Source organism: Bombus pyrosoma, linkage group LG14, assembly GCF_014825855.1.
Source record: "Bombus pyrosoma isolate SC7728 linkage group LG14, ASM1482585v1, whole genome shotgun sequence".
NCBI classification, from domain to species: domain Eukaryota; kingdom Metazoa; phylum Arthropoda; class Insecta; order Hymenoptera; family Apidae; genus Bombus; species Bombus pyrosoma.
The window spans coordinates 10,865,049-10,966,613 of NC_057783.1; the positions used below are offsets into that span (position 1 = coordinate 10,865,049).

The following is a 101,565-nucleotide window of genomic DNA, read 5'->3' on the forward strand; positions in this document are numbered from 1 at the left end:
AGCATCTTCGTGCTCCGTTAGTCGCTTGGATTTCGTGCATAGAATTAAGCAGATGTCGCTAAGATTTTTTTCGGTCGTGGAACACCTTGATGTATCACTCATTACAAATTAATGAAATACTGCAACTTGTATTTAGGTTGTGTTAGCGTACGCGTATTTTCAAAAATTCTTTCTGCTTAATTTAATATGTACGGTCTTTAATTATAATAATTACGTTAAGTTTTATTGGATTTTAACAATTCACGGTATAAATTCCATTGTACAAATACCAAATATTAACTCTATGAATTTTAATGAACTTATAAACAGACGGAGGTATGGAAGCAAAACCTCTTAATTATTTCAAGCAATGTAACGACTTGAAATTTATATGAAATTCAGACATATTCGCAAAGAACAAAAATTCTATCACAAATGGTAAACGAACTTTCGGAAAATAAACGGAGTCATCGTACAAATTTCATTTCAATTTCGATAGTTCGAGATTTTGTTAACGATATTACATCTTCGCAGTAGATTAAACATCTGTAAAATTATCACTTGTTAGAACCGTTGCTTATAGAAGCTGTGTGTATCGAGTTGGGAGGAAAAGCGAGCAGAATGCTTTCTCGTAGATCGAGATTGAAAAGAGCTCACAGGATGGAACAATACGTAGAGGGAATATATCGGTGTCGGTGGGTAGCTAGAGGATTTTCGTGTGTCCCGGAAGCTCGTGTACAGATTCCAACAGAGTTAGAGGGTGAGAAGCGCAGCGAACTGGGGAAGGGACAGAAAGGGAAGGAGGGGAAAACAGAAAGCCCACGGGGGCCGAATTTGCATCCAGCGAAGCAACCTCGGACTACTTTATTTGATTGGCTGCCCGCAGGGTTGCCTTCCACTCCTACAAGTCCACACGAAAGTACATTCTCCTATTTCCTTTCGCTCTTTTATTCAACTCTTCTTCACCTCATCGTCATCTTTCGCTATGTTTCTCTCCTTTTTTTCATATCTTGTCTCTCTCTCTTTCGAGATTTTTCCTTCGATCTCTTCCTTCCTTTCTCGACCTTAAGCCTTTCAGTTTCTTTCGAAATAGTCTCAATAATAAACGATCCGTGATTTACAGATCATAAACGAGTGGTTAAGATTTCTTAGGATATATTCTTCTGCATCTCGAATCGGATTTACGCCGTAAAAGAGTAGGAATTTCTACGATATTTCTCTTACCGAACTCTCACATCGACTGTCTGCGCAAGCACTGACCAACATTTCCTTTTCTTTTTTTTTTTTTAAAGAAATTAACAGATTATTTCTTTTATACGAACATTTACCGTATCTTTATTTTCGCTATGCGAATCTTGATTATGTTTATATATCTTAAAGAATAGTAGATAGCCGTCCTTTTATTTTTATTATTCTTTTATGTCAAGTTAAACGTAGTAATGTAATTAGAGTCACATTGGTTATTTAATCAATTATTTTGTAATGCTTGCGTCAAGCATGAGGTTTTGTTTAAATTAATGCGATTATATTTTGCAGTGGATGTGTGAATAAACAAATAATTAATAAGGGTAAATGATATTTTTCATTCAAGCGACGGGAATGAGCTTTGTTTAAGAGGATTCAGTTTGTTTATCAAATAATATAGTTTATCGAAGCATTTATGAAAAGGATTTCTACAATTCACTTAAGGCTATGCGAAGCGTGTACTATAGAAACGGTACTATGTAATTATTATATTTGAAAAATTCTTCGTCAACTCCAAAAGGCGCGTTGTTATCAATGAAAGCATTCTATTCGAGGCTATTACGGGCGCGTCACATTTAGGACGCTTTTTCTACGTGAGTCGTTCGTATCGCTCCAACATTTATTTACTTTCTCACTCGCTCGGTTCGTTTCGATTATATGAATTGGCAGCCGACAAAATATAACAACGAAATCTGACCGCGAGTAATTTTCCAGACGGAGGAGCCCTTTCAGTTGCCCGCTAACGGTTGTGAAGAAGCATCGTGTCACGATCTCCTGCTACGAACCAAGATATTCCAGTATTATCTATAACGTAAGCTCGTCGTGTTTAATAAACGTCGAAAGCCATTGGTAACTGGACAACCGAATAGAGGCGAAGACATGCGGTAAGGTAAGCTTTTGCTCGTTTTTAATGACTTTCTCTGTAACAACCGTCGATTTTTTCTGATCGTCTATCGGCGATGCTTGACGTCGGAATAATCATCCGGTTTAATAAAAACGGCTTACCCGCGAAACAATGGACTGTTGCTTGCAGAACAAGTCATAACTAGTATTATAAAGACCGCTGCTAAAGTTCTTGCATCCTATCTACACTTTGTTCTACTCGATATTAAGCGATTTTCACATTGTAAGCATACGTGACTGATCCTCGGCTTCGCTGTCTTTTAGACAACTTTCTTAGAAAGATATACATGTATACTTTGTCAGGGATGTCGTGGTTTCCGAGTTAGTTACGACGATGTTATTTCTTTGATTATGTGTCAGCATATTTTGTATTTCTTTTTGATCGATCGAGAAATTCGAATGGTGTTATTACTATCCGCATTATTAGCATATCGTACATTCCTGCAATACGATATTTATCCTGTCTATATAGATAGAGATTAGAGAGTATAGAATCTCTGTCTTTGTTATTGTGCTATATCGCTATTATATAAAGATATATTATATCTTTATTATCCGTTCGAAGTTCTTGCTATGTTTTTCTGTAGAATGGAAATATTTTTTTTTTATTATTAATTTACGATCAATTCTCGCATTGAGAATTTTCAGTAATTTCCTCTGGCGTGACGCAGTGACATGGTTAATTATTTATAATAAGTTAATACTTATTATAGATAAGTATAATTATAGATAAGTATTACAAATAAGTAATTATTATTTAATATAAATATCTAATTAAATTTTATGCTTAGGTCTAACGGGTAGTATTTTTTTAGTCTGCGGATCTGGTCCGACGTGTTAAGTAATTTAGTTATTATGGGGTTCCGATGTTTGTTGACTCTTTTGCTATATCTGTTGCTATATTTAGTTATTTCTTCTTTGACTGTGGATATATTGAGGTCGCGATGTATTATTTCGTTGGTGACATACCAGGGTGCATTTATTAGGGATCTTAGCGTTTTCGATTGGACGAATGGAAATGTAAATCGAAGAAACGCAGACATCTCCGTTTCCTTTTGTCAAGCAATAGGTTTCATCTCGTGATGTGTAAATGTTTCCTTGTACGTATTTCCTGCCGCGTTCCATAAACGCTAGACACAACGCAACTTCGTATGATACAAGTTTTTACCATTTATTACGTTATGGCCATTGTAATAATGAACTAATGTGTAACTTTAAATTCTAGTTGTACGACTTTTACGCATGGAAAGTTGGTTGTTTCGTTTCGAAGCGAATTAAACGATTTGCTTTTATTCTTTAGTCTATACGAATGTTATTGTCGGATATGCCGTTAATTAGCTAATGACTAACATGGGTTTCTTACATTTTGATGCATATTATAAAGCAATAAAGTAAAAGTCAGAAGCAAGTTTAAACTCGTGCAAATTACTGTCGGTATTAGAATTTGCAGAATTTATTTTATTAATTCGCAGTCAGTTTTCTTCGATATGATAATAAGCTGTCATACAAATATCGTGACTTCACTCTCTATTTTATGTTTCGAGGATATTAATATCGCGGTGCAAGATTCCAGACGATTTCGAACGATGAAGTGTGGTAAAGTACATTTTGCGTATTTGCCCTCGAAAGACGTACTTATGCGTGTTCATCGCGAATACGGGGTTAACCACAGTACTTAATGGTTTCTCGATAATAATAGTTCTCATGTCACTGTAGCTTTAGTATCTTGGACTTTGGTCCCTTCTGGAAAGCGACGGAACTACCCGCATTTTGAGCTACAAGTTCCGACTATCTGTCGCGGGAGGTGAACTTACAATTAGCTAGAAATGTGTAGCTTTTGTAAATTCACCGTTCGTCAGATATCTTGGTATTTTTAATCCATTTATCTCAGCTATTATTTTCCTTAGAGACGAATTTATTGAGACTAATAAATTGCTTTAAAAAAGCATTTCTCATTTTTAATATCGTAGTTATTAAATTGTACGATAGATGAAAATATCTTTTCAAGTCGAGAAAATAACACGTCGCCAGAAGATTAATTTTAACCGCCTAAATCGACAACAAAGTCCCTAGTCCGCTTCGATAGTTGATAATTATGAACGGCAGAGTCACCAAGGCTGTTGAATCGAGACGATACTGTTTTCCACGATCCATCTTTATTCGAGACTAAGTAGAAATACGACCTAGCTTAAACCCTACATGATGAAGGGTGAATTGAGACTTCATAGGCGTAACCAAGTTTCTCTGATACATCCTTTTAACAAATTCAAATTCGAACAAACAACCTGAACCAACGATGAAAGTTGACACGCTCTTTGTTTAACAAAATACGTGTTGATCGTTAATCCCATCTGCGAAAAATTGCCATTCGAGAACTCGGTCGACAATTCACTTTACCGTGTAATTTGTATCGTTTAACCAATACAGACACCGTTATAAATATCAACTACAAAATGACGCTACTACTAACGTTATCGATCGATTGTCCCAATAACGAATATACGCTTTAAAAAGATCGTTCTTCGATGCAACATAAAATTCCATCCAGTTCAGTGATAGAATAAATAAAATCTTTTACCGTAGATGGTAGGTGAATTAGCGAGAACGCGTTTACATACATCCGAATAAACACGACAGCGTTTTAAAGCACGATCGTGGAAATTTCCACGCTCGTGTCGCTGTTCATTCGTTACGCCTATGGTAAGGGTTTTCCCCTTGATTTCCACTCGAGGTTGCCAACTTCGTACCCTCCTATCCTAGGTTCCACTTGATCGAATTAATCCATTCCCAATCTAATCAAATCGCGTGAATGTCTAATTTCACACACGATCCGTTTTCGTCGCTTCGTACGTTCTACCGATATTTCCGTATCGAACGGTTGATTCACATATTCGCGCTAATAGTGCCCAATTACTTGGAACGTTCGAACGCAGACCGACTTTCCTCCTAAGAATGAGTAAATACACTCGCCAGGATTTCGTATCAACGTGTCGGCGCGATTTTATGCACGTCGTGTCGTTGCTCGTCTCCAGACTCCATTCGGTATATTATTCTCGATAATTGCATGTTCGTGCAGATGTGTCAAATATTTTATTGTTATTGTTGTTATTTTATTCTTATTAAACTACGTTCTACTATAATTGGCATCGGAGCGTAAAATTTGTCTGCAAAAGTAATAGAACATTTTACAGCAAAAAATGGTCTCGCTGCCCTTTTAAAACGATTGTTCGTATATGTGGGTCGATTTCCTTTTTCCGAAGAAAATATACGAGACCTCTCCTGGTCGATCGGTTGCTTCTATATGACACTCTACAACAACACAGTATTCTATTTCAAGTATACTTGAACTTTGTTTATAACAAGAGTTATTAGACTGAAAAATTCTCTCGTACTCGCCGCTTTTTAAACGACTTTGAAACGCATTTCACTTCCCATTCAGTATTTCAAAATTCATATTGTTGTCCATACTTTAATTATCAGATGATACGAAATTTTACAGGAAAATTTACAGAAACGTTAACACATTCCACGTTCTGATCAGTTTATATTTGCAGTCGAGTTTTACATTCCGGTGTATTTTTTGGTCTGTTGGATGCGTAAATTTCACGAGTTTCCATAGATTCGGCAACAATTTCTCGACGATACCCGTGAAATGCATTGACGGAAATCAACGGAAAGGGGTAAAGTAGGTGTTCGATATTCTCAAAGTTTGAAACTCCTCTGATGGTCTGGCTACGTTCCTACGCGGGTACATAGGAAAGGCTTCAACAATATTGTAATTACAACATCAAATGGTCGATTAACACGAATTTAACGGACGCGATTTGCGACTCCTCGTTCGTAATTAACTTCGCGGGGACATCAAACCGATTAGCACGCTCCTTTGAGTCGAATTTTCCTCTATAAAGGCGTGAATTGCCAGAAGATTTCGTCTTTCGTGCTCGTAATCCAGCCTTTTCGAATTTACGTCACGTCTCTCTTACCTTTCGCAGCATCGAGTTCTTTCAAGCGCTTTTTCTTTCCTTTTTTCCAAATCCTTAAAAATTTTTAGTTTTTAACCTTCCACACTCATATTTATGGTAAATGCGCTTAATTTCATAGAATATAGGCATTTATTTAATGGATCTTAGATAAGTAAGAACCTTAGTATTTAGAAAAAGTCAAGGAAACAGGCCTGCTATATATCGATAATTCTAATGAATCGCGAGGCATCGGAGTTTCTAGAAACAATTTCACAAGGGCAACGTTCCTTTCCAGTGCGAGGTATATCAAAGTTTCACAAGTGATAAAGGCAAGAGCCAATGTTGACTTACCTCTTAAAAAGCGATATTGTCGTACAATTTTACCGTGTATCCACTTGAACATTTTGTTAGATACATCAATCATTAAAGGAACGCTATCTGTTTCTTTTTCTCGTTCGTTTTTTCATTTTTCGTCAATTCAATGTCAATTCAAAAGTCGAATTTAAAGCTTTCTTAATGAGAGAAAAATGTCGTCGTCTTTTCTTCTCTAGTCGTACCTCGACGACGATCCTTGCGAGTTTATATCCTTTTGGCGAGTACGCAAAGGTGCGAATATAATAGCTCGATCTCGAAAGGAAACGGCGGAATAATAGTGAAGTGTGTACCTGTAAAAAGCCTGGAGAGATTGGCAGAGAACGAGATGAGGAGGGTAGAGGATGTAGGACGAACGTAAATGTGAACGTAAATGTGAACGTAAACGTGAACGTGAACGTGAACGTGAATGTGAAAGGGAGGCGTTTGATGTTTGAGTAGATTGTTAGAGAAGTGTCTACCTGTTCGGAGTAACGCTGGAAAAGTACTGTAAAGACGAAGCACTCGGGTTTCTATTTAAATCGATTTGCCTCTCTGCGCCTAGATGCTCTATGAGCGGTTCCTATCGATCGTGGTAATTACTTATGTAAGCCTGGAAACTCGTTGTTCCCGTAAGTCTTCCCACGGTACTAACTTAACATCACACGATCATTAACTCGAACATTCGCGGTACAATCGTTGATTTTAATTATTTCAGGTAACTAAGGTTCCGAGATACAACGATGAACAAAATTATTGGCGCAGACTACATTTTCCTTGAATATTATTAATGTGTTAAGATCGATTGTTTTCTCCATTGATTGAAAAATAAAGTATCGCGATTGATGATGAATGATATCGCGGCATCTTATGGTATTACGGATGTCAATCCCTCTTTTGTTCGCTAACCCTCATTTGTTCTTGTAGAATTATTCGCTTATTGGTCCATTGTGAATTCCTCCTGTCCTTTATGAACGACGTTTACTTCTTTTGCATGCTAAACGTTCGTCTTCCTTGCGTCGGTTCTTTGGTTCCTTCGTCCTTTTTATCTTCGCGTACGCTTTGACATTTGCGTACGATAGTGGGGCTCCGAGGAAAGATGGTGGCGGGACTGACGAAATGTTTCATTTGAAAAACTTCTGGATACAGTCACAACTTTATTGGGAAAATCTGCGTCTTTTCAAATACCTATTCAGAATAAAAAAAAATTCTTTCCTATTTTTTTTGCGCTTACATTGTTTGTCGCTTCAACTCCTGTATTAATAAAAAAATATGTAAAATATTCCTATGGAATTGTCGCGTCACGATCAATGAATAAACTATTATAATTTCGAGGAAATAGTGCTGCCTTTTAAATATATTTTTCGGTTGGTAAAGTAATTTCAGGCTCGGAGTAGGTGCAATGAAATTATGAATTCGTATCGTCGATGTCAAATTATTAAATCCGACGAGGTGTTCGTCAAGGAACAGATAATGCAATTTTTATACGCTTCGCTTGTACCGTTCCATTATCGATTCGCGTCGCTTCTATTCATGCTCGTTCCTCGTTCAGCTGTTGCTTCGATCGTGTTAAAAATTATGCGACAAATTTTTGTATTTTTCGAGGCTGGAGCCCTGAATGAGAATGGATGGAGCCCTCCTATAAGGGTGATTCATTTTCCATATTTATGATCTGGTTAATAATCATCCCTTGTCTTCGCTATTTCCTGTGATTTTGTATTTAATGGAACACCGATTTCTATTCATGCTGTGCAATGTTATTTTCATAATCTATTATGCTTTTCGATGCTTTTTAAACCAATTATTCCTATTTTTTTTACTATTTCCATTGGTCGAAAGTTTTCGTGTGACTGTGTTATCACGCAAAAGACACTTGGATAAGGATCGATAGTGATTTTATTCTTTATTGTTATTAGAGCTATGGGTGTCCTAGATTTTTTCTGCTCAGCTATGTCACAGTAGTTAATTAGTATTAAAACGTCGAAACGCCAAAGAGTAAGGTTATTTCACGATAAACTGCCATATGAAAGTCGTATGAGATAAATGGCGCTGTTTAATGGAAAAATGTCTCGTTTTTTTCACGCGTGTTAATTTTCATATTTCGACTTGTTTCCATGGTCACTGTAAAAGCCAACATGAATAATAACTCGTCGAATAATTTTACGCACTGTCGATCACATGAATTTGCTTTTCACTTCGGCAAGTCCGCACTTCTTTGTATCTCCATTATTTTTATGGTCACCTCTTTCCTTACTTTGATTGCTATGGAAGCGGTTACGTTTACTTGCAAATTTATCGCTACCGGTACAGTTAATTTACAGCTATGGAGTCGGATTTAAAAATACTGCTCTTTGTATTAAAAGCGTTGGAAACGATTGCGAATAAATAAACAGTTCGTAACAGGTTGCTCTTTCGTGAGTAGACCCTTAAAATTTTTAATCTTTCCTTTTTGTAACATTCTTTGTAGAGAATGCAAAGCGTATATCTAAAAATTTTCTACGTTATTAATTAAAATGATAAGGAAAAGTTACGTAGAACATTGCACATCTTGTTTTAATGTCCATTACATTAATGATATATCTACTTTGTTATCCATAAGCATTTCATTTCTCTATATTCAATACAATATAGGTGCCGAATATGATAAATACCGTAACATCTGTCCTTGAAATACCAAAGATACCGACGTCACAATTATGTAATATTCAATTTTCACAATTTTTTCTGCTTTCTGATATTATAATAATTTCTGTATAAAATCCAACGGTACTATTCTCGCTGTCAAGTTACGATGTATTATAAAATCAATTTTGTGGTTTTCATATCGTTCAAATAATCGTTCAGAATCAGTGTTGGTGAAATTCCCACGTATACGGCGTTAATTTTGATCATTTTTTCGTGGCTACGAGACCAGAAAAGACAAGTCGTAGAGAGTGGAAATTGATTTCATTGACGGATAAAAATGACCTCTTAAAAGAGTGCTAGCCCGCATTCTCGATCTAAACTTTCTTGAACTATCGTATCACATATATATTATCGTATTATAACTTCGTCATATTGTCCGATTATAATAATTTATAAATTTTGCACGCGATATGACGCTGACCTTAAATCGATCAGTGTTAATTACTTTTTCGTGGATTTCGAATTAACCTCAGATGTTGGTAAACGATTTTTGACGAATTCATTTCGCGAAAATTAAAGGTACATACATATATATGTGTATATTAACGTTTGAGAGCGGCTGATTTCAGAGGCGCGGTAGTTTCCCTTACGCTTGATCGTTTTCACATGTGTTAACAGGGGAGTGAGATGAATATTGACGGATTTGCAAAACGCCAGTTGCCTTGGCCGCGCGCACGCTTTCTCCATTTTCGAATCAGACAGAGGCGAGCACGATACTTTTGATCTCTTGCGTGTTTGCAGAAATTCCAGCGTTCTCTCGCTGATTTTCGTGTGTGGTTTGTTAAATGCTTTCCATTGGCTTTCCCTTTTCCCCATTGCTCTGCGTTATACCGATGATATATCAATTATTGGATATTTACGTAAGCCGGAAGATGATCTAGATTCTTAAAGCGTTTACGTTGAAACATTGCTTTGATTAATTCTTGTAATTAAAAGTAACTTTAAAATATAGAAGGTTTTTAATCTTCGCAAGACTGTAGTACGGCCTTTTCGTTTGATCGTACTTCGTAATTGTAAGTTAGAAAATTTCTGATTGTCAATGATATTCGTTAAAATTTGAGGGAAAACTGAGGATTATTCACCTTCGAAATTTGTTAGTAGCTGATCGTGAGACAGTACGAAGTTGAAAAGAGCAACCAGAGAGCCGCGGGTCTTTATTTCGTTGGATGAGCAAGATATTATAATCACGTTGTACTATCGATTGACGTGTGCATGGAGGGTTGCACAGCGGTCTGGTATACGGGAGCCTGAAAAGGGGGTCGTGGAGAGAGTGTTAGGCGGAAGGGAGAAAGCCGAAGCTGCCAGGGAGAAGACGCTGCCTAATAGAATGCCAATATGATTATGCGTGCCATGCTGCATCCAAACCACGATCCATGCAGCACCTACTCTGGTGCTCTTGAATACTCGGTGCCAATGTAATCGACTAGCACGAAACGACGCTACGGATGAAACTGAATTTGTTTCACGACGCCGACGAGAGACGTTCATGCGTCTCTTTTCGTGTTTCCCCGTTTTCGGATCCTCTCGAGCATCGTGTCGTGGTCTTCGTGTACGAGACGTACATGAATATATCGATCTTTTCTTTAATTTTTTTCCTTCGAGTTTCTCTTCGTTATCGAATCTCGCTTACACTTTTCTCTTGATTAAAACATCCTTAATGCTATAACGATGCATTAAATAAACAGTACGAATACTCTTCTGTTTTACAGCTCACGGCAACTTGTTCATTTCTTTTGCTTTAAACGACGAATTAGAATATGGAAATTTTTTAATTTTGTTACGAGTTTGCAAAACATCCCGATATTTATGATAATCTCCCGATATTTTTCAAGCAGAATTTGCCGCAAGTGTAAAACACTGGAACTTCGATTTACGTTTTCCCAGTCAGACATATTCTCGTTACAGAATCTTTTTATTTTCGATCCTTCATCGATGAAATTTTGCTTCGTTTCGGATCCTCGGTTAATTGAGTTCCGAACGAAAGAGAGATCTGTACCAGCTCCACAAGTAATTATCGGATTGTGGAAATTTTTGCAGCAAATAAAACGGAGGCGAGGATTTTTGCGAGGAAATTCGAACGGGTGTGAAACGTTAAACTTTCGATTTATAACGTTTTCCAGCCAGACGCGCTAAATCCATCAAGTGCGCGTTTATCGGAAAATCAAGCAGTCATGTGCATTGGATGCATTGTCAGTGCATTAACTCGTACATTCGAGTGGAAAATGGCATTACTTAGCCGCATTACCGCTGTATCATATACCTCGACACCATTTCTCTTTGATCATCGCGGTCAGGTCGTACTTAGATAGGTACTTGGGAGTACGACGATTTTGAAAATTGGTCGAACAGGTTCGTTTCTCCTTCGCTAGGTGTTCGTCATAGTTACTAGAACTTTCCAGCTTTATGAAATTTTGCGTGCATTTATAGACGATAGGAGAAACTAAATTCCAACTGCGAAGAATTTAAGTTCTAGAAATAAAGTTCCACACCTGACTGTGCTACAGAACTACATGCGACATAGTAAACTTTCACAATCTTTTAAGCTTCTTGCCCGCTCATTAGCGGATAAGAATCAGAATCAGCATCGATATTGGTTAAAAGATAGAATCGTTGTGAATGAGAAATTCTCTTGTTACTACGTCGATGTTTCAACAAAAATTGGAAATGGAATTATATTTACAAATGACGAGCATCATATTTCGCTCAGTTCCTCTTCGTCACCGGATATTTTCTCTCTCGTTACGAATGGCAAACTATATCCAGTTCTGGCTCGTATTTCTTTCTTTTTCCGTCTTTCGTTACTAGCAAACAACGCAATTTCTTGGTTCGTTTCACGCTCAGGGCAGAGCAAGGTATCGTTTAATAAAACAGTTGGGACTTTTTTTTATGTTTTCTGGTACAGGAATTGCGAACATCTTTTAACTTAGTATTAAGAACTCGGTAATCCTACGAGTTTTGTGATGTGTATGGTTAAATTGCGGGATGTAATATTACGTTAGGCGCTATTAATATATTAACAATGAAATCTAACAGGAAATACGGATGCACTTGATGTAATTACGCGCGATTACAAATTTTTAGCAGGCAGAGTGTACGAACGTTCACTGGAAGCGAACGATTTTACAGTGGATTGAACACGCTCGAAAATAGAAGACGCGGAAGTGGATCGACCATCGTCGAACGGAAGCATGTCTATAATACGTATCGAAAGATACTTACATCCGGTATCATAGGGTTCTGTTTCCCGCGGCTGCTTCATCACGCTTGCTGCTTGAACCTATACGCTTGTATAGGGTTAGCGGCCGTCAAAGTTAACCTTTGTTTCGCGCATGGCTAGTCTTTCGGGTTTATCAGTATGTAGCAGCTGGTGCCGCTTTATTTATAACGCGAGTTCCCTTCCTTTCCTTTCTTGTCGTGAAACTAGCGTGGTAGATCGCGTTAAGCCGCAACAGTACTTCGTATATCACACGTTATGTCGATGTGAACATGTCAGCCGGCATTTGTCGCAGAATATTAGGTTGTTGCGTAATAATCGAGTCTAAACTAATGATTTCTTGTTCCGTACGTTTGCTAATTCCGATCACTAAGAAAGTAAAGTTTATGTACATATGCCGGTACGGTTAACCGTTTCTACGAAAAAGGTGAAGGACGGATCGAATTGCCGTCTTTGAATATATAGCCAAAACAGTATGTGGACATATGTAGGTAAATATCTGTTCTTGAAGTTATGGTAGCTGTTCATTTCCGTGGATATACGTGCGCAATTAGAGACATTGTCTCCAAGGATTCAGTTGATTTCACGCAAGCAATCAGAACAGATGATACAAATTCTAATCAGTACCAATCCTTTTTTTGTGAATGATTAATGCGGACTTTAATGCAGCAATGTCATTGTTACACCATTGACGTCACAATACAGTTTAAATTAATAAAGTTTTGATAAATAAAAGTAAAAGAGAAACACGTGCGAATCGGGTTGAAAGAAAGTTGGTTCGTCTTGAATTCGGCATAACTGTTGGCGGATTCTTAATAAATCATACAATGGAAATATCTGCCTAATCTTAATATCCGCTGCCGACCCGTTTTTCACGATTGATCGCGTCTGAATATGCAAACAGAAATTGAAGCGATCATTCACGTCGAAGGAAATGCATCCTTCGAATCGTTCAGTACTTATATTAAAAATCTCCTCGTATTCAGGGTTGTTCATCAGGAATTCGACCAAACGAAAAAAAGAGAAAGATGGAAAAGGAAAGGAACGGGAAGGAGAAAAAGAAAAGACAAAGGCGAAAGAGGAAAGTAAAAGGAAAAAAGAAGCGAGGAAAAGTAAATTTGCAGTTATTAGCTAATAAATATAGGAAGTTGTACAAGGATCCGTCTTTTCAAGGACGTTGTCTAGGGGGATGTATCATTGAAACGGGGACGTATCGAAAAGGGCACAAAGATGAAATTCTTAGCGAACCAGATAAGAATAGAAGAGCGACGCCCGTCGAGAATGGCGGAATTAAATTTATTCAGGCAGTGCCAATAAGTCGGAAAAGTCATGTCCTAAAAGCCGGAATCCGCTCGAGTGCGACTCATCCCAATTCTGTTTCCTCTTAGCTCTTCTTCTCCACGCTTTGCTTCTGTTTTGTTGTAAATCGAACTTTTCGTTTTCCCTACGTATGTAACTATTTCCAGCATAAAACGACGAATATGAGAAGCCAACCGGTTTGAAAGGGTTAGAATTAAAATTTTACTCGGAAAAAGAATTTCGTCGATATAAAATTTGTTTTGTATTGATGTGTGATATTTACTGGTAGCGACATGGTTCCGTTCGAACAAATATTTTTATTTAATTTAATTTATTTATTTGGAAGTTGGAGTTTAAACTAAATTTCACATCAAATATCATCTGTCGTTGTTGAATTGGAATCAAGATATTATAAAGGACGTAAAACGACAACTGATAATATAATTTCGTTATCCCACGAACAACGAAAGCCGATGAATGTTTAAATAATTTAATTGGTTATATCAAGATATGAAACAAATTATCTCCAACGCGAAAGAGGCGAAAATGTGAGCATTAATTTCTTGAATGGTCTTTCAATTGCAAGCTTACGTTGGCAATCCACTGCACAAACTCTAATCCGATTTGGAATTTACACGAAGTAATTGGTCCGTTAAAGGCAACAATTCGTTGCAAGTTTGCTGCTATTATAACAATCTGTGCTTGAAGCTAAGTTAATAGCACACTGTGGACGATAGAGAAATCTAACCTGTATATGAACAAGCTTAATAACCAGCTTTGCTACTGTATTCCATTTAAATACAAGGTACTCTTCATAGAAACTCAAAGGAATTAGACGGCGCATCTTAGTCCACAGTTTGCAGCTGCAGTTACTGTTGTGTATTAATTATTATTATCATAATGGCTAAGCGAGGACTCGATGGTTAAATCCGACATCACATTTCGGATTGCTGAAACTGTCTAGATTGTATGTCGTTGAGGAGGACTTTACACATGTAACAAGGCTCTCGGGCGTCAACCAATACCACGATATTCAAGATTCTATCTTGACTTTAGTTAAGTCCGGTTGTCTCGTTTCGTTACGACTTTGTGTTATTCTCGATTCAAGCGTGTCTTTTTATCGTTAACAAACGATCAAAGTCGGAGAAAATGATTAGATCTCCGCTCGATGCCTTTTTCTTAGAATTTCAATTCCAACACAACTAGTCATCGATACAAAAAAATACGGTCGGAACAAGTAACATCAAAATTAGATTTCTAGTTGTCACGAGTTCTCAAAGGAAAGAGTTCTCGGCGTTGATAAACTATCAGGTGTGGAATAATTTGTTAGTTGTAGTCTGATGCACTATTCGACTTTTATTAATCAAGTAGTATTTCGCTGGTTTATGGTCTGCATCTCTTTTACCCGTGTTTGTTTCGTCTTGGATGGATAATTGATTGTCAGAAGGTTCTTTATCAGTGAGAAAGGAAGAAAAGTGTAGAGAGAGGGTGAGAGTGAGGCCGGCTGGCTGCCTCGAAGTAAATTGCGAAGGGGTGATTCTGTCCATTGCAATTCGCCTCCAATATATTATCTTATCCTCAGGTTTCATCCCGTTGGGCCATCTACTTTCTTAAAATTACTTTTATCAATACTTTGTTTCGCCAATTACCGGAGTTTTCATCTTTCTTGTATCACATTCGTAACGCGTAACGTTGCAAGAATCACTTTGTGAATTATTAGTGCATTACGGTCTGACTCGAGCTACTTGGAAGTCTATTAGTGAATTCTCACGCGGTGAAGCGTTAATGCTGGTGGTTTTTTTATTTTTTACTTTTTTTTGTGAGATATGTTTGCTGAACGAAAGATATTCAAAAATTTGAGTGAATACTGGAAATTAGGGGAGAACACCGTATCCGTTTCTTTTTATTCCAAAAGAAAATTTAATTTACAATTTTTCAAATGATCATTCGACGAGGTCCTATCGTACCCATATTCTCGACTTAACCTCTTAGGTACAACGTGCCACTATAGTGGCTCACTCTACTGATTTATTCGCCCCGTTTGAACTAAATGATCTTTTTCATTTGTCTTGCTTCACACTTTTTTGCCTTCACAACGTTTTATAACACTGTTAACAATATACAGACAGAATATATAGTTTTTGTTTTTGATACACCAGTGTCAGGCATCAATTATTGCTTTTCGTTAAAATAAATATACCATTATTAGATGCTCCTTTTAACACGTCGATCCGTATCCTTATAATTTTTTAGAATTTTCAATCTCGAAATGTTGCTTCAAAATAGAAAACGAAGAGCAATTTGAAAAACACTATCGCGCTATGAGTGTGAAAATTGTGACGTGGGTCTATGTGCAGTACCATACTTTAAAATATATCACACTGAATTGTAATATTAATTATTAAAGTCAATTATTAAAGTTAAAGTATATGCATCATATCTTTAAGAAAAATTATAATTTAATTATCAAAAACTTCATTCCAATATGCTTGTGTAGAGAATATCATTATCCGTCATACATTGCAGTGTACTCTGCCCTACAGAGAAACAGCCCCGCACAAAATTCAACCGTACCTAAGAGGTTAAAACCTGTGAATCTCCCTCTCTCTCTCTCTCCCCCTCTATCTCTATCTCTATCTCTATCTCTAAAATAATTGCCATATTACTCATCGCGTATAACGATCGGAAACTTTTTTGTTCGCCGACGTTTTTGACGGTGGCAATATATTAAGCTCGTGCAATGCTTGACCTCGAATCATTATGGATTATCTGTCGTCATTTGCCAAATACTTGGGCGGGCTGTGTCAAACTCGTGTCCAGTCGGATGGCGTATACGCCGCGGCAGAACTTCCATCAGACGGCAAACGTATCGATCATGTGCTGTGTCAATGATCGATCGCGCGAAGACGCCAAGTATCCACGCCGTGATGCATTTTGTCGCCCGTACACCAATATCTTGCCACTCGATCTAGCACGAACTTGGTGATCGATCGGCAACAATCAATTTGGCAACCGTAGATTCCAATCTGTTACCAGGGTGAGAATTGGAGGAAGTGAGCGCGAACGAGAAACAACTAGTTTCGTTTAATCGTTCGGGAAGACGTATCGGTTAGCGTTAAAGAGTTGACCAGAGAGTAAGGCGAGCAAGAAAATTCTTCTCGACCAATTCTCCGTAATATGTATGTTTTCCGTGATAATTTTCACGTTTTATTGGGTATTATCGTCGAAATTCTTATTATTGTATCTCTGGAAGGTTGGCAAGGTGAAAGGTATTGAGCAGTCTCGATACCAAAATAACATTACACAGTGATACTTGTTAGGGTAACCACGTCGTTACTTGTTGGCTAACGCATACATATACCTACTTACGCATAGCTAACACTTTGGTCGTCACTTAACGCGGAGAACGTGGCCATGTTACGGGTAACGTCGTTATTCCCGCTGTCGTTATACGTTGCACCGGTTTAAGGAAATTTTTGCCTGCAAGGTAGAAGTCGAAGAAAGTAAAACGTAGAACCAGAAAATGGGAAGGTAATAACACTCCAGCGCCATGTAAATATAGAGTTACATACATCTTTGAAGATTTAACGACATAATATTACGATACGACATTGATCAGAGGCAGGAGGATTTCTTGTCTCTTATGGAGAATTACTAGTCTGGAAACAAATTCGGAATATTAAGAATAATGGACAAACCTACAGGCGAATATAGATGAAAGGATCCAATTCTTGACGAAATTTTCAACCAAAATATTATTAAAGTATAATTGGCCGGGTCGGATATGTCTTGTCCATCGTAAAGCAATCGTTATCGATACCTTGTAATCATTTATTTTTATTATTGAATTATTTAACCTGACGTAGAACAGGCCGACCTTGTAACGAATTTCTATTGAAAATTTCTCTTTGTACGTTAACTTTCGGTTTTTATCGAAGTGGAAGCCAAACACACGAAGCTACCTTTCCCTTCCGCGTTAATATTTTACAATGTCCAATGTATATATTCGTAGATGAAACGTTATACGGTTTTATTCTATCGCAATAGAATTCTGGTTGGATAAACCGATCTCATTCGAATCACACGGTCTCCTTATTACCGTAGTCGTGTTGATAATTAATTAATCAATTATCGTAAAATTACGTGCTTCCATATTCATTAACTAATTATGAAAAAATTGTGTGTTTTCATTGGAAAAATAAAACGTAATAATAAGAGAAGAAAATTTTTCAGCAAAAAATCATCGTAACGTATATTTTCATATATTCGATATTATAAAAATTTCGTGAATATCTTTTTCTTCTGTATGATTATTATTTTAATATATTACGATAGATATTTTAACACTTATGGAAAGGGATGCACAGGCGGGTATTGACCAATTTTAGATTGTAAATTATAATGACATTTATGCACCTCGAAGAATAATACGTTACAGTCTATAAACGTTCATTATTTCAAGCTGAAGCATCAGTTATACACGGCTATAAAGTTGCTACACTTGCAACGTTGCTGCTTCGCTGATTTTATAATGTTCTTCAGAACGATGATAGTATCTGCTGTCGCAGTCTGAAAAATATCCAACTCGTGTATCAAGATATTCATAACCTTCGACAATGTGTAAATGTTGAAACTCACGATTTTTATGCAGTACGGCTTATAACGTAGATGTTTCCAGTTGGAGACTAATCTTCGTAGATCATACCGTGTTTTGCAAAGTGATTTCGTTACAAAATTTTTCAATTTTAATTTGATATCGTTATATGTTATTACGATATCGACTTTTTGAAATTATCGAAAAATACAGTACGTCATATATTAATTAGTAAGTAGGATTCGAGTAGAACGAGAGAATACGTAGGTTTTCTTGAATCGCAAATGCGAGTAAGAAAAGAGAAACGTTTAAACAAGTATTATCGTTGTTTTACTCTCTTCATCAACCAATAACTGGTTCGCGATGTACAGTAAATGGATAGCCTACTTACTCCTGAGTTTTCTTGTTATATTAAAGTTTGAAACGAATCTAATTATACAACGAGACTTGCTATCAAGATTTCTGCTTATTAGTGTTTCGTTACTCTCGATAAACAACCAACATCGCATACTATTGTCTTCAAGCGCGTAGGCTGTAGGAAATTTTGACTTCGCTAGAAACATTTTCCACTGAAAGATCAGTTTCGAACTAACGAGGAGTGAATATTACTTTATTGTTCGTTTTATTAACAAATATCCAAAGAATTATTTAACAAACGTTAAAAAGAAGAAAAAGGTCGTGAACCGATTAAATCTGTTCACCTATAAGTAAAATTCAAAACTTCTTTAAATTAGAACGCGATAATATTTTGAAACTCGATATTCGTTCGATCTCGTAATAGCAAAACTGCAGCTGTAATTGAAAATAAACAATAATGTTCATACGCGAAGAAGTAAACAGATATCTCGTTACACGAATTTCATAAATAATATTCGGAGAACAAATTTCGAAATTAAAGTAAATCATTGAAAAGCATAATACGGAACAGTGAGTTATTTTTAGTTTGAATCGACCAACAGGCGAAATATCACCAACGATATAATTGATTTAATTAGTCATAATTAACGTTCAATTTTGCTTTATCGGAATTATTACAACTATCTCAAATCAATTATCGTAGGTGATTTTCGATCACGTTCAGAGAAAGTCGTCGTAGGTGGGTAAGTTAAGGGCGGATTTTTATTAATTACTTTATTGTTCCCGTATCGATCAATTGTAGGATGCAGGTATACAACCGATTGTTTTGCGGGTGATTGGTTGTTATGTGCGGTAGCGCGAAACCCAATAGTCGTTGTTTTTGGTGTCTCGAGGCTGATGGATGGCGGATATCGACTGCATCGCTGCAGGGGGACTGGGGCGGCTTTCTCATTTCACAAGCCGAGAGAAGGACTTCCGCCGGAACCCAACTCCCAACGGAGACACCGAGAATTCGCTTTAGCCACGGCGCAGCGCGGCGTCGAATGTCGCCGAATTTTCTCTCGTAGAATTGTAGCCAATTCTATTCGTGTTTTTCCCTATTTCTACGAGTACCTCACCCTTTCCGGGAGTTGTTCTCCTATGTAACGCGGATCAACTGTTTCAAAATGAAAATGTATGATAATTTGCGTATTCGTTACTTTCATCGCTAATTTGGCTGGTTCGCAGGAGCGACCTTTATCGATTTTGTCGTGCGTCCTAAACGTACCTCCGTTCGATATCCATCGACGACGCTCACATTCAATTCGAGATAATCTTCTGCAATTGCCAAATAATCAGTGTTAATGCTTTCGGTTCACTTGAAACACGCGCGGCAGTTTTTGGATTTATAATGGAATGGAAACGAGCGGCATTTTCATGCATAAAGGGAGGCTGAACGGGGTCGAGCAGATTTTCGAAGTTCAGACCTGTTCCACCTGTATCTCGATCGGATGTCACGATAATCCTCTTGGTACTTTAAACTTTCGTTTGGTGGACGCGCATTTCGGAATTTCCAGTAAAGCAGGGAAAAATAGAGGGTGGTGAGGAGCATTGTCTCGTATTATTTATTTAGAAAAATCGCAAAAAAAAGAAAACAAAATCCGGTGTATTTTCTATTTTTCTGTCGTGATTCATCTGGGTTTTTAATACGTTTGCGCATTGAATCGACGGTCTATCGGGGGAGGTTCTTTCCGTTGAAACGATCATAGAGGACGCGCTGACGCGTTGAATCGACAGCTTATATCGATTTTAACACGCGAATAACGGACTGCGTTCGAAATTCAATACATCCTGAGCCAGAATCAGTCGGATCGCAAAATTTTGGAATGCCCGTTTTGTTTTGAAGGGATAATAAAAAGGCATAGAACACTACTAATACTATTTTTGTGCAATTAACAGAGTAACGCATGAAAAGGTAATTTTATTCGAGTTATTATTTAATAGGATTCCCTCCTGGCCATCTCTCTCTCTCCCTCCCTCTCTTTCTCTCTCTCTCTCTCTCTCTCTCTCTCTCTCTCTCTCTCTCTCTCTCCTTTATCGACAGCTTTTACTCTCCATAACTAGTAATTTTTATGAATCCCTACGCAATCTGTAACCTTTTGTTACTTCGTCATCGACCATCGTCCTTTTCATCGTAATGAAAAGCAGCACATTCGTTACGCTTGCCATCAGTATCTACTCCATGTAATTACACGCGTCCATGTATCGGAAAGGACAAAGTCCTTTATACTCCCCGATAATTCCAGTTCTAATTACTCTTAGTCGATATTCAAAACAAAAAGAATCTTCAAAAAAAAAATTTTTTTCGAACATCGAGAAAAACTTTATTGAAGAAGCACCAAAAAAGGAAGAAGGAAAATGTCGCGTGCGCATATGTTTGACGTAATTCCGCTACGCCCTTTGAACAATTTCCGATTCATTTTTCTTGTTCCTTTATCGTTAAGAAATTTCTTAATGTGTGTTTCGACGTATCTGTATCGTAATTTATCGTGCGTTTAACGATGCGCTGTGCGCATTGCGTTCTACCGTGCAGCATACAGACATACAGCAAACTAATAAAATTATAATTATTTGTTATATGCGATAAAAATCGATCCTTGGAATAGCTACGGTTGGAATGGCAATTACGCTTTGATGAAGTGAGAATTTAAGAAAAGAAGGAAGGAAAGAAGGAAAAAAAGACACGAAGAAAATGCAGGATGGAAGAAGTAGGACATGAAAAGGAAAACGTTACCACCTCCACACTGGCGGGAACAGATTTTCCTATGGGGAAACGATCCGTCGTCGTCCAATTTGCCGTACGAAGCCAATAGCCGTCGTCGTATACGACGCACCGAAAAAAGGGACGACCCGTACGACAGAATCGTGCCGTTATCCGATATTTGTGACCGAAAATGGAGGCAGGTATCGTATAAAATGACAATAAGGGCGTGCCATCCTGTACTATCGTGCTGGACATCAATAACATTCGTTACCCGCGTTACACCCTGTATATACAGGCATATATATACACGGATTATTCTTTCCTTCTCTCTCCTCTGCGCTATTTTCCGGCTCGGCTTGTCCCCTGTAGAGAGGCAACATCCATGCTATGTCTGTATATCGTTGATCGTGTGCTCCGCTGCGCTGGTATTTCACCTGTACGCCTGTTCAAAGAGTGAAGCGATGCCTCCACATCGACGTCGCCGTCGCCGTCGTCGTCATCGTTGTCGTCGTCGTCGTCGTCGTCGTTGCGCCGTCGTCGTCGTGTGCGTCTTTTGCCGCACGACTACGTGGCCGTGTTTCTCCCATATATGGTAGTCAGTAAGGAATAGCCAGTCAGCTGGGAGCGTATAGGACCACTTTATGTAACTTATGTCGCCTTTGTTAGAGAATATCTCGTCCCAGTTGTGCTGCTTCGTTCGTCCATTTCGTTGTTCCACGCCAGCAGACATCGGCCTTGTTGTTCATGCCTTTGCCATTGACGTGATTCGCCATCAAGCTGTCATCGTCATTGTTCCCTATACCTCTGATCCGATCAATATCTCCTACGCGACCTCTTGATTTACCAAATATCCATAATTCTTTTATGGAATATTACGCTAATTTTTTCATCCTTAAGAAAGAATGACAGCAGAATCCTTATGAACATATTGTTACGTAATGGTTGACTCGAGAAAGTTTTACAAAATTTGTCGTCTCTGGCGGATTAATATGCTGCTGTACAATGAACGACTCGTTAGAAAGAACATATGTGCTTCTGATACTGGTATATCTCGTTTCTATTTTTCCAACGGTCGTCGTGTAGAAATCCCTGCGCGATAAGGTAAATATTTGGTCTTTTCTCGTCCACTAACGATCTCGTTACGGCGTTGTGATACCGAAGCGTGCGAAGAAAAACGCATTTCGCGGAATGAAAATCGACGAAATCGAATATACAATATATTTTGGAAAAGTGGATGCTATTTTTGGAACATTGATCGATTTTTCATCGGATTTGGAAATTAACTCGGCCGAAGAGGCTTGACAAACCTCTTAAAGTGACACTTTACGTGGACATAAAAGAAAAGATCAAAGTGGTTGACTTCGAATACCTCAGTATTCTTCGACGTTAAAACGTTATGAATCCTTCTCTTTAAGCGCGTTATCGCGATGCCCCTTTGGTTCTAATTTCCATGTCCTAACATTGTTTTGGAAGAAGAAGCTGGTCACGACTGGTGTCCGCAATGTCGTTAGAAGATGTCTTCGGGGTCTACCTCGGCTTTCTCAGCAGGCAGCTTAAAAGGCGGGTAAATAATCCATTTTCGCAGTCTAACGCATTTACTCGATCCGTGGTTACGTTCACTCTCGTATACAGCTATCCTTTCAAGATTACTCGTGATAAGGAGGCGATGCGAAATAAGAGACTCTTAGATACAATTATCGACTGTCCTGCTGTCAACCTTTTGGTCAAACTTTTAACGGTAGAATCTCGGTAGAATATTAGAATATTGAGAAAATTGTTAGAAAGGGTTTTCGATTTACAACTCGAAAAATGTTGTTTCATCCCGTTTGTAATCGTTCTCCCAAATAAATTTACGAAGATTGCTCTCTTTACGAAGAAAAAGATTTTCTAAAACTCTATTTTTCCTTCGATAGAACGACACGTTTCTTCTCCATTCAGGGTTCGTCGCTTTGAACGCAAACACATTCGACGACCATTTAAGTATCTTCCATCGTTTTGCCTTTCCTTTGAGCGTCCCTTTAACGCGCATTGCTTTTGCTCTGTATACTTAGGCCTTTCCGCGTACCATAGCGAACATAGTATCATGCCAAACGTGAAACGTACAACGAGGTCTGCTTCTCCTACGCCGTTGATCCCACAGAGCAAAGCGTTCGCGCGGAGACATAAAAAAGCGAATCAGTGAAAATAGCGTGGCTCAAAAGAGCGCATCCCTCGCCGAGAGTAACACTTATACCAATTATCATCAGGCATACACCAAACGCCGTAAAAGGCAATGGCTTCTCTCGCTGGTTTCCCACATTTCCCATAGAAGCTCGTGGACTTCCTTTGTTCCTTTTATTTTTTTCGTCACACTCGGTCACCCTTACTCTCGGTTTAAGAATTAAATTAGCCAGTACGAAAGACGGCTTTCGCCGGAGAACCGACCAACAGAAAGAAGTGATCCCCCGATGTCTACTGGAGTCACGAACGAAGAAGAACCTCTCGAGAGTGTCACGAGGGCGACGATTCCCCCCTCCCTTCCTTCGTCCTTCGTTCCGTCATCTCTGCTTCTTTTGTCTTACTCACTCTTGTCCTCCCTCGTGGATCGTAGAAGGCAAGTAGGCAGGCAAAGCACAAACCAGGATATTGAAATTTCCCATGGAAGAAGTATTTTTTTTTGTTCACGTTCTTTGGTTGCTGAAGACCATCTACCTTTTCTGCCCTATTTTAAACTACTACTCTCCAATTTCTCGGAGCCGAGTCTCGACCAAGGATCCATGGCCGGCCCTGTGTTCACCCCTTTGGTTAAAAGTCGTTAGGAAATTGTAGCTTTAACTGAAGAGAGGGGAAGGCTAGCCTGATAATAATACCGGGGATGGTTTCGTTTTGCAGAGATTTCAGCCGCGATTCTGCTCTCTTTTAGTTTCCGAACTGTTCCACTGGTTATTTGGTGTCACGTTACCCAGCGTTGCATAATTATGCCCCTTTTCGGAATCGAGACGTGCTTTTATAATGATCATAATGTTTCGAATGGCATGGATAACCCATGGGTGCTACTTTTTGCTTCTTTTCATTTTGTATTTTTTGTGGCAAGCTTTTTTAATTTTGTAACGGATGAATTCTTAGGATAATTTCGGTGATGCATACATAGTAATAATAAAGATGAGAGATATCGTTCAGAAGTTAAAAACTGTTCTTACATTATCCCAATAATGTATTTTATTGTAACTCCTTTGGAATTATTTAAAAAAATGAATTATACTTGATCGTAACGAAGGGGTTAGGATGTCGTGTCTTAAATTTTCCTCTTTACACGAGGGTGAAAGTTGCATAACAAAGTGTTTGAAGCGCGTGACAGTTCAACGTTGTTAATCTATAATAGTATTACGCGGAAGAGTAAGTAGCTGGTTATTAGGTGAACCCTCGCTGCGGGGAAACTGTAGGGTATAATATGGAGCAAATCGGTTCTTATTACGGGGAATATGGAGAACAGTAGAAACGATACACACATTTATTTTTTAACGCCCTATCTCGCGTACAATGCAAGATCAAATCGCGGTTTATCCATAGGGGGAAATTCAAACTAAAATAAACTTGAAGCTGTACGCGGTTGATTAAATCTTATCAATTAATTCTGTAAAGTAATTTGACAATTATTAAGAAACAATCTAGTAGAGAGGGGGGGGGATTTATCTAACAAACAATTTGTCCAATGATCGACGAGACTTTGTATTCCATCGAAAAGAGGCATCTCGCGAAGACGATTACTTAAAGAAAGTGAATGCTTTTATTGGCTCGTTCCTTGAGCATTTCCATCGTCTTCGTCACAAATGGTTTCGACTAAAGTACGATTAAGCGAGAGTTTCGTTGCACTCTATACCGGGATACGATCTTGAAAATACAAGGAGCGAACGGGAAACGGGGAATGAACACGTACGAAGAGTCGGACACAGCGAAACAGCGTGAAAATTCGTAGTCCAGGAGAACAAATACAAGGAGAAATAGAACGAAACGTAAGCGAACTATGCGGATCGAACGCCGCCGATGAGCCGGTCTGTTGTTTCTGGTCCAGTAATAAGAGAAGTCCCCCATGCCCGTAAATAGACTAGAAAACTCTAATGAAGACGTGCCAGGAGTTTATCTTCGGAGGCTGGTATAGCGACGATTGGTCGATCCCTCAGGGACGATGATTTCACGTGGTTCGGTTGTCCCCCCTCTCTCGACCCACCCACCCGTCAGCGAACCCCTCTTCTCTATCAGCTTCGTCTATTCGTTCTGGATTTCTTCGGTAACCTCTAACCGAGGATTTCTCTTAAATTGATTTGCTCCGGTTTCGCGTGGATGTAATTTGAAGAACTGACTGCGTTTAGCAGCATGTATCTTTTTCTCCTTCGGAACGTTAAGCTTCCGTCTTTTTTCTACTGTCGTGATATCTGTAATATTTGTAAACGTTTATTTCGTCAGATATCGTGGGTGTTGCATAAATTTAGAATTACGGTCTATAATCGAGAATAATTTTCCTTTGATGAGTTTTGAAGTGGCTTCAAATCATATGACATTAATGAAAAGCACAAAAAGCCCGGAACGTTTTTGTCGGAATTCCGTCTCCTGTTTCCCGATCCGTTGCAAATCGAATACAGAATTAGTGTCCACAATTACTGTTCGAAATGTCGTGCAATTTATGGCAGGCATGAATCGAGTCGGTCGCATTTGTAACACATGGAAATCAGCGAGCTTTTAAGCCGGCATTGCTACTGGAAAATACAATTGTATATCAGTGTACATTTACCATGAAAACAGTAGGTTAAACGCAGCTTGGGGCCGCGATACTTATATTCCATGACAAATTATTTCCTGATTTTGACGACAGGAATAATCACAAAAATTTCTTCCGTTTCCATTCATGGAATAAGCAGCTGTACTAAATAGCCGATCGTTAAGGTGATTGAAACGCGTTTCCTTTGAATGGATCTAAGGGAAATCGTATGTGTCGTTCGCACGGCAAATTAAATTACATTTTGAGGATGGAACGATTTAAAAGAACGTCATTCCGTTAAGAATCGGATATTTCTAATTCGTCTCGAATCCATCGTTGTGTTCTGTTTTTCTAACGCGATTGTTAGTCGGAATTATTTTCAAAATTAGAAGTTATTTTCGAATAATTTTTTCGAAATTATCGTGATACTTGCGATATTTAGATTTCTTTCCGGACAATGTGTGCCAGATATATTTTTCAAAATACGACTTCTTACGCTGCTATACGGTGTAAAGTCGCTCGCACCGTGAATTCGAGTTGGCTGTTAATCGAATTCTCGATAATTCCAATTTCGTTCAATTTCAATTACGCCGAGTTCTGCTTAATTCGAGGCCTCGTTCTCATTAGAGTTTTGTTAGCGCTTACATCGAGCAGCAGACGGTTGCGTTGGCAAACTTGTTAAATTCGACATGTTTGAATCCACTTATGCGAGTAGCCAGGTTCATTCGTGCCGAGCGAAAATGGAGAAGGGAAACGAAAATGATTTTTCGTGGATCGAGTTACCGTAGTTTCGGTACTGAAATCGCGAGAGAGGAGCAGTTGTACGTGAAAATAAATACGATAACGATTCACAATTTCAAACGAGACGAAAATTTCATTTTTACCATCGAAATATTCGTTCGATTCCATTTTCTTTATAAGGTTGTTCGTTTAATCGTCGAACGCGTGTGATTTTTTCCACGATAAATACGATACAATGTTTTTTGATAGCGTCTTTATTTCGTACACAATTTTTTCTTAGGTAATAATTTTAGCTAATACTTTCTTAACATTCATTTATTATCAGTTAGTAGCAATTGTATTTGGTAACGTATACAACGTTCGTGTAATGTTCTCGCTTTTACTAATTTCTTTAGAAATTTAGGTATCTAAGTAATATTGAATTTTATAAAATAAATACAATAAATGTATATGAAATACGCAATATACTTTGGCCATACGTCCTTAAACCAAATATGAAAATATGAAATATACAAAATGTACAAAACACATACTAAATATATATATAGTGAAAACTTAACAAGGAGACAAATTTCCATCCACCTTCCACTTTATTTTTAGTCGGTGCAACATTTTCTGAAAAATAGCACAATAATCAAACGATACATTTGCGAAATTTACGAAATTTAAACCAAATTTAGGAAATTTAAAAGAAATGAGAATAAAACATCGTTTACTATCGTTAGAATCGTCCTCGCCTGACTACGTATATGTTGGTCGTACTTCGAGGAACTGGATATTGGGAAAAGATCTTTAGGAAAATTCTCGATCGATAGATTGGGAATGATTTTCTGGTAGAACATAGGCCGCACGTAACGTTTCATCTGGCTGGGTGGCTCGAAAATTGTAGCCATCATTATCTATTCAGGCGCATCAGCTCGCCGTGAGATATTGAACTGCACTATCCTATTTAAATATTCATGAACGTCTTTGTAATCGATGTAATACGGGTCTAGCGTAATCTCACGTGTCAGAAAGTAAATAGGCTTGCATTTTCAACCGGTGATTCGAGAGTACGGTAAAATGTCCACATATTAATTCCGTTAATGCGCTGAAAGCTCTGAGCATCGAGCAAATACATAAGGAGACAATCTCGTTTAGTCCAGTATTTTTGAGATGAAATGTTACTTTTGCTCATACATATGTGTTCGGAAGCTTTGTATAATAATAATTATATCGGCTGTCGATTATTCGATCAACCTTGTCACATCATTCATACATTGAGAATAACACAAAAGATGCAAAAGTTTTCGAGATACGCGAACACCAACGCAACGTCTCATCGAACAGCTAGTAGTTAATTAACTACATTAATGAAAATTTTCGGGAGCAAAGAAGCTAAAGTCAGAATTTCTGACAGATTCGGGTTGAGTCGGCCCACGGTCGGTTGCTCTTTATTTTCTTTTTCGACCAACCGGAATTAAATTCGGCAGCTTTCCATGCTTATATACGCGCGGGTTCGTCGCAGCGGTACATGTTCCGCCGCAGGCTGTTTAACAACTCGCACTGAAATAATTCTCGGAGAAATTTGATTTGCTAATTTGACATTGGTTTTCACCGGTGGCCTCTATCATCGTCGTCATCGTCATTCCTTTTCCTTGTCGTTCTTGTCGTCTACTCGTTCTTGGTTGCCCAGCCTTCTCGAACGGCGTGTTTCGCGAGCGAGCCATCGTCGTTTCCTTGTGCACGTCGCGCCGATTGCAAGAACAATGGCATTATTATTATAATTGCAGCACACCGGTTCGGTAAACAGTTTTCTGGCTTTGTAGCGACGCGCACGGACTTCTTGCTCTTATTAAATAAGGTGCTACTGCTTGCAGCTACCTAGTCAACGTTATTATGAGACGCAATAATGACCGAAGTGGAGCAAAGGTTTACGGAAGTCGAGTCAGGACAAATTGTATAAGAATACCGTTTATTCGATCGATTTGTCTGGCATTTTTTAGCCGGTGTGTAGAATTGTCGAATCATTGAAGTTAGGAACGTTTGTATAGTAAAATAAGCAAATAAGAAAGGCTATCGCTTCGTTATAATATATTTTTCTAACAGGTTTCCAAGGTGGGTGAAGAACTCGTACGCTTCGTCAAATAAATTACATCATGAATATCAGCCAGTAGTAATATTCTCTAGCGGAGTTTCGCAAAAGTTGCCAGCTATTTATACCCGCAGTCCTTTGCACGTTCCCTGGAACGTATCGCTCGCTGAAAAGATTACATAAGGCGCGAACGACGAAACGACAAAGTTCCGCGAAGAAAGCTGACGTCGGAGGATAACAAAGCAAACGCTAGAAAGGAAACTACTTGTTATCGCTTTTCTTGCGCTTTTTCCACCGTGGCTGTCCTCTTCCTTCGGCCACCATCGCGATAATTGTCGACCTCGCACGCATTACGTATTTCTCGTCAATCGATCGTCTCGCTATCTCGCAGATATAATATAAGCCGCATGAAGGAGCGGGTGTTTAAAGCCGAATGTCTCCCGCGGGACGTGTGCTAACCGTTCCTTGTAATAAATATGCAAAGTACGGTTTTTTACGTAGAACACACGTAGAAACATAGGAAGCTGGTCCGTATCCCGTAATCGATTTGTACTCTGTCGCCCTGAAAATCACATGCAAACGACTGTGCTATCTAAATAGGTTGGCAATGGCTAAATATGATTGATAATCGAAAATGTGAGAAAACCAAATCTTAGGAATGCTTTAATCTTTTCGTAGAACCAGACTAGAATCGACTAAATTTTCCATACGAACGAAAAAATCTGCAAACATTAAAGCTTAATTCTACGATTTCGAAAAGATTATTTCGTGGAAGAGATTGGAAATTGCAAGGAAAGGTATAAGGAAATGGTCAAAATCGCCTAGGACATTCGCAAATATTTAGAGCTCAAGAAGATTGATAGGAATTACGTGGATATCTCGAATGCATTAGTAAACAGCTACGAAGGATCTTAAGTATGTACATCTTCAATTAGAGTACGTTACATAAGCATAGTACAGGATCTATGATTAGAGCTACTTAGGTTTAATTAGTCTCTAATTCGGTACTGCATACAATATTATCCATTGTCAGCTTGCTCTCTCGGCAGCATCTCTCTCAATCCCATCTAGCAGCTGTTGCTACAAGATGCTTAAACTAATCTGGTCTTGCTCCTAAATCCCTTTGATGGTTAGTAATTGAGGATATCTCTCATAAGGACCGTCCCTGGAGTGTATAGCGAATATAGATTCGTCCGCGTCAATGCCTTTCTATACGGACTCGTCATTCCGTTTTCCAACCACGTGGCTGATTCGCATCAGCCGATGCAGCCGTATTCCTAAATGTGCACCATAACCTAATCCATAGAGTATAGACGATGAATCCTTTCTTCCTTTTGGAACTTTAACACTTTCGTGCCTGACGATATCCTACGTAGCATGTTACTAGGGCATCAACTACGGCGCCATTTGTGGCATGGTTGGATCAAAGTAGAGGAATTGTGAGATTCCTTACAGTATCCAGATTTAGGATTAGATTTACTAGTTCTTTGGTTTGCGATTTCTTTGAAAAAGATTTGGACGAACGTGAAGTATTGCTTGTTCGATTCCTAACTGAATTTCGATTTCAAACTGAAATTTAATTTTTGTTACGATTACAATGTTTTTATGTCGAAAGTAACAAGCGAAAAATAAATAGCTTAACGCTATATAATAGCTTAATAACGCTTAACAGACTAATAAAAGCCCATAAGAATAATATAACGAGCGGAACTAAATTAGTAAAGACTACGTAAAACTGGTCATTTAACGAAGAGGAACAGTCTTTTTCTCGTAGAGGAAATATTTAGGTAACTGGAAATATTTCCAGCGATGTAAGGGTGAAAGTAACGCGAGAGATGCGCTCGAAATTCCAGGTGCATTGAACATCTAGCGACTGCACGATGGTAGAACCGCGTCGCTCCGCTTTCCAGGATTCCAGCTGCGCCTCCTTTATTCGGAATTCATCGGATCTCGAATACTTTTCGTCGGGACGCGACGGCAGATCCTTTGGAAATCCTATGTGTGCACGGGTCGCGATTGTACCGAGGCAAGAATGTTTTTCGTTTGATCCGCCAGCCAGTCCTGAAAAATGCTCGATTCCAAAGGAATCGCGACACATGCGAGTTTGAAGATACCTCTATTTTTCTGTAAATTTCCTTGCGTGTCGAGCTCCACGCGTCCTTTACCGGATGTATCCTATTTAAGAATATGATCTTTCTCGGGTGTATGTTTAAAATATCTTCTATATCATATAGATCATGCTAATCCGAGTTTATCTCATTTTTTTTCTTCCTTTTATCTATTCGTCAATTGTGGATAAAAGTTGTAGCGGCTGTAGTATTCATGTTACCAAACCAGTTGTGTGTTTTCTTTTTGCTACATTAACAATGGGCCAGTATCAAATTTCGTCATAACATATATGTATGTGTACTAGTTTCCCTGACATTATATCATTCTATGCCAAAAAGTTTATTCCGTTATAATATATAGTAATATATAATAATTCAGTTTACAGTAAATTATAATATAATAATAAATAAGTAAGTAATATTTTGTATAGTCTCGCGGTTTCGAAGGAGCATCTGATCGTGGAAAGGTTTGATTATAATTATTTGAGAAATGAACCCTCGAATAAAATAGCATACTCTATCGTCATCTATTCTCTCCCATCGCGGTTTGGTTAGAACATGGTCGCCAACGACGACGGGCACCGACGAAGCAAGTTCACCATGGAAAAAAATAAGTAACTCAAGAACAGAATCACCGGTGAGAATTGCTTCGTTTTTGCCGGTGGCATTCATATACAACAAGCTCGTTACTTAACACCTCTGGAGAAGAAACTGGGAGAAAGCATTAAGTAAAAGCAGTACGCGACGATGTTGGGCACAAGAGCAAGGGAACACGGCCCTCTCTCATTCCTCGGCCTGTTAACTTTTCAACGAACCTTGCTGCCAGACTCAAAAGCTCTTGGTAAAGCGTGATTTACACGTCACGGAAACTTACCCCGTATTTTCCCCTACCTTACATCCGGCCTTCCTCTATCCCCAACTCTCTCACCCCGTTTTCTGTGATTCTTTTCTGGAGAAAGACTCTGTTCGCTAACTCTGCCCGTACCTTTCTCCCAGACGCAAAATATTTCGTTCCCATAAGCGTCCTATGGTATTACGTTTCAGACGTTGAACATTTCACACTTTTGGTATTTTACGATTGGTATTTGAAGTTATTTGGATTTAGTAATTTTGTTTAAACCGTTTCCAATTATTTTGAAATAATTATGCGTCAGTTCGATGTTTTGAAATGTTGTGAAATTTCACAAGAAATGGACTCGAAAGTTTGACGACATCCATTACACAGAACGTTATACCTTACCATTACCATAAGAGAACAGAAAAATAGAATCGATATGATCTTTTACAGATATGAATCGAAATTAGAACGAAAATTGAACGAGCCCGCATGATTAAGGACAAGAAAGTTTGTATTAGCCTAACGGCTAATTTGTTTAACAACAATCGCAGAGTACGTATCACGAGCATCGAGCAAGTCGGTTGATCGAGTAAACTTTAAACGAGAATAAGTCGATGAATAAAACGCGTGTCTCATGTGAGTAATACTTGAATGAAAATTAATATACAAGAGGATTTAAAAACTTGCGATGATTATGTACGGTACAGAAGACGTAATTATCTCGAAAATTATTTTGTTATATCGCTAAATATAGGAAATCTGTTGCTCGACTCTCCACTCGAGTATCGTTAAAACACTTATCCTATTTAATTAGCTCTCGCGACGTCAAATATAATTTATAAGCTAAATAATGACTATTGAAATTTTCGCTGCTTTCGAGACGATTAATTCCAAGTAGAACGTCCGTATTTATGAAGATTAATCTTCGTTCAAGAAATCTAGATTCGAAGAAACACGAAAAATATAATCTATTTGATAATTTCAATATATGTAACGCAGAATTGGATTTGTTCGTTCATATCGATACTAAATTAGAGTCAGTGCCAAAATAAGAAATGCATGTACTATGTATTTCACATTTCAATTGGTTCAATCTTTCGCATCGATAGGAAGACGTGAAGACGATAGAAAGAAAATAAAATAATTTGATTCCATCGTTCATGTTTCACACTAGCATCGCAATAATGAAGGGATGTATTACTGGCATAGCTATTATTGCCGTTCATTATTAGTTGCAGTCATTCGAAAGATATATCAGGAGGGGGTTTTAAGGGGACAAAGGGAACGTAAAGGGAGAAATATCAAGAAGGTAACTCGCTCTTTATTTTCTTCCATCCGCTTGCCTTTTATACAACAAAAAAGATTTTTTTACGAAAAAGAAAAACTCTTCTTTCTGTTCGCGACAACAAGATACAATAATGCTGCGCGAGTAGGTTCGATCGATAAGAACTGTCGAGACATGGAACATTGAGATATAAATCGTACGATGTTGTATCTCCGATAAATCTCGATTGTACGCATAATTAAGATGCTTAATCAATTTCCGTTCAGAATTCCACTCAAAGGTCATCGAGTTAAAAAATATCGAGTGTTCGACCACAGTGGTAGGAAATTTAAGGGATGATTCTTGAAGCCAAAATAAGATAAAAATAAAAAATTTTCGACTTTGTTTTTTAGTTATTGATAATTAACAATCGACAAACATATTGCGCCTAGTACGCGAGTAAACCTTCTTACATGAACGAAAGTAGGTCAGCCTAAGTAGTGAAGTGTACAGGGATCCTCAATCGAACGATACATGGGCAGCAGCTTACCTCCAACAAACCATAGAGAAGAAGTTTATGATATTTGAAGACGTAAATCATTTTGCATAACGTTTTGTAAGAAAAATAGAAGATTCAACATTACTGCCTACTAATTAAAATCCATAATAGCATATCGAAAACGGCCTCAATTTTCGAGTAGAGATAATTAATGTTTCCTCTAATCTTTTGCCTTCATAAATAATCAATAAGTAATACTACATATAAACAATATTTATACAGATTTTACACATGTATCGCGAATGTCCAGATCGTTCACAGAAAAGTCGTACCAAAAATAGCAATCGTTTTATATTACAGTAAATGTTCAATATAGCCTCCGTTTTCTTGCAAACAAAGTACACAATAAGCGCGATACGTACAACACGCACTGTACACACTACACACGCTACACACCCAAATCACTTGCGTCGGAATTAAATAAAAATGATTAAAGAGATAATAGAGAATACAAAAATGAAGGAAATGAAAAAGTTCAAGGAACTAAAAATGAAAAAGCCGAAAAACATCTACAGCAAAATAACTTAAACCTATTCTAAATTTACAATTAACTGCAACTCTATGTTTATGCAATTTTCCTATCGTTTCTCTTTTCCTGTCGAAATGAAGCATCATCCAGAAATCCTTCCAGAACTATTTTATCCTCTTACCAAGCTTCTAAAATCGCTAAAACATGTTACGTAAAAATGTAGTAGTGGAGAGTTCATTCAGAAAAAGATTTACGATATTCTTCGCCAACGCTTTCGTTTTCTTTGTATAATGATCTCGAAATTAGTCAGGGACAGTTACGATATCTGAGGTGTTCCTTTTAAAAGCATGATTGGATATGCCTATTGAGAAAACGAATAGGCTGCTCTCCAGATGTGTTTAAAAATGTTAAAACTACTTTGCAAGGATAGCATCATTTTGGCAACGGAAGCGAAAACATTAAAATAGCTATTTAACACGATAAACATAATTTTTCATTTGGCTGTACATTAATTTGTATTATTGCACATTACCTTAATTAATTCTTCGAGTATAAGATTAAACATTTTTTTTCTTTTGATTTCTTCATCTTTTATTTTATGTGTATGTATGTGAATATTGTGAGCTACAATGGTCAGTAATTTATGTGGAAAATGTGTGTGGTTCATGCAAGGTAGCGTTCGACTACATTTAGTAGCACCTCAAGAATATTTAATGCGTATGTGATTTTTCTGCGGTCACCCGCGGATGGGACGATCGCAGTGCGTGCATGAAATCTGTATAAACATCGTTTATGTATAATACAAGTTCGTGATATCGTTGCGACGTTTAGGAGTGAACGACCAGGCAAACTACGTGTATTCTCAAGCAATAACAGCGCAAATGTGTGTTAATTCCCCAAGAATACGCGTCGCCAACCTGGCCTGAAGTAATCCTTGCTAGACGAATTCTTCTTTCTTCTTTTTTTCTTCTTCTCCTTCTACTTCTTCTTATTCTTCTGGATTATGGTAACTTTCCAACGATCCGTAAACGATTTTTATTAATTACATATATGTTATTACGCATTATTTCTTTAATTATAATAATTTTTACATATAATGTAAAAGAAATTACTTATTTTCTATTTTTATTATTCATTGAAAATTCCTAAGAACACGAATTCTCGAATTTAAAGCATTGTTTGATAAAAACAATTAAATTGAAACTCGTAAATTTTTCGTTTCTTTTTTGTATTTTGCTGGGAAAGTATCTACTGTAATCTGTAGATTTTAATCAATAAGATACAGATCGTTTACTCTCTTTCTTACATTGGAAAAGAACTGTGACTTTGAATCGGACTCTTGAAAGCCATAATTGTTCTGTAAGAAAAGATCTTCAGGAAATTAGATCCAATGTTTTACAGTGTTGGTCGTTTGTATCAAGAAATTTACAAAATGCAACGGGATAATTATCAAAAAGTAATTAATTAAAAGCAGACACGGTGAAATTCGATCGAAAGCGCGATAGCCCTCGAGACAGGTTCGTCCTCGATGTTCCTTTTTCACCGAGCGCCTATAAACGCATGCAGACAACGTATAAAACTAATGGAACATTGTTGTACTGGAATAAGGCTTCCGTGAAAGGTTCTGCTCCTGGTGCACGAGTATCTGAATATTTCTGTAGTCGCGTGGACGTGGACACGCGACGAATCGCGTGTTCTCTCCGTTCCGTTAGAGTATCCCCAGCGGCCGAATGGACGCGGCAAAACCGTGAAATATGTGTCGCGGATATTATAGGTACAGAGGTGAATATTTATTGCCGAACGACATTCGCGATATGCCGTTTTTACGAGTTTGAAATCTTTTCGCGCGCGTTCCTTTTTATCGTTTCATCTCGCTGCACGATCGAATCAATATTATTAGTAGAAGTTTGCAATTTGATTTTCTGAGCGATACATTTGGTTTTTAAAGCAACTCAAGGGCGGCGCAACATAACTCGCATCATTTGAGTCGTGCGAAGAAACAATTTAATCGAGTAAAATTTCCACTAAACAGAGTATCGTCGTAAATTTTCGGAATAGAGAGGGCACAGCAGCGCATGTTCAACCCTCGGCAACTCGTTGGTCTCTTTGTCATAAATTCTACGAGCGAAAGTAGCAATCGAGTTTTTCCAACCGATCGGTTTCACCGTCATGATCGTTCTGCGATTACAAAACGCACGGAACGCTTCGTGTTACAGGCGAACGCGCGCGATTACAGGACGTGCTGACGGGGGCGCAATTTCCCGGTGACGCAAACTGATAATAGAACGTCACACAACCTCCATGAATTCCGTGGAAATCTGCGAAGATAATAGGTCATGTGTATATGTGTGTTGAGTGTCGGTTGTTCCTGCGCGCGTTTGAGGACCATGGTATTGGTTTACAGACGATGCGAATAGGCCGCGGTTGTAATGCTGGAAAAATTAATTGAAACGCGCCTTGGTTAGAAATGCAGGCGTGTGTGTCGCGTGTCCGACTGATTTTCCACCGTGAAAACGAGAGCATCGGCGGCAATAACAGAGTGAAGCATTTATTCGATGACCCTCGATACACTCTGGCTCGCTCCAAAACCGTAATGCCATCGGGGAAAAGGATGATTCACTTGGTTCGAACAAATGAGAATAATGAAATGAATTTCCCGGGATGTAGGACAGCTTCATAGCGTTTGGTATAAACGGTTCATTCGTAATAGAAGCAACTGGTGCATTCTTCTGCTCTGGATTGCACGAAAACAATCGTGAAAAGAACGTGTTGTTTTGTTTTAGTTGGCGTGTAATTTTAAAGACTCTGCGAATAAAATAAGCAAATCTGGGAAACAGAGGGAAAATAACATGGAATATATGTACTCTATCAATTTTCTAACATCGGCCATATCCAAGATCAATTTTGCAATCTATTTTCTACGATTAATTGGAAGATAATAAAAACCGAGGAGGTAACTTTTTCGATTTAACATCGTTAAAAATTTTGTCTTTATGACGAAAGTTACCTTCGTCCTTTCCAATCTCAATCGGATATAGGCAATGACGAGAGGGGAAACGATGGCAAGGCGGAGAAATTCAGATTCGAACTTCGTCATGAACCATATTTCCTAGATCGAAGGTCGGAATCTTTCTACCATTCGGTACGATAGTTCGGCTACAAATTTTTCATTTTACGTTGTACACTATTTTGTTAAGTAGCTGAGAATAAAGTAGGCGCGTCGTTATATAGCACTTTACATGACAGACCATCAAAAAGGCATTAGAAAATCTTCGAAACGAATAATCACTCGATGAATAATCGCCACGAAAGCGTTTCTAGGTTGAATTAAAACTTCTGTAGCGCTTCCTTAAAAACTCGTCAAGAAGCAATATACATATTCGATGAGCGACGTAGCAGGAAGTAGGGTTTGGTGCAAGAACGATTTCTCGATGTTTTTTCAGTGCTGTTTTAAAACGGGCAAGATCTATGCATTTAAGAGTCGAGCAGAGTTTCTCGAGTCCCCGAAACCAGAAACATTCGGTTCGAAGAGCACTCTACTGCTGGTTTCCAACGGAGTGATCCTTAAAGGTCCTCGCCCGATTGGATGAAAATAAAAGGTGGACGCAACTGCCAATACACTTAAGTTGGCTCCGCCGCTGTGCTTGCTTCCAGTATCTTTCTAAATAGAGGAGAGAAGGACACAGTATGGTCTTGGGATAGGGATACAATGACAAGGGACAAAGAGAGAGATGGAGAAGTAGGGTAGGCAGGAAGAACAGAGAGGCTAACAGAGAAAGAGGGCTGAAAACAATTCCGTGATAATAAGATAGGAGCCGGTTCGTGCGATGTAAACCAGTAGCTAAAAGACTTGATTCGCGTAGGGTACAAATGTAGAAGGATAAAATGTGTTCTATGGAATGAGCTATGGAGTTCTTTGAGTTGTCTCTCTCTCTCTCTTTTTTTCTCCCCCCCTCTCGTTCCTGTTTAGTAGTGCGCCAATGAAACACAAACATGGTTTGATATATCGCGATTTTTAAAAATTGTATTATCCTACAATTATTTCTTCAGTAAAAAGCTACGTCGCCGGAGGTGATATACGTACGATGCTACGTCTAATCTAATTACATATTACTTTGAATAGCAATTTCGACGCCGTATAGTTACCGCACGTTCAAAAAACAGATATGTACCGGCGCGATCATTAAACGGATTAGATGAGATGTATTAAAATCGTGGAAACTTTAAACTCTTTATATTCCGAGTTGGTACAAAAAATACTTTCTTTTATAAAATCGATATAATAAGAGACCAGTACAAATTCCTCTTTGACGTACTTTTTATTTCATGTCGACAGGACTTTCAGTCGCACCTTCACTCTAAGTGACCTATCCCAAAGTCCACACGTGTACGGTGGGCAATGGCAGATAGTAAGTCATATGTCTTTTTACTAGTTACTATTCCGCGTACGTGTTCCCAGAAAAAGATTTGGGTCACGGTACTTTTCATCTATTCGTACTGTACACGCTCCGCTTTCAAGTCCTCTGTCTCCGAAGCTAATTGAAATATCGACCTGAAACAAAGTGCATTATAAAAGGTACTTTTCTTTCTACTATAATTCGACCGACTACTGGGATGAATTTCTCAATTTTTTAGATGGTTAATAAAAAGAATAGGAAAGATTAGGTTTGCTAATTAATGTGATAATATGATTGAAAACTGAACGTTATTGAACACGTGTGCAGTCTTAAACATATTTTAGAGAATCTGCTTTGCCAGATATTTTTTTCGGAACTAAAAGACAAATAGCTGGGAGGTATCTGATTCTTCAGGAAGTTGAAAGACTGCCTTTTGGATGGGCAGGAAACGGCGCACTTTGGCGTGGAAGTCGAGACGATATATCTTTACGTCCTGCTTGTAGATTTATTGCGTTCGAGGCACTCGAGGAATTAGGCTGACGCGATCCATAGGTCAGCCCACGAATCAGTTTAGTCTCTGTTTAATCTCCTATTCCTATAAATTTTATTTGCTGTATCGTTTCGACTTACAAAGTTCGAAATTTTCAAAATAGATATGTAAAAGGATTTATAACATCTCACGAACACAGCACGAGGCAAGTTCAACTTTCTCAAATGATTTTAAACGTCTCACGAAAACTGTGAAAGTTACGTATATTTTTTTGCGTAAAGTTTAATATTTTACTCGAATATCATTGTAAAATATGTCGTATAATCGAAACGTTTTGTTTCGAAAGAATACTAAACTTTTAACGAAATCTTCCTAGCCAGAATTATCCATCCTAGAATGACATATTTAAAAGAAATCTCGTCTAATGTCAAATGATAATCTAAGGTTCATCGTAAATTGTTTAATATTCTTAAAGTGAAGTAGATATGGGAATAGATGGAAAAGAGAATCTAAAATATCGGAAAAATGTTCAAACTCGTGCGAGTCGATTTCGAGGAAAAGTAATTTCGAGTCCCGAGACTGCGGTTTGATAAAGAAAAACGGAACACGCCCGAGGTCGTTCCAATCTTTACAAAATACCTGCTAAAGACCGATTCGTTCTATATGCTTGAGAAAACAGTGTAATCTTTACCTTTCTCGGAAGGACACGTAGCAAGAGTTGTTCCATCGAGAGCGATGTCCAGCGTACGCCTCAGTGCCGATTCTCATCTTTTACCCTTCCTGCAAACGAAATTTCCGTTTACACGTTGTCGTTGTCTCTCCGCAGCAACTATCGTACACGGCTGGCCTGCAATTTATTAACGGGGCCCTTGTGCACGCCGGAAATTTGCGAGACACCCGGTTTCAAAGTGGCACCCGGCGAATCATGCAAAGCAAAGAGAACGAGACCAGAGTTCTCTACTCTCTAGGTCTAGAACCGAGAAAGGGAAAGCCAGAGAAAGAGAGGGGCAGAGAGGATTAGTATCGACAGGACTAAGGTGAAACGTTGGAAGGGCAAGGAAAGGGTGCATAGTGGTGGTCGTGTTAAGAGGAGGGTTGAAGAGAGAGAGAGAGAGAGAGAGAGAGGGAGAGAGTGACTGAGTGAGTGAGTGAGTGAGTGAGAGAGAGAGAGAGAGAGATGTGAAGCAAACGGACGGTCTGACGGACGCCGGATCCCCGACAAATGGATTAAGCGCAAATTGCTAAACTCTGTTTAATTTGGCCAAATGAATTTTGTTCCTCTAGCCCTTTCTCGTTTTCCTTCTCTCTCCTCTCTCTCTCTCCCCTCCCTCTCATTCACTCACTCACTTACCCACCCACTTTCTTTCTTTCTCTCTATCTCTGTTGGTCTCGTTTTCGCCTTTATCAGAAAGCCTGTGTAAGCCTGTCTCAAACTTTCACTCTGAAAGCTCGTTTCCTTGTGCAAAAGTGGATGCACGTTTCGGTTTTTGGGAAAAAAACGTTTTATATCTCTCTGTTTCTTTTCCTTTTTATCGTTTTAAGAGAGGTTAAAATCGGTGCGCGAAACTGAGAGAGTTGTACGAGGAATTTCCACTTTAATATTTTATTAAGACAGCCTTCGTATCTAGAAACAGTGCGCGCATTTCCTGCAAAAGCACCGGTATTTGCTGAAATTCTACCCGAGACATTAATCTTTTCTTTTATGAGTGGAACATTTCAATTGTCCATGGGACAATGCCCAGGATGCCTGGATGAAGCTTTGGAAAACAAACGATTGCGAAACGAGGGATGCGATTTAGTTTGGTAGTTAGGATCCGGCGAAGCGATTTGAGGAAATGTCGAAACAGATCAAAAGCGTCCGGGTCGGTTATTACCACACGCATATCTCGTCCATATTTTAAGGCAACTTCGTAATCGGACTACACGCAATATTATCCCATATTCAGACGGTTCGTTTGCGCTGTTGGAAATCAGTAGGTGTTCATCTTCGAATACGTGCCAAAATCAAGCCGGTAGAGATTATGCCTCACGTTTAGAATACGCTGCCATGGATTCAAAATGGATGCATACAGTATAGCGCAAAAGTTTTCGACCTGCCAGACGGAAATGTTTTGTTTTCGCAAAACGAAAGCTCCGCGTGCTATTAAATTAATTGTACGTTTGATTAATTAATTCTTTGATCAATATTCTAGCAATTGAAAAGATGTCCGTTTAGTGGTTATTTTATCCCGTAATTTTGTCTCTTTTGGATTTCGACCGATTTCTTGGGAGAATTTTGAAATATCGGTAACCCGAAATAATCATACCTACATCGTGATACCATCTGATGGATAGAAAGAATGTATTTCCGGAACAGTAGTAAGATAGAATTCCCGCGATATTAGAAAACAGGAGAGATTAAGAAATCAAGCTTTAACCACGGGTACAGTTTCCAACTTATTCCGCGTATAATAGAATTTACATTAATTTCCATGGCAAGCTCGCATATAAATTTAGATTTTCACTGGAATTTATTTAAACTGAACGGAACCAGGTTAAATGGAAACATGGCACGCCTAACTGAATTATTTGCATGAGACTGCGACGTGTGGACGATGATGACTGGTATCACCAATGGATGAAAGGAAGTTGGTGTCAGAAATCGCGAGAAATGTCTGTTCGGGAGTCTTTTAAATTTTATCACAGTAAAAGAATAAAAGATTCGTAAGCGAATAACCTTACCAATGCAAATTTCAAATAAATTGTTAAATAAATAAAAAATTATTTCCCAATAAAACTTTTGCTTTAATATTTATAATGCGAGATTAAACGCGTAATACATACCCAGTTGCGTAATATTACAGAAACGGGTCCTTCGAGTTTAACTTTCGAATAAAACGGACCACTAGGAAAATCAAACTTGTACGTGATTATTTAACATGAACATCTTTAGAATTGCAATAAGCGTTACTTTGAGAATCAACTAACAGTGTGTTAATCATCAACGTAGGTAGAGAATAATTACTATATTATTCCTTTCACTTCCTCTGTTCCGTCGCTCTGGATAGTTGTAGAAGTAACTATATACACCACTTATATAAGAAAATCCACAAAGAGTTTCTAATTATATCCCATCGCAAAGTAGCGGTTTAGAAATTATTCATTCTAAAGATCGTGTGATTTTCATCGAGGTCGAATGATAACATGTCCTCGTTTTGGATTTCTACTCGAGTTAAAATAATAAAATATTACGCGCGTGATCGGCGATTCAACAATATCCGATAGAAATATTTTTATTGACAATGCGATGGAACGACAACGTGCCTTTATTTTGATCTTTTTTCGTCCCGATTAAGCGGGTAATTTTACTCTCGAGTAATATTTAATTTTACGTCTCCGCGTTTGTTTCATTTTTTGATATAAAATTAAAAATTAAAATGTGTGCACATGAGATACCATAATAGAGGAGTCAATGAAGCAAAAAGAAGAAAAGAAAGAATTGAAGATATTGAATAATAGTTTCATTTCTTTCTCGTCGATCTTTAACACTTTGACGCATTTCGGCGTAGATCTTACTGCCAACCGCTCTATATGTAATTATGATATGCTTTCTGAGAAACTCGCATTGAACCATCATTATTATTAAGTCTTTATCATATGATATTAATTTATTTTATATTTACTTATTTGCTGACAATCCCATACAGTTACAAAAAATTATCCTTTTCTGACCATTCACTATCACTGGATCATCAGACTCACAGATTGCCGGTCTTTCCAGTGCATTTGTAAATCTTTTCTCTTCAATAGAGCACTGTCAAATACGGAAATCATTTGCCTCATGCGCAAGTAGCGACTTTGAGCAAAAATCTGAAATCACGTAGACGTGACGGCGTCTGACAAATGGCAGAGTGCCATCACGTTTAACTGACAGTGGCCGTCAAAGTGTTAAAAGTAAAAGTGAATGTACATATTTGTTAAAGATATTACCATCTAGTCTAAACAAATTAAAAGACATGCCCGAGAAATTGTTTTCGTCCTAGAAATTTGAACGAATATCATCAGCGCGCTCTAATTTATCAGTATATGTAAACAAAAGTGAACTTTGAGTCGTTATATCAGACGTTATATACGTATGCATGTATGTATGTATGTATGTATGTATGCGCTGTTGCACGCGACAGACGGATGTTCGAAAATGTATCCAACTGGACTAAACTGTGTTTTGTAAGTATTTAAAGCTGTTTAAGCTATTTAACGATTCCAATAATATTTATTTTCACCTTTACCACCAATATTTTAAGAACGATATGATTATCAAATAATAACACGACAATTATATTAAATATTTATTGTAATCGACTGATGATCGAACCGAATCGTTGGATTCGTAATCACCAAATCGATCGTGTGATCGATGAATCATATATCCTCGACCAATTACGTAGCTTAAAAGCACTTTTAAACTTACAGATTTCCATACGTTTGAATGCCGTTGTACTCGAAAAATTGACTCAACGAATTTTTAATGGTAGCCTTTTCAACCTAACCTCAATTCGCACGATCATCATGGATTTCTTCGTAATATTGTCGATTCTTCTCGTGATTCTGGGAATATACTATCTTTTGAGGCCACGGAACCCTTTCGAGGTATATAATCTACCACACAAGAGCTCATTTCCTCTACTAGGTAGCACATGGGAGTCGATATTAACGCGAAAGTCATTCGCAACCGTGGTTCAGGAAATTTATAACTTGATACCAGACGCGAAATACGTGGGACTCTACAACCGAATGACACCGGTCTTGATGATTCGCGATGAAGAGTTGATCAAATCCATTACCATAAAAAATTTTGACTATTTTCGGAACCATCGAAATTTCATCAACGAACAAATAGACAGCTTCTTCAGCAGTAATCTGCTGCTACTCCGTGACGATAGGTGGAGAAACGTCAGGTCGTTATTCACTCCAGCCTTCAGCTCCAGTAAGATGAGATCCATGTTTCAATTGATGTCCGAGACTGCTGTAAACATGGCAAAATATTTGTCAACCCTTCCGGCGAATGAGAACGTGGTAGAGATGAAGGACATCTTCACCAGGTATGCAAACGATGTGTTCGCGACGTGTGCTTTTGGTATCGTGATCGATTCATTGGCCGATCGAAAAAATAAATTTTATACTTTAGGCAGAGAGGCTTTGGATATTCACAGCGTAACGATTCTCAAACTTATCGTGATAAAAATATTCCCAGGATTAGCCAGAAGATTTGGTATAACGTTATTAAGCAGAAAGGTAACGAATTTCTTCAAACAAGTGGTATCTGACAGTATCAAAGTCAGAGAAGAGAAAGGTATAGTCAGACCAGATTTTATTCAGCTGATGATGGAAACCAAAGGTAAATTAGGTTCGGGAAAGGATCTCACCGTTGATGATATCACTGCCCAAGCATTTATCTTCTTTTTCGGAGGTTTCGAGACTACATCCGGACTATTATGCTTTGCTGCTCATGAAGTGGCTGTGAATCCCGAGGTTCAGAAAAGGCTGCATGCCGAAATCGATTGCGTTTTGGCCGATTCCAACAGGGAGCTCACTTTCGAAATATTCAACAGTCGTTTGGAGTATCTCGACGCTGTGATCAACGAGACAGTGAGAATGTATCCAATTATACCTATCACCGATCGAGAATGTTCGAAATCATTCGAACTACCTCCAGTTCTGTCAGGAGCGAAACCATACGTAATGAACGAAGGTTCTCATCTGTGGTTGCCGATTTACGCGATCCAACGTGATCCAAAATATTTTGAGAAACCGAATACCTTCGATCCAGATCGATTTTTGGATAAGAAGAGTAATCTCGTTAACAGCGGAGTGTATTTACCATTTGGCATGGGTCCGAGAAATTGTATCGCCAAAAGGTTCGCGTTAATGGAGGCTAAAGTCGCATTGTTCCATATTTTTGCCCGTTGCCGGCTCGAAGTTTGTTCCGAGACGACGATGCCTATGGAATTGAAGACGAGAGGAGTGTTTCTTACGGCGAAAAATGGATTTTGGTTGCGGATAGTTCCGAGAAACATTTAATTAATCGAAGAAACGTTTAATTAATCCGTCGAATTGAATTTTATTAAAATCTTATAAGGTGGTAAAATTGATAAAATCTGGCAGTATGAACTGGCTGAAGGAAGATTGTGAATGAAGAAGTTGTATGAGATTAGTGAATTATTTTGAATTAAGAAGAATCAGTATGAATCGATCAGTGGAAAGATAAAATGAACAAATATATCGGAGTATAGGTATACAAATAATACGTAATATTTAGATCCCAAGTTAGCAGCACGAATTAATGAAGAGAAATTTGCTAGGAGAAATTTTAAACGAGTTTAATTGCCAGAGAAGAAGGAAAGCTTGTTTGTGAATACTCGAAGAGAAATGGTTGTTCTGAATAAGAAGACTAATCGTATTGTACCTTTAGAATTGATTTGCTTCGCGTATCTTTTTGAGTTCGAATATAGCATCGTGGTCTCTTTGATGTGAATTTGAAGCGTATATTTTATTACGAATTTTTATCAGACAAGCAACAATATTAATAAATATTTATCTGTATACACGAGTGAAATCCATTAGTATACATAAAGTGAATAACGTGCAGGTTTAGACAACCAATAAGATTGACGTAATTTACAAAAGCTTGAATACAGAAATTTTAAAAGTATTTACAGCCCCGGTGAAAAATCTAACAATATATAAAACTTATTAGCAGTGAAAATGGTTAACTGGTTCGATAGCAGTATACTTATATATACCTAATATATGTATATCTATACTTATGTATACTTAAGTGGTAGAAATGTTCGTGTAAGCCTAAACGATCTCAAAGACATGTATATGGTATACAGCTGCAACATATCTGTTATTATCACTGATAAAAGAGTCGACAAATAAACGAGATATAATTAAAAGACCGATAAAGTGAAACAATACAATTTTTGTTGTTGTTGCAAAAAATTTTAACATAATAGATTTTACAATCCATTCTTACGGGTCCATAGAAGAATGTACATACTTTTATGTGTGCATGTAAAACTTGCAGTTAATTGGATAATTAGTTTTCGCGACAACCAATATCATAAATATAGTTTTGGGATATATGCTTCCGAAATTGCACTCACGTGACTTTGTACTCCTTTAACTTCGTTAATATTTCAAATTTCCGTATGAAATTTTCCGCGCATATTCCGAACCGAATATCTCGCTTTTCGAAAATATACAAAAAATTTCAATTTTTCAATAAAATTTAGGAACCTTGTACAAAGAAATACGTGTTTGATTTGGCGATATATTAATTTCGCCAAATATGAAATGATTCGAATTTATATTAGGATATTAAATTAGGCAAAAAAGAAACGACAATTGTGCAGATTTCTTTATACTTTGAAGTTTTACGTTTATCATATTTCGCGGTATATCGAAGAATATCCTTACTTGCTTCCATTTTTGTACAGTATAATACGTACGAAATTTTGGCAAAAAAATATATTAAACATACTTTTGGACATTGTTTCGGTTTCTATATTATAGCGTCAAGTTTCATACATTCGTCGTTTAATTATTCTCACCGAATCTCTGCATTAACCACGTTATTTCGTATTCATAAAATTTATACGATTTTATATTACGTTATATCATAATTCTTTGGGAAAGAAAATCTAGAAAGGTTTCAAATACAGCATAGGAAATTCAAATATTATCCGAGAATAATATCCATTTTTTCTTCGATCATCTTAATTTACATTATTGTCTAATAGCATCGCATAATTGTGATTAAGAAAATTTCTCTAGTCGAGGAATTTTCAAAGGAATAGTGGCATAAAAATAAAGACGATTATGACTCATGTTTATGTAGTCTAATAAGTAAAAAAGCGATGATAACGCGAAACAATGTATAAACATACAAATGCACGAAGGACATCTATATCCGATAAGATATATTTACCTATTAGACAGATAAAAACTAAAATAATAAAGCATAGTTGACGACTAAATCACTAATAATTTCTACAACATCATATCGTTAAACGGTAGATAGAAATAAGAAATATTCAAAGAATACACAGTCGAGAAATACACAGAAATTTGATAAGACTTGTTTTCTCACATACATAATAAATGTACGCTCTAGCATAAATAGCCCGACGGCTACTAACAGCTCCATCAACCCGTCATAGTCAGTCAGTACGCACGCAGCGCTCTAGCGTGAGCATCATTCAATCGCGTCTTCGGCCACTCTCTCACATGAGAGTATCCATATACGTTGACAGCTTCTAAACTTTTTTTTAACATCGAATCGAACATAAACTTTTCTCGTGATTACCGAACGAAAGTCGAATCTCTTTAAAGAAAAGCAATGATCTAGTTTTCTGATAGGTGGTTGTGTGGTGTTATACTAGTGAATACCCAGTAGAAGCGTTGAATAATAACGATGGAAATAAACTGGTGGCCAATAATCGCGGCGGTGGTCGCCGTAATCGCGGTAGCTTATTACAGAGTCACTCGGGCCTACGATTTCTTTGAGAAACGCGGGATTCCTTACTACAGTTACGTCCCGCTACTAGGAAGCATTTGGGAGCCCATACTTCAACGAATCTCGTTCGCCGAGACGGTTGAAAAAATGTACCAGGCGTTTCCCGATTCGAAGTACATCGGTTTTTTCGACTTCTCCTCACCCATAGTTATGATTCGAGATATCGAACTGATCAAGTCGATCACCGTGAAGAACTTCGATCATTTTCCAGATCACAGATCCTTCGATAACGTAGATAGAGATCCCCTGTTTGGTAAGAATTTATTTGCCCTTCGTGGCGAAAGATGGAAGGAAGTACGAAACACGTTGAGTCCAGCCTTCACGTCGAGCAAGATGAAGGCGATGTTCGTACTAATGCGCGAATGCGCTAAGGAATACGGCGATTATTTCGCTTCTTTGCCTGCCGACCAGACTACTTTGGAGTTAAAAGATTCGTTCACCAAATATACCAACGACGTAATCGCCACTTGTGCCTTTGGCATTAACGTGAACTCGATAAAGGACCCGAAGAACAATTTTTACGTGTACGGTAGAGAGGCTACTCATTTTGGAAGATCGCAATCCATCAAGTTTTTCATTGTAAGAAGCTTGCCCTGGGTAGCTCGAGCGTTAAATATTAGGATAATTAAGAAGCAGATCGTGGATTTTTTCCAAGACTTGGTGGCTACTACGATAAAGACCAGAGACGAGAAAGGTATCGTTCGTCCGGATATGCTTCAGCTGATGATGGAAACGAGAGGGAAATTAGGCCCAGGAAAGGAGTTGACCATCGAAGACATGACTGCCCAGGCGTTCGTCTTCTTCTTCGGTGGATTCGAAAGCACCTCTACTCTGATGTGCTTCGCTGCTTACGAGGTTGGAATGAACGAGGAAGTTCAGAGGAGATTGCAAGACGAGATCGATCAGGTTTTGAAGGATTGTAAGGGCGAAGCCACGTACGAGGCTATCAACGGCATGAAGTATCTGGACGCTGTCATTCTCGAGAGTCTTAGGATGTATCCGACCATCGTGGCTGTCGATAGACTTTGCGTAAAACCGTTCGAATTACCGCCACATTTGCCTGGAAAAAACCCCTACATCGTCCAAGAAAATGATACCGTATGGATACCGATTTATGGAATTCAGCGCGATCCACAGAAGTATCCAGAGCCAAACAAATTCAATCCTGATAGATTCAACAACGATGCGAAACAGATGCTCAACTCCAGTTCGCTCTTTACCTTTGGTTTGGGACCTAGAATGTGTATTGGTAATAGATTCGCGATATTGGAGACGAAAGTTTTGTTGTTCTATATTTTTGCAAAGTGTAACCTCATACCGTGCGCCAAGACTTCTATACCGCTGAAATTGAACAAAAAAGGATTTGCTATGACATCAGAGAATGGATTCTGGTTTAACATTCAACCGAGAAACATAAAGAAAGGCGAGGTCGAGAAAATTACGGTTCCAGGAACAACGATGTTTATCGAGAAGATTCCTGATAGACATCCAGACAATTAAGTCATATGCGATGTTTGTGATATCAATCTTCCGAACTTTCGTTTGAAAATATCTACGTATATTTTTTCGATATATTCAATGCGATAAGATCGACGGTAAACCAGAAATCAAAACCGAAGGTTTCGAGTTGAACACATCACTTCAAACGTTTATATTTAGTTATTCGCATTGTCACTTGATTTCGAGGTATTAAGAATCGAGATGCTTGTTTCGCGAAAGAAAGTGAAAAACACATATACTTGGGGTATTCAAAGTGTATAGATAAATAAAAAGCTTTCGTATAATATTTTCATTGTAACGCATAAAATATACGAATTGTACAAAGTTTCGGGTCAACGATTTCTCTTTGGTTCGAACAGAGAAACACTCTTAGATATCTATATTCAAAATCAACAATTTGAAAATGATTCTATTTAACAACGAAGAACGTAGTGACTTTTGCGGAGATGAAATACATCTTATTTTATTTAACTGTGTTAAAACATCGTTAAATTTTCATAACTTTAAGCGATTCTAGTATTTTGTCAAATGATTTTTTTATTGATACGATTTTTATGATTAATATGATTTTTTAGAATTTATAGAAAATAACCATTACTAATATCCTATAAGCGTACTCTTATCCAGTTGGTTTGCCAAATGCTTGACGGATGATGTAGTACATCAGATCTAATGATCTAATAACTCGATCGATGTTTTATAGCTTTTTTTTCCTTTATACGTGTTTACGGGATTTTCTCTGTATACTAACATCTGTATACTTTTTATTATTTAGATAAATGTATCTGTTATAATAAAATATGATTAAACAAAATTAATATTTGGTATAAAAATATTTTGGGTTCAAATAGAGAAACAAACTAAATAAATACAAGTTTGTATTGGGAAATAGAATTTATAATTCTAATCTATAATCGATTCTTGTTATAATAAGATTACATTATTGTTTTTAAGATAATACCATACTGTCTATATCATACTTCTTTGTCCTAGTTTCACAAATTTCAAGTTTCAGGTATCGTAAACTAAATAATTAACGATAGCATCCTCCGTCTGGGGCTCCAAAGTTCTTTCTGATAGAGAAAAGATTCGATATACAATTGCGTTTCCTGAACATTAAACAATGCGAACAAAACAATATCTTTGTTCAAAGATGTTAAAGAAGTTTTCGATCAGCTTTGTGTTTATACCTAAGGTACATTTCAATCCTTTTTGTCGATTTTCTTTATTTATTGTATTATTTTTACGAGTCAATTTCCGTTAAGCACCGATATGTCTCAGTTTTGGAGGTTCTTTACTTCTTTCTCCAACCTTCCCGCGCGATCGTAAATAAGGGGGAAAAAGACAATAGAGATAGAGAAGAATTTTTTGGGTATCCCAGAAAATTCTTCCGCCACCGTTTAACCTGTTCGTATTTTAGCGAAACGAATCGGAGAAGAAATGAAAAGGAGGATCGAATCGTGGCGTGTTCCTGGTCATATAATGGATACGTGTTACGCGTCCATCTCAATTATCCTGGCCGGATGCGTCAGCATCGTCTCTGCATGTCCAGCACGTAACATGGAGTCGAGATACGTATAACAGTCGTATGTGTAATATATTCTACTACGTGATCGCCTAGTGGTAAAGACGCCATACGACCTTGTGAATGTTGCTTTAATGAGCGAGTTCCCGCGTATATACAAGCTGTTACATCACGAGCTGGTTGCTCGTCACAATATTACGCGGATATCGCACCAACCTAATTGTGACCTACTTCTTCATGCTCGTGGTTTAAGAAATTGTGATAATATGCTGCGAACTCTCATGGATTTGATATTCGATTTTCTGGGAATCGCGAACTTTGTCTTTAGACAGGGTTTCGATCGGTAGCTGGGACGATTAAATACGTATGATCATTTCTTTTTATAACTTCTTGAAACACACCAGAGGAAAAGCAATGAATATTCATTAAATTTATTAAATGATTGGGTTATTCTAAACGTTTTGTCCTCCGAAGATAATCTTAGGTCTATTATGTTATAGTTTCTAGATGCGAAAGTTTGTGATTGCTACCCGATTTCCTCTGTCTTATTCCGCTTGTTCAATTTGGAATGTTTACAAGGTTCAAGACTAAACGTTGGGACGATCGTAGACTGTAATTTGTCACAATTTCAAACCGGGGATTTCAATTTTAAACGACCATCGATGTCCATTTGAAGCGATTGTGGATCTTCAATTGAAATTACTTTGAATTTTATTTGGGAACGATCATTCTATTTATAAATATTCAAAAGAGGACTCGTTGTGAATGTACGCAATGGATTAATTGACCTGTCAATAGTAAGTACGCGGTTGTACCCGCATAAAATCGTATCACTATAAAAAAGAAAATAACAAACAACTTATATGTCCTCTTTGACACCATACGAATATTTTTAGAAAACACGCGAGTAGCTTACAAGGAACTTAAATATCGCTAGATTAGATTGCGAAAAGTATTTTGTATGAAACTACGTAATTGTACCTAGTTGTAACTTTTAAACGGATAAAGTTATCAGTGACATTTTTTCTTCGAAGATAATTAACGAAGCAACGACGTGGCAATCTTTAATTGAACTAACTATGACGACTATTGAAAAGATACGAAACGAAACTCAGATATGGAAATCTCTTCGACGAAGAGCACATTGACGAAAGATGAGTATTTTATTAAGAGTTATTTTCTCGCACGGCTAATGTTAATAACGTACGATATCCTTAGATAACGTTATAATAAATCTCTATATTACCTCTAATCATTTTATTATGACCTTCAACGGTATAATACTACAGCAACAACAATGTCGTAATAAAATCTCTGTTCCTTACGAATGTCCACGCGACGAGAACTACGCACATTTACCATGAAGTTCCTTCGGAAATCAATCTAAACCAACACTCGACTAGCAACATTAACAACAGCCAAACGAAGTTAACAATAACAACTAGATACATAGTTGACAATAGCAACGGAGTTGGCCGAGATAGGAAACAACGCAACGAATATTTTCATAAACGATCAACAAGTTATATTCGACGAAGCGGGGAAGCAATTTGGTCCAGTGCAGATTATCGTGCAACTTCTTCGGAAGGTTGGTCGTTGTTAAAGGATCCGTTTCCGATCCAACGACCCTTAGGTGCCTTAGGAAATATCTAGCAGGTTGACTCGATAAAACTACCCTCTCCCCTCTAATGTAATTCACTTTAGCTACGGTGAGTGCGTGGAAGGGATGAAAAGGAAAGCTCCAAGACCGAAGGTTAGCGATCGAACCAACACCATCAAGACCGGCTTTTGGCCAGAATTAATGAACTGAAGATCGTAAGGGTGGATTCAAGCAGTGTATTGTCTTGTCGTGTTAGTGGAAAAAGGCGCGAAACGATGGCTAAAAGGGAAAACGAATCTTAGTTTTCTTGCTCTTCTTCTACCTTTTTTCCCTCTTCATCTTCGCAGTGGTATATATCCTACGATAAAACTATGGCAAATAAGTTACAGTTACAATAAATTGCACCAATTATCGAAACGCGAAATACTGTTGACACTTTTATTAATGTATAACATATACTTTTATAGCTTTGAAGACTATTGTTTATGGTAAAAATTATAACTCATATTTATACATATAATTTACAGATAAACGATATATAATTACGCAGTAAATTTGTGCTTCTGTTAAACTTCACATGCGGAATAAAAATTAACATTACCTTCCAAACTATCCGAAACAATACTTTCTCGATTATAATATTTTCCTTCCACAAGTGTCAAACATTCTATTTATTTGTTTACTCATCATGATTAGTCGCTCTTTTTACTTAGTTCACGATATTTTTCTTTCATTAATTGCAATTAAAGAACTTTTCTCATGTAATAGTTAGTATACATATGTTATATGTATATCCACGCATCCTTGAATTTATTTCATTCTATATTTATGCCAATCAAATTTTCTGAACTTAATGTTTCAATTACGTCATAAACTTGTTAAAAAACAGAATATTTTTTTGTCAAACTCTAACGAAACAATTATGTTCAGCAAATTGTTCATTGCACAATATTAATCTTTCGAAGTACGAGCGAATAATCAATCAGATCACGAATTATATAAGAAACTTTTTATTTTGCTTATATTACATTAAGTAAAATAAATAGCAATCTTTAGTCAGTATTGGGATTAACATTCGAAAGACGGACGCTGCGTCGTTGGATTCGCAGTAAATTTTTTTTACTCCAAAATGTCTTTTCTGCCCTTGTTACCGAAATAGTGGAAGAGTTTTCTTATCGCTAATAGAGAGGAAGGGACGAGGCTCATATTACAAAACATTTTCAGTATGCTCCAAACAAAATTATGCCAACGTATGGATCACGTGGGTTACGACTGATTCGGCGTGACGTCCGCCGACATAGAGTTAACCGAAAAACACTACTCCGTACGCGAAGAAGATTTTAATCGCATTAAAGATCACTCATTCGCAAATTCAATTTCTACAATTTCCATTATTCAGATGCTTTGTCGTTCCATTAGTTTGAGACGTGCAGCAAGAATTTTCTCTGGGCTCAACATTCAGCCAAAATCCATTCTTAGCATAGGCGGTTATCACACCTTCCTCATATTGCAACGGAAGCAACATCTTCGATCCAATCTTGACGTTGCACTTGGCGAGAATGTGGCACAGCAATACCTTTATCTCTGTTAACGCGAACCGATTGCCGATGCAGATTCTGGGACCGAAACCAAACGGCATAAACGCCCCCGAATTTATGATCTTCTTTCCATTCTCGAGGAATCTATCCGGATCGAATTTCTGCGGATTCTTGTAGTGCTTGGGATCGTGGTGAATTGCGTCAACAGGTATCCAGATGTTCATTCCTGCTTTTACGGTGAAAGGTTTTTCACCAGGTAAGGCTGGTGGCAGCTCGAAATCTTTCACGCATAGTCTATCCAAGAATACGGTAATTGGTTGCAATCTCATCGCTTCGTTGATCATGGCATCCAAGTACTTCATCTTCTGTATGGCATCGTAAGTCAATTGTCCGTTATTATTTTCCAACGTTTCGTCGATTTCCTCCTGTAGTCTTTTCAAAATCTCTGGATTTTCGGCTAGAAGGTAGAACAGAAAGCTCGTCTGCGTTGCAACGGAATCAGTTCCACCAAAGAATAAGCTAAAAGCGTGATTAACCATGTTTTCCGTACTCATACCTTTTCCTGGACCATTCTTGTCGTTTACATCTATGAATAGTTGTAGAATATCTGATCGATAAGTGCTATTCTGTTTCCTTTCCTCGATCGTGTTGATCACTTGGTCGGTAAAAAATTTCGCTATATGTTTCTCCAAAAATCTGAGCTGAAAGAGCTTCGCCAGCCAGGGCAGGTTCCTTTGCGCCAACATTGCCATATCTTTTTTGAAACTAGTGAACGTGGTCGATCTGCCATACGTGTAAAATATGTTCTTCGGATCTTTTATGGTGTCGACAGATACACCGTAGACGCAGGTGGCGATTACATCGGTGGTATATTTAGTCAGCAGATCCCTCATCTCCATTTCACGCTCATTCTCCGCTAGGTTCGACAAATAGTTCGCGTATCTGGTAGCACACTCGGACATCAGATTGAACATATCCTTTACCTTATTGGAAGTAAACGCGAGTGACAATATGCTCCTTTGCTCCTTCCATTGCCCGCCTTTCATAGAAAACAGCATTCCGGCAAATATAGGGTCCATGTCCTTGAAGACAAAGTTACGATGGTCGGTAAAGTGATCGAAATTCTTCATGTTGACGGACTTGATCAAGTCGAGATCGCGGAGCACTATGATAGGCGTGAGTGACTCGTATATGCCAACATATTTCGCTTCAGGATGAAGTTCATAAGCTTCCAAAATGGTGTCTTGCAAGGTGGACCGTTTTGCGAAGAAGGATCCCATATTTCCAAACAATGGCATCGGTGGAATGTGCAGGATTCCATGTTTCTTGAATAAATTATGATTCTTTGTGGCACAGTAGTAGATAGCGATCAGTATCGCTATCAAAGACAGACCAAGGGACAGATACTCCATTCGAATATACCACAACCACTATCAGAATTTCACTTCCGACACGATGTTTGCTGTGTCGGCCTTTCCGAATAACTAAAGGTCGATCAATTTATCGCGTAGCTATATACATAAATAAGTAAGAGGACATGTCTATATTCTGATACGCAGGAATGTCTCAAGCGTAATCAACTCCCTAATCTTTAACGTTACGTAAGCAAAAACGAAAAAGATGAAATCTGTATTTCGTAAAAATTGCCATGATTTATTTAGCGAGGGTAGGAAATGCGTAAAGTATCTCCTAAACGTTTGTCTGCTTATTTAAACGTTGATAATTGCACAATGTATTACGGAATATCCTATACCTTGCAGTCGCAAATCTTTTTCGGAGGCTTCTAGCTTATGACGCTACTGGAGAAGGCTTAATTTATGGTTCCCTAGAGTATTTTCGCTTCCTCTTCCTAGAATCCAGGCTGACGAAAACCACGTGACCAAGCGTTTGAAGCTTTACGTTTTCTTACAGCTATCTTAGATTCACACTCATTTTTGTTTTATTGTATCAGCCGGATCGATTCGTCAATCGAATTGGCTAACCTATCTGATTGTCTTTAGATTAATTGTCAAACGACAGTGCATGGCTTATGACAAATAATTACATCATAATGTGTAAAAATAATATTTAATCTAGCTGTAAATTTTCGTACGTATGTCTCGACTAATTTAAAAGTTTCTGAATTAAATGATTTTAAAGTTACGATCGGAATAAAATCATTGTTCACGGTGACATCATCTTGTGGACAATGCGTTGACACAAATTCCTATGTGAATAATTGGAGTACGTTAAGGCATAGTGGAGGTATTGAATCGTGGAATAGAAAAATTCAAATATTTTATAATAGATTTGAGATATTCGATATATTTAGAACACTTAGACACACGTAAACGAATAAGTTATTGAAAAGAAGCGTTTGTCCTATCAACGAGATCGAATAATCTAACCAATAAGATGTTTTGATATGTATGTGTATGTATTGAAATATGTACCGTTATGCCCGAACGATGAGGATCTCTTCGTAAGGAATTGACAATGTTTCCAAAGAAAAGTCGCAGATACGAATATAGTGGTTCAAAGCAGCAGAGATAAAAGTCAAGAATATTTTTTTGGAATTTTAAGCAAGCTTGGACTCGATGATCTATGAACTCGTTCATCTATCTCTTGGTGTTTGATGAACTCCTGCCCGGTGCGGCATCCGCTATGTGATTTTTGCATTGGACTTTGATGCGCGTTTCGACACTATTTTACCAGACGCAACTCTCTGAAACAAGGTCAAGTACGTGCGAACGCTGATATGCTGGTATGGTTTAGATCGCTGGTGTTTCTGTGCCACGCGTAACAGTGTACACGATTACTCGACATTACAAGCCGTACAATATCATAAAACATATTTGTTATGCCATCCTTTATCCGTCGTTAGCTCACAAAATTATTTATAAAATTCCTAAAAAGAATTACAAACAAGAATTCCTTAGGTAAGATTAAATCAATTGTTAATCGTTAATCAAGAGTTTCGATCGAATCGGAAATTTATTATGGAAGTAACTACCGTTGATAAATTATTCCATTGAGCATATTATACATTGCATTGTGATTTGCCGAGAATCTGATTTTCTGTCAGGCAATAAATCAATATACAGGATGATTTATCCAATTCGGTCATCTCAATTTAAAACTACATACGAACGAAATAAATGAGAACGATATTTATGTTACATTATGATGGGACTGTAACAGGAATGTTATTACGATACTAAATTGTGCATACAACAATGTTATACATACGTAACTATATCATTTCGGTTGGGGAAAGAAAGTATTATTGTTATTTGTATCAATGGACCGAACTTGTATTACCATAACGTAGGCTTTAGATGCCACATGCGGAATTTATCGCCGATGAAAAACAGATACGAGAAACAATCGTTTGCTAATTTTTCTAAGTTAAATATATTCCTAATTAGAGTTCAAAGTAGGAATAATTCAGTTTTAGGGATAGGGTTAAATAACACACCGATTCTTTACAAAAATAAAACCGTTTAATAATTTTGGGTAATATCTTAAAGTAATAGAACTGTTTAATAATAATAAACTGAATAATAATAACAGTAAAAAATTTTAGTTAACGGAGAGAAACTTTCTTTATAATAATGTAGCAAAATATTAGAAGCATAACGAGATAAACAATCAAATTCTTATGCATAAGTTTAACAAAATAAGTTTCACAAAATTTTACGCAATACAAGAGTACAACATGACAATCAATATACAATACATAATATCAGTGTCGCACAAAGATAGTAGATATTGCATTATTTCACAAACGCATTCTTCTTACATTTTGATCGGGGGTAAAAGGAAGTCTTGTTGGTCGATGTATTTATTAACAAATGCTGATTCTGTTGATGATATTGTTACCGAATGCCGATTTGCGAATAGGGATATGGAATAATATCGAATGCTGGAGACATAGGAGGGAATATCGAAGTTAATTCGTATTGTTGGATCAGGTCAGTTAATTCTGTTCCAAATATTGCGTAATAATGATAATTCGTTAATAGTCGTACGCTGCTCTACTTACAATATATTCAATTGAGACAATAATCGCTGAATAATCATGATCGTTATACAGGTCGCCCCTCTTATACGCAAGGAACCTGAGAAAATGATGTTGGATATTTTCCGGAAGATAACAGGATTTCTCAGTGCTTGGCGTTCATATTGCCGGTGCGTATTGGAGATGAGATTGCACCAGAGTAACGTACGATACTATAAGTGTAATTACGTGTAACAAGAGTAATTTAATGCGTTCTTGCGTTTCTATATTTCACAAGCTGTACATTACATGATACTAATCGTTTAATGATGCGAACGTATGATAGACGTATCATTTTAAAGGTTTAAACTTTTCTACACAAGGAAATTAAAGGCTATTTTACTTCATATTCCATTCGTACAAATTCAATTGGCATCTCCGTTGATCTGGGCAAAGCGATAAGAACTTTTCCTTGGCTCAATGATCAACCAGAATCCATTTTTCGGACTTGCGTTTATCACACCTTTCTCGAATTCTAACGGAGTTGTCGTTTTCGGTCCGATCTTGACATTGCACTTGGCAAGAAGGTGACATAGCAATACCTTCATCTTTGTGAGTGCAAACCGGTTTCCGATGCACATTCTGGGCCCAAAGCCAAATGGCATATACGTGTCCGAGTTTATAATCTTACCACTTTTAAAAAATCTGTTTGGATCGAATTTCAAGGAATTTTCGTAGTATTGTGGATCGTGATGAATCGCTTTCACAGGAATCCAAACGTTCATTCCTTTCTTGATCGTGAAAGGTTTGTCACCGGGTAACGCAGGTGGCAGTTCGAAATCTTTAGCACATAGCCTGTCAAGGAATATAGCTACCGGATGCAGTCGCAATGATTCATTCATCACGGCATCTAGATACTTCATCTCGGTTAGAATAGCGTAGGTTAATTGCCCGTTGTTGTTTTCCAATGCTTCGTCGATTTCTTGTTGTAATCTTTTTTGAACATTTGGATTCTCGGCCAACAGGTGCGTCGCTAAGCTGATCTGCGTGGAAACGGCCTCAAATCCGCCGAAGAAGAAGCTGAAAGCGTGAGAGGCCATACTTTCCACGCTCATACCTTTTCCTGGTTCCTTCTTCTTGTTAGTCTCTAGCAATAGCTGTATGACGTCCGATCTATAAGCGCCACTCTTTTCTCTAGCTTCAACCGTGTCTGTCACGATATTGGAGAAAAATTTCTCGACGTAGCTTTCCACGTATTTAAATTGCAAGAGTTTCGCCAACCATGGGGCGTTTTTGTGCATCAACATTGTTAGAGATTTTTTGAAAGTTACTAAGGTTGTACCTATTTTACCGTACACGTAAAACACGTTATTCGGTTCCTTTATCGTATCCACGGAGACACCGTACACGCAGGTAGCGATCACGTCGTTTGTATATTTACTTAGAAGGCTCTTCATCTCCATTTCGCGCTCGTTCTCCGGCACTTTCGTTAAATGGTCCACGAACTTGACCGCGCAATCGGACATCAGTTTGTACATACCTTTTATCTTGCTAGAAGTAAACATGGGAGACAACATATTTCTATGCTCCTTCCACTGGTCACCTGTCAGACAAAATAACATTCCCCCTAGCAAAGGGTCCACTTCCTTGTACGCGAACGGTCGATGGTCTGGAAAGTGTTCAATGTTCTTGATGGTGACAGCTTTAATCAGTTCCGGATCGCGGAGCATTAGAACAGGCGTCAGAAATTCGTAAAAGCCAACATATTTCGCTTCAGGATGTAATTGATAAATTTTGAGAATTAAATCGTGCATGGTGCACTGTCGTCTAAGCAAGGGACCCATATTTCCAAACAGTGGCGTCGGTGGAATATGCAGAATTCCATGCTTCTTGAATAAATTATGATTTCTCGTGGTAAAGTAGTAAATAACGACGAGTACTACTGTCACTATGGACAAAGCGATTGGTAGATACTCCATGGTAAAGTAGACGGTATAGGTGCCAGAGTTTAGCGATGACAGGATGTGCGCTGTGTTATCTTACCAAGAAGACTAAGAGTCGGCCTATGAGCACAGTTCTTATATAGGAGAACTCGTTTCTGCATATCAGTATGCAGGAGCGTCTCGATGTTGTGGAACTCCTTGCGTTTGACGTTTCACCGCGTTCCACTCACATTCATGCGCAGATTTATCAGTTGTTGGTAATAAGAAGTTTAACATATTCGACATAGATTGCAATTGGTAATTACATAATTGGAAAAAAGAAGGATCGATGGAATTTAGGCCGTGAGATTTTAATTAAAGATACCTGCAGAATAGCTTTCAAGGAAAAGAAATCGGTTGTTTTATTTGAAATTCTTAATAACCAATCTTCGATATAATATTTGTTAATAAGTACTTACGATCGTCTTCTGTCCGGCTGACAATATATTTATTTCATAGTTGTAGAGATAATTTGTTATTCTTATTAAAATACTTTTCCCACTGAAGTTTTCAAACATTCAAGTATACAAATAAAAATAAAAGTTTGCGGACAGAGGAGCGGTTATATGCGTAAGGAAAAGATTATTATTAATTTTCATTGATTTTGTGACGTGTTACGCAGTACTGTAATGCGCAGAATAAAAATTATCGCGGACAGAAGACGGAAACGCAGAATGATCATTAGTTAATTTTTGTAAATTAAACATATTCTTGATAAAAATTCAAATTATGAATACTTCAATTTTGGCGAAGGAATATTTATGCCTTTACAGAAGATTAAATAAATCATTGATTTTTTGCAAAAATATAAAATAAGTAGCGAAATATTTTTATTTAAAATTAGATTCCGTTTTCCTATTTATTTATCACTATCGATCGTTCATTCTATCCAAATTAGTTGTGAGCATCGGAAACATGGATAAAAGAACCATTTCTTACGTAAAAACAAATTGAAAATGTAGCATTTCTTATTCGAGGCTTAATTTTTGAAAAAACACATTTTGTAGTCTTTAGATCTTCTCGCTCGGGTTAATTCTAAGAATGGATGGAGACAGAGAATTTGCACTTCCAGAGGCACTTCCATATCAATTACTATTTTGATAAATTGTAACGCAAGGAAGAGAAATTTCAACATAATTATAAATGTTAATAACATTGTCTCTGTATTAAAAGTTTCTTCGTACCGATCTGATAGAGGCACCAGGCCCTTATCTGTTCATGTTTTTACAATTGGTTTCTCTTGATATTGTAAATACGATTGTTTGAAATAGTGATTGGATTTACAACTTCGCTATATCATGTCACGTATATGTATACTCGATTATGTGCTCGATTATGTAAGAGGAAAACGTGTCACTGGATCTTTAAACATAAAAATTGTTATTTAAATTATTGATTATGTATAAAAAAAAGACGTCAAACAGTAGTTGACAAACTAGATGTAGACAACTGCGTGTTATTGCACTTCTTTTTCGTGCGACAAATGGTTGACGAGAAAAAATGAAAAACGGGTCTGTAACAATGTTTCTTTACATTTTGAATCATTTTTTATCAACAAAGACTTAAAAAAAAAATGTCTGTTTTTATTTCCCAGCTGAAGCACTTGTTACGATTTGGTCTTGATCTTCGGTATTCGTAACCGTTATATGTTACTCTAGATGTCGAATCTTAGAATTCTCGAATTATATCTAAATCAAAACGGTAGTTGCAGTCACCAGAAGTAGTTATTAACTATTTCGATTAATTCGACTCCCATTCGCTAATTTTGAAACAAGGCAAACGACTGAATGGAATGATTCGAAAAACTTGTCGCAACCTTCTAGAGAGCGATACTATTTTGAATTTCCAAACTATTGTATCCTTGATATTTTAATTCGTTAATATAACCGTATGAGTAGCGTTAGCTAGCGTATCAATATGACTGATAAATAAAATTCCACGTTTCGGCTTATCCGCTATGTGCAGGAGTACTAGCACGGGAAGGATTAAAGTCTTCTTGGAATAAACAAATGTTTTCAATATCTTCTTGACTGATGACAATAATAGTCAATGAATAGTCTTATTGAAATTGTATATGTGGTACAAGTCCGAAATCGAAGAAGAAAATTTTGTAATGTTTAGCTTCTCACCTTGCTTATATGTATAGTCGATCGCACTCCTGGATTATCCTACTGAGTCAATATAGTTATTGGAAGACTGACTGTATGAATGGTTGACGATTAATAAAATGCTCGGTTTTATTTCTTGACGTTACTTAAGGACTGGATTAGGACAATTCTCGGCTTCGCAAAGATTACTGTTTTTCTGAACTTGATATTAATTCTTGATAAATTTTTAACTAATTCTTGACAAAATTTCAACTAATTGGACTGAACTCTATAATTGTACTGAATAACTGAAGTCAATAACTAAACTGAACTGACTGAACCCTTGAAAAATTTTTAACTGAACTGCGCTTTGACAAAATTTCAACTGAACTGCTCTCTATACAAATTTTTACTGAACTACGTTACGGACTTTAACCTGACTGCTTGTTTCTAAGTGGCTACCCTCATTTATACTAAGCCTACCATGGTCAATTTTTACGTGACGGATTATTCTATGATAGCGCGGACTTTTGGTACGTGATTACTTTTGCGGACGCTGCAATCTTCAGTTCTGCTGGTGTTCTTCGAGAAGTGTTAGGGTTTCAGCTTATGTGGGTTTCGTGGAAGTATTATTGAAGTTTTCCCTTTTTTAGAAGTCTTTGCTGTCAGTTTCTGTTGTCAAAAGTATTAGGGTTTCAGTTAATGTGGTTTTTGTGGATGTATTATTGAAGATTTTTTTAGAAGTCCTTACTGCTGCATTCTTCTTGCAGTATCAATTTCTGCTGATGATATGTCGTATTCTGCTAAACACGTGGTTACCTTGCTGATGCCAGTACTTGATCCTTTGGCGCGTCTGTTGTTTGTCACTGTAGCTGCTGTATGAGAAGATCGTAGCATCTTAACTTCCATTATTTGTTTATTGTACTGTGTATTGTATTCAGGAGAGCGCGTGCAAGGCGGTACGTATCAGTGGACGTCTCATTATTCCTTGCTTCTATTTCGATATTGTTTAATTTTAATTTTGTTCAATAATAATGTAAAGTATTTATACGCGTAGTATCTTTTATTTCCTTTAAGTTTTGTGTTTTTAATTCCATTTGCCTCGAGTTGTGGCTCGCGATATTCGCGAGTTATGACGTATCCCTTTCACGTTTCCCTTTGATATAATCAATAACTTGGATGACAACCGAATGAATTCGACTTTATTTGCGTTCAAATAATTGTTTTAATGTTTGAGGGCCCAGAGGCACGTTTTCCTTTTATATAATCGAGTTTAAATTGTGCACAGATTATTTTTTTATTGATTGGAACTATTGTGGATGGTGTTGTAACAGGAATCTTGAAACAAAATTTCATAAAGAATGAAGAAGAGCTAACCTAGATTGTACATATACATATGTACGTACTATTAGAGCAGTAGTCGATCTAATGTTATTGTATTTTATATATTTTTTCCTATCGAGTATTACCTAGTTAAACTCAATTAAAATTAGGCGTAGTTATACGAAATTAACCGGAGTAATGTATTCTACACTGAAATTTACAACAAAAAGATTACGATAAAATATTTTGTTTTCAGCAAAAAAATATTTATCTTTGTACAGAACATTAAATGAACTATAAATTGTTCCTAAAGATATAAAATAAAAAGTCAAGTATTTCTGATCGATTAGATCTATCATACTATTCATTTAGCTATACATCGTGATTAATCATTTCTTTTATTTAATCTTTAGACACCAGAGATGAACCATTTTGACCTGACAATAATAACAAAACAATAACAAAACCGAAAGGTCTAAGCCTCGACGATTAATCCACAATAACTTTATTTCATTAATTGGAATCCAAGAACTTCTCTTATCCAATAATTAAGACACATGCATCCTTGAATTTAGTTTACACTATTTTTATGCTAAACGAATTATCCTAATTTAATATTTAAATTACGTTACAAAATAGTTGATACAAAACAAAATATTTTTTATCAAACTCTGACAAAGCAATTATGTTTAGCAAATTGTACGTTACATGACATTAGTTGTTCGAATCATGAACAAAAACGTATAATCAACCAAGCCACGAATTATGTAGGAAATTTCATACTTAAGTAAAGCAAATATCAATCTTCAATCATTATCGAGACTAATTGAGAAAAACCATACAAAGCAGGATAAAAAGAAGGATTTCAACGTATCGTGTTAAAGATCACTCATTCCTAAATTCAATTCCTATAAATTCCATTGGTCATACACACTTTGTTGTTCCATTAGCTTGAGACGTGCAGTAAGAATGTTCTCTGGCCTCAATATTCAGCCAAAATCCATTCTTAGCGTAGGCGGTTATCACACCTCCTCATATTGCAACGGAAGCAACATTTTCGATCCAATCTTGACGTTACACTTGGCGAGAATGTGGCACAGCAATACCTTTATCTCTGTTAACGCGAACCGATTGCCAATGCAGATTCTGGGACCGAGACCAAACGGCATAAACGCCCCCGAATTTATGATCTTCTTTCCATTCTCGAGGAATCTATCCGGACCGAATTTCTGCGGATTTTCGTAGTGCTTGGGATCGTGGTGAATCGCGTCAACAGGTATCCAGATGTTCATTCCTGCCATTATGGTGAAAGCTTTTTCACCAGGTAAAGCTGGTGGCAGCTCGAAATCTTTCACGCATAATCTATCCAAAAATACGCTAATCAGTTGTAGCCTCGCTTCGTTGACGGTAGCATCCAAGTACTTCATCTTCTGTATGACATCGTAAGTCGTTTGTCCGTTATTATTTTCCAACGTTCCGTCGATTTCCTCCTGTAGTTTTTTCGAAATCTCTGGATTTTCGGCTAGAAGGTAAAACAGAAAGCTCGTCTGCGTTGCGACGGAATCAAATCCATCGAAGAAGAAGGCGAAAGCATGAGTAACCATGTTTTTCATGCTCATACCTTTTCCTGGATCTTTCTTATCGGTCACATCCATAAACAACTGTAAAATGTCTGACCGATAAGTGCCATTGCGTTTCCTCTCCTCGACCGTGTTGATCACTTGCTCGGTGAAAAATTTTGCTATATGCTTCTCCAGAAATCGAAGGTGGAGAAGCTTAGTCAGCCAGGGTAGGTTCCTTTGTGTTAGCATTGTCATAGTTCTCCTCAGTGTTGTGAATTTCGAGACCGATGTACCTTACGTGTAGAACGCGTTCTTCGGCTCCTTTATGGTGTTAACAGATACGCCGTAGACGCAGGTAGTGATTACGTTGTTGGTATATCTAATCAACAGATGCTCCATTACTATTTCATCCTCGTCTTCTGCCAGATTCGACAAGTACATAGTCCGCGTATCTGGTCGCACATCCATATTAGATTAAATATGTTGTTACGTCGCGCGGGACATCTGCACGCCAGCCCTCGCTACCTGGCAGCCAACGGTCAACCTACAGCCATCCCGATTCTCAATAGACCCAATGACCCACCATAAAGACATTAGCCTTTAGCTGCATTGTCTCCACACATATTTGCCAGTCTAATTGCTTGTCTGGAGAATTCTCTAATTCGAGAAGTATTTGCAGTTTATGGCTGGGTCTTGGAAAAGTCCTTGAGTTTGCTAGGCGCTCTTAGGAATCACGGAGAAAGCGGGCAGTCATCAGATGGGAAAAAGCTAACACATGTCCATCATAAAAGGCTGTTTTTCATCAGGAGCAAAGTCCACCGCCGCTCTACGTTGGTGGGAGACTTCTGTATATCCTGTTCATCAGTAAAAGGGCACATCCATACCAAGCTTTCTTCCGAGACACTTTAAGGGCAGTCCAGCACTCTCGAGCGAGTGCTCAAGCAGTCATCAACAGTCCAGTACTCTCGAGAAAGTGCTCAAGCAGTCATCAACAGTTCTACACTTATTCAACACGTTATTACGAGTTTCATACCTTAAATCAGTCATTTATTTCACTTATATATACGCATCAGTGTAACTATTTTTCTATATAAAGTTGTTGGAATAAACATTATTTTATACCTGTTAATTCAGTGTAAATTCAGTTGAACCACCCCTATTGTCGTAACAGAAATCAGGGGATCGATCATTTCGTGGCGTCGATTATTTAATCGTAACGGGAATTTACGACTCCCGTTGACGTGCCTTCTTGCGATCGCGTCTCTCCGCGAATGGTCGACGAAACACATGTTCTTAATCTTATTGGAAGTGAACGTTGGCGACAACATGCTCCTCTGCTCTTTCCATCATTCGCCGTTCATAGAAAATAGCATTTTGGCAAAAATAGGATCCATATCCTTATCGGCGAAGTTACGATGATTGGTAAAGTGATCGAAATTATTCATGGTGATGGACTTGATCAAATCGAGGTCACGAAGTACTATGATAGGCGTGAGTGACTCGTATATGCCGATGTATTTCGCTTCGGGAGGAAGTTGGTAGGTTTCCAGAATGGTGTTTTGCAAGGTGGACTGTCTGGCGAAAAAGTATCCCATATTTCCAAACAATGGCATTGGTGGAATGTGCAGGATTCCATGTGCTACGTCCAGTGACTCTTTATGTTCGAGGCGGCCAGCAGCTGTGCATATAGAATTAAGCGGATCGCAATAATCCTAAGGAACTGTCATAAAACGAGGCTTTTTGATTTACCGTTAAGGCCATTAAGCGGTATAAAACATCTTCGAGTCAAGAGGTTCCTTATGGTTATTGCTCCATCAGGTAAAAATTGGAGAAACGTGGATTTTCATTCCTTAAATCAATCATTTACTTAACTTATACATACGCATCAATGTAACTATTTTTCTATATAAAGTTGTTGGAATAAACATTAATTTATACTTGTTAATTCAGTATAAATTCAGTTGAACCACCCCTATTGTCGTAACAGAAATCAGGGGATCGATCGTTTCGTGGCGTCGATTATCTAATCGTAACGGGAATTTACGACTCCCGTTGACGTGCCGTTTCGGGATCGCTTCTCTCCGCCAATGGTCGAAGAAACAACCGGGTTTCCACCCTTCAATCATTTACCTACTTAACTTATACCTTACGCACCAGCGTAACTATATTTTCTACAAAGTTGTTCGAAATATATACTATCTTTGAACTGTTTCTCAAGCATTATACTCATTAAGCTACCTCTATTATCCTAATCGAAATAGGGGATCGATCAGTTCGTGGCGTTGATTGTCTAATCGTAACGGGAATTTACGACTCCCGTTGACGCGCTTCCTCGCGATCGCGTCTCTCCGCGAACAGTCGAAAAAACACCATGCTTCTTGAATAAATTATGATTTGTCGCGGCGAAATAGTAGATAGCGACCAGTATCGCTATCAAAGACAGACCAAAGGGCAAATACTTCATTCTGAGTATTAAATTAAAGCTATTGTTCAAATTTTCACTTTCGACACGATATCTTGCACAACGCCCGCTTAGTAAGATACTGATCGTCCGATGATTTATCGCGTAGCTTTATAAGTACATACATATAGAGGGGAACCTGTCTGTGTCTCGATATGCAGGGTCATTTCAAGCATATTCTATTCCCTACCTCTTAAACGTTACTTCTTAAACCAAGCGTGACTCGGGAAAAACTAGGCTACCACTTCACGTTTTCTTATAGTTATTTCGACTGATACTCATTTTTGTTTTGTTATGTCGACCGATTGATTAACCGTTTGGTTAACTTATCTGATTGCCTTTAGATCAATCCTCGAACGATACTGCACGTCATTTGCTGTCTTATCTGAAATAACGACATTTTATAATGCAAACATAGTAATCAGAGACTACTTAATGTGTCCTTATATTTTCATACGAATTAATTAAATGTTAGCGAATCGATTAATTTTAAAGTTACAATCTAAATAAAATCATCGTTCACGGGCGACATCATTCTGTCGACGAAACATTGACATAAATTCTTATGTGAATAATTGAAATAGATTGAGGCAGAGCAAAGATCGAGTCGGGAATGTAAAAATTCAAATCTTTTATAACAGATTTGAGATGTTCTGTACATGAATAGATTATACGGATGGATAAACGAATAACCTACTCGGAAAAAGGTGTTGGTTCTAATGACTAAGTGGAACTAATCGATAAGATTATTTGATAAGATATTTCAATAAATATTTTCACACAATTGTTCGATGATGTCATAGAGTATGAAAAAAACATAAAACATATTAGCCGTCTGTCCTTTAGTCGTCGTTAACACGTGAGTCTTACTTACGTACTAATATAGATACATAAATAAGCATTCCTTATTAGATTAAATTCATTTTTAATAGTTGGACACTATCATTCCGTTACCGTTGTTACGTCGCGTGAGATAGTCCGTGCGACGTCCTTCATTGTCTGACCGTCAAGGCCCAAGCACCATTATACATACCCTCAATAAACCTAAGGCCCCACCATAAACTGAATCTTATTAGCTTAAATCCTGCAAGTATTTTCGGTTTATAGCTGGTGCTTAGAACAGTCCTTAGGTTTATTGCACATTCTTACAAATTACGGAGAAAGCGAGTAGTTACCTAACGAAAAAAAGTAGATAATTGTCTAACGGAAAAGCCGATTTTTCCCATGAACAAGGTCATCCCCGAGCCACGTCGGTAGGAGGCTTCCTCCTCCAATCTTCATTTATTAACCCCTTAGCCTACACGCTATCTGCCGATCGCGCGAGCCATGGTAGGCAAGAAGTTCGGTCGCGCGCCGTGCCATTCATTTGTTCAGCCGTGTGCCCGAACTGGCGCAAAACGTATACTTCTTATGACATGTATATTGAGGGGCTACAAAAGGAATTGTGAAATAATAAAAAACGTTTGAGGACAAATAGTGTTTTTAAGACGTCTAGGGCGTAATCATGATCAATTGATCAGTTAACAAAAACAATTTACTATTTCAAAGTGGATAATGAATCACTAGCAATTTGTAAATTACCACGAGTCAGATACGTGGGTTCCGTTTATGGCACAAATTCTTTACCACGCGTCAGACTCGTGGGTTCCGTTTATGGCACAAATTCTTTATTACGAGTCTCCCTCGACGATATAGGTTAAGGGGTTAACGTTGGCTATAACCAATGGGCATCGCGGATCGTTACCCTCACTTTTCTAACGAAATGTGTGAACAACGAATCCACGTTCTTAGTTCAAAAGGCACACCCACACCGAGCTTTCCTCCGTAATCACACAAGAACAAAGTTCACTTGTTCTCATAACGACAGAGCAGTCACTTCATCTATATACTTCGTCTACGACATCAGGAGGGTCAACTCAGCTTCTACTTCTACTACACCAGGAGAGTTTTACTTCTTCTACTACATTAGTACATTCAACTGTAAGGGCCTTGCTCTACTACGACAGGACATTCAGTGTATCTCTATCGGATCTTCATCCGCCAAATAATCGTCTATAACATTTATATCACACGTAACGGCGTAAGTCCTCATTGTAATAAGTTGTTGGAAATATAAAATTTATAACCTGTTAATCGCAGTGTCATACCACATCAATCACCCCTATTATCCCAAAAGAAATAAGGGGATCGATCTGTTCGTGGTGTCGATTATTATAATCGTAACGGGAATTTACGACTCCCGTTGACGCGCTTCCTCGCGATCGCGTCTCCCCGCGACTGGTCGAAAGTACAACCGGGAATTGTTAATTCTGAATCAGAATTTTCGATCGATTTTTGTTATGAAAGTAATTGCTGTTCATTCGTTATTCCATTAATTAAAATGTCGCACAAGTTGCACCGTGATTCGCAAAGAAACTAATTTTTTGTTTAACTAATTTTACGTAATAAATTAGTATACGGAATGATTCATCTAACTCGATAGTTTTAAGTTATTTATATGTCATTACTTATACGAAACATCAAGCGTTAAGCCTTTCTTTGATGGAATTTTTTATTGCTTTGTAACGTAAACTCTTAAGGAACCAAATTCGACAGAATTGAATGAATCCGCATGTAACAGATAAAAATAAAGAAAGATATGCATGTTTAATTTCGTTTTTGATTCAAATATAAGAAACTTCGTAAAGTATGCTTGACGTGGTATTCTATAGAAAAAAATGAAACTTCCTTTTTTGTAAAATGAAGTATGTACAAACATGGTAATATCAACCTTTCCGGTATCGTTTCTAAAGATTTAATTTAAAAAAGTTAAACACAACGCTATGCCACTATATTAAGATGCAGAAATATTATGACGAGCTGATAATAATGACGAGCTGTAAATGTTCCGTTTAATTTGGAAGTAACTACATGGTTTTGTTTGTCGCATGAAGTAGTGTTGTAGGTATTTACCAATGGATAGATTTATCGTTCAGATAGAAATTCTGTTGAATACAACCTAATATTTACTACAGAATGATTCAGCGTTTTCGGTGTCACGTGCCGAAGTTATCGCTGATGAAAAACATACGAGAAACGATGGTTTGTCAATTTTTTTAATCGTTTAATAATAATAATAACAAATTTTATTAACGGAAAAACATCTTTTTTATAATAATGTAGCAAAATATTAGAAGCATAACGAGATAAACAATCAAATTCTTATGCATAAGTTTAACAAAATAAGTTTCACAAAATTTTACGCAATACAAGAGTACAACATGACAATCAATATACAATACATAATATCAGTGTCGCACAAAGATAGTAGATATTGCATTATTTCACAAACGCATTCTTCTTACATTTTGATCGGGGGTAAAAGGAAGTCTTGTTGGTCGATGTATTTATTAACAAATGCTGATTCTGTTGATGATATTGTTACCGAATGCCGATTTGCGAATAGGGATATGGAATAATATCGAATGCTGGAGACATAGGAGGGAATGTCGAAGTTAATTCGTATTGTTGGATCAGGTCAGTTAATTCTGTTCCAAATATTGCGTAATAATGATAATTCGTTAATAGTCGTACGCTGCTCTACTTACAATATATTCAATTGAGACAATAATCGCTGAATAATCATGATCGTTATACAGGTCGCCCCTCTTATACGCAAGGAACCTGAGAAAATGATGTTGGATATTTTCCGGAAGATAACAGGATTTCTCAGTGCTTGGCGTTCATATTGCCGGTGCGTATTGGAGATGAGATTGCACCAGAGTAACGTACGATACTACAAATGTAATTACGTGTAACAAGAGTAATTTAATGCGTTCTTGCGTTTTACAGTATGAGATTATCTTGAGTAATTGATTTTTCAAACTCTGACATGTCAACTATATTTCGCAAGCTGTACATTATATGATACTAATCATTTAATGATGCGAACGTATGATAGACGTATCATTTTAAAGGTTTAAACTTTTCTATACAAGGAAATTAAAAGTTATTTTACTTCATATTCCATTTGTACAAATTCCATTGGCACCTCCATTAACCTGGGCAAAACGATAAGAACTTTTCCTTGGCTCAATGATCAACCAGAATCCATTTTTCGCACTGGCGCTTATCACACCTTTCTCGAATTCTAACGGAGTTGTCGTTTTTGGTCCGATCTTGACATTGCACTTGGCAAGAAGGTGACATAGCAATACCTTCATCTCTGTGAGTGCAAACCGGTTTCCGATGCACATTCTGGGCCCAAGGCCAAATGGCATATACGTGTCCGAGTTCATAATCTTCTTACCATTTTTAAAGAATCTGTCTGGTTCGAATTTCAGAGAATTCTCGTAGTATTGTGGATCGTGATGAATCGCTTTCACAGGAATCCAAACGTTCATTCCTTTCTTGACCGTGAAAGGTTTGTCACCGGGTAACGCAGGTGGCAGTTCGAAATCTTTAGCACATAGCCTGTCCATGAATATAGCTACCGGATGCAGTCGCAAGGATTCATTCATCACGGCATCTAGATACTTCATCTCGCTTAGAACTTCGTAGGTTAATTGCCCGTTGTTGTTTTCCAATGCTTCATCGATCTCTTGCTGTAATCTTTCTTGAACATCTGGATTCTCGGCTAACAGGTGCGTCGCTATGCAAATTTGCGCGGAGACGGTTTCAAATCCGCCGAAGAAGAAGCTGAAAGCGTGAGAGGCCATACTTTCCACGCTCATACCTTTTCCTAGCTCCTTCTTCTTGTTAGTCTCTAGCAATAACTGTATCACGTCCGATCTATAAGCGCCACTCTTTTCTCTAGCTTCAACCGTGTCTGTCACGATATCAGAGAAAAATTTCTCGACGTAGCTCTCCACGTATTTAAATTGCAAGAGTTTCGCCAACCATGGGGCGTTTTTGTGCATCAACATTGTTAGAGATTTTTTGAAAGTTACTAAGGTTGTACCTATTTTACCGTACACGTAAAACACGTTATTCGGTTCCTTTATCGTATCCACGGAGACACCGTACACGCAGGTAGCGATCACGTCGTTTGTATATTTACTCAGAAGGCTCTTCATCTCCATTTCGCGCTCGTTCTCCGGCAGTTTCGTTAAATGGTCCACGAATTTGTCCGCGCAATCGGACATCAGTTTGTACATGCCTTTTATCTTGCTAGAAGTAAACATGGGAGACAACATATTTCTATGCTCCTTCCATTGGTCACCTGTCAGAGAAAATAACATTCCTCCTAACAAAGGGTCCACTTCCTGGTACACTAACGGACGATGGTCCGGAAATTGTTCGACGTTCTTGATGGTGACAGCTTTAATCAGTTCCGGATCGCGGAGCATTATAACAGGCGTCAGAAATTCGTAAAAGCCAACATATTTCGCTTCAGGATGTAATTGATAAATTTTGAGAATTAAATCGTGCATGGTGCACTGTCGTCTAAGCAGGGGACCCATATTTCCAAACAGTGGCGTCGGTGGAATATGCAGAATTCCATGCTTCTTGAATAAATTATGATTTTTCGTGGTAAAGTAGTAAATAACGACGAGTACTGCTGCCACTATGGACAAAGCGATTGGTAGATATTCCATGGTAAAGTAGTCGGTATAGGTGCCAGACTTGTGCGATGATAGGATGTGCGCTGTGTTCTCTTACCAAGAAGACTAAGAGTCGGCCTATGCGTAGAGTTCCTATGTAGGGGAATTCGTGTGTGCATATCAGCATGCAGGAGCGTCTCAACGTCGTGAAACTCCCTTGCGTTTGATTCCATTGCTTTCCTCCCACTTTTATCAGTTTTACCGATTTTATCAGTTGGATAATTAGTTTAACATATTCGGCATAGATTGCAATTAATGATTACATATTTTGAAAAAAGAAGGATCGATGGAATTTAGGCCGTGAGATTTTAATTAAACATAGCCGCTGCATAGATTTCAAGGAAAAGAAATCGGTCGTTTTTTTTTAAATTTTTAATAACCAATCTTCGATATAATATTCGTTAATAAGTACTTACGATCGTCTTCTGTCCGGCTGACAATATATTTATTTCATAGTTGTAGAGATAATTTGTTATTCTTATTAAAATTCTTTTCCCACTGAAGTTTCCCAACATTCAAGTATACAAATAAAAATAAATGTTTGCGCGCCGATTACGGGTCGGGGTGTTTGCAGAGGGACTTTGCACAAGAAAAATATTCAATACTTTGACCTTATGACGTGTTATGATCTTAGTTCGCTTATCGTTTTGCAATGTCTTACCTTGAGGAAGATAATACGTACACAATTTTTCTTGATAAATAATTCTACTGATTATGATGCAACATAAATTGCGTCGTGATTCGAAAAGAAACTGGTTTATTTACTTAACGAATTAATGAAGATGATTCGTTCAATTGCAGCACTTTAAAGTATTTCTTAATTGCTTCTTATACATATAAAACATTAATTCGGAAGGTAGTTCTACGAAAAAGACACCCTACACGATATAACAATCCGTTGTTTACTATTTTGTTCGTTTACTGGCTCACGGAGATGATCTCGCGTTTTTATTTGGATATCTTATATTAGATTTGCCAGTGAAATTTTTCCTGTGTAATTGTTATGGTACGCGGGGTCTAGAATCGAAAATTTTCCTGTGTTCTGATTACTGTATTATGTTATGTGACTATTTCTACGAACGCTTTTTTTTCGTATAAAAGACAATTTAGAACAATTTAGACAATTTACGACAATTTACGGCGTAATTTAAGGCGATAGAGTGTTAAGCAAATCTTGTTATATAACGAACATTCTAAATTATCGTCACAAAATGATAGTCGATGCACTCTAGTACTAATTTGGTTATTTCGATATCAGAGAAAAATTAATTTTCTTACGTTTTCAGATAACATTATCTAAATATATGTAGGAATGTTATATGATTAGTTTGTAGGTAATAGTATGATTTATATAATATTGTTTGCACTCACACGAAATCGAATATAATACCCCGTTTCACGTATTTGTTACTACTTCTGCGACTCAACAACACAACGATCTTCAGAGGACAACGATAAATTCAATTCTGACTCTTTCAACTTTCGTTACAACGTTTTCAATGCTCACTTTTTTCCCTTAACATACCTTGGTAACGCTCATAACACTCCTTGATAACGTTAACATATCTTAACAACGCTAATAAACAATTACTCCTCACGCCACGTCCTTCCCTGATGTCACACTATCCCACATATATATTTCGTAAATGTAATGTAAGAAGTTATGTAACGTAAAGATTACAGAAGACTATGTAAATGTTATCATGTTATTTTACACTACATTGAAAGAAATTTTACTTCATGCTCGGAGCGCGTAAAGCAATATGTATTCGATTTTGTGCAAATCGATCATCTACCGTATATTTCGTTTAAACGCGCTTTCCGAGTATTCTTACGTATTTCGTTGTATTATTATTTTTAATATTCTTCGTATTTCTTTTAATTCTTGTTTCGGTAACGATATATCTCAAATATTTTACTTTTAAATGTTAACCAATTCGATTCATTACCGAACCTTTTGCCGAAAATTATTTAATTAATTAAATTTGTAGAGAAATAACAGTTGTTAACGATAGTTTAGATCATTGGACGAATAGGACCGCGACGATGCGTCTATGTTTTAATGGTTTTCGATTTCTCTTTTTCCTTGAGTCGATCGTCGAAATTAGCCAGCAGTGAATTGCGCTCGAAGTAGACGGCCGCGGGTTATTTGGATGTCTCTCTTGAGCTGCACGGAACGTCGTGTCGCCTCAGATCCAGGATATTGCGAACGATGGGATCAACGTACGGAAACAAAGCCGGCCACTTAGCGGCAAATTAGCGATGGCTCCGGACGCCACTGTCGCTCTTCATTACACCCTTGCACACCCTTGGCATCCAGCGCCGACCGAGCATCTCCCCCTATACTTCCAGGGCTAACCCTCTTAACATCCTGCAGACAATGCAACCGCCTATCTTCCTCACTACATCTCGACCAATTAAATCTCCGCTATGACGAAAAATCCGTCTCCAATCACCGGTAATCGCTTAATTATTCCATGCCTCGACTATTCATTCTCTTCCTCCTGCTTCTCCTACTTTTTCTTCTTTTCTTCTTCTTCCTCTACATTTTTTCCTTTCTTAAATATATTTTGTATCTGGCGAAAGAACATTTTCCAACATTATCTTAAACAAAACATATACCGTATGAGGTATGCGAATGAATAAGGTTTTACGTAACTTGCGTCGCATACGAATTACGATATACTTTTTCAACTCGGTGAAGAATCTGAACCGTTCAAACGGACATTTCATACGTTAGAAATAATTGGTACTTGGTAAATAGTTGAAAAAGTAAACTTTGGAGTATCTTAAACAAGTTACTAGATGATCATAGAAAACGAAACGAAGTCGTGGTCGCGATCGGCGTCGCGTATTTTGCATCGATATCGCTGCGATTTATTTCCAATTTCCGAGAGCTTGCACCGCCATGGCTTTCCTGCCCGCGGAAATTGAAGGAAACCGAAGAAGAAAAAGGGCGGAGGGCTTCGTGCTCGAAGCATACCACTCCTACCCGAAAGTGGGATGACGGCTGGCCAGAAGGCTGGTAAAGAGTAGGGAGACTCGTGTATCAGACTCCATTGTTAAAGCTTGTTGAGAGTATGCCAATAGTCTGGAATTCAATTTGACTTGCGAATCACGAACACCGTTTAATATACAGCAGACAAGGAGGTGGCGGAAACCGTATGGCTGCTTGTTTGGCAGATGACAAACCGGGCAAAACACAAACAGATGCATGAAGGAAGTTGCTTGCACGCGGAATGCTAATTCGATATTAATCTCAATGATAGCCTCATGAATACTCGACCAAGGTGAACTTGATAATTTTAATTGATTTGTCGCATTGTTTACCTGCTCTTTCAGAATATTTAGAATTTCGAACTTTTTCATTTAACAAAACTGCTATTGATATTCTAGATAGTATTTCACATACGGGTTGAAACTTTCAAATTCCACTCGTTAGAATATCATCGATTATCACGAATATACTTAATGCGATATCATACCTTTATCTCTGTTTTACGATGTAATACCTTTATAAAGTTCGTCGTTAATAGAGGATATCTTTCGAAATGGCGAAGATTCTTCGGATAGGAAAGTAAAGTACAATTACCATCATTGTAGGTGTTATTACGATTTTTATAATTTTATTCTTTAAATATATTCTTTAAAAAATGTAGAATTCCAACAACAACAAATTCAATTCAAGATTACACGTAACGGATATGTGCAATGGATACTGCTGGAATTGTTATTGTTGGAATAAGAATCTGATGTTCTTCTAAGAGAATTTATCTTCTATTTTTATTCATTGCTTGTCGTTATTTCGATTACAATAGATTTTCATGTAGACTGCATCGAATACTGGCATTAGCATCGTCTTTAAAGAAGTATTGCGCATTTTCTAATGGACAGCGTAGCGATTATGTAATCGAACCAACTGATGAAACGTCTCTCAGATTTTATGCAAGAAATTAAAAGGTAAAAGGAACCTATTATTGAATAATTTGTAAGTACGTGTCTGTGCATTGTATCGACAAATAACGAATACTAAAGCCGTGTAATTTATTCGATACGATGCATCTTCCAGGCGAAGGAAGAATAGCTATGTACATACTTATTGTTAGCTAAATCGAGTCGATCATCGAGAAAAAACTCTTGCGGAAATGAAAGGATTTGCGATATTTCTGATATTTTTTTCTTATATAAATCGAAATTTACTATTAAGTTTCAATAAAATCTTTATAATCTAGGACATCTGGGATAAATATAGAAAGAAGTAAGTGTTTATATCAAGAAATTAATAGTATCCCGTAAATAATATCATTAATTATTTTGATGATGATTAAAAAATTATGTGACCGACTAACGTTTTTCATTCCTATCGAATAATATTATTAGGAGGAAAATGTTATTAAAAAAGCCAGTCGATATACGAAGACGAAGGAGAAATTAGCGCACGCGAACGAAAGAGGTACGATGCGACAAAGTCGGGTTCGTTCAAATTTGTTTCTACTCCGATGCCGTCATTAGTTGAGCTGAAGCGAAACATCCCTCGGGGAAATATACCTTAATAATAACTTAAGAGCGATCCTCTTTCTTCCTCTCTTCTTTCTCCCTTCTTCCAGTTTCTCTTTTTAGCGTTTATTCCAACTAACTTCTCATCTTTCGTCTCTTTCGTCTTCTAGTAAGCGCCTTCTCCATTTTCTTCCTTTTTTTGTTAAATTCTTTCTCAACTTTCGACAGTTGTAACGTATTATTTACATTTACGATAATTTTTACGGTATACGGTAATTTATGATGTAACACGATATATTAATTTTGTGGAAAGTATGTGAGACGTAGTAAACGATAGGTTGATATTTCTTTCCCTTCTTGAACAAAATTCGCCGTGCAGTTTTTTTTTCCTCGGAATGATAATAAGATGATCGGTCTTGTCGCAGAAAGTGGCGCAGTTAAGCAATTACGTAGCTAAGCATTCGAGAGCAAGTTAGAAATACATTATATATAATAATATTTTATGGAAATATTAATTAAGTGCAACGCGTGAGTTGATTATCCGTAATTTTTTTTTTATTTCAACGTAAGGTCTGACCGATTTAAAATATTTCGAGAGAAACTATTTCGATTAATCGAAATTCATACAATACAGCTGTTTTTTCTTAGAGGCATCGTAGATGTATGTTTTGTTAATATTTGGAGGAGCTGGATATGCTTCTGTAATTTATAAACTATAAAACATTATATTTTCTTTCGTGTTAAAATTGGCGATTATCGCTAAACATAATTATATAGCAAAAGATATAGGCACTAGATCGAAAGAAAATAATTCTAGTGATTTAATGGGTAAATATCAGTTTTGAACGACTGGATATAATTGCTAAAACTTGTAGCAATTTTTCGTTTATTTAATGCTCCTTAGAAAAGGGGAAAACATCTAAAACGTCTCGTTTGTGGAAGACTGACGTTCAATTTTCACGAATAGTCGCCAGGAGACGCGAGCATCTACTCTTTCCTTTCTCGTTTTTTAGTTGGAAATTAAAAGCAGCTGGATGCTGCCTCGTTCCGGGCCCGGAATTCCCGAGAGCAAAGTTTCTCAACAAAGGCTGGATTTCTTTCCTCGCTGTTCGCTTCTTAAACGCTGACATAATGTACGAGCTAAGTCCCTTGAATCACCCAAGAGATCGGGACATCCCGGTTTCATTGGCGGAACGTTCCTAAAATGAGAACGTAAATCCATACCATGTTGAAAGGCGATAATACGTCTTGTTTTTCAATACGTATTCCGAACGAAGATTTACAACCAATGAATTCATTTCTGTTGAGACAAAGATATTATTCTCTAGGTATCTCTTCAAAATCTTCACCTTCTTGCTTACCGACCACAACGCTTATTAGCACTAATCCGCGAATTAACGACTCTGACTATCCAGCCGGTTCGATCGACAGCAGCCAAAATTTGTTGTTTCATCCTGAAAGGCTAATTTCACGTTTGCGCCGGGCTCTAGTAGTCACGAAAGGCCGGCCAGACCAAACTTGAAAGTTTCGCGCACACCTAAATGGGAAGGAGGAAGAACTTTGACTGAATTGAAGGCGACAAATTTGAGAAAGAGACACAGAGAGAGAAAGTAATCCTTTAATGATCCTGGACACACGAGTCGTAGAGAGGAAAGCTTCGCCTCCTATCAAAGACAGAAGAGGAAAGAAGAAAGAGGAAAAAGGAAAGAGAAATGAGGAAAGAAGAAAGAGGAAGGAGAAAGAGAAGAAGGTGGCTGGCTCGGTCTGCAGGCATCTGCATAACAAAACGCGCAATTAATAAAGTTCCCGGTGTGGAGGGCGACCACAAAAGAGCATTTCGTCCTTTCACCGTGCTCCTGCAACCTTCCATCGTCTTCCTCTCTGTCCCGCCGTCCTTCCTCCCTTTTCGTCTTCACCCCTTCGCCGAAACGAGAATCGCATGGGTGGGGGTAGAATGTAGGTTGGTGGAGTCAGAGGGGATCGTGGAAACAGGCAGACACCTAGCTCCGGGTTAAATAAGTCAGGCTTTGTAAGGAATCCTCCGTGAAACGTGGCAATCTTTGCTACGCGAAACTGTTGGCTACGTATTTTTAATATTTTACCGGATACCGGCTTTTCTGCGTTGTTTTCATTCGCTGGATTCGCGGAAGTGAACTTATTTTCGAAGCTTTTCGGCAACTTTCAGCGAGACCGGGCCGCATCGACGATGATTTTTTTGTGACAAATGGTGGGTTAAATGTAGGATAGTAAAAGCTTTGAAACTAACAACAGATCTTTCTGAGTTTTATCAAGAGATTGTTACCAATTCACAAATCTGATTTTCGCGGATTCTACCCAAAGTATGATGCTACCGATCGAGTTAAAGGAACAAATAGAGCAATAGCGGAATAGGCAGCAGTCGTGCAAGAGGACATTTTCACACTGCCTCGGCTCTAACCGGGGCTTTCTTTTCATTAAAAGCCCAAGCAAACTTTCGAATGAAAATTCGCTTGGAGGGTGTCTGAATTGAATTGCTTGTGTTACCGACCGCTCCCGTCCTCCCTTTCTACATTCTTTCTCTCTTTCCCTTTCTGCGAGTCGTCGCGTCGCGTCAGTGCAATCCGAAAGTTTTCCCGCGCAAAATGCGAGTCGCATTATTTATCAAACGGGCGAGGAAGCAGCCGGCATCGGGCCGAGATTTTAACGTTGGCTGCTATCGTGCAGTTACCTCCTACGGTAAACAGTTTTCAGTCCTCGGTCGGCCAAAAGTCTGGCTGGTTAATACTTCAGACGACTTCGAGCTAACTTCATGCATACTTATGTCGCGACGCGTGACTTCACCCGCAACTAGGATACCACGCTCCCCGACCCACTCCGCTAGATTTCCGCGCTAGATTTTCCAATCACCGAATTTTACACCGATTCCTCCCGTTAGCTACGATTTCTCGATACAAAATCGTTCGCAAATAATCTTCCCGCGAGATTATTTTTACCAGTTACGGCGAACTGATTTTATTAACGTGGAACAGAGTCCCCTACGCTATTTTTTGACAGTTTCGTTTTCGCACTCCCGCACAATGTAATTCTTGTCCGTCGAACCTCACGTTCCACAATTTCTCGCTTGCTTTTTTTTCTAAAATTCCCTTTCTGGCATCGATATATTCAATACACCTTCGCGGTGTAAATTCCGCAAGGGAAAGCGCTATTCAAAAGCGAACTACGACAATAACAACATAGGAGCATAGCACAAAGGTGACAAAGTTTGAAAATTGTATACGTGCTCTTTCTGTGTCGAAGTTTAAAAATTGTGGTACACGCGCCATCAGTAGGGAAAAAATAGAATAGTTCGGTAAACTTAGTTCGTAGAATTAAACAATACCTTCATCAAAGCGATTAATTCCTTCGTGCACCGTTCCAGCTGCGTTCTTCATTAATTAAACACATGCTTCGGTCGATGCGATTTTTGTGCCTCAACGTAAAATACTCGGGCGAAAAAAATGCACGCATCGTATAATAAAAGAGAAATAATGGCCGCCTTTGGAAGCAATTATTACGGACTTGCAGAATTTTTTGCAGAAAAGGGAACATCGATAAATACGCGCCGATGTAGTCTGACGTCTTTTACAGACGTTAATAAAGAAAATGTCTTCTTTGCGAAGCTATCGAAGGGTATAAAATGGAAGAAACGTTTGTTCGTGGTGATTTCTTCCGGTAATAAACACGACAGTTTTTGCTTCCTTCTTATTACTCTTTTGCAGAACTGATTAATTCTTGAATATTCAGATATCGTAGACCGTATGCAATAAGTATTTTGTGATTATACAAAGTTCTACTATCTTGTTCCGTCGTTAATTGCTTCCGACTGAAATAAAGGCCACGTAAATATAACTCGGAATTGTTTTACGCGAGATAATAGAAATAAGACAATCTAGATGTTGACAATAAGTTGAAATATTTCTGCTGCTTTTTAAGGAGCAATTGTTCTTTATAGGTATCGCGTCCGTTATTTCCTTATCATCGAGTTTCCTTCGCAGCTTCAGAGGATGCGTAATTCTACGAAATTTTATCTGCGTCCCTTTCTACGACGATTCTATAAAAAAAATGCATCATCATCGTGCAAACGTAAATCATCTGTATTGCGTAGGCGTAACCTTTCGAACTTGATCGTAAGATTTTACACGTACTTTCGAATCAACCGAAAGAATTTATCTAATGAAGTAGAAAAATATATGAAATATTCTTCATTTTTCTCTTTCTTTTCCTTTTAAATGGGTCGTCGTATCGGTTTCGTAGAAAAGTCAGCTTTCCAAGAAATCGGTTTCCGATAGGTAGTTTGCTTGTAAAAAGGTAAAAAATGTTTTTTTAAAATGTGGGCAAATACGATATATTCTTACATTTCTAGGTAGATATACAGTTTGGTAGTCGATCTCGGTGCTTATAAAAGAACATTCGCACGCGGTTGCAAACATGCGCGATCACGCGCATACAGGGCAACGTTTCAACCGCAAAACTGACAGGGTGCCGTGATCGATCGGCTCATCAAACATCATGCCATATTGTTGACTGAATCCCTTTTGCGGGGCTGCGAAGCTGGACGAGCTGAAGCGAGAAGAAGAACCAAGAGGAAGGAAAAGAGCCAGCTAGAGTGTCTATTTTTATTACGTGGTTTAACCTGACGGCGATTGCGCGAACCGGAGACTGATGGCGTTTTTATACACACCTGTGAAGAGATAAGGGAAACTACGAAAAGATCGTGTATCCGCCGGAAATTAATATGGATCCTCGTTCCCTTACCTTCTCTTCCTTTTTTTCAAAGAACTTTTTGGAAAACAGGTAGGGGCGTTGCTCGCGCAAATATCCAGTCGTTCGGAAAATTCGTAGACTTTTTGACAATCGATTTGTACCATCCTATCCCACATATTATATATTTTATAAGAATCAAAGAGAATCGTCGTAACAATTGTTTAATTAATTGTAAATATGTTTCGTATTTTCCTTTTTGTATTAATGCTTTATTTTTCCGAATATTTGCGCAAATTTACCTAATTTATTCGGTTGCGTAGCGAAAGAGTGATCAATTGCAAGTTCGAACAATAGGAGATTGATGAAGGGCCCGTATGATTTTGCGGTTTATCCATCATCTAACATCGATGCACTAAGCGTTCAAAATAGAAAGGGTGGAGATTTAAGGGAACTCTTGATATCTTTTCGGTTAAGCAGAATCGATACTTTCAATGGAAGAAAAAAAAAAATCTTTTCCCGTAAATATAAATTACGTATAAACGCGATCAAAATTTTCCGTACTGTAAATCAAATATTATGAACGATAATCTGTGAACTAACTTTTTATCTTGATAAACTGCTTGTTTACGGAAGATTAAAACTGCCGTAAACATTACGCTTCTCCTTGCTATCTTTTCCCAGATAAGAAAATTCAAATAATGAAGAACGTAATATTTTCATAAATTCTTGGTGTTAATCAGAGTGATTTTAGAGAATTCTTTTTGCTCCCCGTCGGTGTACGTACGATTTTTGTTGGCGTGTTTCCGCGATGCAGCCAGGAATAAAATAATAAATTATTGAAGCTATGTTATGTCGCGTCCTTGGTCGTTGGAGGTAAACAGTCTCCGGTCGCGGAAATTGAACAATTTTTCTGCATTTTGTTTACCAGTTGCTTTTCTCCTTCCATTCTTTCTTTCTGCTAGCCTAGCTTCGAGTCATTTGCATTGTTAACAAGCACGTTATATGCGCCCTTTTCGCGTACCAAGTAAATATGCCCTGATTAGAAAATGCAAGTCATTCTCTCTTTCGTAGTTTGAAAATCGTAACTTCTATGTATACGTATATATAGAGGATAATACCATCTCACTGATGTATCGTAATATGCGCATGGGAGTGTAAATATTTCTGGAAATAACGGAGCATAAATCAATCTGGTAAACGCGTCTCTGGGAGAAGCGATACAACGCGCGCATCTCGTATGTTGATAATCGGAGGAACCTTTAACCGACGATAGTGAAAAAAACTGTAGAAACACGAGAGCGTTGCGCGTTTATATCCTGTTGAAAAACTTTGTATTTCGGTAAAGTGTTCGATATAATACATATTTCTCTGGCGATATGCGGTCCATCCACGTCAACGAAGGTCCTATCTGGTGGCATCAAATATTACGGCTCCTGTAAACACTACAGGGTGGTAATTAAAGCCAGGCCCTTCTTGAATTATAAACATCGAACCAGGGTAAATTCGCCGTAGGTGAAAACCCAGCTAGCGCATTTCCCAAATTCGCTTACACGAGTGTGCGCTGTGTGTCATCCTTTGGCTATTACAAAATTCCCATCAAAATTGGCTACAGTGTCGCAAAGATATTATCCCATCAATTCAAACACCTTTAAAAATTTTGATCTTATCGCATACATTATACGTATATATATACACAGAAAAAAATTTATTTTGGTAAAAGCGATTATACGCACGAATTCGGAGAAAATTTCAACGATGAAAGTAAATATGTGTTTTTATCGTATTTATTATCTATCTCGCGTTTCGATTGTAAATACGTATGCGACTCGAGTGAACTCAGTCGTGACACGTAATGAATTTGTAGTGTTGCAAATCTTATCAAAAATTTATCCAATTAATTCACGCAGTTTTAAATAGTTTTTAATTTATTTCCAAGCATTCCCAAGATTATTGAACTGAACCAATTTCGATACGTATTTATATTTGAAAATTCTAAACAATTGTGACGCAAACACTTGTTGTAAAAGAAACTTAGAAAGTAAGTATTTAGGATTAGGTTGTACAAACTGATTTCGAACTCCAGTCCAAGCACCCATAGAATTCGAGAATCTATTGTACTTATAAACACTGAAGGAATCGAATCACATAGTAATTGTAAAGTATGTACATAATACGCACGTAACATCGTAGATTTGATTCGAGACGAAATAGCCGTCTACAATTTTGAAGTGGTTTCTTTAAGTATAGGAAATGAAACATTGTCTCTTAGCAAGTAAAATTTTTCTATTAAGACCGACTTGGATTCCCGTTGAACTTGACTCCATCGTTAGTATCCATGTTCCAATGACCTGTTAACTTACTTTTTCTCAAAGTGTACTCAAAGATGATTCTCATAATGCCAGAAGAAGAAGCAGAAGAAGAAGAAGAAGAAGAAGGAGAAACGAGGAGGCACGTCGTCAAGCTCATTGCCAAGATCCATTTATTCATTGCCTTCAATTCCATCCATCATCTTCCTAACCCGATGTTTGAACAATTGGCCTGGTCAATCTACCGTCTCCGAGCGCCATTAAGTAGGATTACTATTCGTACTACATATACACTATCGATTCGGTACCCCTCTAGAGATATCTCTCAGTATGGGTTGCGTAACGTCACACTACTTATTTGCAAGAGTTTCTCGTGCGTCACGCTCGTTGCCACGAAAGGGAAGTTCAAGGCTTAATTTGACAAGATGTGACAAACGACGCCAGTCCAGAAAGGGTAAAAATGTTCGGTACAGTCGGCTAGAAGATTGGTATTACATATTTATAGGAGACTCAGCATTGCCTGCTAAAAAATGTCCCGCCATTTCGCACCGACTTCAACTTATTCGTCGTTTCTCTTTGTCGACCACTTTGCCGCGCACCCTTGAAAAATGATCGTACTGTCAAAAACGCCGTCTACCGCGCCCGTCACCTGCGTCTCGACTCATAATTCTCCTTTATAAGGAAAATTATCATCGCTTGTGCTCCACTCCAATTCCTCTCTCATTTTCTATACCGAATAACCAAATTGAACTCGCGGTGCTTTTGTAATACCAATTTCACCATCCGATTGATATTTAACGACCTGCGATTATTCCGCAAGCCCGTCCCTTCGCACTTCCCTTTGAAAGAAGCCATAAATTACGTATTATCGATTCGCGATAGCTCAAAATAGTAACATGTACTAATACGTGCTATAAACAGATCAGAATAATTAATACACTTTGATACTTCATTTTCTCTTTTTTTTTCGAAAGATTTTTTCAAGTTATCTTCCCACTATTATCGGTACTTGTTCTTTACCAGAAATTACGAATAATCTATACATACTGTACCGTTAATTGTATTAATAATGTTAATTAATGCTATTAATCGTACCATGAATTATAGCGAAATATCTGCAAAATTGAATAATTACGTTACACTGTATTTGCAACAAAGCGTGATATATGCTACAATATTAAATTGGTCGATAATAATATTCTTTGCAAATTTTCCATCAAATTCATCTTAAAATATTCTAATTTTTATGTCTAATTTAGAAATCGTTTATTCAGGCGATTTACATGCAATTTCGTGAAATAGAAATTAATTATTATGCCGTTAACGAAGCCTCGTAGATCAGAGGTGTGTTAAAGTTTACCACAAATTCACGAACTCTACTTACAAATGAGATACCTTTTTGCCACGAAGGCAACAGGTTGCATACCGAGAGCAGAGATCACGAACTTGCTAAAGGTCGAGCTCCGTGACATAAGTTCACAAATTGTCTTCATTTGCTTACAAAACGTCGGAGGAAGGTTCGAAAAAATCGCCTGAATTTGCAGGCTGGAATCCTGGAAAGTATAATGATCGATGCTAGAAAAATTTTCTTGTGAATTTTATTAAGAATTGTTCAATGTTCGTTAATCTAGATATATCTGAATATCTGATATGTAATAATATGTATATTAATAATACGAGAGTGAAAAAAATACGAATAGATTTGGTCTGGAATTAGCGGTGGAAGTCGACATTTTAAGATGAAGAAGAAAATATAAAAATATTCAAACTATTTCAGACATAAAGTTTTGGTAAAAAAATTTTAATAGATCGCTGATAAGAATTAACGAAGGATTAACTGATTGTTGAAACGAAAAGACGAGTGGCCATTGCAGCTACGTTTGGCTAATAAGTAAAACTGTTTAAATAACCAACGGTCTTATAGAGGACGTTGGTCGAGTTCATAATGATATAGCAAATTTTTTACGAAACAAATATAATATCGAAGAAACGCTGACTCACGCAAGATAAGACCGCTTCCTCGCTCTGACGTTAAACGAAGTAAAAAGACGCACGCGTGACATGGAAGAGATTATAAAACAAAGTTTTTAAACGCGACAGATATATACACATAATTATCTGTCGTAGAGTAACATAAAGTTGAAGATCCATGGATTTGAGCAAAACATGTTACATATTTGTACATAAAGAATTCCATTTGCTTTCCGAAGGGTCACCCTGTATATACGAATAATCATAGCCGATAAGTTTTGCAGTTTGCTTATTTTATTTATTTACAAATTCAAGCTAAGATGTAACATATCAGTTATACACGAGCAAGATAAACAAGACGTTTAAAACTATTTTCCGCTTTCTCTCTTTGAAGTTATTTAAAACAGACTATTTTTCTGGGATTAAAAATGAAAAATTTATCGGTCAGGTATCTTATGAACGTGTCAATTAATTTGTTTAACAGTGCGGCGGTATCGCGCGATTCTACGAATCTGCGATTCGCCTTAGCATTTTCATCGGAGGAGTACAGGGCGAAGCAGCTTATTAACAAAGTTAAATTAAGCAAAGTTTCCGACTCTGATTACCTATGGCTCGCGTCACACGGGCCGGTTTTAGTTTGCTCGACAAGCTTGTTTCTCGCTGGTCCGATAAGCCGGCCAGCTTCACCGTATTATTTCCAAAAGTTTTATGGAATCGGTTTTTACTTATGCCGCCTATCGACGAATAAATATTTAAACGATCAACAGGACAGAATGATATCTCTGCCCCAACAGTGGCATAATTCTGACGATATCGTATAGGCATAATTGCCAATCGAGCATGTTCCAATGAAAAATGGCTCCGATCACGTTGAACGCCGCGGGCACGCGACTGTTCATTCATTGACTACCGTATGTATTTAATCAAGCCGAATCGAATCGGTTCATACGAATTAAGCGATAAATAATATGGTAGAATGTTGCGTAGTCGCTCAATTCGTTGGAACGTATACGTTTATTCCGTCAACCGGTGAAAAACGGACGATCTTGCACGATTAATGAATTTTAATGAGACTCGACGTTTGCCAATTCGCTTATTTTCATACAAGTAATTTATGCGAGTATCAACTCTATCGCCAAGTTGCTTCATGCATCTATTTTCTTTGTGATCCGCATGATTCCCAATAATTTGTGAATTATTACAACTACTATACAACTATACGCCAAACTACAAATTTTAGAACGCAGATAGATCTTTTGTATTTCTTTTGTTTTAGTTAATCTGATCGCATGCAAATGGTCTTTCGTTTTACGTCAATATGCTTGTTAATTTAATCTACTTTTATCATTGATTTGAAAATTAGGTTTATAAAATTAACATTTCAAGCTAAAGATATGGAGTTTTTAAGAATTATACTCAATGGTCGATCGATCATTCGATCGTCTTGAGAACGAATAAATTTTGAAAAGAATTATTGGCAGAAATTACTTTATACGTAGTTTATCAAGGGTCGGATACCGTAAAAAATATTAATTAATATAGCTGAAACCTGGCTGAATTTTTTGTGCTTTTATAGCTCGAGGATACTGATTAGTGATTAAACACCAATATCCAATAAAATAAGAGATCGGATTATTTTCAATCGACAATTACGTGAACAGCCGAACGAATTTATGTTAGAACGTTCTCACGTGCTGTTTTCCGTCAAAGATATCGATAGCCCCGTAAGGGGATCAGGCAACGTGAACTACGAGCTCTATGCGTAAGTACTTCGTCGTAATACCGTAAATTGATGACTACTGCATTTGTGTCCATCGGGATGCCGCGTATAAACCAAATCCCCTGGGGAGTTGATGGCAAACCAAAGAGAATTTCATTACCGGCCAACGAATTATAATGCGGTTTGTATGCATACGCAAATGTTGAACTTCCTCCTTTTTCCTTTCTGTTGTATTTGTAACCGAATTCGTAGCGTGCATTTCACAACGATAAAATCGCTAATTTACAAATTTGTCAACTTTTGCACAGAAAATATTTATATTAGTTTTAACAATTCTCACATGAATGAATCATATGGTTTGGCTTAATTTTTTTTGTCTCAAGTATCAGATATTTTAAAAAGCCAAATATTGTATTTTCTACAAGCCTGAGGATCGGAAAATTCTGCCAGTGCATTGGTAGTCGTTTGGATATCCGTTTTTATATTGTATATGTATATATATCTAATTCGAGCTGTGTATTTTTACTATTCTGCCTATGTTATCGTTAGTTTCATCAGAAACTACAGTTTCTAGTTAGTAGAGCCTGTCGATACAGAATCTTGTATGTGGAATACTTAGTTAAAAAAAAAATTCGTTTAAAGACATATTTCCATCGAAAATAAATTACACGGTCTATTTACAGAACCATGTTGTGAATTATGCAGCTATATTAACATGCGCAATAAATAACATTAACATATGTAATAGATGGCAGCATGCACACATACATACATAAGTATAACAAATTGTCTTTCCTTAAAATATAGTCATTTAGTCGTCTTAACAAATGCTATCTTGAAAAAGGTATCTCTATTTAACGTTTTGTTTGAAAAAATACATTTACGTGTCGCAACTAAAACTCGCCACTTCGACGGATTTCCTCGAACTGGGGTTAATTTGCCGAGAAATCAAATCTTCCTGTACATCCTCCATTAATTTTCTATATTTAACTATAAATCAGTCTTGTTTCGTCATTCGATGTTCCCATCACGGAAGATCCATCGAGATTCGTAAAAACAAATAGTTCGACAAGCTTATCAACGCGTATCGGTGAGATTATCATCTACGATACTTTCGATTTATATGTGAGAACGAAAAGTAGAGGAAGATTAAGAAGCGTTCGCGGTGCTAATTTGCGTAAATCGCAAGAGGTGTACGTTGCGGTAACTATGTTCTAGCGCCGACACAAAGGACAGAGGCGAAAGGCGGAGCGACCAAGAAGGGACCGCGGTCGACCGAGGAAGCCGAGATCTTTATGGTAGCAATAAAGCCAACGTTGCTGGCTTCCAATTACAAATGACTACTGGTAGCTGAAAACTATTGCCTCTGGCGTACGTGTACCCCCTACCTATTCAAGGCCCGTAACCCTGCGCACACCCTTGCATTCTCGTTCTCTCTGTTCCCCGTATAGACGCTGACCCCACGAGCCAGTTCCCGCGGCTGGTTAGCTACGTGAAATAGGACCTATCGTAAATCCTCGTAACGCCTAACTAACTCCCCCACCATGTAGCGCCTCGACTTTCTTTATGCCGCCACCATCGTGTCCGATGTAAGGATTACCTCGGTTAATAATTGTTATTAAGCAACTGACACGCTACTACGTGCTCGCTTGTTCAGATTTTTCTGTTCCCTGTCGTGTCGAGGGTGGACAAAGAAAATATGTTTCGAAGGTGGCGTGAGGAATGTACTTTGGAAGACTATAAGCAAAAGAGGATGGTTGATAGGTTTTGTTCGATTTTGTAGTTTATATCCTTTGATCTAAGAATACTCGCTAAAATAATCGCAGTAATCTTTTAACAAAATCATTCTACGGCTGCTATATTGAAAATTGACTGCCGGAAAAGAGTGCGAATGTATAAGTGATTAACGTACGGCAACTTAATAACTATTAATATGTCGGAATGAGTTTCGCGAAACTTCTAAAATGTTTATAAATAGGGTCTGAAAAGTTTCCATCAGTCTTCCTTAATATTCAAAGTTGATACGCGAACTTCAGATCTCGTGGCGAGTTTCAAAGCTAATTTACCGTAACAAAGCTACGCCGTTGTTTTATAACCGACATTTATCATCGTATATCTTACGATAAATAATTAAGAACATCACAACGAATCTGATCGATCACTGTACCGAACCTATCATCTTGCTATGTTTCCTACTATACGTTATATTTCCGAATTATCTGTAGAATCTCATTTGTACGTATATAGATAGCATCGTAACAACTTTGTTTATCCATCGCATATTCGTGTTTAATTGTCCCTGCAAATCGTTAATTTTTACCAAATTGTATTACAATTATTTTTTTTTACCGAATCAATATAATTAATATTATATTTATCGATTCATCTATAACCTATAGGATTTTCTGCTATCCAAGATTACATCGTTTAGCGATTATTCCATTCTCTGTACAATATTTCCAAGTTCATTGATTAAAATTTTAAATAGAAGGTGCATGAACTTGGAGAATACCTTTTTTATATTTTATAATTTGCAGCGTGTAAATAATTTTACAACGAATGAGAAATTAAAAAATTAAAATCACCGTGTAAAACGATAAAAGTCAGGAGCGGATACGTAATCCTAAATGTATCAAAGAACATTTCACGGGGTTGAATATTTATCGTAGCGTAAAAATGTGCTCGACTTGGTGAAAATATTAAACAAAATGTCGCTGCAGTCTCTTCCATCGGTCCTCACATTTTAGAAACTAGTATAATCTGTCGGTGAAATCCTCGTGCGCAAATCTCTTTGCCTTTATAATCGCGTTTCATCGTATGAGAGTTAAGCCAGCGCGAAAAATTCGTACAGGCCGATCGAAAAACTACATCTAAACGCATCTACGTTATGGAAATTTGACGCCGACCTCGTTTGTTTGATAATTTCTTACGAAAAACTGCTTTAATCAACATCAAAATTATGGAAAGTATTAAATGTTGATGATAATTTCTCCTATTGTATCATATAAAAACAATTCATATATAATCTCATTATTGGCAAGAATCAGATTGTCTATTTATATCGATATCGTATATTTTTTAAATACATGTATGTGTGGCGCATGACGCATTTATCGTATTTACACACTACATACTACGTAGTTTACTTGATAATTAAAGAAACAATCCAATTATGATAAGTGAACTTTTCCCCATTTGTATACGCATCGCAATCTTTACCATTTCTATCCTTTTCTAAATGCCAAATTCTCACAGCACGATAATACTTTATCGCGAACCATTTAGTTCGAAACAAACACGATTGCCTTTTCAATACGGAAGAATCATTAACTTAAGCGCAATTAATAAGAATCGACGCAGCGTGTGAGCGAGTGAAGTATGCACGTTTAATAAATACGAAATGGAATTCGCTGCAGGTTGTAAGTAAACTTTGAATAGCAGCATGTATGTTCTGTAAAAGGCGTACAGGTAACAGAGCTGGTCTTAGTCACGGAGAGATAGGCGTTGGTCTGGTGAAAAGCGAGGCGCCGTATATTAATCATGGTATTAACACTCGAACGTTGGCAAAAGCTTAAACTAGCGTGGTTGACACCGTTGAAAGGTGTCACACATCGTCCTCCTTGGCAACTCTGCGTGCTTGGTCCCTTTCTATATATACACGTATACGTGTATTATCCTGTTGAACGATAAGCGAATAGAGATACAGGGCATCGTGAAGGGAAGAGAAAAAGAGGGGGTGGCTGAGCCAGGATGCTAGGAGTGGGACTGCAAACTGAAACTGGGTGCGAAAATTAATTGCCAGGAACGCTTCGTTCCATCCACTTTTGCCAAACTACCCTTCACCCTTAATTACTAACCACCCTTCGGCCTGCTCGGTCAGAATCCCTGTCGCTTTTCCAGCCGACCGCTAACTGGTGGGAAAAATCAAAATCAACGCCGTTGAGCGAAAGATATATAAAACGGTAGAATGATCAGATATCACGGTCTGCTTAATTTTCCAGCGTATCGGTTAAAAAATAGGGCCGGCAGCGACGTCTCCGACCAGAGTCGGACAATGTTTCGGCCAATTTTGCTGGACGATCGTTGCTAAATGTCCGTGGTTAAATTTTAGCGGAAATTTCCACGACCCCTTTCATACCACAAGCTTTTTTTACAAATTTAAAATTCGCGAGAAGTAGATAGCTCATGGGTTTTCCTAAGAGTAATATTTTCCGTTTTAAGAAACATGCTCCCTCCTATAGCGCTCTACGATACTACTATACTATACTTCAAATTTGCACGAATATTAGCTTTAGCTTTCCTTTTAAAATGACAAGATTATCATCGAAGAAAAATAACACCGTGTTATTAAAAATTATCCCGACTACTTAAAACTTTTGTAAAGTTGAAAAAGAAGTTAATTCGTTATAGGTAATCGATAGTTTGTTATACCCTGCTCGGTATCCCGATGGAAACGTGATGCGAGCGAAGCGCAGTAACAGGATACGGTAATGCTGCTGTTATTCTTGTAGTTGAAGAAAATAAAAGGAAAGTACGAAGGATAAATAAACGAAATAGCGATATACAATTTTCGAATATTTCCATCTCGTACGAACCACAATGGCGAGATTGCAAAGAAGCAATCATCGATTCGATATGCAATGCATAAGGAAAAAGGGTATGCGCCTGTGCAATTGCTGTACTGTGTACAATGGCCGAAGAAGAAATTGCGCGGACGCAAAATATAGATATAATACAATCTCTGTTACTTGCTGTCTATAACATGCTAACACGATACAGGAAATGGAATGAAATCGCGACGAAAATTATTTCGATAGTGAATTGTACGCAAAATTATTAACAACGACAATAACAATGTTATATACATACATACGTTAAATTTGTTCGATAAACAAAGAAGAGCAAATAATTTATAATTTATAAATGGGAATATTTGTCTAACGAAAAAGCTGGTTTTTCCCATAAACAATGTCGCCCATGAGCCACGTTGGTGGGAGGCCTCTTCCTCCTATCTTCATTCCTAACGTTGGTCCTAACCAACTTTCTTAACGAAAAGTGTGAGCAACGAATCCGATTTCTTCATACAACAAAGACACCCACTCCAAGCTTTCCTTTGTAATCACACAAGAACTTCACTTGTTTTCTGGACGACAGAACAGTCACCTCATCTCTAGACTTGTTCTCATACCTACAGAGCAGTCACTTCATCTCTGTACTTGATCTCAAGACTTGTTCCACAGTAACATTCAAGCACCAGTCAAATCTCATTAGCCAGTTAAAACCAGTTTGAGTCAAAACACAGTTGAAGGAACAGCAAGAGTCAGAAGTCAAGTCAGAAGGATCTACAAGTCGAACACAGTCAATCGACAGAAGATACCTCATCACAGTCGCCAACACGAAAGGAGTCTCAGGTCGTACTCATTCGTAGTGGTCTTTTCACATACGCAATCTTGTGTCACATTGAAGTTGTTAGATCATTCAAAATATATATTAACCTGTTAATAGCAGCGTTATATTCACTCAACCACCCTTATTATCCCAAAAGAAATAAGGGATCGAACGATTCGTGGTGTCGATTAGTCAAATCGTAACGGGAATTTACGACTCCCGTTGGCGCGCTTCTTCGAGATCGCGTCTCCCCGCGAACGGTCGAAAGTACAATAATTCTAAATTGTAACTTCCGATGTCTCGAATTCAGAAAAGAGTAGATACTTTAATCGACGAGAGAATCATCGATACGGTCGAAACTAACGAGAAACTTATCGCATCGTAGAATAACGACATCAAGAGCTCTGATCGAACATGAAGGAAAGCGAGAAAAGTCGGGTCAGAAGCACGCGATTGCATAAAAGCGTCTATCGATTTGAAACACAAGATTTCGAGAACTAGAGGAACGAGCGGAAAGGATGGGAAAGAAGGAGGAGAAGAACAAGCGGAAGTAGAAGAGAAAGAAAAATAAAAGACACGAAAGAGGATGGAGGTGATGGACAGCAGAGGTGTCGTTGTATCGAACGAATCCGTGGAACAAGAGGAAGGCGATGTAATAAAGCGAGTCGTGAGCGAAACACGCCCCGAAGGCTACAGCTACCCTTAGAGTTACAATCTTCTTCGATTTCAAGAGGTCGACAGATCAAGCTGCTTACGCAATACTCGTTGTGTCCTTATAATAAGAACAAGTATGACCCTCCGAGTCCGAATAACCGTCGACTACGATTCTTACATCTTTTCTTGATTCTTGTTGTTCCCCACCCACACCTCGCTCCGCAACGCGCAACAAATTCCTCAGACAGAGAATGTATCACGCACTATTTTCTATTTTTTATTAGCCGTTTACAACCACATTTTTCTTTGTATGTAGCTAAATTGTATTTGATTGTAATTAAGTATCGACACGCAATCGACATTAAAAATGATTGCAGCGCAGCCGTTTATAGAAATTATAAGGTGAAAATACCATTCCTTTCCCTTCGAAAGGTAGGAAAAATCTTTTCAATGGAAGAAAAATTGACAAATGAGTGAAAATTAAAGTTGAGGTGAAATAAGTACGATTGAAAAGACTGAGACCTTTTTCCGATATTCGTAACCTGTGATCAATCCTAAAGAACAGAATAAATAAAATAAAGAATTATGAATAGTTGCAACGATAAAAAATGGCGATTCAAGAGCTTAACAGTTACAATCGAAAAATTAAAAAAAAATCAAAATAATAGCAGATTGGGCAGATCGAACCATCTGTGTAGTACTATTAATACGAAAACAGCAAGTTTATCAATATCTACAAAAAAAACCTGTAAGCGTAACAATGATTTCACGAATAAATATAAACATCAAACAGAATCAATATGTGTACAGGAAACACAGAATCAATGTGTCAACCAAAAAAATGAAGAGTTGATCCGGATTCCGAATGGATAAAACTAAAAAGCAATGAACACGTGGCGATACGTCCTGTTGAAATCAGATATAAAATTTCGTTTCACTAACATTCGAAAAATCTGAAAATCACCGAAAGCTAGCTGCCACTCGATCGGAGGGTTGAAAAGTTTTTTTACCCTTTATCAGAGTCTAGTTTGTAAGTGTTGTTCGACGTAAAGGACAGATAATGTATTTTTGTGAAGGGAGACGCGAATGATATTGAATTTTCCTCGGGCCAAAGTACGCCGTCGAAACGCATGGCAATTTCCAAGTAGAGGAAGAAAGCGATGGCTTTTATGCAATGTCGAACGGCACTCTCTTAAGTGCATAACGGTACGAAACGCATCGAGAGGGAACAACGCAGTCTGTTCGGCTAAATGGGCCTCTCGACGAGACCGGTGGACGGGCAAATGACCCGTTTCGTAACAGGCCAGTAATTGTGTTTGTTCATTGAAATTATGTCTTTACTTGGTCGAGCGGTGTTGCCCGTGTGGTTGATTACGTGTTACGCGGCAAATTCACGCTCTGCCATACTTCTCTGGTTATATGATCAAACAACCATTAGTTTAAAAAATTCATTTCTCTTTTTTTCCTATTCTGTGATGGAGGAAATTGTAGCTACCTTTGTGAGATCATAGGGAAAAATACGATGAGAACATTTTTTAAATATCATTTAATAGCGAAAAGTGTGATGGTGCGATAATTGTTCGTAAAATGCAACCAAATGGATGTAAATACTTTATTAGACTGCAATTTTTCTAGATTTTCCAGAGGAGGATAATTGTATCATTACGTCTTATGAAAATGTAAAGTGTACAAAATCGACGTGAAGTGATTTTTATTCTTATCACATACGATGCTTTGACCGATAAAAATTTGCCAACTTTCAACGACCACGCACGACCTCTGCATTTCTGATTGTGAGAAATAGGAGATCTCTGAATAGAAATCGCGACTGATTGACTAAGGAATCATCCAAATTCTATAGCACGGAAAGCATATGCTATCACGCTCCACAATGTCTGTCTGTTGTTTCGGAGAGACGTGGAGCATGCGCGCCATTACTTTTATGAGACGAAAGAACACCTATTCTCAAAAAATTTATTTCTTACATAAAGAATAGTACGTACCGACAAAAAGAAAAAAAAAGAAAGAAAAGGAAAAGAAAATTAGCTGACAATATAGGGACGATCGGCGAAACATCGTCGATTCTCGGTTTAGGAAACGCTGAAAAAGAAATAAGGAAATTGAAAGAGAAACGTTTGCGAGTTATCAGAGACTGGCGAATCTGCCAGCTGAAGAGCCTTTGTGGAAGAAGGAAAGAATGACTATGTATAGTTCCGGGTGCAATTGGGTTATTAATTAAGGACATAAGCTGCCGCGGGAGTAGTTCGTGGGCATCTCGAGGATCTCTTTCATCGAATTTTAATGCTCGCGGAAAGTAGCGGGTAAGAGGAGAAATATTCGAGCGAGAAAAGGAAGGGAACCTAAGAATCGCTGCCATCATGCTTTTGTTGGGGATGTTGTTAGGGATAGACTTTTAATTTCACGGATCCTTAATTATTACCAAGGCTAGTTTTTAAGGGAGAACCCGGTTCGACCGATATCAATCTGCAACGTAACTTTGTGTCTGTAATTGAAAAAAGCTTGGGAACCCTCGTTTCACTGCCAAGGGAAGAAAGAAACAACCAGCCAGCTCTATCTACCAGTCATTTGCCGTAAATAAAATTCCGTTAAACAAAGTTCGCTGCTGCTGTTCTTGCGCTTATTTCCTGCCTCCTTTCATCTTTTTCTGCAGCTTTCACTTCGTCGTGCACCCAGTTGATTTCTATTCTTCTATAATCCCATTGATATACCAATTTCTTTATTGCAAACGCCTAGCGATCGTTGTACTCTTAATGGAGTACAATCTCTCTTCCTTCTCGATACGTATATGTAACGCAACCAAGTGATTGCGGATTTTGTCAATACCACCTAATGACAAAATCCGCAATCACTTAGTTGCCAATCCAATATATACAGGGCGATCGGCGATTATTGACTAATTCTACGTGTCAAGATGAGTCAAAAGAAGGAATAAAATTTTTTCATATAACGTTCAGTTTCCGAAAAAAACGATTTTAAAAATTTGCAAAAATATATTTAAACTTGGCTAATTATAGACTGAACAGGAACGAATAGCGAACAAAAGGTTAACTACATGTGAAAATAAGTAAAAAGTGTAGAATAAAATTTCTTTATACGATGTTTTGTTTTCGAGAAAAATAATTTTGAAATTGTATCGTATAATGCGTGTGCACTAGACCATTTCTTAATTACACATGTTTAAACTTTGTTCTATTCAAAGTGGGGCTTTAAATGCAAAAATTTTATTTCATATCTATGACTTATTTTCATATCAAAAATCGCGTCCTAGTCGATTATCCACGAGTCGTGCGACACTCTGTATACTATGTACACACACACGCGCGCGCGCGCACACACACACACATATAATTGCACATAATATAATTAATATGAGAGATTTGAAGAAAAGTGGTAAGGATCGCCCGCTGTCAGTTTCCTGAAAGTCTTCAGCGAAGATGGATGATTTTGGGGAATGTTTTTGGTGTTTTCCAAATATTTAGCGGCCAGCGAATTAATTAAATATTGTTTAAAAAGCACAGGGACTTTATTTTATTCTTTATATCGTTTTTCAGTTTCTGTTCTATTGAATATAAATGGCTGTATTTTATTTTAGTAATGATAGAAAAGATAGAATTAATTTTTACTATTATTTAGTTTCACTATTATTTTAAAGATGACAAAGTTAGATATTGTCTTTAATTAAATTCTAATTTTTTATGAATATAAATTTGGGTACATTACTTATTGTAATAAAAATAATGCATTAGTGATTTTATTTAAAATAGGAATTATTATTGATAAGTTGACTTTACAAATTTATTTTTATTGTGTAGTCATTTTTATACAATTTTTGTATTTCTATATATTTATATATGAAAATTCTTTTTACATAAATTGAATTCGAGTTGACTTTGTAGAATATATTATTAATAATTATTTTTGGATATTTTTTGTTACAGAAATCTTATGTTGTACATAGCAGTTCCAACGAAAACAACATCGAACTTTACGACATTTCCACACCAAAATTACAAAAATATTACAATTAAACAAAATTTCAGTGAATTACTTAATATTACATTGATTGTTAATTCATTTGCCATTTAAGGATACTTTGTGTACTACGCTAGAATTTAGTATATTGTACGTTACAAAAGGTTAAGATTTAGAAGCATGTACATTTATTGTATGAATTGTATGTATTACAAAATGATTTCAATAAATCGACAATAAATTGAAAACTCTGTACTATTTATTTAAAAACCTATTCCAGACCACATCAATATTCTTCTAATACAAAATTGCAATTTTGCGTGCCACATCTTCCCATGTTATCTTCTTCTGATCCAAGATGAAGATTTTTATCACTATCTCTTCCATTTTATGTATTGTCTGCTTCTTTTATAATCCTATTTTGTACGTATATGGATGGAAGGAAGGACAGAGAGATAAGGAATGAATAAGAAGCAAAACGGAAAAGGAGACGGGGAAAGAGATATGGGAAGAAAGATATGAAAGTGATGGGGAAGAAATATAAGAAAAAAGGAGAAGGAAAGAAAGATATGGGAAGAAAAAATGCACTGGAAATGAATATAAAGGAAAGGAGGGAACCGAGAGAAATATAGAAGGAATATATAATAAGAAGTGCAGAACTATTACGTAATTTTGGTTTCTGCTACTTTCAAGTTTAACTTTAAGGAAGAACGAAGGAAATAAAGGAAAAGATGGGAAGAGAAAATTATCGGATTTATTATTATCTACCTTTGATCCTGCTGATTTTAAGATTCAGGCAGGAGTAGAAAGGAAGGAAAGGAACGAAAGAGATAATCCTTGAATGTATCGTAATTTCATCATTCTAAATTTATCTTTGTTTCTGCCGATTCCAAAATTCCAGCGAGATTGTGGGGAAGAAAGGAAAGGCAGGAATGTAAAAGCCCTTAAATATACTATATATACATACATATATATGTGACGCTGTGTTAAAATATATGGAAAAACGATAAAATTTATGAAGTTTCGCAATTCATATGAAGTAATTTTTATGAAATATAAAAATGAGCTAAAATTCAAATCGCAATTATTAATGTTCGTTTAAAAGTTATCCAATCATAAAAAATTCAATCCGTAAATTAGAAATTTTCTATCTAGTATCAAATCTTGGTAGAAGTTTCATCCTTCAACCGCGTGGAGTTCAGAGCGAAGTTTCATCAGGGTCGGCGGATACCCTTTGCGGGCAAACATGATAAATTTTGGTCCCGGTATCCGTAATACGTGTCCCGATGACAGCGTCGTTGATTCAGGCGCATATGTGCGCGTGAAAACGATATTTCACAGGCAGTTTGATGAGCTTCGCACATTAAGCCGGGGGTAAGTAATTATCGACTGAGCAATGACCAGAATGGCCGGGCTGGGCCACTCCCTTCTGGGGTGTCCCAGTGCGTGTCACCGCATTAACCACCCCTATACGAACATCGTTCTCATCAAAGTTCAAACGCTGGATATCTCCGATATGTCATTGTAACCTCTGCACGGCTTAATTAACGAGACACGGGGAAAACACGCGCATCAAAAATCCGGCCATTTTTTCCTGTATTTCGTTTTCCCTACCCAGAGAGATTCATCTCGATGATTCGTCATCGACGATAGAGGTGCTTGTGTCGAACGTGAATTCGTAGATGGCATAGGTATCGATAAAATTACACACATTTATAGGTTTTTAAGATTCGAAATTGAATCGATCAATTAATTACGTGAAAATTTCTTACGACCTAGTTAGATTGGAAAATTGGAATGCGTGAATGATTTGTCAGAATACCTTGTCATACCGACGTAATGCATGTTTTATTTAACGGAAATGCGTGTTCGATTTTCGATGGCGTACGAATTGTTGGGAACGAAGGTAAGGAAATAGCAATCTCCAGCTATTCCGGGAGGAATATCGTTCCCATGTTCACGAGCAACGTCTCCTCTTCCTTCGATTCACCTCTTCGATATGAAACTATCGCGAGTCCAGGAAAGAGAGAACTGCAGTTTACATGCCAAGTGCAGCAAGCGTATTGCGCTGTACACTCTTCAACTAATGAGAAACTATTGCAGAAAGTGATTGCAAAGTTTCACTCCCCCTCACCCTAGAGAATCATTTAAAGTGCCGTATTCTTTCTGCAGATCCTTCGGATACGCCATTCGCTTATTCGAACATTCGTTTATTCCACTTTTCTTTCTTTCATTCTGTCTTGTTGTCTTTCTTTTCTTTTCTTTCCTTTCTTTTATTCAAACACGAATTCGTTAAAGAGATACAAAGTTACGAATATCCCGAATCCGAGCTCATTTATAGATACGGACCTCTTACAAAATTTTCTCATTTTCAACGTAAAACGAGTGTATCTACATTTGAAATGTGAAATGGCCAATTGTTAAATCATAGTTGATCGAATCAAGTTACATTATGTCGGTAGTTACTTCGGAGAGATACTTAGGTTAATTAAATCCACAAGCTTCGTGTACTATTAACGATTTTAATTAGCGCAATTCTCAGGTATGCGAAGTATGGAGAATAATAAAAATCCCACGGTTTCATTGTCAAGGCGTTCCTATGTGTCTTTGGATAATACATCCTCCGCGTTAAAAAGTATGAAACTTTAAAATAAAATAAAAGAAATTTCGCTTGAAGCGCCTCTTCGATGACGTCTTTGACATACTTGTTATTGTATACGAAAACAACATAAATTTCAGAAATTTATATGCATGTTGCGTAATATATAATAATCTAAACAGTGGTTTGTTGCAAATTTGTAAATAGATAAAATCCAATTTATCGTTGATATTTTTAGTAACTTTTAGAGTGCAAATCCACGTTGATACGTATTGGAATCCTTGTCGACTACTTTTTTTCACAGGAATAATTTATGATCTCATTGTATCTCTTCGAAGATACATCGTTTTCAATATCAAATTCGCGGTCGTCGGTTACTATTTCCCTCGATAATTCCCCACTTTCTTCTGGCATTAATATTTACACCGAATACATTACATGCTTTTCATTCTTTAGAACCCGAGACATTCTTCTTCCAATCATTACACGTAGACGCGTAATCGAAGACCAGGGGGCGGATAATGATTCCCGAACAAAGACTATATCCGACTTGTTTTGCCGATTTCGTTGATAACTTCGTTAAACTGTGAGGGAAGAGGAGCCCTTTCCCCCTCGTGACTCGCAATCAGTCGACTCTCATCGGCGTTCAGAGCTTCCTCTCGAATTACCACCGAGGACGGTCGAGACTGGCACAGTCAATAGATCTACCTTCGTCTCACCTTCCGCGGAGAAAAGGAACAACCTGTTTCCGGGTGGGGCAATCGGAAATCCACCAACCCCGAATCGAGAGTCGAGAGTACGTTGGTCTTCCGAAATAATCCTTCCTTGGCTAACGATATCTTTCCACTATAAATTTCAACCAAATCTTTTATATTATAGATATCATTGAAGGAATGTTTGATCTCCTATTAATTGAGAAAAAAGCGAGATGAATCATTCGCATGAGTATAACACTTCGTTTCATTAGATTTCAATCTTACCCAGTAATTATTTTATTTAAGAAACTCGT

At 37.6% G+C, this 101,565-nt stretch overlaps 5 protein-coding genes, 3 long non-coding RNA genes and 1 pseudogene across 9 annotated transcripts; 3 read left to right on the forward strand and 6 right to left on the reverse strand.

Annotated features, from left to right (window-relative positions):
* The first annotated feature begins 1,702 nt into the window (after positions 1-1,702).
* LOC122574837 lies at positions 1,703-98,205 on the forward strand. Its single transcript, XR_006319203.1, has 2 exons — positions 1,703-2,113; positions 97,924-98,205. It is a non-coding gene; the product is annotated as an uncharacterized LOC122574837 (long non-coding RNA).
* On the reverse strand, positions 38,421-40,058 carry LOC122574839. Its single transcript, XR_006319205.1, has 2 exons — positions 39,699-40,058; positions 38,421-38,672 (listed from the first exon to the last, which is right to left on the reverse strand). It is a non-coding gene; the product is annotated as an uncharacterized LOC122574839 (long non-coding RNA).
* On the forward strand, positions 43,122-45,961 carry LOC122574826 (cytochrome P450 9e2-like). 2 transcript variants are annotated; one of them, XM_043742913.1, is made up of 3 exons: positions 43,122-43,213; positions 43,460-44,384; positions 44,457-45,961. In XM_043742913.1, exons 1-3 carry the CDS (start codon positions 43,130-43,132, stop codon positions 45,065-45,067), a joined length of 1,620 nt encoding a protein of 539 aa, XP_043598848.1. In that variant the 5' UTR covers positions 43,122-43,129; the 3' UTR covers positions 45,068-45,961. The 2 variants fall into 2 exon arrangements, with proteins under 2 accessions (XP_043598848.1, XP_043598847.1); XM_043742912.1 differs by having other exon boundaries at positions 43,460-45,961.
* Positions 47,215-49,885, forward strand: LOC122574827 (cytochrome P450 9e2-like). The gene has a single exon (XM_043742914.1). It carries the CDS (start codon positions 47,466-47,468, stop codon positions 49,065-49,067), a length of 1,602 nt encoding a protein of 533 aa, XP_043598849.1. The 5' UTR covers positions 47,215-47,465; the 3' UTR covers positions 49,068-49,885.
* Positions 49,645-57,813, reverse strand: LOC122574830 (cytochrome P450 9e2-like). Its single transcript, XM_043742917.1, has one exon. The coding sequence runs from the start codon at positions 55,140-55,142 to the stop codon at positions 53,565-53,567; it is 1,578 nt and encodes a 525-aa protein (XP_043598852.1). The 5' UTR covers positions 55,143-57,813; the 3' UTR covers positions 49,645-53,564.
* LOC122574831 (cytochrome P450 9e2-like) lies at positions 57,955-59,762 on the reverse strand. The gene has a single exon (XM_043742918.1). The coding sequence runs from the start codon at positions 59,686-59,688 to the stop codon at positions 58,135-58,137; it is 1,554 nt and encodes a 517-aa protein (XP_043598853.1). The 5' UTR covers positions 59,689-59,762; the 3' UTR covers positions 57,955-58,134.
* LOC122574836 lies at positions 59,890-67,586 on the reverse strand (annotated as a pseudogene).
* LOC122574828 (cytochrome P450 9e2-like) lies at positions 70,232-72,786 on the reverse strand. The gene has a single exon (XM_043742915.1). It carries the CDS (start codon positions 72,698-72,700, stop codon positions 71,123-71,125), a length of 1,578 nt encoding a protein of 525 aa, XP_043598850.1. The 5' UTR covers positions 72,701-72,786; the 3' UTR covers positions 70,232-71,122.
* On the reverse strand, positions 81,520-85,328 carry LOC122574838. The gene is made up of 3 exons (XR_006319204.1): positions 83,044-85,328; positions 82,851-82,960; positions 81,520-81,781 (listed from the first exon to the last, which is right to left on the reverse strand). It is a non-coding gene; the product is annotated as an uncharacterized LOC122574838 (long non-coding RNA).
* Positions 98,206-101,565: the final 3,360 nt, after the last annotated feature.

Coding starts and splice junctions, on each gene's coding strand:
- LOC122574828 (XM_043742915.1), bottom strand. CDS start 72,700: ATGGAATATCTACCAATCGCTTTGTCCATAGTGGCAGCAGTACTCGTC.
- LOC122574830 (XM_043742917.1), bottom strand. CDS start 55,142: ATGGAGTATCTGTCCCTTGGTCTGTCTTTGATAGCGATACTGATCGCT.
- LOC122574826 (XM_043742912.1), top strand. CDS start 43,130: ATGTATGTATGTATGTATGTATGCGCTGTTGCACGCGACAGACGGATG. Junction 43,214..43,459: donor ACTGGACTAAACTGTGTTTT/GTAAGTATTTAA, acceptor TTAAACTTACAG/ATTTCCATACGTTTGAATGC.
- LOC122574827 (XM_043742914.1), top strand. CDS start 47,466: ATGGAAATAAACTGGTGGCCAATAATCGCGGCGGTGGTCGCCGTAATC.
- LOC122574831 (XM_043742918.1), bottom strand. CDS start 59,688: ATGGAGTATCTACCAATCGCTTTGTCCATAGTGACAGTAGTACTCGTC.